This window comes from Clytia hemisphaerica, unplaced genomic scaffold, assembly GCF_902728285.1.
Source record: "Clytia hemisphaerica strain Z4C2 unplaced genomic scaffold, Clytia hemisphaerica genome assembly, whole genome shotgun sequence".
Lineage (NCBI taxonomy): Eukaryota > Metazoa > Cnidaria > Hydrozoa > Leptothecata > Clytiidae > Clytia > Clytia hemisphaerica.
In genome coordinates this window covers 63,399-197,162 of record NW_027103306.1, presented here as the reverse complement: position 1 = coordinate 197,162, position 133,764 = coordinate 63,399, and the positions used below count along the sequence as shown (strand labels likewise).

At 36.0% G+C, this 133,764-nt stretch overlaps 5 protein-coding genes and 1 long non-coding RNA gene across 10 annotated transcripts; 3 read left to right on the top strand and 3 right to left on the bottom strand.

The window, feature by feature from the left end:
- Positions 1-7,953: 7,953 nt before the first annotated feature.
- On the bottom strand, positions 7,954-8,342 carry LOC136812198 (uncharacterized). Its single transcript, XR_010847326.1, has 2 exons — positions 8,298-8,342; positions 7,954-7,983 (listed from the first exon to the last, which is right to left on the bottom strand). It is a non-coding gene; the product is annotated as an uncharacterized lncRNA (long non-coding RNA).
- Positions 8,343-9,075: 733 nt separating this feature from the next.
- Positions 9,076-14,196, bottom strand: LOC136812069 (uncharacterized). Its single transcript, XM_067068606.1, has one exon. It carries the CDS (start codon positions 14,194-14,196, stop codon positions 9,076-9,078), a length of 5,121 nt encoding a protein of 1,706 aa, XP_066924707.1.
- An 11,876-nt stretch (positions 14,197-26,072) lies between these two features.
- LOC136812053 (uncharacterized) lies at positions 26,073-27,512 on the top strand. Its single transcript, XM_067068605.1, has 2 exons — positions 26,073-26,170; positions 26,639-27,512. Exons 1-2 carry the CDS (start codon positions 26,073-26,075, stop codon positions 27,510-27,512), a joined length of 972 nt encoding a protein of 323 aa, XP_066924706.1.
- A 296-nt stretch (positions 27,513-27,808) lies between these two features.
- On the bottom strand, positions 27,809-32,780 carry LOC136812189 (uncharacterized). The gene is made up of 11 exons (XM_067068674.1): positions 32,478-32,780; positions 31,794-32,041; positions 31,247-31,538; positions 30,924-31,041; positions 30,610-30,812; positions 30,362-30,478; positions 30,091-30,246; positions 29,736-29,937; positions 29,315-29,405; positions 28,926-29,093; positions 27,809-28,735 (listed from the first exon to the last, which is right to left on the bottom strand). Exons 1-11 carry the CDS (start codon positions 32,763-32,765, stop codon positions 28,036-28,038), a joined length of 2,583 nt encoding a protein of 860 aa, XP_066924775.1. The 5' UTR covers positions 32,766-32,780; the 3' UTR covers positions 27,809-28,035.
- A 19,935-nt stretch (positions 32,781-52,715) lies between these two features.
- On the top strand, positions 52,716-109,932 carry LOC136812158 (serine-rich adhesin for platelets-like). 5 transcript variants are annotated; one of them, XM_067068635.1, is made up of 12 exons: positions 52,716-52,896; positions 54,562-54,649; positions 58,835-58,922; positions 59,202-59,360; positions 83,107-83,277; positions 84,078-84,221; positions 84,682-86,918; positions 88,823-88,964; positions 104,354-105,265; positions 106,674-106,853; positions 107,403-107,716; positions 108,447-109,932. In XM_067068635.1, the coding sequence occupies exons 1-12, from the start codon at positions 52,778-52,780 to the stop codon at positions 109,428-109,430; spliced, it is 5,538 nt and encodes a 1,845-aa protein (XP_066924736.1). In that variant the 5' UTR covers positions 52,716-52,777; the 3' UTR covers positions 109,431-109,932. The 5 variants fall into 5 exon arrangements, with proteins under 5 accessions (XP_066924736.1, XP_066924767.1, XP_066924742.1 ...); XM_067068666.1 differs by having other exon boundaries at positions 52,722-52,896; positions 104,354-104,653; XM_067068641.1 differs by lacking the exon at positions 83,107-83,277 and having other exon boundaries at positions 52,722-52,896.
- A 7,968-nt stretch (positions 109,933-117,900) lies between these two features.
- Positions 117,901-128,452, top strand: LOC136812149 (coiled-coil domain-containing protein 152-like). The gene is made up of 9 exons (XM_067068621.1): positions 117,901-117,971; positions 118,486-118,591; positions 118,998-119,066; positions 119,838-119,902; positions 123,607-123,709; positions 125,196-125,323; positions 125,817-125,912; positions 126,791-126,943; positions 127,559-128,452. The coding sequence occupies exons 1-9, from the start codon at positions 117,915-117,917 to the stop codon at positions 127,793-127,795; spliced, it is 1,014 nt and encodes a 337-aa protein (XP_066924722.1). The 5' UTR covers positions 117,901-117,914; the 3' UTR covers positions 127,796-128,452.
- The last annotated feature ends 5,312 nt before the right edge of the window (positions 128,453-133,764 follow it).

Here is a 133,764-nt window from a genome sequence, read left to right as displayed (position 1 = left end):
GGGCTCTGACCATAGTCCAAAAATTTATTTTGGTATTTGAACATAAAAGTTATATTTCAGGTTCCGTAACACTTTTAACAAAGAATTGCCTTTATAAATTGCCTTTTTTAATCGAATCCCTTAAGAGTAATTAAGAATTTAATTGCAAAAATGACGTTATGAACTTTAAAAAGATGTTAATAATATGTTGCATCACCCTCTTTTACAAAAAGTGCTTAGTTTTAATGGGTAATTAACTTTTTTGTTTCAAAATTTCTTTACACTGTCCGCAAAGAATTGAACTATTTTAAATTTTGCGGAAAATTTTTCTAAAAAGATGTGTCAAAAGTTATGACTGTTTTTTTGAGCAAAATCCAGATGAAAAATTGATGAAAAACCACTATTTTGAAGATTTCGAGACAAAGAAGCATTTACAAAAATTTTCCGCAAAAATTTTTATTGTTCGGTAAAAGATACACCATCTACTGCGAAAAAATTTTCAAAATGTTTTTTCTTCGCCGAAACTAAGCTCTTCAAAGTTGAAATACTCTTCCTCGCAAAATTCTTCATTTTCTTCTTCATCAAATTCTTTCAATGCAATTTTCGAATTTTCAGATTCAGGAATAGTTTGTCTAACAGAAAATGTATAACATGCTATAGTTTTGTTGGTTACATCAGTCAGAAAACACATTTTAAACACGGCAATTATGAAAAATTCACTATGGTCAGAGCCCTTAATTTGTTGTTCTACGGGCGCGACCGACCCAGCATTTGCTGCAAACGAAAAAATAATAATATTGAATTTCTTGTGCCACAAATTTCTAATACTAGTCATTTAAAAAATTTACACTTAAAAAAAGTTGAAAAAAATCTAGAATCTTGAATTATATGCACGAAAGATTTTATTACAAACTCCATCAAAGATGAATGATGAATTTTCGATCAAGATTATTTGAAAATATTACTTAAAACCTGATTACCTTCCTTGATTAATGAAATCTTATTTTTATTTTACCGACCGACTCATATTTTGCTAACGATCCGCCCGTAGAACAACAAATTTGATTGGTTTCGCCTTACCAGGATCCTTTTAAGTCTAGTCTATACTTTTGGTATGCGACCTCTATTCTATAAGAAACTTACAGAGACTTACATCAAATCTGGATTCTTCTAAAAAGGCCAATGGGTTCGTTCTATCAATCGGAAATAGCATATTGACTGATATTGGAAAAAGTTTTAAAAAGTAAATAAAACCAAAGCAAAATCATGACTGTGGATCCCATCTAAAATGTTATGTATCTTAAACTTAAACCTGGTAAAAGATGAAATTCAACCAAAAGATTCGCTCCATAGTCCTTAGGAGAATCTCCAAGTGGCTACTTGTTTTTCGAAGTCAAGATATTTAGATTTCTTTTGGAATTTCAACGTGAGGTACGTGTTGAGTACGAAAATCTGACATTTTAAATCAGACTCATTTTAAGTAATATCTTCTTAAATTTATATGTTGGTTTTAGTAAGGACCACAGAAGGAATCTTTTAGCTACCTTTCACTTGTATCTGGTTATCCCTTTCACAACTTAATATAAAATTTCAGTACATAGATAAATATTTGAAACAATTTTCATAATAAAAGTATGATTACAAAATTATAATTACTTATATCGCTTTTCACTTTCAACCGTCTCTACACTCATATCTGGGTGAAATGACGGAAAAGCAACAAGCTTGGACGATACCTGCGTAATATCACTCAAAACTTTCTCCAATCTTTGCTTACTTTTTAACTCACATTTCTCACATCTTTCTTTTTAAAACAGGAACAAGAGCCGCAAAGATGCGGATAAATATTTCCTTTACAAATGATAAAATAATTGATGTACCTTAAGGGAACTTATTTTGGCGGGAACTAATTTTGGCGGGCAGCAAAAATCATAAAAAATTTTAATTTTGGCGAGAACTCATTTTGGCCAATGGTAAACTTTTTGGACCTACCTTAAGGTAGTCCTTTAAATTAACCCTTGTCCGTTCGTCCGTTCGTCCGTTCGTTCGTCTGTTGCCAGCTTTTCTCGGGATCGGCTCATTAGTTTTTTCTAATTTTTTGCACAATGATGCAAAATGGCAATACCCAAAATGTGACGGAGCCCGATTTTCGAAAAAAAATATTCTCCGGTCGCCAGGTCCGGAAATGTCCCGGAAAAAGCGGTTTTTTGGGATTTTCTCGAGATTTTATCATTAGTTTTTTCTGATTTTTTGTACATAGAGGCGCGTTAGTACTACCGAAAAGATGTTGAAAACCGTTTTTCGAAAAAAAAATTTTTCCGGCCTGTAGAACTGGAAATGTTCCGGAAATCGCCGTTTTTCGTATTTCCGTGACACTTTTTCAACTTATTTGACCGTTTTTTTACAGAAAAAGGTTCTCTGTGGTGATACCCAAAACTTTGCATCATTTAATTTTCAATAAAATAATTTGTTCAATCCGGAACTCCTTAAAAATCGCCGGAACAGCCGAAAACCGGCGTAAAACAGATATCCTTAATTTTTTCGAGTTATACTTGACAGATTTTCATGATTTTTTGCACAATGCCCAAAATGTGACGGAGCCCGATTTTCGAAAAAAAAATTTTCCGGCCGAAAATACCGGAAATATGCCGGAAAAACTGTTTTTTTGGCATTTTCTCGAGATTTTATCATTAGTTTTTTCTGATTTTTTGCTCAAAGATGCGTATTAACAATGCCCAAAACATGGCCGAGTCCAATTTTCGAGAAAAAATTTTTTTCGGTCGAAAATGCCGGAAATATGCCGGAAATCGCCGTTTTTCTGGATTTTCATTGGATTTTTTTTCTTATAATTGGTTGTTTTTTCATTCAAAAACATTATTAATAGCAATGCCAACCATCAAGCATGTTTCAATTTTCAAAAAAATTGATTTTTGAAGCCGGAACTACTCAAATATCGCCGGAACAACCTATTTTCGCCGGAAAGACAGTATTTCTTGAATTTCTCGAGCTGTACTTTATATTTTTTTATGAAATTTTGCACACTGATGCAAGATGACAATACCTAAAATGTGACGGAGCCCGATTTTCGAAAAAACATTTTTTTCCGGCTGAAAATGCCGGAAATATGCCGGTAAAACCAGTTTTTTGACATTATCTCGAATTTGATTTTTGAAATTGAAATGATTTTTTGCAGAAAGATGCGTATTCGCAATGCTCAAAACATGACCGAGTTTACTTTTGCGAAAAATTCTTTCCCGGCTGAAAATGCCGGAAATATGCCGGTAATCGCCGTTTTTGCAGATTTTCATTTGGCTTTTTTCTTACTTCTTTGTTTTTTTCACACAAAAACATTATTGATAACAAATCCCACCATTAAGCATGATTCAATTGTCAATAAAACTGATTTTTGCAACCGGAACTTTCTATTTCTATTTTCCCTACTCCCCTTCCCTCTTCCCCCATCAACAATCAATGATAAGATTTAATGTGTTATGCATTTTTGCAAAGCGCTATATCGTCTGACTGATTGTTTTCATTTTTCTCCTTATTGCCTTATTATTCAGCTTTCATCATCAGGTAGGTCCATTCAGCATGTTGCTTGTTTAATTTTAGCAGGAACTAATTTTGGTGAATGGCAGCGTAAATCTGTTCTATTTTGCCTTATTTTGAGCAACTTTGATGAATTTCGGGGTTTATTTTGGCAAGATAACAAAGAAATTAATTTTGGCGGGAACTTATTTTGGCGAGTGAGCAAAATATTTAATTTTGGCGAATTTTGCCTAAATTCGCCAAATCCGCCAAAATTAGTTCCCGCCAAAATAAGTTCCCTTAAGGTACTCAAAAGATTTCAAAGTGCTTTAAATCTCAGATAACATCAAGCAACAGAAGCCCTTAAGAATTTCAAAAATCTATTTATGTAATTGCCAGTATTTACAGGATTATTCATAAGATGACTGTAGGTTCAAACCTACAGATCACGGAATATCCCCGTGAGAACCCGACTGATAACAACAATGCAGTAACCAAATCGGCTGGAACTTTAATTTTCGTTAGGTGGACTTTAGTTGGATTTTAGTACATATTATACTAGCCGTCACCCGGCGTCGCACCCGCCAAGTAAAGTGTTGTTGAACACATCAAAAGCCCTTGGGGGGATAGTGTATAATCTAAAGTCTGTTCACGATAAGTGTGCACTCTTTTTTCATTTACCTATAACTTTTGAAGGAATTCTTCAATCTTTATAGATTTGGTATCGTTGGAGAGATATTTGTGAGTGGAACAATTTGTAATAAAAAAGTCTTTAAAAAAATTCTAAAAACGAAGATGAAAATGAAGAAGAAAAAAATGAAGATCTTGTAGAAAGGTGCTATAACTATCATTTTCACTGAAGTGAATCCTTGATTATCGAACATTATCACTGTGAAAAAATATCTCAAAAATAATCATTCAGTCAAAAGATATCAAGCAAAGTTATAAGCTGATTGACGTCTAAAAACGCTGTTTTCTGCTGTTTTTTGGGGTCAACCACTTATTAACTTTGTATCATAACTTTATATTGAATAAATATTTTAGTGAAATTTCTTCACAGTGATGATCTCCTAAGATCAAAGAATCTCTCCAGTGAAAATGAAAGTTATAGCACTTTTCTACAAGATCTTCATTTTTTTCTTCTTCATTTTCATCTTCGTTTTTAGAATTTTTTTAAAGATTTTTTTATTCCAAATTGTTCCACTCACTAACATCTTTCCAATGATACCAAATTTATGAAAATTAAAGAATTCCTTCAAAAGTTATAGGTAAATGAAAAAAGAGTGCACACTTATCGTGAATAGACTTTTTTAATAATTATATCATTATTATTTTAAGCACTGATTTCCCGAAATATTATATAAGGGCAAATATCTAAAATGAAAGAATGACAAAAGGAGAATATTTTACAGTAAAAAAACCAAAGGAAATTTTATATATTTTCAAAAATGAGATGACATATTTTGCATTATACTTTCATATATGAAATATTGGAAAAAAGGTAAAAAATTTAAGGTAACTTTTGGAGTTAAATCTTTTGAAATACATGCCAAAAAGTAAAAATCTTTCAAAACAGGGAAACAATTTCATAATTTCCGTATATACTGGGAAACATTTTCATAATCTGAAAGAATGTCGATAGGAAAAAATTCCCCTAACAGAAGCCATTTTATGATTTCCAAAAGCATGCTGCAAAAGCAAACAATGTCACATACCATACTTTACATACAATCATAATTTCCAAAAAAATGTCAGGAAAGAAAAAAAGTTGTCATGCCAGGAAATCACTTCAGTTTTTTCCTTTTTTAAATGCACGTGGAAGAAAATATCAAGTTCACGACAAAAGTTTTCCACGTTCTGAATGCACGTGTAAGAAAATCTCCAAATTTATCACAAAAGCTTCCACGTTTTAAATGCACATAAAATAAAATCTCCGAATTCCCGTTTAAAATGAACGCGGAAAAAGATCTCGAAATAAATTCACAGCTAAAGTTTTCCACGTTTTAAATGCACGCGAGGAAAAAAATCTCCAAGTTCAAGAAAAATTTTAATTGTACATGTGAGGTGATTTCCAATAGACGATATCGGCTTAACCGAATTCTCCCCGAATGATTACCCATGATGCATTGCGCAAAAAAATTCACGGACAATATTGACTTTCCGCGCAATGCATCATTGGTAATCATTCGGGGAGAATTCGGAGAGCCGATATCGTCTATTGATTACATCCATCCATATTCAATACAAATTAAATTTACAAATTACATTTTCAGAAGTTAACATTTTTCATATTGGCCGTGGTGTTCCGGTTTTTCAGCTTAAAAAAAGTTCAGATGAGATGGAGCTTTTATAAGATACTTTAATAATTGGTTATTTGAAGTAATAAAAATGACGCGTTCTTTAGAAAGAGTAACAAAATTGTTTTATTAGTGGTTAACGACCAACCTAATCAAATAAGAGCTTGTAAGAACTCCATCTCGTCCCAAAAAGTTTGAAATTAACTACAACAGAATTATTTTCCCCACAAAGAGTTTTCACTAACTGTCACTAACCAGTTAGTTCATTGTTGTAGATAAAAAGACCAAGGGAAATTCAATCATTAACCAGTCAATTTTGCTCCATGTTTAAATTTTAGCTAATCAGTTCATTGTTGCATTGTCGCATTGATTTGGTGCAAACTTTTTTGATGTTGCAAGTATGTAATTTTTCAGGTATAACATGGTCAGATTACCGTAGAACCAAGGTTCGTTTTGATTAATTTGCAGATCCGGTGTCGACTTTAAAGGAGGCGTGTCGATATTGTACGATTCTACGGTATTCACAGTCACTTGCCTTCTTACAATTTATGTAAATATACAAGCAAAATTGAAGTTAGTTTGTTGTGAAAGTTGGCAAAATGTCCTGTTTTTCCATCCACAAGACAAGAGATCTCTCATTCCAAACCAGCAGAATGTAAACAAAACATCAAATCCAGGAAGGAATAATAGGCAACCTTCATCATCGATCATTCCTTGGGATAATCGTAAAAAAAGCATGATCCAATTCAACTCATTAAAGCATAAAACCAAAGAAAAATAGCGAAAGAGCAAAAGTTGTTGTCTATTTTTTGCTGCCATCTTTTTTCTGCGATTCTGCGTGGTCCTCTCTATCTTTTGTTTTGATAGGCACTTCTATAATTGTTAATAAAAGTGAGAGACCTATAAATACGTCCTATAAATACGTCGTATTTTAGTTCCTTTCTTTTCCGTAGATGGCATCGCCACCTTTTCCCTCTGTCTGGAGTATCTTTTCAACCATTCTGTATCTCCTGACAACTTTCCTTAAGCTTTCTTGCTTGCCTGATTTGATTTCATCCACTGTTACTTTTCTGCGTCAATCTCCCACACTCTCCTAGATGCTCTGTACTTTCTTCCTCCTTACTACAAAATCTACAGGTCCCTTTGTCGCCATAATTTGCTTTTGCCTTGACCATATTCAAGCGTACTCTCAGGAGTAGATTGGCATCTGCTTGAGTGTTGACTTTGAGATAGGTCTTCTCCTCAGAGTCTGTCAGGAATCTCAATTTCTTTTTCGTTTTTATTTCTCTTCTCACTTCTTCTTGAATCTCCTTTCTTGTTGCCTCCTTTACTTGTCTTTTCCAATTAGATTTGGGTAATCCTCTCAGATCTTTAGTTTTTCAGCTATCCTCCATGGTGCACTGTACCAGCTTTCTTCATCATACTTTCTTGTCATTTGGCTTTCAACAATATTCTTTGCTAGGCGTTCTTTGCCGTTCACTATGTTGTGAAGTACCATTAGTCTCTTGTAATTTATAGTGGCTTTTATCGGCCAGATACCTGTCTCTGCTAGAACTCCCCAGCTGGGTGTTGTAACTGGGTGTCCAAGAAACTTTTTGATGTTGGAGGGGTGTATGGACTCAAGACTCTCCCAGTCTGTCTTTGTGAGTGCTGGCCATAGCTCTACGTCTCCGAAGATTGAGTTTGTTCCTGTTTCCGTATACAGGAACAACTTTGTTGCCAATTCCATCGAGATTGCTTTTTGGCCGTGGCAGTTTATGACTCCTGCTATCTTTCCTGCTCTCTGTTCTATTTCCTGGAGTTGTTTCGAGAAGTTGCCTTTTTGATTGAGCCAGGTTCCCAGATATTTGTATTCTTGACATTCCCTCACCATCCCTTCTCTCAGTTCAAAAGACAGCTCTCCTCATTCTTTTTCTTCCTTATGTGGAGTATTTTCGTCTTTGAGGTCGAGAAGGTAAATTTTTTTGTCTCCTCCATCTCCTTGAGTGCTTTCAAGGTGTTCTCTGCTGCCAGTTTAGAACCTGCACCAGCAATGTCATCTACGTAAGCTAGCGCATTTACTTGTAGCCCTGGTGCCATTGATGTTACTATACCGGGCCCAACTTTGTGTTGGGGCAGAAACAATGAAGGGTGACAATAGAAGGCTGTGTTCGTAACACTTGATGTGAATGTGTTCAAACTAAAAGAGAAAAATTTGACTAAGTCTTACAAAATGTCTCTAAGTCTGAAAAGTATAAGTTTGAAAAATATAAGTCTGAAAATCTAAGTCTAATTTGAAATTTATATGTCAGTACAAAGATTGATTTGAATATTTGAATTGAAAAATGAAATCTAAGAGTATATGTATAATTTGTATGTCTATGTTGAAAAAATGTAAGTAGAAAATAAAAATCCAAGATGGCCGACCTAAATCCTACAAGTGCATGACTAAGCAAAAAGAAAGCACCCAGGCAAAAATGGCAAACAAAAGCAAACACTGAAAAGCAAACTTACCAGCTAGCCTGGGTGTGAATGTTGTGAAATGTGAAATGTTATTTGAGTTTGAATTTGAATTTGATGTTCACCCTTCAAGTGTCTCTTGTGAAATGAATAGCAGGTCTGAGAGTGACTCTGCAATTTATGCACTTTGATGTGTAAAATACAGACCAAAAATTTATAATTTAATTATGCAAAAATAAAGCAAAGTTGACTAAATAAATATTGATTTGATGAATAAATTAACATAAATTAACATAAAAATGGCCAAAAGGCACAAAAACTCCAAATGCAAAAAACAAGACAAAACACAGACCAGACTGAAAAAATGCCAAAAGGCAGGAAACTGAAAAGACCAAAAGAACATGAAACTGAAAACAAACAAAACTGCAGCTGATGCTGTAACACTCCCCCCACAAAAATATTGAATTGAAAAATATATTTGTATTTGAAAAAACAATTTATTTGAATTTTCCCATTGATCATAATTATATTCAAGTTGAACACTTGAAAAGTTCTTTAGATAGATCTAGTTCATCAACACAGTGAATTAATACCAGTGATCTCACAGATCTTGTAGTCAGACGTTTTACATTTTCAGATGAATTTTGGTATTCAACGACAACTTTTCGTATTTTGTCATCACGATCCACTTTCACTTCTTTGATAATCCCATATTGATACGTGGATGAAATGACGGAATCCTGTTTTGTGAACAGAACGATATCACCAGCCTTGACGTGCTTGTTTGAGTTGAACCATTTTGGTTGTTCAATAAGATTTGGAACGTGTGACACTAGCCATGAGTCAAACCAAGCGTTGTAGATCTTTTGGTTCGATCGGATAATCTTGTCATAATCATTTTCAACAGATAAGGTACCACTTGGGCACGATTGTTGTTTCGCCCAAGGATTAAGCGGTTGGGTGTTAGCAAGTCTCCCATTTCGAAGTTTCCTTTCACGTTTCGAACAGCTATTGGTGCATCATTGATGGAGTTTGTGAGGATGGCTGCCATTGTCTCCCACTGTATGATTGAAAGTCTTTTGTTGTGCATTGATTTTTCTAAGGATGATCTGACCTCACGAATTTTCCTCTCAACACGGCCATGATGATTATGACCACCAACTGGGCATGTTTCAAAGTTGATTCTTTGATCTCGATGAAGTTGGAATGCGATGTCAACAATGTCGAGTTTCATTGTCTCACAGCCCTTGATGAGCTGACCTCCTTCGTCTGCCAGAAGTTTGTTAGGATATCCAACCTGACAGGAGAAACGTGTGAAGGCTTGCAAAAACGACGTAGTAGAGTAATCCTCCATTACTTTGATGTTAACAGCAGTTGTTGTGGCGCAACAGAATACAACCAGCCATATCTTTACGGTAGTGCGTTTGTGATGTTGCGAGTAGCTTGAAAATGGTCCTGCAAGATCCACTTGTGATATGTAAAATGCAGGTGCGATGATGAGGTTGTCTTGTGAAAGTGGTCCCATTTCCACAGCGATTGTCTTTTTGTTGATATAGCGACAGCGTGGACATGAAGAACGTATGAAGTTGACGAGTGATCTTCCTTCTAAGATGTATGCGGTCTTGAGGACTTCTCGCCAAGTTGTTTCAACACCAGAATGTTTGACGGTGCTATTCCAGTGGATGTCGTTGATTATGCTGACAGCCAATGGTGAGTGTTTATCGATGATTGGCACACAAAATGACGTTGATGTAAGATCTTTCATGGTTGATGTCATTCTACCAGCAACTGTAATTGAGTCTTCTGGCAGTAAACGACCAATGTGATGAAGAATACCATCCTTTTCAATTGATATCTTGCCAACCTTTTGTTTGACGAAATGTTTGACCTCTTGAGTAGCCTTCTGAAAGAAATATCTCTCAGCTTGAGATATCTCCTCATTTGTAAGGATTATGTGTGGTTTAATTGAAGAATTGATCTTTGTTTTCCCTTTAGTGCGACAAAGTTTGATGGAACGTAACATTATTGCAAAGACACGCACAACTTTGGTGAAAGAATGGCGATTTGGGTCAACCACATAATTGGAGAACTTGTATCTTTGTTGCGTTTTGTTGAGAAACTCATCAGTGATTAGTTGATTGTGATAGACAGAATGAGTTGAAGGAATCTTGGCTTCACGATTAGCTTTTTCCAATTCCACCTGACTGAGCCTTATTTCTTTGGCGGTTAGTGCTGGGAATTCTGATACTTCTTGCGTCATCCACTGGAATCCATTGATCCACTGGGAGGATTGGTCAACATCGGTCATGGTTGTACACCTTCTTGTTCCGATGTCAGCGATCATGTTGTTTGATTGGACGTATTTCCATGATGTAATGTCTGTTAGTCGGTGAATCTCGTTTACACGGTTGCGGACCCACTGCTTGAGTTGTAGTGAGGTGTTGTTGATCCAGTAGAGGGTGATTTGCGAATCTGTGAACTTGGAAGCTCCAGTATGTGTTGAATGGAATGACTTTCTTACAACTTCACTTGTGTGGGTATTGATGATTGATGCATACAGTTCCCCTCTTGGTTGAGTATATTCATCCGGTACAAGTAGTGAGCGGGCGAAGATCAATTGACAGGAGTAGTCGCCTTGTTTTCGTTTGAATCGAGCATAGATAGATGAGCATGCTAGATCCTGGCTTGCATCACCAAAATCGAGAGTTGTGATGTCTAGATTAACTGCATCTGGTGGCACAATAGCACGGTTGAATTTGATGGATTTGAGTTCTTGAATCATTTCGAAATGTGATGACCAAAGATGTCTGAGATCGTTGGGTAGAATATCATCCCAATCCATTTTGCGTTTGACGAGAGTGTGGAGGTCCATTTTCAATGTTGCAGTAATCGGCGTTAGAAGTCCAGAGATGTCAAACACTTCAGATGCTTTTGAGACACATTGTCGACGCGTGAGATTGAGTGGTATTTCTTTGATTTCATTGGGTTTCTTGCCTCGATATTTTCTTGCGAAGTTCAATTCTTGGATATCTAGGCTGATTTGATCTTCCAATGGATACCATTTGAGACCAGCCACTGATACAGTCTCACCATCAGCTGTTAGTTTGTCATTTGGTTGTTGATTTGAGAAGGTGAATCCTTTTAGTGAAAATCCACCATGATTGACCACCAGTTCTAAGTTGTCGGCTAAGTGGTTGGCTTCTGACTGTGATTGATGACCGGTTATGCAGTCATCCACGTATACATCATCGGTTATGATCTTGTGAACTTCCGGGTACTGGTCTTTGAAAATTTTTGCAGTTTCACGAAGCGCATGCTCCGCCTGGTTCCCACTTGATTTCACGCCATAGATAAGGGTCTTTATGACTTTCTCTTCGGGCGGTTTGTCTGGGTTGAGATTTTCTTCCCACAGATAACGTTGGAGACACCAGTGAGTTTGATCGAGTTGTATGGTGTTATACATTTTAGCAACATCTGTGTGGATACCAACCTTGTGTCCCCTCCACCGCAGGAAAATTTCTAAGAGCTTATTCATGTTATTCCTTCCTTTTGCAATGATGTCGTTGAGTGAGAAGCCACTTCCGGTCTTCATTGAAGCGTCGAACACAATACGGCACGGAGTTGACACTGAGTTCTCCTTCCATACTGCGCGCCATGGAATAAAGTTGTTGATATTGGTGTTTCGAAGTGTACGTTGTACATCTGGGCTGAGGTTTTTTAAATAATCCACGTAGCCAAGAGTTTGAAGTTTTTGCTCTGAGTTGAGGACATCTTCCTTGTCTTTGGAGTACTTTGATAGCCGTCTCAGTTGTTGGTTGTAGATCTGGAGTGCAATCTTTCTATTTGGAGAAAGATATAATGATGGGTCATGTAGAAGTGGTAAAAATGCAGTCGAATTTTGCTTGCAAACATCAACATTGATTGATTCATTGATAACATGTTGTTCAACTTCTTCTTGTACACTCATGACCTCGTCAGTTGTTGAAAGTTCCTTACAGGATTTACAGCCACGACAGTTGATACATCTGTATTGGAATTCGCTTCCAACGTCTTGTGATTGGTTGAAAAATTCAGACTTCTCTTCAATGGCTGAGTTTGATGTAATGAAGATGTCGGTATTCTTGTTGGTGTATCCGAGCAGGTGAAGGTCAGGATTGACATGATATCCCAACTTAAACAGCTCGTGTTGATCATTGATGAATTTATTGGTGTTGAAATGGTGATCTTTGATGTTGTTGAAGACAGGGTGTGGACCACCAATAACGCCGGTTGATCCGTCTGGACTTTTGAAGCATGATCTGTAAATTGTCAGTCCTGATGGCATCTTGAATACCTCCTCCGGGAAGTATCTTGAATATTTGATGCCAATCATAAAATCTGTATGACCACCAACTTGTTTTGGGACCAGAGGAAGATTGCATGGATCACCACCAGATTTGGCATAATCTTTACGAATGTCGTTGATGACTTCACCGTCCAATTTGTATGTCGGAAACTTCTGAGTGATTTGGTCCAAGCATGGTCCAACGAGAGTTGCATCTGTTCCATCAATGAGTGGAAGATCAATTTTGTAGGTGCCGTGCTTGCTTTGACTTGATATGCCACCAACGCCGCCCATTGTGATAGGACCAGCGTATTGTTGATTTGCTCGGTTGCCAAGTTTTTTGATTGCGTGATGACGTACAATGAAGTCGTAGCACCCAGAGTCATAAAATATGGTGAATTGTTTTCCATTGACAGAGATTGGTTGTAGCATGAAGATTGCTTCGGGATCCTCATCGTTTGAGTCGTTAGCAGAATGGAAGGTCAGCTTTATTTCTTTGGAGTAGGCTGGCACAGGTTGTCGGATGATGCATCTGGTTCTGTAATGTTCTAGGATGTCCAGGTTTTGTTGGTTCGTCTTATGTTCTTCACAAACGAGGATATGCTTCCTTGGCTTGAAAGGTTGATGGTAAGGATGCTGGCATATGAACGTCTGTTGACATTGACCCTCTTTGTGTTTGCCTTGGTCACGTCGTGCCCCGGGGAAGAGACACTGGTAGCAGAGATTCTTCTGTTGCAAGGTTTTGAATCGCTCAGCTGGAGTCATTTCGACGAAAACTTTGCAGGAGAAATATTGTACTAGCTTTGTTCCACTAGGACCATTGGTTTGTGTATGATCTGTTGCTCCACAGATGTAGCATGAAGATTGGTCAGGAAACGTGTTGTAAGTTGATCGACCTCCTTTACCACCTCCGCCTTTGGGTTTTTCGGTGTCAGGTTGTTTGTTTGATTTTTGGATGGCAGCTTTCTGTTGGTGAACTTTCATCTCTTTCTCCAGAAAATCAATCAGTTGTTTCCACTTGTACTTGCCGCTCTTTGGTTCTTCACAAGTAAGAGTAAGCCATCTCATCATTCGTTGATCACCAAGTTTTTCACTGACTTGGTTCAAGGCGTTACTGTAGTAAAGTTCATTTTCAATATCATGAGTGGCTGCAAGTTGCATTAAATCTCTCATAGAATTGGTTATTTTTGAAAGAAAGTCAATTGTTTTCATTGGATCTTTAGATTTGGTTTCAATACTGTACAACGATTGGAGCTTGTGTTGAAGTAAAACTTGCCGGTCGCCGAATACGTTTTTAAGTCGACCCCAGATGTCTTGGATGTTATCGATGTTTCGAACGAGTGATAATGCTTGACCATCCAGATGATTGTTCTTTAGTAATTCAGCTTGCATTGATTGTGGTACAGAGTCCTCATACAGTTTCTTGAACTCTGCGATGAAGGTGTATATATCAATTGGAGAATCATAGCCGCTAAACGATTTGAGTTTGATGTTCAGTCGCCGCTTGTTGAAAGTTTCGAGTTTGTCAAGTTCTCTCGACTTGAGTTCATTGTTAAGTTTCTTTTCATACTCCTCCTTTTTATCTTGCAGAGAGGAATATGATGATTTCAGTTCTTTGTATTTGTCCATTGGTGGACGTAAATAAGTTCTTGTAATTTATTGGAAATCTCCTTCAGTTCTTTACTTTGTGTTTCAAGAAGAGTCTTGCGTTGCTTTAAATCGACATTGCTGATAAGACTGACAGAGCATAACATCGAGGCAGTGAGAAAGTTTATAGAACGATCAATTTCGCTTACAATGAAATCTGATTTCTGTTTGTCTGCATTGGTTTGTATCTCAGTGTTTACATCACTACTGTCTTTGAAGAATTTGTTAACTCGTCCAATATATTGAATGATATCACAACACAGCATGGTAAATGGTTTGGAGTATGATTTTTCATAATCATCCTTTGATAATTGTAGTTTGATCTTTCTATTAGTGTTTTTGTATTCAGTACGCAATGTTTGAAACGCAACCGATATGGACACTGANTTATCGATGTTTCGAACGAGTGAAGATGCTTGACCATCCAGATGATGTTCTTTAGTATCGCTTGCATTGATTGTGGTAACAGAGTCCGCTACAGTTTTGAACTCTGCGATGAGGTTATATATCAAGGGAGAATCATAGCCGCGAAACGTTTGAGTTTGATGTTCAGTCGCCGCTTGTTGAAAGTTTCGTGTTTGTCAAGTTCTCTCGACTTGAGTTCGTTGTTAAGTTTCTTTTCATACTCCTCCTTTTTATCTTGCAGAGAGGAATATGGTGATTTCAGTTCTTTGTATTTGTCCATCGGTGGACGTGGACGTCAATTTCGCTTACAATGAAATCTGATTTCTGTTTGTCTGCATTGGTTTGTATCTCAGTGTTTACATCACTACTGTCTTTGAAGAATTTGTTAACTCGTCCAATATATTGAATGATATCACAACACAGCATGGTAAATGGTTTGAAGTATGATTTTTCATAATCATCCTTTGATAATTGTAGTTTGATCTTTCTATTATGTTTTTGTATTCAGTACGCATGTTTCTAGCCTTGTAACGCATTCTTTTCAATCCCTCAGGGTGTATCATATCGACCGGATTGTCACATGGTATCGGTGATATCCTCATGAAGTTTCGCCATTAAAGAAAAAGTTCATTTGTACCTTATTTTTTGTCAGTTGGTGAGTGTCACTGGTTTGACATCCATTGGAGTTGGTTGAGGTGGGTCCACTCTGGTCCGATGTAGAATGATCTCGGTGAAGGTGGATCGCCATCAGTTGGAAGGTAGGTCGCCTTCAAATAGGGGCGGATCCGACATTGATGGAAGTGAATCTGTTGATGAGGTGGAAGTAATTCCTTGGGTTGATTTGAAGTTGCTTGAAGTGGAGGTGTGGGTCTCCTTTGCTTTGATATTTTACGACCAGTTTTTGAGTACGAGAGTGAAGTCGAATCTCTCCTTTGGTCGCGTTTGCATTGAGGTGTGATTGAACCCCTTGCTGTTTGAATGTTGGGGCAGAGACAATGAAGGGTGACAAGAAGACTGTGTTCGTACCACTTGATGAATGTGTTACAAACTAAAAGAAAAAATTTGACTACGTCTTACAAATGTCTCTCAGTCTGAAAAGTATAAGTTTGAAAAATATAAGTCTGAAATCTAAGTCTAATTTGAAATTTATATGTCAGTACAGATTGTTTGAATATTGAATTGAAAAATGAAATCTAAGGTATATGTAAATTTGTATGTCTATGTTAAAAAATGTAAGTAAATAAAAATCCAAGATGGCCGACCTAAATCCTACAAGTGCATGACTAAGCAAAGAAAGCACCCAGGCAAAATGGCAACAACGCAAACACTGAAAAGCCAACTTACCAGCTAGCCTGGGTGTGAATGTTGTGAAATGTGAATGATGTTTGAGTTTGAATTTGAATTTGAATTTGGATGTTCACCCTTCAAGTGTCTCTTGTGAAATGAATTGCAGGTCTGAGAGTGACTCTGCAATTTATGCACTTTGATGTGTAAAATACAGACCAAAAATTTATAATTTAATTATGCAAAAATAAAGCAAAGTTGACTAAATAAATATTGATTTGATGAATAAATTAACATAAATTAACATAAAAATGGCCAAAAGGGACAAAAAACTCCAAATGCAAAAAAACAAGACAAAACACAGACCAGACTGAAAAAATGCCAAAAGGCAGGAAACTGAAAAGACCAAAAGAACATGAAACTGAAAACAAACAAAACTGCAGCTGATGCTGTAACAGGGCCTTCCAAATTACAATTGGGACTTAATTTCGCGGATTTTCGCAGATGACACCCAAATTCGCGAGATCCGCGAAATTTAATCCCCGCAAAAGTTTATCCCATTAAAGTATATCAAAGAAATTTATTCCATCGAAAGATATAGTCCAAAGTTTATTTCACTGATTGACTTCAACAAAAACATTATAATCTGAAGTCGATAAACCCCTTCCAAATTGAAATATCCGATTACATTTAACAGATTAGCAATATCGACTTTTTTTGCCCGGACTTCAAATTTCTAAAAACGAGGAAATAACCAAAATTCTCAATATATTTCGATGGAGATTGCTTTAACCTTAGTTTCCCTACTGAACAGAAAAAGCCTCCCCGAATAGGTTTTAAGTTTTAAGATCAAAGCAACACATTTTTTTCATCAAATATTTCATGTTTGGTCCTTCACTCACTTCTTTTGAGTTTCCTATTCGAAAGTGGAGGCCTGGTAACGAAAATGAGACCATGAAAAGGTAATGAAACAAGATATGGTGCATGATAGCTCGGTGGGCACTCAAGGTAAATGACCTACCGTACGTGCCCCGCCCTTAAGGCTTTCCAAAGTGAACTGGAAAAGTCAAAATGAGCAAAAACGAGAAAAAGTGCCCTCTAAGAGCGTAAAAATTTCAAAGTCTAACCATATTTTCCTTAAAAAGGTAAAAAATATCAAAAAAATGCACCGCAAAGGTAAATTTATACCTAAATTTGTTCAAATTTAGTTTAATTTTCTCTTCACTGCAAAGGTTTGATATTTGGCCGCATATGTGGTCATTTTGAAATCGAGTGCCTCCCCCTGGAATTAAACTAATACAAAAATACAATCTGTGTTGTGCTCTTTTAGAATGGCAATCCACAAGTGATGCACCTGTTGTACTCTTCTCTTATCTATCATTACCAACCACATGGTCTTTCAAAGTGCATTTCACCTTCCAGACCCCCCAAAAGAGAGTCAGTTTTTTCAAAATCAATTACCAGGATGAAGTGCTATTTTCCTTGGAGCTTACTGGAGCTGATAAAGAAGTAGCATTTCGGAGTGGGAAAGGTAATGATTATATCAGAGTTGGCGATGCTCGTTTTGCGCCAGTTGCTGGATCTTTCTACTCAGTGGTTTGTACGTGTATCCCTAACGGTCCAAAATCAAAAATCCAATACACGTTCAAAGATGAATATGACGTAAATATTCAAGAGAGCAATGATTTCGCACTTACGCCTCCATGTAATTTGAATGACGTCACTTTCTATAATGGTAACGATGCAGATCAGACCGACCATTCCGGAAGCGGTTTCAACGGGAAAATGTGGACAAGTGGAATCCATTATTGAGGTCACGTGACATTTCACAGTGCCGTAGGAAGCATTTTGATATTGGGGGGGGGGCGAAGTTCAGTGACACCGTGAGGGCCAACCGAAGGGGGGGTTTGAAATCTGGAGCTCTAAATTGGCTAAAAACACACTCAAAAAACTAAAATAATTCGAATAAATTTAAGGTAAAATACTCCATTTTATGAAAAAATCAATTTTAAAAATTATTGGGGGCAGCACCCCCTAGCCCCCCCTGTAGCTACGGCACTGTTCATATTTAGTGATGATTATTAAACTTTTTTCTAATTATTCGCAAACAAATTTATAACTTTAGTAGACCCTCAAATATGTCTGAGCCCGATTTAGAAAATGATAACCTGAAATCAGATTGTGAATGTTTTCTGCACGCTGAAACTATAAAGGGATGTGTGAAAACATAACAATCTGACGGATATGCAATCTCGAAATCGTAAGGACCGCGTTCGTCTAAAAGGACTAGAAACGACAACAAAGTTGCGTGATTGTGTTTATGAATAGGGCGCCGTATCCGTTTTTGACTTTCTGGTGCACAACAAGATTCTTGTTGTAGAATTTTCCGCGGAAGGACTATTTTCCTCGGATCGCTCAGATGTATAATTTTCAAGTGCCTTCAGAGGTTTACCGTGTGCTTAAGAAAATTACGAACAGCTGTTATCTGGTTAGAAAATGAAGGATGTCGATTCAAAGATTCAGTGTAGAATTAATTGGCATTCCAATATTTTGAAAGAAGGACTCTCGCATTTTCTTTTACCTATAACTTTTGAAGGAATTCTTTAATCTTTATAAATTTGGTATCGTTGGAGAGATATTTGTGAGTGGAATAATTTGAAATAAAAAAGTCTTTAAAAAAATTCTAAAAAAAAAGATGAAAATAAAGAAGAAGAAAAATGAAGATCTTGTAGAAAGTATGAAATTTGTCGTTCTTTTTGTCTATTTTTAGTAATGCAGGAATTGTAAGATAGAGCCTCTCTAAAGAACGCGTCGTCTCTATCACTTTAAATGACCAATTAGTGAAGTATCCAGTAAAAACTCCAGCTCATCCCTTTTGAATAAAACCACCCTTAGGTAAGATTCTTTACCATCTTTTTTACTGGTAAAGAATGCTACCTTGGGTACCGATAAGTGCACCTGATCCTTTTTTTATAAAGAAATACTCTCCATTTTTTTAACTGTCACTAATATTAAATGCAATTAATGACTTATGAAATTGACTCTCAGGACTGCAAAATTTCTAATAATTAAGTCATAACTCACATTTGATTACAGCTTTCAGTTTTGGATCTATTTACATTTTCATCATTTTATTGCATGCCCACTTTGCTTTTTTTCAGTAGTTTTTCTGTTCTATAACGTTAAAGTCCTATTCAAGTTTATTTATGATAACTAACTTATGCACAGAAATTTATTTATTTATTTATCAATTTTGTTAACTATGTTTAGTATTTATCCACTTTGCTTTTTGTTTATATATCATACTTCAAAACCACATCATCACACATCATCATTCAGTTGCCACTTAGACTTTAAAGAGTCAACATTTAAATGCAATAGGCTTCTCATGCGGCTATTATATTTTGATTCAATACTCAGATAAAGATGTTCCAATCAATTAATTCATTCATTTTGGACTTCCAAACTTTACAGCTTCATATTCCTGGCATACTGGTAATTAGTGGCCGGATAGCTCAGAGTCGGTAGAGCATTCGCCTTACAATTTAAGAGTTATACCACCAACTCAGCGGATGAGTAGCTTAGATTGGCTAATCTGATCTAGGCGGTAAGTTACTGGGAGCTAAGTGTAGGTGTGGCGCTCCACTTCAGCATTCGATCTCCCAGGTCTTGCTCAAATAGAAAAGGGGATAGACTCCCCCACTCCCAGCACCGCCTCCAGATGAATATAATACTACTTACTTTACTTACTGGTAATTATTGATTTATTATTTATTAGTTTTAGTTAATATTTTTATTTGTACGTCTGATGATTGCCATAAGGCAGGAAACTTGAAGTAATGTAATTGCTCCGGCCTAGGAGCCTTAAATTCTCTCTCGTCCGACGACGACGACGCTCAAGACATTTTTTTTTGTTTATCTAATCCGATGATCTATTCCGATTTAATAAAAACGGATTACCTGATTCAAATAACACTGTGATTTGATTGGCCGAAAGTATTTAAGAAAAAGATGGCTGCCGAAAGTGGACTAGTTGACTGTGTAGCAAATACTGGCAAATCTCAGTGAAAAATTGATCATTTTCATCATTATTCATGATGTTTTGGACATGATTTATGAGAAGTATGATGCATACTGGCTCTCTAACAATGTGGAAAGACTTTGGAGAAATTTTGGCCATGAATCGTCAGCTGATCGAGTGCTTAAAAAATCTTGCATATGGCTAACCATATAAAAATTCTGTTGGTAACTTGACAATGAAACTTTCAAACACACATCCATTGGAATTTAAAAGAGAATACTAAAATTACTACATTACAGTGAAAATTTGAAAACGATCTGAGTAGTTTTTGTGGTGTTATGTTTATGGCTGAAAATGATCCTGTTTTGTATTCATCATTATTATTGTTGACTGGGGACCGTTCCTTTTGATTCTTCAAACCCGACACATATTTTTTACAAACATATCGCTATGAGAATTCAGTAAAGGATACTAAAACACAATTCCTTTTTAAATTAGAACAAGATTGGAGAAATTTTCGCAGTGTTATGCTGAAATGATCGTTTTTGGACTTTGTTGTAATTTCATCGCGGCTGGCGACCGTGTCCTTTTGATTCTTCAAACCCGACACATATTTTTTACAAACATATCGCTATGAGAATTCAGTAAAGGATACTAAAACACAATTCCTTTTTAAATTAGAACAAGATTGGAGAAATTTTCGCAGTGTTATGGCTGAAAATGATCGTTTTTGGACTTTGTTGTAATTTCATCGCGGCTGGCGACCGTTCCTTTTGATTCTTCAAACCCGACACATATTTTTTACAAACATATCGCTATGAGAATTCAGTAAAGGATACTAAAACACAATTCCTTTTTAAATTAGAACAAGATTGGAGAAATTTTCGCAGTGTTATGGCTGAAAATGATCGTTTTTGGACTTTGTTGTAATTTCATCGCGGCTGGCGACCGTTCCTTTTGATTTTTCAAACCCGACACAGATTTTTTACAAACATATCGCTATGAGAATTCAGTAAAGGATACTAAACACAATTCCTTTTTAAATTAGAACAAGATTGGAGAAATTTTCGCAGTGTTATGGCTGAAAATGATCGTTTTTGGACTTTGTTGTAATTTCATTCATCGCGGCTGGCGACCGTTCCTTTTGATTTTTCAAACCCGACACAGATTTTTTACAAACATATCGCTATGAGAATTCAGTAAAGGATACTAAAACACAATTCCTTTTTAAATTAGAACAAGATTGGAGAAATTTTCGCAGTGTTATGGCTGAAAATGATCGTTTTTGGACTTTGTTGTAATTTCATCGCGGCTTGCGACCGTTCCTTTTGATTTTTCAAACCCGACATAGATTTTTTACAAACATATCGCTATGAGAATTCAGTAAAGGATACGAAAACACAATTCCTTTTTAAATTTGAACAAGATTGGAGAAATTTTCGCAGTGTTATGGCTGAAATGATCGTTTTTGGACTTTGTCGTAATTTCATCGCGGCTTGCGACCGTTCCTTTTGATTTTTCAAACCCGACACAGATTTTTTACAAACATATCACTATGATAATTCAATAAAGTATACTAAAACACAATTCCTGTGTAAATTTGAACAAGATCGGAGAAATTTTCACAGTGTTATAACTGAAAATTATTTTTTGGACTTTGTCATACTTTAATCGTAGAAATTTTAGCGAGACTTATTTTAGCGTATATTTAAATAGTTAAATTTTTAAAAGCGAGATTTATTTTAGCAAAAATAGGGAGAACTCGCTAAAACGCTAAAATTAGTCTCGCTAAAATTTCTACGAATAAAGTAATTTCATTGGCTGGGGCGACCATTCCTTTTGAAAATTTTTCAAACAGGAAAAAGGTTTTTTCCAAATATACCACTATTTATAACATACACACTAATGTACCATTTTATTTGGTTTATCCTACTCTTCCAAGTATTATCCCAACAGAAAAAATAATGCTTAGCTCAAAGCCGTGGCCTCTAATTTAGGCTATTTTTCTCCCCAAAATTTTATCCGGACCAATCAAATCAACGGCGCATCATGGCTTCGCTATTGGCAAGTTTAGAAAAAAATTAATTTACAGTATAAGAACTTGGAAATATTCACTTCTAAATGTTTTTCTCCTTTAGCTCCAATCTTGAACTTTTTAGTTGAGGATGAGTGGGCGGGGGATGGGCTTGGTTATTAAGCAGAAAGTGCATGTGTAATCACTTAGAAGAGCTAAACTTCCAGCTGGTTTATTTATTCGTTAAGATTATTTCTCATACTTGCTCTGCAATAGATTTATTGCTTTGCTTTCTGATCTGTTCTGATTAGTAGTTTGTGGGCAACGTTCGAACACAACTAACTCAACAAGCTCATCTTTCACATCTTTTAATCTCTAAAGCCGGAGCTTCCAGCGCAGCTGGTTTATTTCTTTTAGCTTCGAAATTTTGAAATAAATTTATATATTATTTATTACATTTTAATTTCAAGACTTTTCTTGCATTTTGTATTCAAATATTGTTCAATTTCAAGTAGGCGTGCCATTTATTTTTTGTTTAGATTTTGATTTTTCACTTTGTATTTACTTTTTAGTAAATTTTAAACGGAAAAATATTTATATTGTTTTTGTGTGTACAGACTCTAATGTTGTCCCCGCTGAAAATAATCAGAAAAACCCTTCCTCAATGCAAAATATTGCCCACTGAATTTTCTGACTCGAAAACAGTGAATTTCAAATCCGCAGTCATAAGGGGGGGGTTTTCAGGGGTCTTAAATACCGTCATACCGACAAAATTTTGGGTCATATACCGTAATACCGTCGGTGAAGGAAGCCTAATACCGATACCGATAAAATATTTATGTTTTTTTTCAAAAATAATGAATTTTCAGTTATTAAATCTATTGTGTAGTAAAAAAATAGAAACAGTACATACAAACAAGTCTTGTACTTTATGAGGCCCCCGCAAATTTTTTTTCCGTGAACGGACGGAAGTATCTTCGACGGTCAGAAGTATCATCTTTTGACGGCCCATTTTCCCTTTCCTATCTTCCACCTTATCTGTTTTTTCTACTTTCTGAGACTTAGTTTCTCATTTTTGACTGAGTTTTCATACCTGTCAATCATTTGTCCATCAATTTCGACCTGTCTAATTTTCGCACCGAGTGGGATTCGAACCACCACCAAAGAAAGACCTTCAGATTCGGAAACCAGCGCTCTATCCGTTGAGCCATCGCCGCACAGCAAACTTACGCAATTCATAACATATTATACCGAACTGGCAAAAGACGGGGGTAATGTTATTATAATATGGGTAAAAGTACCCCTTTTTTAAACTGACTGAAATTCGAGCCGTTACTAGCAACCCTGCGGGACCCAAGGCGCCGAGTATGCACCCGGCACAGTGACAAGCCGTTACTAGCAACCCTGACCCTACCTAATTGATTGGTAATGACCCAATACCCCCTGAACCACGGAATGACGGATAGGAAAAATTAAAAATGATACTTCCGACCGTCAAAAGATGATACTTCTGATTGTCGAAGATACTTCCGTCCGTTCACGGAAAAAAAATTTGCGAGGCCCCCAGTCAACCCTAAATTTAGGTATTCACGCACAAACTTTTGCCAATTCACGTATTCACGCGCGAAAAAAACAATTTTCACGTTCACGCACCAATTTTGCTTTTACATCTTTGGTTAAACGATTGTGACCTTATTGGGCTAAATTTAACTTTTGTATGGTCTCTTTTAAACAGATTGACCTATTCTTATACCAAACATTTTCGCCAATATATAAAGTTTTTTGCTAGTTTTGTGACTTTATTCTCGATATCGTCGACTTTTTAAGGCCTCTTTTACAGCTATTTAAGCTTTCATAAAGCAATATTTTAGGTCTGCCGCGACAAAGTTACTTGCTTGTTACGGGAGGCAAAATTAAGCCTTCCCCCAATAATTTCTTCCTCGCAGACCCGTAAGATGTCTTTTATATTGAGAATCAATTAAAATCGAGGTTTGGGCCAATGATGGTCTGAGAAGTCGTAGACTTCAACACAGGCTTCATAGAGGTGGTGCTGTGGTGCAACTAGAGGACGCGAATTCTAAAGATGAACTCCCCCCCTATTGGAGGGAAGAAAATAATTGGCGAATAAGAACGCGAGCGAAGCGAGCGCGAAAATTTTTCGACAATTTTCGCTTTCCTTTGTTATTGAAAAACGGCCTTAATACGCTATTGTTAGCCAAGTATGCCTTGTTTGGTCACACAATTTTTGATTTTATTTAACACTGGCCATTTGTTGGCAAAAATATGGTAAAGCGAGCGACGTAGCTGCCGTGCCCGGTGCGGCGTTCCAAGAATTTTGCCCAAGAAAAAATTTAAAATTTAGAATGCCTATGTATTGTATTGTAGTAGCAATATAAGTGAATACGGAGAGATGACCATATCATTTAGTGCTGACGGAGCGAAAATTTTATCTAGACTCATTCGTTGGATGCAGTATTTGTATCACAAAAGCTGTCATTAAAAAATGCAGAAAAATAACAAAAATATTTGTTTAGATATCGTAAAGTTTAACTTATTTTGAATAACCTCACCATGACAATAAGTCAATAGGAAATCCAAGATTGTGCGAGCGAAGCGAGCAAGAATATTTTACTGGTTAAAATAGCGGAATAGACTCATCTTTTTTGAAAATGTTTCTTCATGAAACTCACTATAAATAGTTTTATACCGAAATACCGTTTTTTATTGATAAAAATATCGAAATACCGACAAAAAAACAAGCAATTTACCGATACCGGTAGAAAATGAAATACCGTAATCCCGTCGTTTTTTTCTCGTAATACCGATTTACCGGGGGTAAAAAGGCCCAATACCGTCATACCGTAAAAGTGAAAACCCCCCCCTCATAAGAAAACATGGGAATATTAATTTTGCTCCGCTTTTTTTACCACCACTGGCTGAAGAAATCCTACCGGGTGGTGTACATACGTAGGCTGGTAGAATTAGGTTTTTACCTCGAAAAAAATCAAATGTGTTTGAAAATTGGCATAGAGGTTCTTTTGGGTATTAGAACCACCAGAAAAACCAATCAAAAAGCTTTAGACCATTTAGACCCTTCTTGGGGTATAATTAAATGATTTGTATTTGTGAAAATGCAAGGATCACTCATAGGATGGGCTGAGAGGGATGCTTTCTCTTCCAAGTTGTTCCTGGACACTAATCATAAATATTGAAGATGCCAATTTTGTCCGCAGAATCTGATTGGCTGTTAAAATGTCTACATAATTATCGTTCAAAGTTGGCGCTCGCTTCGTTTTGTTTTGATTAGAAGAAAATGGTAGAGTAGCAGTGTCTTAAAATATTTCAACAACAACACAACAACTGGCATGTCTTGCACTATTTTATGCTTTATGACTGCTTGGATATTTCAATTTTGTTTCAAAAACTAAATCTCGTTATCGATAATAACAATAAAAAGGATTATTATTAACTGTGCTGTGTGGTTGCTGGTGGATTGGGGGGAGTTGTTGTTGTTTGTAGAAGAAACTGATGTGGCAGCAGAATATTATTATATTATAAATGATCAATCACATCAATCGATTCAATCAATCAAATTTATTTGTGCTACAAGCAAATACCTGCATATCAATCACATCAATCGATCCAATCAATCAAATTTATTTGTGCTACAAGCAAATACCTGCATATCAATCACATCAATCGATCCAATCAATCAAATTTATTTGTGCTACAAGCAAATACCTGCATATCAATCACATCAATCGATCCAATCAATCAAATTTATTTGTGCTACAAGCAAATATACCTGCATATCAATCACATCAATCGATCCAATCAATCAACAAATAAATGGCCAATGCAAATTTCATTGCAAATGCTGTCAGAAAGTCACTGTCCCAAATTGATGAAAGTTTTACCATCAGACCGAAGCAGCTTGAAGCAATTATAAACATTGTGAATGGACATGACACATTGGCTATTTTACCAACATCTTATGGAAAAAGCCTAATTTTTCGTTTGATTCCCTCTGTGTGTAAGCAATTGAGAGGGCATACTAACCAAGCAATAGTTGCAGTTATTGCTCCTCTGGAATCAATAATTAAAGACCAAATTGATTCAGCAAATAAACTCTTCATGCCACTCGGAATTAGAGCATGCCAAATTGATAGTGCCAACTTAAACGCTGTTAAGGATGAGGGTTTCAACATTCTTATTGGCACACCAGAGGCTTGGTTAGAGTCTGATGCTAAAGAGCTTTTGTCATTGTCTTATTTTCAAAAACACTTAAAATGCTTAGTGGTTGACGAGGCACATCTTGTATCCTGGGGTCACAGTGATAATTCTAATGAACAACCTTTTCGAGAAGCCTTTGGAAGAATTGGTGAGCTTCGAAGTTTTTTGTGTGAGCATGTTCCTATCCTCTGTTTAAGCGCAACTGTTGATCAAAACAACTTTGATTTAATCAGTGGCTCTTGTGGTGTATCAAAAAAAGGCTTTCGTACCGTGTTTTCCTGTAGTGATCGTCCAAATATCAAGCTGTCTATATTTCACTGTGAAGAGAAGTCAGTATATTGTTTTCAGTGGGTTATCAACTTAATTAAAAACAATGGTATAGACTGTCCCAAAATTTTGATATTTTGTCGCACCCAGATTTTATGTGGATGGCTTTATGACCAGTTTTTATTATGTTCTCTTGGTAGTTCTGAGAAGTTTCTTGGTTTGTACCATGCTAATTCTTGGCCGCACAAAAAGGATAGTTATTTGAAATCTTTAACATCTAGCGACGAAGGAGATCACCGAGTCATTATATGTAGCAGCGCCCTTGGCTGTGGAGTTGATTGTCAAGACGTTAAATTTGTTCTTCATTTTGGTCCTCCACATAACCTTGTTGATTATGTCCAACAAATTGGTCGTGCAGGTCGTTCAAATGCACCTGATTGTCATGCAGCTTTATATAACTTTCCCCAATCCACCAAAATTGCTGATGATGTCCGAAATTACATGGATCACACAGGATGTCTAAGGAAAAAACTGTTTAATCCTTTTAGTGAAAAAGATACAGAGATCTCTTCCATTCAGCCAGCACATGTTTGCTGCAGTAACTGTGCACAAGATTGTAATTGCGGAGAGGAGACCTGTAAGCAAACTTACTTTGACGTAACATCAGATGAAAATAAACCGTTGAAGGTTAGAAACATTACTGATGAAGACTGTGTTGCTATCCAGTCAAGTTTAGCCGCCCTTCATGAAAAGATCATCCAGTCCTCCAGCATGTTCGTTCCCTCTGGTATCATCTCTGGATTGACTAATGAAATTATTTTTGAAGTTGTGCGCCACCTCAAATTCATCGATTCTGCTGACTATATTACCAATAACCTACCTGTTGTTTCTGAAACTTTGGCAAAGAATATCTTTGACATTATTCTTAATCATTTTGAAAATACACCCTTGCCTGCATATGAACCAAAAACTAATCCAAATTTGAAAAAAGGGGAGCCACAATACGAGTTTGGAGATTTTGAATTTGACAGTGATTTTTCACTTGAGGAAGATTCTGGGGGATTTGAAGATTAGTTAAATTGAAAATATAATTATAGCTTTTAAAATAAATATTGGAGAATTTTGTGGGGGAAGGCTTCTGTAAAGAATTTGAAAAAGGATTGACTAAATTGCCCAGAGTTATTTAATCTTCAACAACTTGGAATCTTCTTGGATATAATTTGTTATAAAGCCATGTTTTGTTCTAATTTGAATATGTTTTTATTTTTCTTTATCATTTTAAAGTACACTTTAGCTTTATCAAAATCCTGTGTAAGAATCCAGAAAGATCCAGAAAGTAGTTTGAATCATATATAAGTAATTTGCAAATATAATTTGTATGAAAATATCTTCATATTAGTATTCTAAAAAAGGGGGGTTATTCAAATGCAACAAAATAACAAACATTTTTAACTAAAAATTCTAGTAAATATCAACATAAATATACAAAAACAAAAGTTCGAAGATAAAAATCTATAAATATTCAAAAACAAGAATTTAAAGATAACAGTTTATAAAACTTGATATAAATATGTGTTAAAATGTCTATAAATAATGTTTATTTCTCAATATCAAAATGAATGTCAGTGTTTTTTTTGTTTTGGATTTCAAGGCGCTTTTTGAATTCTCTGCTTTTTTCTTTTGTCCACTCAAGCAGCTTTGTCGTGTCTTGTTTGGTCAAGAGGGTATCATCAAAATATTCAAACGACTCGTATGACTTGTAGGTTTCGTCGTTAACAAACGGATTTTGGTTTTTCATTTCGTGGGCAAGCTTTTTGACCGTGTCACTGTAGTCGCGTTTTTGTTTTCCTGTGGAAGATTTTTTGATGTCCAAATTTTGCTCTGTTTTGATCACCAGTTCACGAATGTTATTCATTGCCTCGGAAATTCTCTTGGCATTTTTTTCATTGAGGTTACTTCTTAATGTCTTTAGTTGCTCTTTCAAGAAGTTGTTGAGATGTTCGAGATGGAGGTCCATCGGTTTGTTTTTACCTGGTAGGCCGTGGATGTTGATGAATCTATCAAAGATAAATTCGTGTGATTCGTATGGTCTATATTTCAAGTGGCACAATAGCTTCATGATGGAAAACGAGTATTTGTGATGTCGGAAGGTCTTGAAATATAGTAATGCCATACGATAACATTCGATGGTTCTCAACCCATCACCCTCTCTGTGTGCATCGTTTATGTTTCTCAAAAGAAGATTCAAGGTTAGAAGGGCTTTATGGTACGATAGACGAAAGTTGCAACCATCATATCTGTATTGAGAATAAAAAGATGATAAATAATGAGTTGAATTCAACATAAACAAGTTGGTGGTAGTGAAATTAAATCACAAATCACAAAATTGAAATAGGCTCTATCATCATATTTGAAAATGAATCAATTTATCAGAACTTTACTTTAGTGTTTTCAAATCATAAATCTAAATATTTATAATATCAATACCTGTTAAATGAATGAGTTTTCATCTCGTGCACGTGACGATCTTTTAAGTTGGCAAATAAATTTGGGCATTCTTTGCAAGGGTATACAATGAACTTCGGGATTTTTTGTTCAGATTTCTTGTATTTACCCAAAGGTGTCTGGAGTTTTTCAGGATACTTTGTTGTATATCTAATAAATAAATTGTTAAAAAAGTAAGTTTCTATTGATTAGGTCAAGTTTTTCATTTATGACAAAAAATATATTTTCAAATTATCTTTGTCAAGAAATTTAGCCGACCTTGGGAAAACAAAAAGTACTTTGAATTAAGCTCAACTGCATTTCAATTTTTAGACTGCTGTAAACCTGATCTCAAATTAAAAAAAATAAATTTATGAAGCACTTTATCTTACTTTTGGAGAATTTCTTCAATTTGACCATAGAACCATTCGAATTTTTCTTTGGAACTTTCTGAGTTTCTGATTTTTTCTGGAACAGGATCGTCTAAAAAATAATTTTTCAGTAGCTATAGTATAAAATTTTTTTTATTTTTTTGGAAAGCTTGGAAAACATTAATGTTTGGTGCAAAATGTACGAGGAATGTGTTTTTATGCAGTTTAGTTTTATCTAACAAGTAAAAAGGTTAAAAATGAAAATTTAAATTCAATTCTATGATAATGTTTATCTGATAATTGCACCAAGCACTGAAATTAACTTTGATATTTAAAGAGATTTTGTTATTCTAGTTTACTTTTAGGTTAGCATGTTTTAATTCGCATTTTAAAACTAATTTGATATAATTCTGTGAATACTTTTTAAAATTAATTATTTTACCTTCAATCTGCGTCATCGAAAAGTGTGCCATAGTAGAAGCTATAACTTGAGTGTCTAACTCCATGTCACTGTAGTCTTTGTAGGCGTTGTATTCTTTAGCAGGTCCTTTCTTTGCGTTGGATGTTTGAGCGACGTTCATCGACCAAGCAGGAGTCATGGTTTCTTTAGGTGATGACTCTTTACCAAATTGTTTGAATTTAAGCTAAAATGATTATATTGTAAATTTAGATTCAATATCTCAATATATATGTTTTTATGTTTATACTTAATCCGCATCTTTCAATTCATTTTATGAAATTGAAAAGTTGCATACTAAATTTCTAGTGCAAAGGAAAGAAACTCTCAGAGTTCTTACTATATATAGCAATCTTTTTGTATGCCATCCTTCGAAGGTTGGTTGCAGTCCCTGAAGTTTTTCATATTTTGTTGAGCCATCAAGGAAACCCCTCTGAGCATTGGATGCCCTTTCTTCTGTAAGCTGGTCTCCTCCAAATACGATAGACCGAATCACCTAGAAATATGAAAAAAGTATCAATTTTTAATATGTTCTTATTCTTACTGTATGATTAGCATATCGTAGATTTTTATCTTATATCATTGATAATCTCACAAAGTGATTTTAATACCTCAACAGTGTCATCCTCGAGTTTTGTTTTCGGAACATAACGATTTGTAAGCTCTTTTAGAATGTCGACCATTTCTCCAGTTTTGTTTTCTGCTTTGAACAATAAGCCAAGTGGTACCTTTAAGAAAATAAAATGACAGATTATTATTTTTTAGAAATATTTATTTTATGAAATAGAAATACCTTGCAATTCAGTATGCTTTAGAATTTTTGAGAAATTTTTAAAACATTTTCTTTTCGTCGACTTACGATCTCCGATTTCTTTGCCATTTCCTCTGAGTATGGATGCTTGATGTGACCACAAACGTTTTTTGAAAACATTTTAAAAGCCGGAAAGTGCGTGACCAATATCCTTGCAACCAATATCTTGTTTGTTTCATAGATTGTTTCGAAAGTGTGAGCGTCAGGAAGTAGATCACGTTGTTCAAAATTAGCTTCTTGGATTACCTCCTCTGAATGAAAGAAACAAATGAAGTTGATAATTCAATGGGAAAGTTTCATTTACTAAACTAGAAGGTCCCCCCCTCTTAGTGCCTTTTTGTAAATTTCTCCAACAAAATCACCTTTAGGTGTTGTTCTGCTTTTTACAGCCATCGAATGTAACCAATGAATTGATTTGTTGTGGTTTTTAATGTCTTGAAATCTTGCATGTTGCTCAAAATCGAGGTTGTCACTGACAATCTAAATAGTAATATTTTGTTTATATTTTTAGATGTAGTATGATTTTCATTTACCAAAGATTTTTGTTATTGTATAATAAAAAGAGAAATTTTATCTGTAATGCCATCAAAGACACAACATTCTATAAAATGTTTCATTAAAATCAATTTTCGTTAGTCCTAGATTTTATTTCTCTAAAAATAAATTTTTCGACAGATGAAAATACCGAATAATCGTCTGGGCGTCCATGTTCTTGTCTGTATGTTTTAACATCATCCGGATTCGCTGGATCTAATCCTGCCAATTTCATTTGACTGTATTCGTATTCCCACGACGCCTTCCACCGTTTCGCCTCCCTATCATAGTCGTCTCCCATTTCTCGGTTCCTTTTCAATGCCGTGTTGTACGAGTTGCTAACGCCAAGTTTGTTGGTCCATGAGAAACCCCTTTTCTTCATACCTCCAGCAACTAAAAGTTGGTCGTTACGTGAAGCAACGATACAACCTCGTTTTGAATATCTAAAAAGAGTAAAGGTCCCTCAGCTCTCTTCTTTTGCTTTCAGAAGTGATATTTAGATTAGAAGGTCCTAATATTCGAAGCTTTGAATAAATAACCGATTTGGGAGAGAAAGTCAATTAAGAAAAGTACTATATAGCGATGAACCTAATAGGAGCCTCCTAATACCCTGACAACCACAGTAATTAGGCAACTAAATTTTTTAGAAAAAATCAAAAATAACACGGGAACGTTAAATTGCCAAATTATAAAGTTACCGTGTTTTAAAAATTGACCCATAAATAGACGTTCGGCATGGTTTAGTTTGCTCTTTGTCATCGACCAGAATTCCGAGGCTTCCTTTGATGCATGCAGCTAATGTAGGACACTTTTCTTCGACTTTATCACAAAAGATCTTATCGTTGAATTGTAAAATATTTTCTTTGCTTGTGTCTGTCAAGAGTGTGTCGTTCTCCAATTTACGAGCCTCTTCAAAGCACGAAAACGTCAAGGACTTTAGATTGATCTGAATTGTACAACAATGATTAATTTTAAATTTTCAACTTTTCCCTCTCTATGATCTCTATTAATCGTTTGAACCTTCAAACTCTTTCCTCGTGACAAAAAACGCATGTTCTTTCTTTTCATATAATTTTTATAAAAATTCTCCCACCCACGTCCCAGGGGAAGGGGTTGGCTATGTGTCCGGGGGTGACAAGGAATAAAGGAAATCAACCCATTTCCAGGGATAAATTTACAATCCCAGGAGTAAATTTGAGGTGTCTGGGGGTAAATTAAGATGTCCGGGGATCAAATTAGTTTTCCAGGGGTAAAACTACTGTCCGGGATCGAAAATGCAAAATGTCTGGGAGTAAGTATCAGAAAAGGCTTACACCTTCCAGTCCCCCCCTTCACAATATTTTGAATAAAATTGATCTAAAATCAGTGAAACTATTATTTACCTGGTCATCAAAACCATGTAATTCATTATCATTGTTGGTGTTTGGTTCAGCGTTCCACTCACGTAGAGTATTTTTGGCTTTCTCCAATACTGGAATTTTTCGAAAACATGCTCTACAAATTGTTTCGGCTTTGTTGGTGCCTTGTTCTAGTTCGATTCCAGTCACATTAAAAATCCTAGTTTTTAAATTTTCATTCTCGTCTGATTTTCTTTTATAAATATTATGTCTCGCAGCTCTACTCGTTTCAGTGTCTTTGTAAGGTTCCTTACATAATCTACAAAACGACATGATTATTATTTAAAAATTTTCTTTTTTCTTTCCATCTTCTTTACTTTCCAAAAAAAATTTCTACTTTCACTTTCATTTTTGCAATTTTTTTTCGCGCGTAAATCAAAGACTATTTTCATCGATAATAATAAACTAATTTCTCGATTATATCAAACCATTTTTACTTAAAATTACAAAGTCATTAGACAAATAATTTTGCATTTGTTTTATTATTAAGATTTGGGCCAGCTATTACTTAAATAGTCTTAAAAGTCTATAAAGACGACTGCTAGTACCTACTTTGCTCTGTCATCCAGTGGAATTACTGTTAGGGGGTAACAACATAAACATTTTCCTAAGCTACTCAGAGATCTTTCAATATTTATCACCCCCTGTAATCATTGGTTGCACAGGGAATATGTTAGTAAAAGTAATATTTCTAATTTTTAAACTAAGGGGATAGACCAGGCATTTGTAAACAAGATTAGACGATTGCAAAGTGAAAGTGATGGGGGGACAAGATAAAATGGCTGTTGATTTATAGCTGGGTGCATCTTGTTTGCTTGTATTTTCTACAAAATCTTGGCCGTTTTCGTCCTCCGAAGAAGTGATCATGAATGTTAAAGTACTTTTGTAGGTAAGTTTCATAAACCTTTGGCATAATCTTTGCGAAATTATCTTTTACTGGCTTAAAAAAAGGTTAAAACACTCTCAATCACCCATTTTTTATACATTTTTTAACTTTTCTTGCCTGTCTTTAATGTTTTCAAGCCTACCATTTTTAAAGGGACACACTTGCGTAATTTATGACTTAATTATGTCTTTTATTTGCATAAATAAAAAAAGTAGACTAAATATGTGCATATTTATTTTTTTTCTGCTTGAATCTGATTGGCTCATTTTATCAACTGTCATTTGGCACCAAATTCAAAGTGGGCCAAAAATACCATACTCTCAATGATTAGCTTCTGGTTGAGATTTTTTGCTGGGTGGTGTAAGTTTTGATTAGAGAGTATGGATCTCCAGACTACTAATCATAGTGCAACTGAATTAGAAGTTTTTCACGAAAATGATTGGAAGCTGTTAAAAGAAAAAATTAAACATTACCCCCAAAAAAAGATTTACGACTGGTTAAAATCGCTAGCGAAAATCAAAACTCATCAGAGAAAGGCTTCAGACACGTTACGGCTATATCTTACAGTGAAAAGTTCAATAAAATGTAGTAGTGGCAAATCTAATATTTGAAATATGAAATATAGTGAAGTTATGTGCACTGAAAAAATACAAACTAGCGACTAACCATGAAAATCTGTAATCTGTATACATTTTGGAAGAAAGATAATAAACAAATGAAATAAAATAAAATAAAAAAACAAAAGGAATGCACAAGACGCAAAAGGAAGTGATAAGCTGAAGACCGAAGTCTGAGGTCAGGTGCGGTACCTTGCGTAAGCATCTCCTGCCACAGGCGAGTCACCCGTCAGCTTAGGAAAGGTTGAAAAGTCGGCCTAAAGCAATCTGGACCATAAATATGTAAATTTTTGCGAACTTTCTGGTCAACTAAAAAATATCATTGATGCTTTTTAAAAAGAGCCGGTGATAGGGAATCATAACATAAAGTCTGTCTATCATTTCGATTCAATTAAAGTGACATTTCCATAATCAATAGTTTAGTAATTACTGTTATACATTTGGGAATCATGTAAAAGATTTCTTTCGAAAGAAACTCACTTCAATTACACTTGGAGGTTTCTGGGGAATTCGTAAATAGTAAACTGCATACTGATACAGTCTGCTAGACATTAATAAGGTAATATTTGCTCTTCATCTTTGATTCTTTCTACAGTGATTAGATTGACACATGCGCGATAAAATTTATATTATTGGTCTTTAGAGGTTAATATATTCTTTGAAAACTTAACCTCTGATACTCAGGGTCCAAAATGTCACCAATGCTTTTTAAAAAGAGTCAGTGATAGAGAATCATAACATAAAGATCTGTCGACCATTTTCACAAAGAAACTATTTAACCTTTGCGGGCTTTGGTTATCCAACTTTATACTAATTATAACGAGTAGAGGTCGTGAATTAAAACACTCTTAATGGTATAAGCCAATTCAGATTAAAATTCGATAGTGTAATATAAAAACGTCAAAACTATATCTCCTGCTGAAGTTTTCCCGAATTCTTAATTGCTCAGTATAGAAATAATTCTGGCTCAACTGAAGTTGAGAATAACTTAACAAAATTGAAAGGTTTTTGAAATAATGCAAGCAATCTTTGACAAGGAGGTATTATATCGAGCATTGAAACGCTTTAGTTACATCGTGTACCAGTAAATATTGTAAATATGGTAATAAATAAACTAATAAATGGAAAAATAAAAACTAACTACAGAGGGATAAATACTAACAAAAATGAAAAAAAAAAAAAAAAAAAGAGCTAGGAGAGCAGTTAGAGTAAAAGACTAAAATAACGGTCGCCCAAAACGACTTGTATCACAGATAAATTTTATCGTTATGCTCAATATATCATGATTTTGGACAATGCTAAAATCGGGGTCGCCATAAAGAAGTATTCTACACAATGTTTTGGGATTAAATGGAAACAAGGTTATGTCAAGTTGAAGAAGGCTGTCGAACATCACAAGTCTGTCGTTAGAGTAATCAGAGCAATGTATCAGAAAATGTTGTGTTGTTTCTACTGAATTTTGTCGACAGTTGCAGAAGGGCAGAAGGGGTCAACTGTGTCTGCAAAATTACTAAATTATGTCTGAACTTATGCTCACGAAGATGACTGAAACCAACCCTTAATCGGTTAAGGAGAACAACGCCATCGTTGTCATTAGCTCTGAAAACTGAATTAGCACTGAGTCTGAGGAATCGGAGAATAGCTTGCTTGAAAGACTTAATAGTGGGAAGATTTCGTATATGATCTCCGAGGTTATTCCATTCATTTATGCAAAAAGGAAAGAAAGAGGCACGATAACGCTCGGTTCTACAGAAAGGTGCCTCGAGTGGCGGTTTTATCCTTCACCCTGCATTGCGCTCTTCCTCTCCTCTCTGGGGAGGAAGAATATTCGTAAAATAAGCAGGAGCAAAGCCTTTTATTATTTTATAAAAAAATACGAGTCTTCTAATTAATCGCATGTCTGCCAGGCTTTCAAAGCCTAACTCAAGGTAAATTTTTTCTCTGGATGTTCCTCTGAAGCATCCAGTAATTGCAAGACAAGCATCATATTGAACAGACTCGATTTTTTCAGAAAATGTAGAATTACCAGGATGATCATATACGATATCTCCATAATCTAGGTGTGGTCTAACCATAGTATAGCTTTCTTATACTATGGTCTAACATAGGTTTTGTATATAGTGACAAGAGAATCCCTGGGTAGAAACTTACGAAGTCTGCGAATAAGCTTAATACCTTGATTAGCTACCGTGAAAAGCACAGGTCAAAATCATATATTGACGCTGTGCCGACGAATCGAGATTCTATTCATCGCGCAATCAACGAAGACAAAATTAACCATGACGACCATCCAAGATCTTGGATGAAGTTCAAAGTTGATATTTTTATTCCCGTCGTTGAAAACACAACTAAAAAATATCATCAATGCTTTTTAAAACGAGTCAGTGATAGAGAATCATAACATATTATTTCGATTCAATTAAAAGTGACACTTCCATAATTAATAGTTATTACTGTTATACATTTGGGGATCATGTAAAAGATTTCTTTCGAAAGAAACTCACTTCGATTACACTTGGAGGTTTCTGGGGAATTCGTAAATAGTAAACTGCATTATATTCTTTGAAAACTTAACCTCTGATACTCAGGGTATTGATTAGCTTTTTTTATTTTTTCATCAAGGTGACGGTCAAAGGCCAGCTTTTGATCAAGTATGAGACCAAGATGTTTTTGATGATCCTGAACTGCGATGGCAGCATTATTGAAAGTAATTTCTGGGGGGTTGAATTAAACCTCCGGGTAAAGTACACTTCAACTGCCTGTTTAGAAAGATCAGGGTTGAAGGACATTTTCCATTGATGAGCCCACTCACTTATCTTCTGCATGTCACTGTTCATATGGTACTTTCAGTCAATCGTGTACCAGTATCGTAAATTAGGTATTATATTGATATTTTTGCGGTGGAGAAACGCTGGACCAGCGAGGGCTTTGGGCGAATCGTCTACCAGTGGAAACGGTAATTAGGGCAAACGCTGGATCAGTGGAGCTTTGGGCGAATCATGTACCAGTGGAAACGGTAATTAGGGCAAACGCTGGATCAGTGGAGCTTTGGGCGAATCATGTACCAGTGGAAACGGTAATTAGGGCAAACACTGGACCAGTGGAGCTTTGGGCGAATCGTGTACTAGTGGAAATGGTGATTAGGGTAAACGCTGGACCAGTGAGGGCTTTGGGCGAATCGTGTACTAGTGGAAATGGTAATTTGGGCTAACCCTGGACCAGTGAGGGCTTTGGGCGAATCATGTACTAGTGGAAACGGTAATTAGGGCAAACGCTGGACCAGTGAGGGCTTTGGGCGAATCATGTACTAGTGGAAACGGTAATTAGGGCAAACGCTGGACCAGTGAGGGCTTTGGGCGAATCGTGTACTAGTGGAAATGGTGATTAGGGCAAACGCTGGACCAGTGAGGGTTTTGGGCGAATCGTCTACCAGTGGAAATGGTGATTGGGGCTAACGTTGGATCAGTGAGGGCTTTGGGTGAATCGTCTACTAGTGGAAATGGTGATTAGGGCTAACGCTGGACCAGTGAGGTCTTTGGGCGAATCGTCTACCAGTGGAAATGGTGATTAGGGCTAACGTTGGATCAGTGAGGGCTTTGGGCGAATCGTCTACTAGTGGAAATGGTGATTAGGGCAAACGCTGGACCAGTGAGGTCTTTGGGCGAATCGTCTACCAGTGGAAATGGTGATTAGGGCTAACGTTGGATCAGTGAGGGCTTTGGGCGAATCGTCTACTAGTGGAAATGGTGATTAGGGCTAACGTTGGATCAGTGAGGGCTTTGGGTGAATCGTCTACTAGTGGAAATGGTGATTAGGGCAAACGCTGGACAGTGAGGTCTTTGGGCGAATCGTCTACCAGTGGAAATGGTGATTAGGGCTAACGTTGGATCAGTGAGGGCTTTGGGCGAATCGTCTACTAGTGGAAATGGTGATTAGGGCAAACGCTGGACCAGTGAGGTCTTTGGGCGAATCGTCTACCAGTGGAAATGGTGATTAGGGCTAACGTTGGATCAGTGAGGGCTTTGGGCGAATCGTCTACTAGTGGAAATGGTGATTAGGGCTAACGTTGGATCAGTAAGGGCTTTGGGCGAATCGTCTACTAGTGGAAATGGTGATTAGGGCTAACGTTGGATCAGTGAGGGCTTTGGGCGAATCGTCTACTAGTGGAAATGGTGATTAGGGCTAACGTTGGATCAGTGAGGGCTTTGGGCGAATCGTCTACTAGTGGAAATGGTGATTAGGGCTAACGTTGGATCAGTGAGGGCTTTGGGCGAATCGTCTACTAGTGGAAATGGTGATTAGGGCTAACGTTGGATCAGTGAGGGCTTTGGGCGAATCGTCTACTAGTGGAAATGGTGATTAGGGCTAACGTTGGATCAGTGAGGGCTTTGGGCGAATCGTCTACTAGTGGAAATGGTGGTTAGGGCAAACGCTGGACCAGTGAGGGCTTTGGGCGAATCGTCTACTAGTGAGAATGGTGATTAGGGCTAACGTTGGATCAGTGAGGGCTTTGGGCGAATCGTCTACTAGTGGAAATGGTGATTAGGGCTAACGTTGGATCAGTGAGGGCTTTGGGCGAATCGTCTACTAGTGGAAATGGTGATTAGGGCTAACGTTGGATCAGTGAGGGCTTTGGGCGAATCGTCTACTAGTGGAAATGGTGATTAGGGCTAACGCTGGACCAGTGAGGGCTTTGGGCGAATCGTGTACCAGTGGAAATGGTAATTAGGGCAAACACTGGACCAGTGAGGGCTGTGGGTGAATCGTCTACTAGTGGAAATGGTGATTAGGGCAAACGCTGGACCAGTGAGGGCTTTGGGCGAATCGTCTACTAGTGGAAATGGTGATTAGGGCTAACGCTGGACCAGTGATATTCCGGTCTTCAGAATTAGAAATCCCTCAAAAATTACAACTTCGATTACAACTGGACTAGTGAAACCAACCGGTCCACGATTTGACCATGGGCACCGTAAATTGCACATGATCCCGAATTTCACTACGAAAGAAGTTAAGTACAAAAGCGTTCATGTTATTAGATAGCAAAGTAACTGATAAATAGCTCTAACCTCCATTACTGTATTTCCTCTCTATTAGCGCTACCCCCTCAAATGAGCGCCCCCTCTAAAGAGCGCCCCCTCTAAAATAAGGAATTCGAAAAATAGACTGCTGCCTTCTGAAGAGCACACTCCAAACATAGATTTATAAAAGCCCGAAGGGCTAGATAGAGTGCTTTTGCTGAAAAGTGTGCCGCCAAGGTTAGGTTAGACTAGTAAACTAGTCCGTTATTATTTATAACCTTATAATAAAACTGTCAATCAAATAATGTAAACACTAATTAAATATTCAGCGCGCGTGAGAGAGAAAAGGAAAATAACCGACTAGAAGCTACTTCCAACGCCTTTTTTTCTTCACCTAAAATCGTAAGGAGAGACATACAGATTTCTGTATGTCTGACCCGTACGGGATTGCATTTATTTTTCTTTCTGTTTATTGCGTTTTTGGAAATGCTCATTTATTTATATGTTCCCATGTTCAATGTTACTATGAAATATCATTTGGTCAAAAAAGTTGGATGGATTCTCAAAAACCTAAAAAAAGTTGTAAAATTAAACAACGTTTTTTGAGGGAAGTAGCTTCTAGTCGTTGAAATTCAGAAAAGAGACGCAACTTCACCCCTTCGATTCTTTTTATTTGGAGCTTGATTTTTTGTATATGGGTCTGTTTTCAACGACTAGTTTACTAGTCTAAGGTTAGGTAGGAAATCCTACCTAAGTCACGCGACATTACAATACCAAAACATACAAAAAACCTGCCAAAACTAAAAAGCTATGGTAATGTTAGGCTGCTGGCATCCACTAACAGATTCGTGCTCCGTACTTCTATACTACCTGGGGTTTTGTAGAGGTCTGCGATTCAGACTATGGTAATGTATGTTACAGGCGCCGCGGCAGGGGGGGGGGCAGGGGCAGTCGCATTTTTTCAAAGCAAAAATGAAATTTACTATACCTAATCAAGCCAAATTCTGTTTAATAATCTTAAAATAAACCTGTTTTAGGCAATCTAGAAAAGTAGATCTAAGATTCAAAAATGTTCACCCGTCGGCCCCAACCATGGTAGTGCCTCCTTTAGTCAATACCTTCAAAAAAGACCCGCAGCCCCTGCCCTGTGTTTATTTGTTTGAAGCCTGGTATGCAGGAAATTGTAGATTAAAAAGAAATAATTATAGCTCAATAACAGCAAAGTCTTTGCACTTATTCCATCCTGGTAAATCTTATATTCGCAGGAATGGAGGCCCAAAGACAAGGTTACCCATTGGTACCAGTGGCCAAGTTCTCATTTAGTGAAAAATATTGACCTCGATATTCATTTGAGCTATGATGTACTCACGGTAAAGAGCACGGTTGTAAGACATGGTCGCTCTTAGTCTTAGAAGTTTTACAGGGTGTCCAAGAGCCTCATTTAGCTAAGAATTTTCAACAAACAAATTAGATTATGAAAAAATCAGAACTAAATTTTGCAGGCGTGGTTGTGTGACTTCGAAAAAAAGGCGTGATCGTTAGAGCAAATTCCGGGGGCAAAGTTCGCTTTGGCAATTTTCCTGTCACCGGGTGCTCAACTCAGAATGTTGCAGTCCGTGCCATGTGAGTCCATCTTCGCATGGACCGTAAAGTAAACAAAAAACGTGATTTACCTTATAATATTTCATCTAGTCGCGTTTAGCTGTAAAATACTACGACATCTTAGTATTTACCCTAGGAGTCCAAGGGGTATATTATTAGTATATACTCGTTGGTCCTTGTATGCTACGGTTAAACCCGACTGTATCAACATGAGCAGTACCGTTAGGTTTAGATCTGACAAATTGATGTTTGTAAGTGCACTTAAATGATTCCCATTGAAGAATCATATTCTGGTTTTCATGTGTTATCAATTGTAAAAGGGGTTACGCACGATACGAAAATCTCGTGTTCGCAAGCGAAAGGTTTTTTACACTACATACCGTAGAACTTCCTTATTCCCAGCGAAACTTTCCGATTGCTAGTGTAAAAGAAAAGGACCAAAACGCCACAAAAGTAGATTTAACACCGATTTTAGCCGGAGACGCCTAGAAGCAAAAAGATCCCGGAGACGGGGCAGGTATGTTTTCCCGGGAATGAGAAAGTTAGCCATTTTATGATAAAATTTTAAAAAGTTGTACCCAGCCGATTGCGTGATGCGTGATCGGGAAATAATTCGAGGCATGATTTGGGCTATTTTCGCGATATTTGCATGGTGAACAAACCTTTTTTGGTAATTTTCATGATCGTCACGGGAGCAAGGAAATTTCTATTAATGCATTTTAAACATGTACAAACTCTGGTGAACGAAAAGAAAGTTGATATTCTATTTTCAAAACAAACTGCTTTTTTGAAGTTTTTTTAACTCAAATATCTTAAAATTTCAAACTAAAATACTTTTTTTACAATAAGAAAACCAAAGGAAAATTTATATTTTCAAAATAGATGAAATATTTTGCATATACTTTCATACATAAAATATTGGAAAAAAGGTTTAATATATAAAATATTGGAGAAAAGGTAAAATATAAAAAATATTGAAAAAAAGGTAAAAAATTATAGCATCCAAAAGTTATATTTTTTGAAATGCATGTCAAAAAGTAAAAAACTTTCAAAACAGGGAAACAATTTCATAATTTCAAACATACACTTTTTTAATATAAGAACAATTTTATAAGACTTTTATAAGGCTCAAAATCGCCAAAAAATAAGAACAATTGAAGAAAAATGCTGAGCCTGAAAACTACTCAATTTCAATCAATTTAGGGGTCAAAGTAATAAAAATTGGGTATGATTTCTAAAGTACCTGACTTACATCCTATTAATAAGAAAATGATAGAAGCTCAAAGTGAAAAAAAAGAAGAACAGTCGAGGCTCAGAAAATTTTTACTGGTTCTTATATAAAAAAAGTGTAATGCAAAAGAAGAAAAATAATCTCATTTATACTGGGAAACATTTTCATAATCTGAAAGAACGCCGAAAGGAAAAAATTCCCCTAGCAGAAGGCATTTTGTAATTTTCAAAAGCATGCTGCAAATGCAAAAAATGTCACATAATTGGCAATCATAATTTCCAAAATTTCCAAAAAGAAAAAAAAGTCTTCATGCCAGAATATTGCTTGAAAAAATTTTCAATTGAGGCAAAAATAAAAAAATGTAGCGTTTCTGGAAACCAACCGGGTGAAAAATAATAATTTTCTGATCTGGCCACAGACTATGGGTTCATCTATATACAGTATAGTTCATTATAAAAAAATCAAGTTGGAGCATTTAAGCTATAAAAGTAGTTTGGTTAGATATTCCCACTTGTAGATCACGAATTGTTTGTTAGTTAGTAGTTGATACATTAGTATATTCAGGGCTTACTTCATACTGTTTGTACATAAAAGTTATTGTTAAAGTTCTATTTCAATGATCTTATATATTAGTAAAGTCATCAAAAAAATCAAATAAAAAATTTTTTCTGGGCGGCCGCATCAAAGCTTTTTTCCTTCACCCGCATTCCGGAAGCACTACATTTTTTTTTATTTTTGCCTGATAGCAAAATTTTTCTACATTTTTTAAATGCATGTGGAAGAAAATGTCAAGTTAAAGACAAACATTTTCCACATTTTAAACGCAAGGGGAAAAAATGTCCAAGTTCACAGCAAAAATTTCCACGTTTTAAAAACATGTGAAAGAAAATGTCCAAATTCACAGCAAAAATTTCCACGTTTTAAACGCACATGGAAGAAATATCCAAATTCACAACCAAAAGTTTTCCACGTTTTAAGCGCACGTGCAAGAAAATGTCCAAATTCACAACCAAAAGTTTTTCCACGTTCATTTTTAAAACATCAATCATCAATCAGTAAATTTTGCTCTGGGTTTAAATTTTTACATTAAAGCTAACCAGTTCATATCCAACCACAACCATTTCCTTGGGTGTCGCATCTACCATCTGACCATCATAAAAAAGTAGTGAGTTCAAACTTTTTTGATGTCGCAATTAAAGTATTTAATTTTTCAAATATAGCATGGTCAGATTTATCCATAAATATTCAGTCAACTGCCTTGTTAGAATTTGTGTAAATATACGGGCAAAATTGAAGTTAGTTTGTTGTGAAAGTTGATAAAATATCGACCGGATAAAATATCCTGTTTTTCAAGAAGAGATTGCATCAATCTCTCATGCCAAACCAAACGAAACATCAAATTCAGGAAGGAATAATAAGAAAACTTCATCATCAACCCATTTCTGTAACAATCACACAAAAATCATGATCCAATTCAACTCATTAAAGCATAAAAAACAAAGAAAAATAGCGAAAGAGCGGTAGCAACCAGTTGTTTATTTTTGCCACCATCTTTGTTTTGACTGTTAAAAGGCAGTATGGTCCGATCAACAATACGCTTCCGAACCGAGCGACGTTTGCCGATCGAGAAGGATACTTATATTGTCCACCGACGTTTCTGGAAGAAATGACGTATTCATCGTCGTATGAAAAACATCCTACTGTTTTTCACGCCGGAGCTCGATTTGGAAAAAATCCATTACGTAATGCTTCCAACAGACAGTCGGGTACAGGTGATAATTCTCCTTATTGGGACTTAAGACAGTTGCACACGACGACGAAAGTCTGAATGGAAACGAGGCTGAAAAAGGGTAAAAATCGATTTTATCACTCCGCATATCAGCTTTTTTTTCCCGCGCTTTTGCCAAAAGAGTCGCACTCCGCTCGCTAACGCTCGCTCCGTGCGTAATTAGATGCTGTTTTAGGGCTTCAGTGTTAAGCCTAAGGGATGTCAGCATTAGACCAACTTACGGTATGTAAGCATTATTATTTTTGAAAGAGGTAAGTCTCTCATAAAACATTGAATATGCCAGGCGCGATGACAAAAATAGTGTGTCAACCATACACTTATATGATCAAGCCGGTTGTCCTGTTATGTACCATGCACCTCTAGCATGGCAGTATCTTGAGTGCTATAACATAGCTAAGTTATCTTTAAACTCTCTTAGTTTAGTTCTCACCTAAAAACAAACTTATTTGAAAGACAGTAGATTTATCCTCAACTCGTGCTAGATGTTTTGTTTGTTTGTTTGTTGTTTTTATATATATCCAGACGGTGTCAATCGAACGAATCGAACGCCGAATCAATCGAACGCAATCGAATCGCAATCGAATATTACCCAGGATTTGCTGTTCGATTGCTTCGATTACATTCGATTGTATTCGATTACGTTCAATTGATTCAATTGTATTAGATTTTATTCGCTTTAGTATGGCACTTAAGCCCTCGGCCGCCCACGCTAAGAAGCTCTAACAGAGTGATCCAATTTAATTTAATCGCAATCAAACTCATCATACATAATCGTAATCGAACGAAATCGAAGATTAATCCAATGTAATTGACAATCAATCGAACCAATCGAACCAATCGAACATAGTCGATAATCAAGCGAACCAATCTAACCTTACTCGAACGCAATCGAATATTACCCAGGAATCGGCCGTTCGATTGAGATTCGATTACGTTCGACAATCAAATCGCAATTATTCGATCGTGTTTGATTACGTTCGATTGGTTCGATTGCGATTTTTGTTCGAAGTTGTTCGATTGACACCGTCTGGATATATTTGTGCTCTATATTCCATTTAAATTTATTTAGAAACTTGTTCAATTGAATTTGACAACTTAGGGATTTGTATGCCTGATGTGTGGCTCTGTGTGGCTTAGAGAAAGCTCGCTATTTATATATGAGCTCTTTTCACTTTCAGGTTTTTATTCATTGTATATAGTAGGTACTAAAAACGAAAAAGAAACTTGAAATGAAATGAAATGAAAAGTCTGGTGGGAGACCACTTTCGTTTTTGTTGCATAAGATTTTGATATAAACTTCTCTCACCAGACATTGCTTTTTTGTCAATGTGTTGTGTCAACTTGTCAGCATTGTATTGTTGTCAAGGGAAAGATAAAAGAGGGTACTAGCCTAGAGTTTCTAATCCTGATAAGGAGTTTAACCTTAGACTGCCATTTGTGTTGTTGTTTTTCTCTAGAGACTTTTTTCCAGCTTGCGGGATTAATTGATGTCAAAGTTAACGAATGTCAATAACAGACAGTTAGTCACACCAGCATCCCGCCAAAATGCGTACCAAAGATTAATGCTGCGAAAGTGCTATATTGTTTACTTGACACTTGACTCTCAAGCAAAAAAATGCGCCGCAAAACTTCTAAAGAGATTCATGAAAAAATAACCCGGGGCTTTTTAATGAAATTAACATTTTCAAAAACTTTGAGAAATTGTTTAAAATTTGAGCCATAGATGAAAAAAATTGAGCCAAGCCAACCTTGAAAACTAATTTGAAGATCAACTTCCCAAGAAAAAGATCTACGGAGGAGGCAGAACCCACTTAGATATCCGTGCACCACCGGATAGGCTATTTCCCAGAAATTTTGCAGGACCTCAAACAATGACCCATTTACATGCGCGGAGTTATTTTTACTTTAGCCTATAAACAAGGCCTTAAAAATCGAAGCGCTGTCTTGGGAATCGAATGACAAAATTTGGTCGGTTGATATTCTGGCTGCTGCACGTTCACAATCTGTCATTTTGTCTCATTTTAAGTTTTCACGTTTTAATTGATTGTCTTGAACTTGATTCAGGTACAGTAACTCTCATCCTTGTTGTTGCAAATACATCCTGTAGATGACTGATGTTGTTTTTTCTGAAAGCTTGATTTCCTAGTATGACTAACTGTCTCTAGTTCTCAATCAAAAGTTGGAATTTGATGCGAGTGTTATTTTTTCAAAGAATCCTTTCTGATTGGATGAAAGTGCTTTATCTTCATTTGATAGGATTTTTAAACAATCCCACAGCAATTGTTTGATCAGGCAAAATAAAACAATTAATATCGCAGTGATTCGATAACAAAATATTTGGTGCTTTCATGAGTGTTTGCGATTGAACAAAATAAAACAATGTAAGTATCTTCCAGGTGGTAAATTTTTAGTTTTTCTTCTATTTCTTTATGTTTGCCAATCCGGGGAGTCTTCATATATAGTGAAAATATGTAATATCTGTCATTTTAGAAAAAGAAAAGTATTGATATATAAATAACTCAAACTGATAAAAATGAAAAAAATTAAGAATATTTTTGTTAATACACCGTTTAGGAGTCTCGCTATTTACACCGTGTTTTACCGTAAAAACGGTAGGTAAAAATGCGCACTTTAGTACTGTGGAAGGTTAGAGGAATGTAAACATTGTCATTTTTTTTCTTTNCATCAACCATTTCTTGTAACAATCACACAAAAATCATGATCCAATCAACTCATTAAAGCATAAAAACAAAGAAAAATAGCGAAAGAGCAGGTAGCAACCAGTTGTTTTTTTTGCCGCCATCTTTGTTTTGACTGTTAAAAGCAGTATGGTCCGATCAACAAATACGCTTCCGAACCGAGCGACGTTTCCCGATCGAGAAGGATACTTATATTTCCAGACTCTGGAAGAAAGACTTATTCATCGTCGTATGAAAACATCTACTTTTTCACGCCGGAGCTCGATTGGGAAAAATCCATTCGTATGCTTCCACAGAGTCGGTGTACAGGCGAATTCTCCTTATTGGGACTTAAGACAGTTGCACACGACGACGAAAGTCTGAATGGAAACGAGGCTGAAAAAGGGTAAAAATCGATTTTATCACTCCGCATATCAGCTTTTTTTTCCCGCGCTTTTGCCAAAAGAGTCGCACTCCGCTCGCTAACGCTCGCTCCGTGCGTAATCACTCATAAAACATTGAATATGCCAGGCGCGATGACAAAAACAGTGTGTCAACCATACACTATGATAAAGCCGATTGTCCTGTTATGTACCATGCACCTCTAGCATGGCAGTATCTTGAGTGCTATAACATAGCTAAGTTATCTTTTTTAAACTCTCTTAGTTTAGTTCTCACCTAAAAAGAACTTATTTGAAAGACAGTAGATTTATCCTCAACTTGTGCTCTAGTTGTTTTGTTTGTTTGTTTGTTGCTTTTATATATATTTGTGCTCTATATTCATTTAAATTTATTTAGAAACTTGTTCAATTGAATTTGACAACTTAGGGATTTGTATGCCTGATGTGTGGCTTAGTAGAGAAAGCTCGCTATTTATATATGAGCTCTTTTCACTTTCAGGTTTTTATTCATTGTATATAGTACTAAAAACGTAAAAGAAACTTGAAATGAAATGAAATGAAAAGTCTGGTGGGAGACCACTTTCGTTTTTGTTTCATAAGATTTTGACATTACAGTTAGTAGGGTGGTCAGGCCAAAGTTTTCCCCTCAAATTTTGAAAACCAAACTAATTTTATTTGAAAGTCGTTACCTTTGTGAGAAAAATGAGGGGTCATTTGTTAAAATTGGTTAAGTAGTTCCAAAGTTATTCCATTTTCAAACCACAAAAAACCACCTTTTCAAAGAATCGCTTCCTTACACACACCACGCCAGCAAGAAATAATTTTCGGAAGCACCAAAATTGCGGCGGATGAAATCTAGTCTTCCGTGTGGCGGGGCGTGAGGAGTTTTGCTTGCGCGGTCTGAAAATCGGCCCGCTGACTGTTGAACTTTAGCCTATCGGTAATGAGCTGGAAATGATAGCTAAAAACAAATTTTACCACTGAAACCCTTAGCTTTCCAACGATATATGGTAGTCTTGATAAAAATTTCAGGAAAGTGCCGAAAAATCAAAATTTCTTCTTTTTGCTCGATTTAAAGACGGCCCGTAGATTATCGAAAAGGCTACCACGTGACAACTAAAGTACTATCTTTCCCGCGTTTTATAAAAAAAACCGTGAGTCTATAACTAATCCAGCTCAATAGCGATATCCATTTGAAAAATGGTGGTCAAGGTAGATGGTGGTGCCACGAATTCTGAGTCACCATTTTTTCACCTTGATGTCTAATAAATGGTATATCTTTTTATTGAAGGTAGGTAATGGGATGGGGTTTTTTTCTTTGTTTTCTCTGATAAATTCTGAGTATTTAAAAAAAAAGAATGAACAAGTTTGGAGTTGTTAAGGATAAGTATGATGGATGGAATGTTCTAATTTTGATTTTCGACTTTTTCCACGCAAAAAATCCCGACGAGTGCGCACCCTACAGTTAAGAACATTTGGCGAGTTCTTGTACGCAACCGCGATCTAAAAAATCATAACAACACTCATCAAAAAATGACGTTCGTGTCTTTTTGCACTTTTTTTAGCCTAGACGATGTAGCAAACATAGTAAATATAAGCACACTGTGCTTTTAATTGGCTGAATTTTTTTTTGCGTCGGAAAAACTTTTTCAAACTTTCAGCTATGATTGACCAAACTGTTACAATGAAAATTATCCAGACATTTTTTATCTTCTTATCCTTATCTCAGAAGAACTCAAAGTTTACTGAATTTAAGCACTAAATATCTTATAATTATTGATATTCACTGAAACACCGTCGTTTGTGTGCTGCGGTGGAGTGTATGACGTAACTCGCGCGGTAAATAACTCGCCTTTTCTTGGAAGATCGTATTGGGCGTTTTGGCATTACCACCCTCGAAGCTAGCGGGCGCCCCTGTCTTTCCGCAACTCTTTCCACCATTTTAGATGGCCATAACAATAGATCTAAAAGGGCGCCATAATCTTGGAAGTATTTGTTTTGGTCTCCAGCTTTGGGAAGTAGCAATGTTTTTGGTTGTTTTTGATGGAAAATAGTAAGAAACTTAAGTTTACAAGTGTCATTTAGTTTTTTCTGGCTTATAGAATGGCAGGATCCTGGATGGTTTCCCTAACTGTATTATATAAACTTCTCTCACCAGGCATTGCTTTTTTGTCAATGTGTTGTGTCAACTTGTCAGCATTGTAATGTTGTCAAGGGAAAGATAAAAGAGGGTACTAGCCTAGAGTTTCTAATCCTGATAAGGAGTTTAAGCTTAGGTTAGACTGCCATTTGTGTTGTTGTTTTTCTCTAATACTTTTTTCCAGCTTGCGGGATTGATTGATGTCAAAGTTAACGAATGTCAATAACAGATCTCACAAATTTTTATGTCTGCGTCGGACACTTTATGCATTACATTATTTGCTACTGTGAGAGGTCCTAAGTCCGACACCACTGCCTAAATCCGATGGGGTCTTTCAAAGATACAAACTAAAATAAAAACAAACCTTTCGCTGTGACGCAACGAAGATACCAAAGTGTCAACTAAACTGAGAGATTTGATACACTAAACCAATTGAACCAAATAACAATAATTGCTTCTTATAACAAAACTTATTTTTTTATTGCAATATCCACAACGTCATAAATGACAACAGTAGTAACAACATCATAAAAAGTAATGAGATGTTTTGATTTTCCAAAGCACACGAAAATATAAAAGAGGTCTGTGTACGAGCGTGCTCATTTTGAAACGTTACGTAATCAAGCCTGGTTTTTATTACTTTACACTGGCACTAAGCTTGATTGCGGGCCTTCCTTAAATAAACATCCGGACTTATGGGTGGTAAAGAGGGCGTTGATAGTGCCGCCTCATTGTTTCGATGTTTGTTATTCAAATTAAGTGCTACCGCATCGCCCTTTTTTCAACTTCGCGTCATTTTTACAATTTAGTCTGTTTGTTTCTTGATGGAAACCAGTCCAAGTTGTTTTGTATTTTTCTCGCACAAGTCACTTTTATTACAAAACTGTTATCGTTTTAAACATGAGCAACTGATCAAGAATAAAAGGTAATTATTTTTACAACTTACACTTTTTAATTACATTAATTGACATCTTGACATTACAGCTATCTTGTTAGATGTTTTGTTTCGAGAGTTCTAGCAATAGTTTATCGTTCAACTTGGAGAGGGAATGTTTGTAAACATAGAATTTTTTTTCATAACAGTTATTTGGGGGGTCGGAATTAGGCAGTGGTGTCGGATTTAGGACCTCTCACGGTATCTATGATTCCCAGTTATGTGGCCGAATTGCCATCTAATGTTTTGTCAGATAGTCCCAAGTTAGAGCAGTTGATGATTGCAGCATGTTGGAATATTCTGAAACCGAGTTTATCTTGCTCAATTAAAACACGCGATTCACACGCAAAAACCACTATCGAGTTAAGGTATTTGAGGAGACCCAGGGCAAGCTCACGCAAAATGGCGCGGAAATTAGGGACATAAGTAAGTACTGATTAGTTACTGTCTGGATAATGTTTATATCAAAATCTGCAATAAAAACTTAAGTTGCTCCGGATCAGAAAGTCTTTTTAAAATTTCAACCAATGAGATTTCCGTGTATGATGAAGGTTAATGACTGGCCCTAAATTTTCGCGCTAACAATATTTTGTGCCTTGGATGACAAGCAGTCATATACATGATATTTGTTTCAATTGTTGATTCTAAGTGTTGGATTTTTTCTTATCTTTCAGTTAGTCACACTAGCATCCCGCCAAAATGCGTATCAAAGATTAACGCTGCGAAAGTGCTATATCGTTTACTTGACTCTCAAGCAAAAAAATGCGCCGCAAAACTTCTAAAGGGATTCATGAAAAAATAACCCGGGGCTTTTTATGGAGGAGGTGGAACCCACCTAGATCCGCGCACCACCGGATAGGCTATTTCCCAAAAATTTTGCCGGACCTCAAACAATGACCCATTTACATGTGCGGAATTATTTTTACTTTAGCTATAAACAAGGCCTATAAAAATCGAAGCGCTGTCTCGGGAATTGAATGACAAAATTTGGTTGGTTGATTATTCTGGCTGCTGCACGTTTGCAATCTGTCATTTTGTCTCATTTTAAGTTTTCACGTTTTAATTGATTGTCTTGGGATCTTGATTCAGGTAACTCTCATCCTTGTTGTTGCAAATACATCCTGTAGATGACTGATGTTGTTTTTTCTGAAAGCTTGATTTCCTAGTGTGACTAACTGTCTCTAGTTCTCAATCAAAAGTGTGAATTTAATGCGAGTTTTATTTTTCAAAGAATCCTTTCTGATTGGATGAAAGTGCTTTATCTTCATTGATAGGATTTTTAAACAATTCCACAGCTATTTTTTGATCAGGCAAAATAAAACAATTGATATCGCAGTGATTCGATAACAAAATATTTGGTGCTTTCATGAGTGTTTGCGATTGAACAAAATAAAACAATGTAAGTATCTTCCAGGGGGTAAATTTTTAATTTTTCTTCTATTTCTTTATGTTTGCCAATCCGAGGAGTCTTCATATATAGAGAGAAGATATGTAATATCTGTCATTTTAGAAAAAGAAAAGTATTGATATATAAATAACTCAAACTGATAAAAATGAAAAAAATTAAGAATATTTTTTTTAATACACCGTTTAGGAGTCTCGCTATCTACACAGTGTTCTACCGTAGGTAAAAATGCGCACTTTAGTACTGTGGAAGGTTAGAGGAATGTAAACATTGTCATTTTTTTCTTTTCTTTAAAGAGAATGATTTAGATATTTGAACATGATATCAATGATGATTTTATGGATCTCCCCTGAAAATTTCACAAAAATTCATCAAGAGGAAAAGAAGTTATGATTAAAAGGAGTTCTTTAACTACCATTTCTCCTTACGAGAACCAAAATTTTCTCGTTTTTTTTTCTCGAAATTTTCTCGTTTTTTTCTCGTTTTTTTTTAAGGGAAAGAGCGGTCGCTAAAATCAAAACAATGGAAAATTGTTTGGACGCGTGCACAGTTGACACTACTAAACAGTGTATTATGTATTACAATTTTTTTGGTATTTTTAATTTTTTAATTTTTAAATCGTTCCGAAACAGAGGGAAATTTAGCAAAAAGTCAAAGGGAATTTAAATAGTGGTATGTGAAAGAAAAACCTAATCCAAATGAAAATGATAGAAGAAGAGTAATGGTGGAGAAACAATGAACTGCAAAAATTTCTGATATATACTAACTATAGGAAAACTCATGAAACCCGCTAACATACTGTAATTTTGAGTTTGGCAAATCTTAGAGATTGGTAAACAATCATTTTTTATTGGTTTCTTTTGCTGATTGCTTGCGTCATCATGAAATGGAATAAAGCATAATGTTGTTCATCCATCAGGCTTTCTGAAGATTTTCTTTTTTTCAAGCCCTCGCCTCCTTGATCCACTTTGACTCAAAGTGATTCCCTTTTAAGGTAATAATAGACGATATCGGCTTTAACGTGAAAACTCAGATTTGACCTCCGAAAATTGCCGAACATTTTTCAGCCTCAAGTTCCTTATAGACGTGTTCCTGTGTAGGATTTAAAAGTCAAATGTGACTATAGATCTAAAAGGACCACGTTTGCTCGATGTTAGTAAAAATTTATGGTTGGTAAGTTTGCCGTGGTTATATCTTTTTTTCAAAAGATTTGGAAACTGGTTTCAATCCAGATTTCGAATGAATGGCTGTTGATTTCTTTTGATCACCCAGCTACGTGTAAAAGACATAATAGTAAATATTTTGTGCCCTTATGGGTCTAGTAATCAGTGGTAAAAAATTTTCTGCCAGATTTCTGTCTCTGCATAATAATTCATCCGTATTTCAATAACACAGTATTACTTGTGAAGTCATTGCAGTGGTGCATATCATGAACAGTGAAATTCATTTAATGTCTCAGACAAAAAACCTTGCTTTGACAACCTATTTATTTTCTTTGTTTTATTAAATGTCAATGTTTCTTAGATTTTTCATCTTAGTTGAAAATGAAATGATGTTTTAAAATGGGAAAGTACAGTAGCCAGAATGTCGTTTTTAAATGAGAAGAAGATCAAACCATACGCTGTTGTTGATTTGTCAGCACACACCATCCTGTCATCTGATGAAATTGAACAGTGTCTACAAGAAGCATCCCACAAACAAAGGTTAGATGAATCGATATGGAATTTCTTTGTTCAATTAAATATTAATAGAATTTTCCAAAGCAATTCAACTTTCAACCCTTAGCAGCAAGGACAACAAGGACAATATTTCTCGACGCACAGCAGCGCGGTTAGCTTTTTAGAGGTCTGGTAATGAATTTACATGAAAAAAAAATTCTCAAAGCGCAGTATTTTTTGGACTACCAAAACAAACCAAGCAAATTCCCGCCAAAATGTTTTAGACATCTTCTCAAATCTCTGCAGTAGAGTGCAAACTATATTTAGCATTCAAATATTTTACCTATATTGACGTTACTTTATCGCTTCAATGCAAGGGTAACTTACATTTTTCACAAGAGCAGCTCCTGTTCTAAAAAATCCGGGATTTGACCCCTCTCTGTTACTAAAAATAGAAACACAGAGGTCAAAATCCGGCTTTTTTCGAGTGCTTCCATTAAAAAATATGACGTCATCTTGACTTACGCATATCAAGAATTAGAATGATGACTTTTTAGAAAAAGAAATGACAGTAATAAAGTCATAAAAATTAAAATGAATCATAAGTATTTTCGATATGAATTCTGTTAACTTACTTTGAAAAAGTAAAAAAAAAGTTAATTCGGTAAAATGCATTAGAGTAGAAATTTGTATCAATACACCTCGTCGTAATCTCTTCAAAAACAAATTCGCTAAAGTGGATCCATTGAAATGCAGAGGTAAAGAAGCAATGATCTCTAAAAAAGCAGCTTAATATGCTCTTGTCTAACTTGATATTTCTTAAAATACACGTCATGTATTACACTGGATATAAATATAATTTTTATAATATAATATTATAATATTATATAATATTATCTCGAATATTTTAGCTGATGATTGTTGGCGGCATGAAACTTAAAGTTATAATAAATCAAAGTCTCTTTCTTTTAATTTTTAATTTTTTAAGTGAAATCCAGGAAAAACAAGGAATTTTTCCAAAAAAATTTTCTCAAACGAATTATCCCATTAATTTTGGCAAGCTGCATGATCTTTTTGTACAAACATGAAATCGTTCTTTAATGATTTTTGTCGATAAACCAGGCACCGTAGTACTTCCAATGAACGCTTCAGGCGTTTGTTAAGTTTTTTAGATTTTAGGATGGGTGTTTAAAAGATGGGAACATTTATTGAATAGTCCTTTAATCACACTATAAAAGTATGAATGGGAACCTTATTTTTCGTTTTTTCGTTTTCTTTAGAGATGTAAAAATGGGTGAAAATTAGTTTGTATACTAAAGGAAAACAATTATTTACACAAACATCTACATGTTTAAAGAAAGGGGCGTTTATCGAAGTAATACGCTAGGTCCATAATTGGGCTCTTCCAGAGAAAAATTTTACCCCACTGTTGAGGATATTGATTTTTCGAAGTATCGATATCCTACTTTATTAGTAAAGATATCCACTCTTAAAAATATGCTCAACCCCCTGGATATCCTCTCTTATAAAGATGCTTACCCCCTGGATATCGTATTTTTACTTGAAAAGACACTTTACCCCCTGGATATCCGCTCCCTTGTATATCCGATATCCTCAACGGACTATTTCTGGAAAAGCCCATTGTATCCCTTGTATTTTCCTACTTTTTTGAATTTTTTTGACTTCATCTTGTTCTATTCTTGTTTGCAGATTGAAATTTGTTGGTGACTATGCATATAATGGAAATCACGCCAAAGAAAATGGAGATGCACCCAACTTCATTGCAATCCCACCTAAAGTAACTTTACTTATTATATCCGGGGGGGGGTGGGTACTAGGGCAAAAAGGGTTACAGGGATGCGCCACTGGTCAGGGTACCTTTATTAACCTCCACGAGTCCCAGGTAGGGTCGCAAAAAACACCAAAATAGAAAAATCAGTCCCTCGAAGGGTGCCTTTTTTGGAAAATTTGGGGAAAAAGTAGAACATTTGAGAAAATTTTGGAATTTCAGTCCCATTCAGGGGCATTTCTTTCGCAAATATCGGCAAAATTTTAGAAAAAACGAGTCCCATGTAAGGTCCATTTTTCGAACCTCAGCGGAACACCCCCGTCGGTCGGCAAGGTTAGGTTATAAATATCCTTTTGTTAAATAAATTTGATGCAGTGGTGTTGATTACCTTAACGGGTCGAATAGGTTGTCCAAGCAAATGATACTCTGTTTTTCAAGCCGTCTCTATCCATCATAAGCTGTCTTGAGCAAGCCAGTATTACAGGAGATTGGTGTTGATAAAAGTATGAAAAAGGAAGGAAAAGGAGGGGAAAGGCTGAGGAGAAAGGAGGGGAAAGGATGAGGGGGAAGGAGGGGAAAGGATGAGGGGAAAGGAGGGGAAAGGATGAGGGGAAAGGAGGGGAAAGGATGAGGGGGAAGGATGAGGGGAAAGGAAGGGAAAATGTTCCTGATTTCCTGGATCGAAATATCAGGAAAATCAGATTGAACAGAAATACTTTTTAACTCCTGCACTTTGGCACATTTTAATGAATGCATCGAATTGAAATTATCAGGTTTTTGGATTTCTAACGGTCATATTGTTCTGGAAAGGTTGACAGTTATTTACACAATGAACTATTTTACTTTTTGGACCTACCCCGGTGGAGGTCCTATAAATATTAACCTTTGTCCGTTCGTTCGTTCGTTCGTTCGTTCGTTATTAGCTTTCCTCATGATTGGCTCGTTAGTTTTTTCTGATTTTTTGCACAAAGATGCATAACTATAAACCCTCGAATGTGACGGAGCCTGATTTTCAAAAAAAAAATTTTTGGGCAAATTTGGGCCAAAAAACGGCTAAAAAACGGGTTTTTTGGACTTTGTGAAAAATTAGGTCGTTAATTTTTTCTGATTTTCTGCATGAAAGTAGGGTACCATCGTAGGTAAAAGATGGCTTAAGTCAGTGTTTTTTACACTTTTGGCAAAAACGTGAAAACTAATTTTCGTCAAAAACGGTTTTTTCAGTCTAAAATCACGATTCTTGAGTATTTTGGGACGAAAACTTCCAATAAGTTCCGATTTATAATTTCAAATCTGTTGAATTTTTTTCCTCGAGCATTACTTGATGAGATATTCCAAAAGATTAGATTTTGTGTTTTTCTCATTTGAAATTGTTATATACAAATTTCAAAGTTCTAAATACGATTTCCTTACACCTTCATCCCTGAATTTCGAAAAACACAAGCGAAGAGCACTTTTTTATTGCTTATTCCGTCACAAAAGTCAGTTAAAGCTAAACATAAATTTTTAAGGTTTTATCAAATGATTTTGAGTCCTATAACATCTAAACTTGGTGGAAAGTCTGCTGAGTCGTGCAAGATTACCCTAGAAAGTTTTTAGAATGATATTCCAACCCTTACAGAGTCAATAAGTATTTGAAATTCCATTTAACTTGGACTATATGGAAGCAAAATTATTTAACCATATTGATTATCGAACAAAGAAAGAATTTTTAGCATGAACTCATAATACATATCAAGATAAAGTTAACGAATTTTAACAATGAATACTAATGAAATAATCTAAAGGAGCTGAGAAAGATTAATATTCCAACAAGAAATATCAGAAAAACCTAACCATAGTAACCTCTTTGAGCTTCTTCGGACTATTCCCAGTTTGAAAAGCTTCGAAACATAATAAGTATCAAGAACTCGATTAATTGTAGAAATAAGATATTTCTTGAGTTCAGAAGGATGAAATATTCCGTTTTTAAAGGGTTACCTAGTTCTAATAATGCAAAGAAGTCGAAGTCTACCAGTCACCCAAGCAATGTAACATTTCGAATTCCAACAAAAATATATATATTTTCTGGTATTTTACAAAAGTTTCATGGAATAAATAATCTTTGCACGCTCTAAACTACAAATACTTTCGATGAAAAGTTTCTTGGTCATAATATGAAACAAGTCTGTAAAAAGGAGCACTTTTGAACGAGAAGCTCAGATTATGGATTATAACTTGACATGAACGTAAAGATGCTTCTGGGTAATTTATTTCGTATTTTTTTAACACAAGAACTAGTTAGGAATATATCAATCTTAGAAGGCTCTCTATCACCAGTAAGGCTTTATCAAGTGATTATCTAACCTTCTCTTCGAAAGGGTTTGATGAAAACATTCGAATGTAGCAAGTCATTTAGGATGAATCATTCCATCCGTGACATGCATGATTTTTTGTAAATTTGGAATATGTCATTCTAGAGAGCTCCAAATGAATTTATATCTTACCCCTACGGATAAAGCAGGCTTTTTTTACTATCAGGTGGTGTAAAATTATTCTTTACAAAAAGATACTTCTGAAATGAGACCTTTTCTACCAAACTAATAAAAAAAGAGTACCATGATAAGGGGTTATGCAAAAAGTGAAATATGGAATCCCTGCATGCTCCATTTCCAAAAAAATGTTAACTTTTCAATTCTAGGGATGCTTGAGATTGAACAAATGCTTGCTTGAACATGATTTCTCAAATACTACCCAATAAAATTTTGAATGAAGTTAATGATTTATCCAACGAAAAAGTGGAATAACTCCTCCAGAATTGCTCTAAATGGAATAATTCTTCCTTTTATGGATTGCGGACGCTTAAAGGCTTCTGCCTGCCAAATTTTAGCCCAAAAGCTTAAAAACTCAATGAGCTATTGCCGATGGAATATTTCTTCCATTTCCCAATGGAATTAATTTATGATTAACTGCTCCAAACTTTGAAAGATCGTTACTTTTAGTACAATAACGCTATATAGTTCATTTAAAAAGGAATGAAATCTTTAATCTTTTCTCTCTCCAATAGAACCACTAAATTTGATAATGAACGAAAACTTGCTCTCTAAAATTTGGTTTTAAAAAAGTGCCCAAATTTTCACGTTTTTGCCAAAAGTGTAAAAAACACTGACTTAAGCGAATTTTTGCAAAAAAATTTTATTGGCTCAAAAAACGCATGTTTATCTATAAGAATCACTATTAATAAGCATACATCAATGTTCTTAGTCAAATTACTCAATTTTTCTATGAGATAGATGTTTTTTTGCTCAGGAGGGCTTACTTTTGAAGAATATGTGTGTTTAGACATGAAATTTTGGTTGCTTGGCGTGTTTTTATAGAAAAACTGGCCAAATTCGATATTTTTTTATAAGCACATTATCAATTACTTAGGTATTAGCTTTTCTCGAGATTGGCTCTTTCATTCTTTACGATTTTTTGAACAAAGATGCATAACTATAAACCCTCGAATGTGACGGAGCCCGATTTTCAAAAAAAAATTTTGGGCAAATTTGGGCCAAAAAACGGCTAAAAAATGGTTTTTTTGGACTACATCAATGTTCTTAGTCAAATTACTCAATTTTTTTTATGAGATAGATGTTTTTTTGCTCATGAGGGCTTACTTTTAAAAAATATATGTGTTTAGAAATGCAATTTTGGTTGCTTGGCTTGTTTTTATAGAAAAGCTGGCCAAATTCGATATTTTTTATAAGCACACTATCAATTACTTAGGTATTAGCTTTTCTCGAGATGGCTCTTTTATTCTTTATGATTTTTTGCACAAAGATGCATAACTATAAACCCTCGAATGTGACGGAGCTCGATTCTTGGAAAAAAAATTTTGGGGTAAATTTCAGCTAAAAAGAGAGATGTTTTTTTGCTCTCGAAGTCTTGAATATGAAGGAATATTTCAAGAGCATGAAATTTTGGTTTCTAAACGTGTTCTTTTATAAGAAACAAACGACTAATTTTAATAGATCGTCACTATTTGTGTTCTGAATGATTGTTGAATGGTCACGCTTATGTAGATATCAATTATATATGTGTTAAATGCATAACCAGGTAGGTCCATAAAAGTATCACTTGTATATTCTTGACAGGCATTAAAGCTCAACCTTTTTATTTGAATATCTTCCTAATCTCTCACGTTCCATAATATTTTTATTTATCCATGACATAAAGAAACGAAGTAAAAGCCTATCAGCCCTTTATGATGAATTGTTGAAATCAGAGGAGGAGAAAAACATTCGAAAATCTTCAGACAACACAGGTATTCACATTATTTCTTGCATTTCTTGGCCAACCACTGCCCTTCATAAAACCTGGACCAAGCTTTATCTGCCATCTTTGATCGGAGTTTTTCACTGCCCTTTATAAAACCTGGACTGCCCTTACGATGTTCTTTAAAAACAAAACCTTTAATAACTCTCCGACGAACATATATGAAAATTTGATTGATTGATAGATTGACTATCATTTTAGGTACCATAACGGCTCAACCTAGAAAAAGAAAATTAGAATCTCATAATTTCTGTTGTTCAACAAACAGGTACGATGTGTCAAAATGCTTACTCCCAAATCACTCCAACGACCACTACACCATCAGGTTATGACGTCATCACGGGCCGGGAAAGATCGTACACTGCACCAGCGACTGTCTATGACGTGGTCAGGATCAAATCAAGTCGTCGACGGAAAACCAGTAAAGGTTTGTTTTGTTTTATGGTGCTATGACCCTTGACAGTCACCAGACGGTGTCAATCGAACAAGTTCGAATGAAAATTGCAATCGAACCAATTGAATGTGATCGAATAATTGCGATTCGATTGTTGAACGCAGCGATTTTTATACTCTGACAAAATGATCTATAAAAGGTTCCTAATTATAACATGTAATTCCTTTTTAAATCTATCGATGGCTTTATGGGCAGCTACCCCTAGAACTTTGGGGTATTGTGCTTATTATATGAAGTTTTTCTAAAGGGTATTATCTAGTATCCGCAACATACTTTATAAAAATGGTATATCTTTTCATTCAGAACATCTTGAATATTCCCACGATTACACGCAAAATTAATCATCTTATTCCCAAAGTAAACAAAAAGCTGTTTGCTTCCGATGATAAATCAGAATAGAATAAAAGGCATTGACTCTCTTTCTAACTTTATTACCTTCATGGTTTTAACAAATTGACGTTTCTCTATCATTTCAATGCAAGGGTATCTTACAACTTTTACATTAAAGGGATAATCAGATGGTCTGAGGTTTTAAGGGTACCTGTTCTTATACATGAGAAAACGTGATTCCCCAAGTAGTTTTGTCAACTGGCAAGTCGATGTCAGGATATTTCGAATTCCGAGCTCTTTCCAACGTGAAAGTTCCGCGAGAGGTCCCACTGTTTTTTTTTGAAGTTCCTGAGAAGTCCGTCTGACTTGTCAAAGGTGAGATATATTTCAGGGGGTCTTGTAGAATTTTAGAAGCGTTTGAACGGCGATAATACTAAAAATTTGCTCCTCAACGGTCCGCATAAACAAATAAACGAAACTGAAAGCAAATGTCTCTCGGAATTTTGTGAGTTTGTAAGCCAACTCGGTTTACAATAACAAACTGGAAAGTGCGATGCAAGATCCATAAAAAAACATGGCGACTGCTTTTTGAGATCTTTTAAAAACCAAGAATTTGAGTTGGAGAATAAGAAACACTATTAAAGTTTTGGGTAAGGAAAAAAGCAGTCTGTTTTTCCTGTTGATTCAGTAGTGAAATATCTCAATCTTGGCAACCATCTGATTATCCCTTTAAGCGCCCCAACGCTTGTGTTATCGATACCGTCATCGAGAAGAACTGTCCCTCTATTTTCGTTACCAGTCTCCTTAAAGCCGACTGCGGTGGTAAAGACCGGTCTCCACTTTCGCGCGACATGAGCGAAAACATTTTGACGATTTTGTAAGGTCATTGGTCGGTTGAAAAATGAAGCAATTCCATCGGTAGAAATTGACGTAACGGATGAAAAAAGTAGAACTTTCTTCAACTTTTTTTTTGTTCGCGAGAAACTTTTTTATGACGTAATCTTTTCTTCAGGTAAAAAAGGTTACGAAAAAACTGTCGCCTATTTCGCGCGAAAGTGGAGACCGGTCTTAAGTGTTCACCATGAATTACTATCGGTTACTACTAGCAACTAAAGTAAATATAACTGTAAATCAAAATGGCGGAATTATCCCCTTCATTTTTTACGATAAAGAGATTTTTTCTGGTTGATAACACTTCAAATTTTTATTCAGGATTTTTCAGTTTACCATTGAAAAAAATCTTCTAAAACAGCTTTCCTTTTTACACTAGATGAAAGAGTGAAAATGAAAATGATAAAAACACTTTCTCACTTTTGGGCGCAAAGTTAATCATTGGTTTTGAGAACCTTGCTTTTTTGTAAGAAATTTCTGATTTAATGTGTAGATTCGGAAGACGATTTTACAGTATAGAAAATAAGTGATTAATTTTGTGATTTTGTAGATTAATCAGTGCCCCGGCTGAACTCTCAGCGGAAATTTCACTTATCAAAGTCTTTGTGGATATAGAAATATCTTACTGTTTGTTTCCAAGGCAAAAAGACAATGAGTTTGGTTTTGGAGTGCAATATTTCTATTCCATTTTCATCAACGGGGTATTAGTCCACCAGGGAACATTTTTTTCACTGATTTTTTCACTGGGGTAGGGGCTTCACCGTTTTGCAATACAGGTTCAGGGTAAACTAGTAAACCACGTCGTTGTATTTCACTGCAGATTAAACTTGCAATGGGCTCTATGTCTATATATATCTCTCTGTCTATATATCTTCAAAGCTTGACTCCAGAGGAGTCATTCACAGAATTCCCTAGGGAATTTCCCTTTGTCCACTTCTTCTTTCAGTCTGCGCCACAATTAGTTTTATGGCGTGAGATGCTAGGCAATTCGATCTGCCTAGCCAGGGTGCAGTATGCAGTGCTGACGAGTCCTAATAAGGACGAAATGCATATGCTGCTCTACCACCCAAATCTCCTGAAAGAAGATAGTTGGACAGAAATTCTTTGAATTTCTTCACATATATATATGTTCACTGAATACAATGTCTTTCCAAACCACTCTCCCGTGGCAATTTCTATTTTTTATAAGAACTCTTTATTATAAGCACTATTCCCGCGTTCCCTGTGTCCAAGGAAAGACAGACACTTGCTAGTCTAGGTTCAGGGGTGTTCTAGTCTCACGTGCCTTTCTCTCTGGGTGCTCTAGAACAGTTTTGATGCATTCAAATAGTTTCTCCGGCACCCGTAATATTAAGTTCGTCCGTTGCAGGGAGATTAAGGTCATACTGAAAAATTCATTGATATCCACTCTGTGTCTTCTCTCTCAATTTGTTCTTGAAATCTTACTACCGAGTTTTTTTTCGATGAGTAGTGGTTTAAAATTCGAAAGAGATGTTCAAACATCATGGAAATCGTGTTTTTAGCACTAAATCTTTCGTTCCTATTTGAATTCTTAGAATTGGAACCGTAATGTTTGTAGGAGATGTGTTTAGGAATTTTGATTAGGCGTCTCCTTGTGAGATCCAACCCTGCCTTGTAATGTTCACTTGATGTCACTGGACATAATTTTTGTATCGAATTAGAAAGTGAAAAACTTTTGTTCCACGAATTTGGGATCTCAAATTGTCTTAAAATGTTTTTATTCTTTCGATCGCGACTCTTAATTGCCGATATCATTCAATTTACTAAATTTGATTAATGAACCAACAAAACTTGAAAGATTTTTGAGCCGTGATGCGTGATTTGGACTATTTTCAAAGGGATATGTGATCATCAAAGACTTTCACCGCTTGGGGAAAAACTTAAGAAAATTGAATTTGAAATGTAATACTTTTCGTGATGCACCCTGTATATAAAGAAGAAGAAAAGGTGCATTTTTTATTGAAATTTTAAAGCTATATCCGCCATCTTTGATCAGAGTGGTACAGGCAAAATGTGTTACCTGCAGTAAATATCCGTCAAGCGGTGGTAAATCATATTAAGTGTTCAAGGGAAGTGCATTTACACCGCTATTGAGTAGTCCTACCATTAGGGGGCCCCCAGCGGTTAGCGTGAATGCGTGAAAATTAAAAAAGATTTGCTTGAATGCGTGAATTGGAAAGCTTTGCGTGAACAAAAATTGTGTGAATTGCGAAAAAACATTACGTGAATTTGGGAAAAAATTTGCGTGATTGCGTAAATTGAAGTCCTCTGGGGGGTCTCATTAGGGAAATATTTTAGATTGAGAAACTGGCTCCCCAGTGTATTCCATAGCCTAGTTAACTAATTGCCCGTATTCACAGACACGCAGCGTTTTCGGTGCTTTAAATTTTATATTTTCCATATTTACGGATTTTAAAGTTTGCCTTGGAATACTGTTAATCAGTCACAACTTACCATCAAATTTATCCTAGTGACTGAATCAAACTAGCTTAGATTTCTAGGCTATGTCTATAATATGTCGACTAAGGAGGTCGAAATATTGTTTAAAATAAAATTTATATGAAGAATGACCATTTGAACGTACATAAATGATTCGATACATTCTCAGCTGAAGTATGACAATTCAAGAATTCTAGGCTATGTATTAATCTTGGATTAATCTTGACTTCCCGTTGCAAATTTTCGTATTTGGCTTTCATAAAAACTCAGGGACGGGGTCATTTTGCAACCCAAAGAATTTACTCAGAATTTACTAGCTTAGATTTCTAGGCTATGTATGATTTGTTCTTTTTAGACCACGTTATCCTTGGTCGAAAAAACCGACCCCCCGTTGAATCATTCCAATTTCTAAGGAAAAGAATACTCGGTTTACCTTCTTTTTGTTTTGGTTGGTAGAGATAAGTTTCTATGTCTTATCTCTGACTCCGGCTCTTGTTATTCTGCTATTCTCTCTATTATTTTGTCAAGAAGATTTCTCTCTTTTTTTCAAATCATTTTAATTCTTGTGTTCAGCTATATCCTTCTCCACTTAACTTAGGCTACGTCATATCTTCCTTCGTTTCGAGCGGAAAACTCATACTCTTCGGGATATGAGCACTGCTCTTGTTTTGAATTTTGAATATTGAAATTCTCCGGATAAATCGCATATGCGCACTGAGGTTTTAATGAAACAATAGAGAGTTTCGAAAAGTCAATCAGTTGTGTTTTAAACATTCTTTTATTTGAAATATCTATTGATAAACATCTTTTGTGAAAGTCTATTATTTTTAGTGGCCTAGTGGCCGCCTATAGCAGTGCCTATAGACCAAGAGTAAGACCTAAAAGCCTGGAGCTGTCTATTGTGTAGCACTTAACTCCCAATTTTTAAAGGTTTTGTTTTGGTTTTCTTATGTGTTTGGCAATTTCTATTATTCATAAGAAAGTTTTAGTCTAGGAGTGATCGAGAGGAGATTTACCCACGGCGATCTCGCTCCCTGGAATATTTCCCCGAAATGGGCTTTTCCAGAAACACTCCGTGCCCCCTGTTGAGGATATCAGATATCCAGGGGGTAAAGTGTCTTTTCAAGTAAAAAATACGATATCCAGGGGTAAGCATCTTTATAAGAGAGGATATCCAGGGGGTTGAGCATAATTTTAAGAGTGGATATCCAGTGGGTCTTTATTAATAAAGTAGGATATCCAGGGGGTCTTTATTAATAAAGTAGGATATCCAGGGGGTTCGATACTTCGAAAAATCAATATCCTCAACAGTGGGGGTAAAATGTTTTGATGGAAAAGCCCAATTTTTCTGCTAAAGATTTCCTAGAATCAAGAAGTGTCCTCTTTATAACCCTACCAACTACTTTTTTTAACCTGAAGGTATCATGTCGAGTTTCTAATAGAAGTGTTCTCTTTCGAACCCTACCAACTACTTTTTGGACCTACCTGGAGGTCCTATAAATTAACCTTTGTTCGTCCGTCCGTCCGTCTGTCCGTCTGTCCGTCTGTTACCAGCTTTTCTCGAGATTGGCTCATTAGTTTTTTCTGATTTTTGGCACAAAGATGCAAAATGGCAATACCCAAAATGTGACGGAGCCCGATTTTCGAAAAAAAAATTTTTCCGGCCGAAAATGTCGGAAATATGCCGGAAAAACCAGTTTTTTGACATTTTCTCGAGATTTCATCATTAGTTTTTTCTGATTTTTTGCTTAAAGATGCGTATTAACAATGCCCAAAACATGACCGGGTCCGATTTTTGCGAAAAAATTTTTTTCAGCCGAAAATGCCGGAAATATGCCGGAAATCACCGTTTTTCTGAATTTTCATTAGACTTTTTCCTTATAATTGGTTGTTTTTTCATTCAAAAACTTTATTAAAAGCAATGCCCACCATCAAGCATGTTTCAATTTTCAATAAAATTGATTTTTGAAGCCGGAACTATTAAAATATCGCCGGAACAACCTATATTCGCCGGAAAGACAGTATTTCTTGAATTTCTCGAGCTGTACTTTATATTTTTTTATGAAATTTTGCGCACTGATGCAAAATGACAATACCTAAAATGTGACAGAGCCCGATTTTCGAAAAACATTTTTTTCCAGCTGAAAATGCCGGGAATATGCCGGAAAAACCGGTTTTTGACATTTTCTCGAATTTTCATCCTTAGTTTTTTCTGATTTTTTGCAGAAAGATGCGTATGCGCAATACTCAAAACATGACAGAGTTCTATTTTTTGAGAAAATTTTTTTCCGGCCGAAAATGCCGGAAATCGACGTTTTTGTTTTCTAGAAACCTTCTTTATTAAGCTGTGCGTTTTCCTGATAGTGTATTGTTTTTATAAAGAAAAGCGTTTAATAACTTTTTTACTTTTTTTTCATAAGTCTTTTTCAATAGTATTGATAATTTCTACCAATAGATATGCTTTCATTTTATATATTTTTGTATTTTGACCAGTTATGTCTAATGTGTTTCATTGTTTCAATGTTAATTGGTTAGTTTTGGTAACCAGGTAGGTCCATAAAAGTATCACTTGTTTTAACCTGAAGGTATCATGTCGAGTTTCTAATAGAAGTGTTCTCTATCGAACCCTACCAACTACTTTTTTTAACCTGAAGGTATCATGTCGAGTTTCTAATAGAAGTGTTCTCTTTCGAACCCTACCAACTACTTTTTTTAACCTGAAGGTATTATGTCGAGTTTCTAATAGAAGTGTTCTCTTTCGAACCCTACCAACTACTTTTTTTAACCTGAAGGTGTCCTGTCGAGTTTCTAATAGAAGTGTTCTCTTTCGAACCCTACCAACTACTTTTTTTAACCTGAAGGTGTCCTGTCGAGTTTCTAATAGAAGTGTTCTCTTCGAACCCTACCAACTACTTTTTTTAACCTGAAGGTATCATGTCGAGTTTCTAATAGAAGTGTTCTCTTTCGAACCCTACCAACTACTTTTTTTAACCTGAAGGTATCATGTCGAGTTTCTAATAGAAGTGTTCTCTTTCGAACCCTACCAACTACTTTTTTTAACCTGAAGGTGTCCTGTCGAGTTTCTAATAGAAGTGTTCTCTTTCGAACCCTACCAACTACTTTTTTTAACCTGAAGGTATCATGTCGAGTTTCTAATAGAAGTGTTCTCTTTCGAACCCTACCAACTACTTTTTTTAACCTGAAGGTATCATGTCGAGTTTCTAATAGAAGTGTTCTCTTTCGAACCCTACCAACTACTTTTTTTAACCTGAAGGTATCATGTCGAGTTTCTAATAGAAGTGTTCTCTTTCGAACCCTACCAAAACTACTTTTTTTAACCTGAAGGTGTCCTGTCGAGTTTCTAATAGAAGTGTTCTCTTTCGAACCCTACCAACTACTTTTTTTAACCTGAAGGTATCATGTCGAGTTTCTAATAGAAGTGTTCTCTTTCGAACCCTACCAACTACTTTTTTTAACCTGAAGGTATCATGTCGAGTTTCTAATAGAAGTGTTCTCTTTCGAACCCTACCAACTACTTTTTTTTAACCTGAAGGTATCATGTCGAGTTTCTAATAGAAGTGTTTCTCTTTCGAACCCTACCAACTACTTTTTTTAACCTGAAGGTATCATGTCGAGTTTCTAATAGAAGTGTTCTCTTTCGAACCCTACCAACTACTTTTTTTAACCTGAAGGTGTCCTGTCGAGTTTCTATGAAACTTACAGTAGCGGATAAAAATATACAGGGCTGAAAATGGAGGGATGAAAACTTAAATTACAAATCTTGAAATTTTTTACTACTTTGACCCCTAAATTGCTTGAAAATGAGTATTTTCAGGCTCATCATTGTTCTTAAATTGTTCTTATTTTTTGGCGATTTTGAGTCTCTTATAAAATTGTTTTTATAAAAGAAAAAAGTTTAAGGCTTAAAATAATGGAGCTATCTATTATGTAGACTAAAGATATTCTTTAAAAGGAAAAAGTTTATCGAAATCTCAAATCTATTTTGTTGAAAAAATCATGAGTGAAGAAAAAATTGATAAAAAAGGAGCACTCAACACGTTTACGAAGAACTTTTTTTTCAAAATGTTTTTTATGTGAAGAAAAGGAAATGTGTTGTCTCTTGGGGTTTTCATGAAAAGAAAACTCGTACCCTTCATGGAATTCTTTTTAAAGTTGCTCAGAGTTGCTTAATCATTTTTCTGGATAGCGCGCGTGTCAATCGCACTGTTTAACAGTGTTTTTATTATGATTTTTGTTGAATTTTAATCTCTATTTGCATGTTACCTTATTTCGTTTATTAGTTTAAGGGTCTTTCTTTTGAATCAAGGAATGTTGAAATTTGGTGTGGTGTAATTTTTTTCAGCAGTATTACACAGTGCCGTAGGAAGCATTTTGATATTTGGGGGGGGGGCATAAGTTCAGTGACACCGTGAGGGCCAACCATGGTTTGGCCCGACCCGAGGGGGGGATTTTGAAATCTAGAGCTCTAAATTGGCTAAAAACACACTCAAATAACTAAGATAATTCGAATAAGAGTTGAAATTTGGTTTGGTGGTTTGGTGGTTTGGTGTAATTTCTTTTCAGCAGTATCAGTATATTTTTCAGCTATATCTGAAATCTCTGTCTTGAAGTCTGTCTCGAAATAATTTGCAGCTGGAGAAAAAAATGGCTGTAACCTTTGATAGAATTCGAATCAAGTTGCGATTTTGTGCTCGTTAAAAAGATATTCGTGAGTGGGATATTATCAAGTAAAAAAATTGAGAAAAAAAAGGAATATGAAAATGAAAAATGAAGAAGAAAAAAATCAACTTTTTGTAGAAATGTGGTATAATTACCATTTTCACAGGAGTGACTCTTCAATCTTAGATCATCATCAATGTGAAAAAACTTTTCAAAAATATTCATTCAATCAAAAGATATCAAACAAAGTTTATTGCTGGTTGATCGACAAAAGGCTGTTTTTTTGTCGTTTTTTACCAGTTTTTACTATTTTTTAGAGTCAAGAAGAGTTTCTAGAATGAAAAAGTTGAGCTTTTTATCTTTCGGTGCTGGAAGGAACGCCTTTTTTGGCATTCAAATCTTTTGATTTAATTATATTGGAATCTCCTTAACTCGAACCTTTATAAGATTTACATGGTCTCTTCAGTTAACAAAGCCTTATAAACCTTACTCCATAACTCGAAATTTCTATAATTCGAACAAATTTTTGTTCCCCGTGCGTGTTCGAGTTATGGAGAATCCACTGTATAATCTTACCATATAAGTCGTAGTTTTGACTTTTTTGTGGGAACTATCAAGTTTGATCTAGGATATATTCCTAATATCCGTAAGTCAAGATGGCGTCATATATTCTAACGGTTTATTGTTCTCAATGAATAGGGGGTAGTATAGTTTTTTTATTAGGACCCAGTTTATAAGAACAAAGTGAAATTCGGCAAAAAATATGAACGTAATAAGACCATGGCCATCCTGAGAAAAGACTTTTTTTGCTCCTACAATCAGTGCCATAACATATTGGCAATTTTGGCTATTTTACCATTTTTCGAAAATTGAAGCTCGAGCAAAATTGTCAATTTCGGGCCTTCAACTTGGTTTCATCGATTATTTCGATCTGGGAGGGATTTATTGGTTTCTAGGCTATATTTCAAGCCCTACCGGACCATTTTCTAACTTTTGGATCCTCAGATCCTAAGGTCCTAAGTTTTAAGTCTAGCGTTAAAACTCAGAGTTAAAACTCTACCCTTCCAACCTAATTTAGAGCGCCTCCAAATTGTTTGTGGTTATAACATTTCGTGGGGAATTTCCCTTTTGTGCCAAGTATTTTGGCACTGATTGTAGTTATTTGAAATAATAAGAAACTTCCGCAGTACAGTAATTATTTTACACCCCAACTTTAAATTATAGTAAATTTGTTCGACTTGAGGGCCAATTTAGTATTAGCCTAAAAGGTCATTCTGTATTTTTCAACACATTCAGGCTCAGCCTAAATTAAATCGTTTTAATATAAGAAGCGTGTGGTTAATTAAGTCCGAGATTCCTACTATGAAAACCTTAAGGAATATTAAACACGCAAGCCTTTAAATTTCCAAGTAAATTGCACACCCGACTTCTTCGATGAATTTTCATAATCGATTCCCTGTCAGGATTGACTGTTATCGTTTAAAAGACTAATCGAAAAAGAAAAACAGAATTCTCTCATCACTTTCATTTGTATATCCTACAACGATATCATTTAAAAGCAGGTGATTTTTTAATAATTAAAGACCCTGCGAAGGAAAGAGATTCTCCTAATATGCTATACTGAGAGGAAGGAAATCGTATACTCCATCGTTGTGTTTTTTCAGCTCTCCCGCACTGTCAACAAGAATACAGAAAAAAAGTCAAAAAAAAGCCCGGACAAATTTTCTCCCAAATTGAAAAAGATGGAAAAAATGAAAACTTTTATTTGGCGTACGTTATCACTGTTTGACTATTGTTGATATAAACAGAAAAGAAAATGCAAAATTTATAAACCTTGGTTGCACTGTAGCAATAAAACTATATAATAAGGTAAGGCTAAGGGGCTATCCTGATTTTAGCGGGCGGATACAAAGAGGAACAGCCCAGAGTTTACGATAAATAATATTGCCCTTTTAATTTTAAGATCGGAATCGACATATATATTTAAAAGCCGACAGTTTTCAGAGCTTCGACAGAGCGCGATCTTTTCCAGGCAAAATATTGATGTCTATTTTTGCAACATCGTTGTCATATAGAGATGCCATTTCCAGACTTAAACGAGTCCGGTGGTTCTAGACAAGTGTTTTTCGACAATATCCTTTTTGTACATCTGAAAAAGCTAATTAAAATTCAGAAACAATGCATGTTAAGCTAAAAGTCAAAAACATTTAGACTAAAATTGGCTTTATTCGCTTGTCGTCAGATACAGTGATAGTAAAGGTGGGAAATAATTATTTTGCGCCGAGTTCACAACTGGTAATATGGTGGTATGCGAAAGAAAGATTTGTGGTGGGAGTGTTTCTAAGAAATTACTCTGGGACCGCTGACTCCATACGCTGTATTCAATTTTCCTTCGATTTGGAACTTATCTCTTAGATATAGACTATCTCTTAGACTAGAATTACCCATAATTCCGTGAAAACAACAATGCCACAGGGCACACGAAAAAGTTTTGCAGTTGATCTTTTTGATACGCTTTTTAACCTTTGCTTCATAACATACTTGACCCCTTTTGACATCGTGTTTGTTCTTTAATACCCGGATTATTGTCGCTTGCAAAGGTTTATTCGTTTGAAGTTTGGAAGTTTTTGTTTTGGTTTCAAAATAAATATTCTATTCTAATCACATGCTTTGATTTTGATTTTAAACTTCTTGTTGGCAATCTGTTTGATTGTTTTGCTTTGAATTTGAGGAACTTGAAAATTTAGCGTTCAAAGTGATTTGAAGAATATATTTGACGAACAGCCGTTTGAAACCTGCTACCTTTCAATTTCTCTCGCTTATGTCCCAAATAATTCGCTACCGACTTTCCATTTGGACGGGTGTTGAAATGTATTTGAACTTTTAAGCTGTTTGAAAAATGATCGGGTTTTGTTGAAGTCTTACAATCCTCGTTCTCTCTTTTATACTTTGTATAGAGCATAGAACTGAAAAATCAATTATTTTTTCCGTTTCAGAAGTACTCCCGCGATATAGATAGGCGCTGTGGTATAACGATTGATGCACATGCGACTAAGGTTCGATTCCCACACGCAGCGGTTCACTTGGCAAGTGAACGAACCTTCGCCCGGGTCAACCCGTGTCATGTGAGGGGAATTGGGTAGTCAGTCCAAGGTGCTGACGGGATGCTAATTGAAAGCGTCTATAGCTGCGTGAATGGACCACCTCTAGGTCTTCTGTAAGTCAACCAAAAAGAAAGAGATCTACAAAAAAAACCTTTACCTTTTCAATACTGCATAATTTTAAGATAGTTTTGTTTTGTTAATTTTAAGCCTCGTTTGCCACAGAAGGCTTTGTTTTGATCACTTAATTTACGATTGTGTTTCTGGAATAACCCTGAACTCTAGCCGGGATAAAGTGATGTAATGTGATGGATGTTGAACTACTGGCTATTTTTAAAGAGCTTTTCTGAAATAAATTGAGATGAATGAAAAATCCTGAAAAAAACTAATTTTTATCGAACTATCGAACTTCAAAGGTTTAGATAAAATTCTCGTTATAGCCATTTTCTTATTTTGGAAATATTTTTATCTTATCTTCATTCATTATGGTTTTGAAGAGATTGGGGAGATTATCTGATTATCATCCTTCGGATGTGTTCTTTTTTCATACATGGCGAAGGGTAGGGTGAAATTTAAAGAAAATTAAGGCAGATGAGATGGAGCTTTTATAACATACTTTAATAATCGGTCATTTGAAGTAATAAAAATGACACGTTCTTTAGAAAAAGTAACAAAATTGTTTTATTACTGGTTAACGACCAACTAAATCAAAAAAGAGCTTATAAATACTCCATCTCGTCCCAATTAAGGGTCAAATTGGCTAAAATAGGTAAACCTGAAACAACTCAGTATTCTCCTAGAAATAAAAGAACATGAAAACAACAATTTTGGGCTCACATTGCCAAAAAAAATAGAACAGCTGAGACAATTTACAGGTTCCTAATAAAAGTGGATTTAATATTCCTTTGAAGAGGTAAAATTGTTGGAAAGAAATTTCAGAGTTCACAGGGTCCGCGCCAGGGTCCATCCCCCCACACTTTTTTGCAAAGCAAAAAAAAAATCTCTTCACCTAATTATTTTTTTCTTTTCTGTGCGAGTGCCAATAAAAACGTTAGAACCTTTCTAAAAGGGGACAGATGGACACTTAAATAAGTCAAATTATACTCTTTATTTTCAAACAGACAAACTCAACAGCATAAATATTTATTATCTTTCGGAAGATCAGAACAAAAAGGAAGCTATTTTAGCCAAATAAGGCAGGTAAAAATCGAAAATTTTCCGGTCCGTCCGCGCAAACCGTGGTTGCGCCTCCTTAGTCACTATATTTTTGTTGGCCCCCTCACTTTCAAAATCGTGGCGCGGGCCCTGGTTCAGGTCATATAAATGCAAAACGAAACTTATTTTTTGGCACTTTGAGCCTCAAATTGTTCTTATCCTGTTCTTATTTATGAGGTTTAATAGAGATATTTTAGGCGTTATACCCAAGTTTTACTACTTTGATACCTAAATTGTTTGAAATTGAGTAATTTCAGGCACAGCAATGTTCTTAAATTGTTCTTATTTTTTGGCGATTTTGAGCCTCATTGTCATAAAATTATTCTTATAAAAAAGTATAAATGGAAAACAAGACATCCTTACATTTCTTTTCCTCTTTCATAGTGTTTTTTTTGTTTTTTGGATGCTTAGAAAGAAAGTAGGGTGAGTTCTCCAATGATTATCAAGTGATAAAACTGGATAAACCTCTCCCGTTATCCACACATATTTTGTTATCAATGTCAAAAGCAAATGGAAAAGGGAATTTTTTTAGCACTTTTTGATATTATTTTGAACATTTATGGTAACGTCTGAAAGTTTGAATCTTTTCTTTATGATGGTAAAGAATTCTTTGTAAATTTCACCTTCTGAACCGCTGAACATTTGAGAAAATTTTTGAATTTCAGTCCCATTCTGGGTCACTTTTTTCGCAAATTTCGGCAACATTTTTGAAAAAATGAGTCCCACGTAGGGTCCATTTTTCGGACCTCAGTGGAACACTCCCGTTGGTCGGCAAGGGTACTCCCGCTGGGATTTCAGCTTCTGAACCGCTGACCTATTTTGCCCATCCACACACGAATTTACTACCGGGTGCGCCACAAAAAAAGTTTCTCTCTTTTAAACTAATTTTCTCGAAATCTAAAAGTTTAAAAAGAATCATTCTTATTTCATTAGAAAGAAGAAAGATAAACTTAAATTTTGATGGGTCATTTATTGAATTTGATTCATTAGATCAAAAGTTATGCTCAATTGAATAAAAAAGTTACTTTTGGAAAATGCCCTAAAACGTTAAAAATCGACCTATCAAATTAAACAGAAGCATAATTACATGATATATCAGTATTTTCGTTTCAGTCATCAAAAATGATAATTAGCTGTCTAAATGACCTTTTGTTATTTAAAGGAAGGTTGAATTTCAATGAAAGGAAAAAAATTCGTCGAAAAAGGCCAAATAATCTGGTAAAATTTTAAAAATACATCAAATATGGGTTTCGAGGTAGATTCAGCCTTACATAGACTTTATCCAGTCTAGAACCAAAAATCTGAGGAAAATTTCGGTAAAACTAAATTAAATTGATTTTGATGAAGATTTTTAACCCTTTCGACCCTTCAGTTTCAAAATTTATGTGTTTTGTTACTGAAAAATGCTCTTAATCATGTAAAGCCTATTGCGACTGCTAGTTTTATAATAAAATTAGGTCGATTTTTAACGTTTTTGGACACTTTCTGAAAGTAACTTTTTTATTCAATTGAGCATAACTTTTGATCTAATGAACCGAATTTATCAAATGACCCATCAAAATTTAAGTTTATCTTTCTTCTTTCCAGTGGAATAGAAATGATTCTTTTAAAATTTTTCGATTTCGAGAAAATCAGTTTCAAAGAGAGAAACTTTTTTGCGGCGCACCCAGTACATTACTTTCGCAAGGCTGTAGACGGGAATTCGACAATGGGTCGCGACAACGTTACTTTTCTTATAGCAAAATCGATTTTAAAGCAAATACTCTACACTGTGCACTTTTTCGTGTCTGTATTTTCCACTGATGTAGGATACGGGCGTTTTTCATTTCATCATGGATCTATTCTTAATCATCTCAAAATATTCTTACGGTATTCTTAAACTAGGATCCAAATTTAACCTGGTTTTAACATGAAGCATTAATTTACATTTTTGTAAAAGTCCTTTACTGTGTGATAATTTTAGCCGGTTTTTACAGTTGCGTTGTGGGAAAATTTTTCTGGAGGGGCCAAAGTCAATTTTTTTTAAATGGCGCAACTTTAATTTTCCCCCACCCACCAGTTTCTAAATCTTTACTAATTCATTTGCCTAGACATAATGAGGAAGGAAATACTTAGTGGAGAAGAGTAGATATATCTTTGACGAATGGAAAAGCAGGCCCACCATGGTTGGGGCCGACTAGAAAAAATTAAAAAATCGACTGTCAAGACACCCTAAATCACTAAATAAAAATAGACAAATTTGACACTTGCTAGAGTGAAAAGAGACTTAAAGAAACAATGTTTAATACAAGCGAAGCGAGCGAAAAATTTGATGTTCTATGATTTCAATATTGTTGTCAGCAAATTGGTCTTGGGGCGCAGTTAGATTTTCATTTAATAATGCTATATTGTACACAAAAAAACTTATAAATTAGCTAGATTGCAAAGAAGTTACCAATTAAACTGTATTGCGAGCGAAGCGAGCGAAAAAAATTGCAAGTATTTTAAAATTATCTCAGTAAAGTTGGTCCTGGGCGCAATTTAAGGCGCATAAAGTATGATTTTTAAGATTGGGGCGTTTAAAAAAATTTCTTTTGGCGCCCCTTGCTCTTCGGTGCCCCTTCAAAAAAGCTCCGCTGGGGGGGGGGGGGGCATGGCCCCACCCCCCCGGCCCCCCCTGCCACAACGCCACTGTTTTTACCCGGTACTACATTCGGGATGGGGGAGTTTATCGGTCATTTAAAGATAGTAACTGGTACAGATTTTTGGTATTTGGAGGGTAAAATGGGTGAAAATTTGTCAATTTTGGCAAATCAGAATGGAAATTTTTCGAAAAAATCTGATTTTATTTATCGGTACCTGGTAATAAAAAGGGGGTTGATGGTACCTAAATTTGGGCTGGTACCCTATAGGCTGTACCCCCCCCCCAAAAAAAAAAAAAAAACTCCCCACTTCTCTTGAATCAAATCAAAAGCTTTCGACAGATTCGGCGTCTCACATTTGACGTGTTTGTAAAAACATACCAGCGAACATTACATTAAGTTTGAACACTTGAATTGACTGAACATCGTATGCAACAATATTAATCAATTATTGAAAAAAAATCTCATTTCATCAATCAGAATATTCGGTATAAAACTCTACGAAGGAGAGTCATTCTAAGTGTTTATGTCTCAAGAGATACGTCCGAACTTATTTCTCCGTTGCAGAGGTTTTTAAGCACAAGTTGTGCATTTCAATATTGTTTATACATACATAAAGATGAGATTTTTTTATAAGAATAGCGAGAGAAATTTCTTGAATCAGGCTATTTTGGTTTGCAAAGTTTTATCCATAACTCAAATCTGAATGGGAACACAAATTTTCTTCGAGCTAAGAAAATCTCGAGTTATGGTTTTAAGGAGCATTTTTAACTGAAGGTTCGAGTTAAGGAGACATTTGAGTTATAGAGGTTCGAGTTAAGGAGACATTCGAGTTAAGGAGGTTCGAGTTAAAGAGACATTCGAGTTAAGGAGGTTCGAGTTAAAGAGACATGCGAGTTAAGGAGGTTCGAGTTAAAGAGTTAAAGAGACTCATCATTAGAAATTGATGGCATTCTTTTATTTGAAGTATAATTAGCTTGAATGATTCACTTTTGCACCACACCGTAAATGTACCGTCAAGTTTTCAATCGACTTTCAGGCAGCTTGACATTATTGGGTATGTTCTTATAAAAATCATCATTTGGTTTGTACGTAAACGTTCCAAATACTTGAATACTGAATTCAGAAGAGTAGTGTGTGTATTTTTGTTAAACATTCAAAGTAGATTGTACATTTTGTTAATAAGTGAGTTTTTTGTACCTCGTCGAATCGATGACATCTGGGAAAGATTAATTTTCACCTACCATGACCATTGTAGCTATAATTTGCAAAAAGTGATTTTCCGAAGAATAATGAAAGAAAGAGTGTTCATTTTTCGCAATTTTTGATGTCCGAAGCCATCAAGAAAAACAAGTTTTTATTAGACCTAATTTGTTAGTTTGTTTATACCCGTACAAAATGGTTGGTCTCGAATAAAGTTAAAGTTTCACAAATAGGTAAGTCACAAAAACTTTCTTTGCTTTTTTTGGCTATATTCTATACAGATGGCCCTCTCTAATTCGATCTGCAAGGTACTAAAATTTTTCTTCGAAATCTAGAAAGATTCGAATTACAAAGAGTAATTTTTATGCCTTCTGAGCTGGATTGGACGAATACTTGAGTTCGAATTACAGAAAGATGCAAATGATTGAGGTTCGAATGAGAGAGAGTTTACATACTGCAACTGTTGAACTGTTAATGAAACCAAACACCCTCTTCTTTATGAGAGTATAACAGTATGGAGGGTCAAGAATGTCAATAATAAGAACAAACTAAGAACACCGAATTTTCAGCAAATTAAGATTGCGGTAAAAACAGGGTATTCTGTAGTTGGGCAGTGCCGTAGCAACTGGGGGGGCAATAATTTTTTCAAAAATGGTTATTTTGCAAAATGCAAAGTTTTTCTTTTTTAATTTGTCATAATTGTCACAATTGAGTGCATTTTCAAGCAATCTAGAGCTCAAATTTTCAAAATTTTCACCCTCGGGACAAACCATCGTTGGCCCTCGCGGTGTCACTAAACTTCAGCCCCCCAATATGGAAATTTAAATTTAAATTTCCTGAGATCAAAAGCGAGATAAAATAAAAGCCAGAGACACATCATGTATCTGAAAAAGTCAAAAATTTGATTGGAAGCTTATTATAGTACCATTTCCGGGGTTTTCACAAATGCAATGAAATCAAAACAGCTGAAAACTTCCAAGCCACTACTTGGATTTACGTATAGATTTGTTTTTGATGATATATTTTTTCAGAAACTCTTTTTCTTATAAGAACTCAATTTGATGAAGGGGTAAATGTGATTGAAAGAACTGTTCTCATGATATCTGAGACAGTTCGTGAAGCTGTTTTTACACGTTTTTCTTATTTATAAGAACATCCAAAATTTTTGAAGCCTTGGAATTTTCTTAACTTTTTGAATTTTAAGCCTAAAAATGTTATTAACATGTTCTTATTTTCGCCATTTTTTGAGAATTTTTGTCCATTTTCCCCAGAAATCGGGTGTTTTAGGGTACTCAAAGGCCTAATATTTTCTTAACTTATTCTTAATATTTTGACCATAGTTATAATATGTTCTTATATAGTTTGTTCTTTAAAAAAACGTGTATCTGTAGGAAATACTCATCTGTGGTAGACAGTGAGTTCTAACAAGAAAAAAAATTGCTGTTAATGTACACGTTTTTTGTAAGAACATTTAAGAATCTTTTGAGGCCTTCAAATGTTCTCAACTTTTAGATTTTTAGGCGTATAAATGTTCTTAAAATATTCTTAATTTCACCATTTTCTGAGAACTCTTGTGCGATTCCCTAATAAATTTAGAGTTTTAGAGTTTTTAATGCCCTTAAAATAATATTAATTAATAATAATCTATCGGTCATCGAAGCCTTTTGTATTCTTATAAAATAAACGTATAGTTTACAATTTAAATTTGCGTCAGAGCTTCTACTGTGTACGTAGCTGGGCTTGCACAAAACAACGTATTTTGTTTGGTTTTGTTTTATTTATCCTTGCCACATAATTTCATGAAGAACTTTCCTGTACAAAACACTGTTAACTTGGATTGAGCAAGCGAGGCGATGTTGATCAACAGCGTGAAAAAAGTTTCCATACAAAACACTGTTACGTTTGTCAGGTTTATCGAGGCAATATTGACTCTCTATTGTAAGGGTTGTGTATTGACCCTTCAAGAATTTCAAGCTGTTTTGCCATAATTTTTTTGTTGAAAATCTAAAATCTTAAAGACAGCAATATTTACTAAACTTTGAAGGAATACACGAGTATAGAAAGATCTATGTTCGCTTTGTTTTTCATATATTGATCGCCAAAGAGATATTTTTCAACTTTCAAAATTCACCAAGTTTGACTTCGAAAGGTACGTTTGATTTCGATTTCCTGCGATTTGAATATAGTAACTCTCTCTAATTCGAACCTCTACTATTCGAATCTTTCTGTAATTCTAACTTAACCATTGGTCCCTTAAGCTGGTAAACCGCATAACATCCTCTTTGTAGTTTGAATTATCTCTAATTCGAAGAAAACTCTTGGCGCCTTGAAAATCGAATTCGAGAGAGCAACTGTATCTGGAAGTGGTCTCTTGGACAGCGAGAATTTCTTGTGTAATGTGAAACCATTCGTCATATTCACTGGCCCGTTACTAGGCTTTGTTTGCTAAGAAATTGCCAAAACAGTTTCGAGAATGCGAATGCTTAGCAAAAACGAAGCTAATTCCTTTGAAGATAAGATAATATAAAGATAAAAATTCTCGTACACTTTTTTCAAAAAATCAATGAAAAGTTAAAAAAAAAGTCTGTAAAAAGTCAAAAAAGTCCCTGAGTCAGCTGGTTGGCGGAAGAGTATTCATGGGCGATTGGCGTTTTCAAGACTATTTAGGTGAATATTTTCTTGCGCCCGACGGCGGTGGGCGTTATTTGGAAAAATTTGTTGAAGATGATGAAGAAGGGATCCTATATGTGCCTGTAACTTCTTGTATCCATTTTTCACTTCGTTACCTGGACTGGTTCTCATTTTTGTTAGATTTGTGTTCAACTTCTTAGCCCCAAAAGGAGCTAAGTGCATTTTCTACAATTTTACAACCTTTTGGCGGGGGGGGGGGGGGGTGTTGGCTCGGTACTAAAATCTCAGAAATCATTACATTCATTATTTGCAAAAATCGATACTTTTAAACAATGCTGATTTATGAATTGAGCAAACATTAAAGGACATTTGACCAAATATAAAAATAATTGAACTTTAAAAAAATGATTCAATAATTACTCAAAATAATTCTCAAATTTTACTCTGATGCCACCTTTTTGGTACTAAAAAGATTTTTGAGATTTTTTGGTATACGACCACGTCATGAAACATCATGATTTCCTAGATTTTAATACCGACTCTGTTTTACATCAACTTTAAAGTAAAGAAACGAGTTACGTAACTCGAAAACTAAAACCTGAAAAAAAATTCGAGTTAGATGGATAAACAAAATTAACTTTTTCGAGTTACGAAATTATATATGACGTCATAATTTGACTCGGGTTTTTGTAACACGGGTTTTTGTAACACGGGCCTCTAAAGAAACATATCCATAGATGATTTGAAATATTTCCATCCAGGATTTTCACCTGTTTTTTCGGTTCTGTTCGATTATTACTTTCAATTCTTTGAGACAACATATCAAAGAATAATCTCTTCATTCTTAATTCACAACCGTCTGCGATCTTTATCTCGAAATAAATGAAAAAGGGATAGTTTCCCCTTGTTGCCTTCTTTGAAGATGTCTGAAGGTTTGGCTTAACATGGTTGTTCGGGGTTTCTTTCTCTTAAAAAGCATTCTAAAACTCAATAGACCTTTTCATAAAATTACGTCACGAACATCGCTTGCCTCGTATTCAAACAATTACCATGGTGATTATGTCCCTTGAGACATTAAATGATTTTTTTATAAATAGAAAGTAGTTTTAATAAAATCCGCTGGGAGTTAATCACCATGGCAATAATTTCAAAACGAGGCAAGTTTATTCGTGACGTAATTTATGAAAAGGTCTATTGGGTTGCTTGTACGAGAATTTTGAAGAGCTTGGATTAAGTCATTGCCTTTAATAAACGATCATTACAAGCAAAGGTAAAATAAATTTTTCATGTTTAATACAGAGGTGTCTCTATCAATCGAAATCGCACGTGTGAGACAAATTTGTTCGAGTTAAGGAATTTTCGAGGTATAGAGTAAGGTTTATAAGGTATTTGAATTTAGGTCTACCTTGGTATCCCAGCTGGAACACAACGTTGTTTTAACGTTCAAATAACGTTATTTGGACGTTATGAATGTCACATGGACCTTGTTTTGACGTTGTGTGCCGTGGGGTATAGAGCACTTTATCAACATAAATGATTAATGTTGTTGACGACCAAAAACACGATTTTTTTAGACAAGTGATAGCAGTAGTTTTCCCTGGGAATTCTTTTTCTGTTCAGCTTCAAGGGAGTTGTGTCAAAGATTTTAATACAAGTGGCAAAAAGTGTAAATTAAGCTGAGGAAAAATTTACTCCACAAAGTTTTCGACTAGAGGGTTTTTAATTAATTAAAAGTGTTTATTTTGGACATGAAAAACTGATGTCGTCCTGACAAGGGACACGCGGCAAGTTTTGTTTAAGTTGTTTTAGCTTTTGAACAAACACGTGCTGCTCCTCAGTCGGGTTCTTCTTCAATGATTCAACATTTTTCACAAGAATGAATTTTTACCGGAAAGAATACTTCTTAGCTAAGCCTCTTGGGCCTGCCTTAGCCTGGAGATCAATATTTTGATTTCGTCTTTTATGTACTGATGGCGAAATATATAGCATGGTTTGGGCTGAGAGTTTGAATTTCCCAGATCCTAATGACGGTTGAAAACATAGCTAATCAAATTCTGTTATTCTTTCACTGGTCACACTTTCTTAGAGAAAACGAAAGTTCCGAAATTTTGGCAGAAATTTGCCTCACAGCTCGTACCCGTCCTGTATACATCAGCTAATAAAAATACAGTGCGAGTCTCCTGTCTACTTGGGCCTGTATGGAGGTCCTTCCGATGAATGGAATGGAACAAGAACAGGCTCTATCCAGAACAGCATTCGCACTATTCTATTCTATGGAGATCACTGCGCTTACCTGACTTTGCCAACTCGTGCTAGCGACACACAGAGCTGATGGCGTATAGTAACTATACTCGAAGGACTCAGGAGGACAGTGAAATGTGTAGTACACGTTTTTCATGAGAACAAAGAAACTATATAAACATTTTTTGCTTTCTTAGGAATTTACATCAAAATTCTGGGGTAACTTTTGATGAAAGTGCTGTTCTAAAGTTGTTTTATTTACATGACACATGCCGGTTTCTTAAAATCTTTTGGTTGTTCTAATACCATGTTCAGACGTTACTGTTCCGTTCCGAAACGAAACGAAACGAAACGAAACGGTCCCAAAATAAGTGTGAACGTCAAAATTCGGAACGTGTAAAAAGAAGACGTTACAAAGCAAAACAGATCGAAACGGTTTCGCGCCACTATTTTCATCGGAACGGAACTGCTCCGTTTTCTTGCTCCAAAACGTTCCGAAACCAATATGAACACACTCGATCCGCACAAAAATCGCACCGGAGTGAAACGGAACTGTAACGTGTGAACATGCTCTAAATTGACAGACAGCCATCACGAAATCTTCTGACGTCAGCATGCGGTGTCTTTTTTTATCATTTCTGACTTTACTTTCTACCTTTAAGGCATCAGTCATCGTTTAAGGTGGTTTTCGAAGCTGTTTGATGAATAATCCATCCTTTTATTGGTGTAATCCCTGAGTCAGCAATTATCTTCGAAATTGACTTTAAAATATTTTTGAATAAAAAATGGAAGAAAAGAAGAAAACAAATGTGTTAAGAAAAATATAAATTGAAGTCTGTTTTAAAGATTGTATTTTTTATATATCCATACTTTTAGATTAATCAATAAAAATGGTGAAAAAAATATCGAAAAATAATTTTTCTATAAAAGAAGAAAAGAAGAAGAAGAAAGAATAAGAAATAAATGAAAAAATTTAGACGAAAGGGAAAAATATTTTTGTTTCGCTAAAAAAAAAGAGGGGGAAAATAATTTTTTTCCATGACTCGACAAAAACAAATATATAAGACACAACCACTGTGACAGCGAAGCAAAGAAAAAAGATAAATATTCCTACTTTAAAATTGATAATACAAATATTATATATTTTTGGTTCATTTGAGTTTGGGCCAATTGGTATTGTATACCCAAGCAGGATGAGTAAATCCTCTACTAGCCGTGGTGAGATGTTCAGATTTTTGTTCTTGAACGAACTCATAATTTTTATTTGATCCTTCCTCATCCCACAATCCTTCATTTCTTTGGGAGGAGCAGAATTTCACGTGTTTTGGTGAGATAGAATAAGAGGCCTAGAAAGACATGGTTGTCATTTAAATTTCCAATTGGTTTCATCCGATCTGTTCATTTATCACGCCCTCAAATGTATATAGAGTCTAAGGAGGCTTTGGCGAAGTACTAAATTTCACGCTCTTAAATTTTTTTTAGTGTGAGAGAGTGACTATGAATATAGAGTCTAAAAAGGCGTTGGCGAAAATTTTGGAGTTTTGAGAGTCTTTAAAGTAATACCCTCTTTGGTTTAGTTTACTCAAAAAAAGTGAAAAGGGATTTGTTTAAAAAAACGAGATATTAGGATTATATCTTTTAAAGGAAAGTTCAGAAAATCTCTTCCTAGCAGTGGGATAAAAAATACGAAAATTATGTTATTGGCCGATATTTTAACAATGTCTCGTTTTTACACCCCCTTCTTACAGACCCGGCAGAATTTTTTCAGCCAATGGGGGTAAAAATAACGGACTGAAACTCGATTGAGATCGATATTCCCTTTTTTTATGACCGGGGATTTAATTTCTTTTGTTTTCAAGTCAAAAAATTCAGTGTGGATGGTAAAAATAACATAATATTTTGCAGTGAGGATTGGTTTATTTGATTATTTTCAGTGGGGACGAAAATTGAGGTATAATTTTCCACCGGGGACGATTTTTTGGCCAATTTGTCCAGTGGGTCTGTGAGAAGGGGATGTGTTTCTGAACAATATGGAGTGACAGTGTGCACATTTTTTGATACAATGTAGAAACCATCTCAGCATAATCAGACTGATTCCCTTGAGAATGGTTTCGACATGCTAGCAAAAAGAGTGACACTTTAACCGAATAGACTTTTGATCTGAAAGTTCCCAAATAACCTTTTTAACCAGACATTATTCCCTTGAGAACGGTTTCCACATGGTAGACCAATTCCCTTGAGAATGGTTTCCACGTGCTAGCAAAAAAGAGTGACACTTTAACCGAATAAACTTTAGATCTGAAAGTTCCCAAATAACCTTTTTCTTCCCTTCTTTTTTTCATCCAGCCTCTCGCATAGCTACTCCTTCATCGCCTGGTGTCGCTAAACGCAAAGTCCAACAAAAGTTACAACAACAGCAACGTGCAGGGGCGTCAAAACTAGTTGCACCCACTACAGGGGCGTCAAAGCTTGTCGCGCCCTCTTCTACAACTAAAATGTCAACAACGACACCACCAGGTAAGAGTTCAAATGCTAGCATATAGCATATATAATATTTTCTGTTGACTGTTGATAACGGTAGTGAATACTTCAGATGTTAAAGGTTTTGTTTTTAAATAAGAGTGGTAACGTTTGCTTACTCATCAATTTTAATTCACAAGCTTTTTCACATTGAATTGACACGGATGTGAAGCAAGATTGGTCAGAAAGAGGAAAAGAAAAACTTTTTTTGCTTTTATAAGCATAATATAACAGTAGCAAGACACTGTTCTGATATGGAATATGTGTCTGATATGAAACGGAAACACTTATATAAAAAACAAAACCTTTAAGTTTTAAGATCAGCTGCTTTTAAAAAACTACATTAATTTCATTAAAAAACATTAAAAGATCCTAGGAAATTTACCCCGGGAATTTAACCCCATGGAATTTGGCCACCCTGATATCTTCCCCCCTGGAGTTTTTACAATTTACAATTTTTAGGTAAGTTTTTCCACCGCAGTTAAAAGAGGTACGCTTTTAAAGATTACTTATCCTTGATCTATCTTTTGAATTGCTTAGCATCAAGCAGGAAAGCATCAGGTACCATGGATTTACAGTATTCCTAAACTAGAATATAATGACCGCAGTTGGAAGCGTTCTGGATGTGCTTTTTTTAAAGATTACTCACTTACCCTTGGTCTGTCTGTTAACTACATTCAGCAAAAAAGCATGTAATACCATTTTTGGGAGGTCATGTATTTACTGATATTTTGGAAAGTTGTTTGTTATTATTTCCACCTAGGATATACTGACTGTATTACCTTGTTTGTTCATAGGTCAAAAGACGCCCAGTATGTTACCAAAACAGAGTGGTCTTCGTGCACCCTCTGCAAGTGGAATGCGCCAACCAAGCGCCCGTGCGCCCTCATCAACACATGAAACGCCCAAACCAAGTGGGTTAAAGCCACCTGGAGAAGCAGGTAATATTAAGTCGCATCAAAATTTAACGATTGAACTTCTTACCAAACATTTTACGATGTCTTTGAGAGAAAATTCATCTTGTTCTTAAAGATAGACTTGAGAACTCTACAAACAAGCTTCTGCGTGCCCGGCTCGAGCTCACAAGGCCCGAACACCGGGTGTTTCCTGTCGTTTATACAAACTAGTGCAATCCCACATGATCATATAACACTTATATTACTGTATTATGCGAGTTATAAACTCCAGACTTAAGTCTAAGATCTTTGGCATTTTGTTTTCAACAGTTCAAGACATGTAACCGTGCTGAATACAGTCTTTAGGTGCGCCTCTATGCTGACAAAGAAAATTAAACAAAACAGTTTGTGCCTCAAAATTTGTTTTTGCGTGGCGCAGAAAAGAGAGTATAAGCAAACGGTAAGGAGGTACGTTAAATTCTATACTTTAAAATTATTTTTTCAGGCAATGCAACGCCTCGTAACAGCAACAACAACATCATCGCCAAACAACCTCAATCCATCCAACGTTCAACACTACCAAGAATGTCCAAGAAAAATTCAGATACCCACTCTTCTTCTCCTGATAGTAGTAGCGGAAGTGAGGGCGGTCAACGCTCAACTCCCGCCAGCGCCCTCAGTGTGCAATCACCTCGCCCTTTGGCTTCAAAACCTCCCTTGGCGGGAATACCTCAACCAAAATCTGCGGTAAAGACACGGTCTCCGAACACAACCGCGGGAAATGAGAGCAAAGAACAATTGCAACGTATGAAACGCGAGAAAAGCGCGGATTGTCTTCGCACAAAACGCGAGAAGAGTAGTGAGTGTATACGAAAGATTTCGACACCAGGAAACCTGTCTGCGGGTAATAGCCGTTTAAAGAAATCAAGTGAAAACTTATTATCGTACTCTCGTGAATCCACCGCTGAGAATCTAAAAAAAGAAGGATCGCTAAGGTCTAAAGAATCCGGGATAGTAACACCACGGGATACCAAAGAGTCCGGAATCACCCCACCGCGACCCGGTATGATTAAAATGAACTCTTCGAGTGGATTAAAAAAACCGTCTGGGTTAGTCGGACCACGGAAGATTTCAGCACCTGCTGCCCCAAATGAATCCAAAATGAAACCACCTGCTTCGGGACTATCCCGACCGTCAGGTATAGGGAAACCATCGGGACTAGCAAAACCATCCGGAATCGCCAAAGCTAACTCAACAGCATCAAGAGATAACCTATCGAATAAATCGCTAACTAAAGACGACGATAAAGTGAATACAAATTCGACAGAAAACGTTTCGAAATTAACGCCTCCTAAGGAACAAGTTTCGAAAATTTCTCCACCAAAACAATCTAAAGAACAACCTTCAAAAATAGCTTCTTCCAAGGAGCAAGCCTCACGGATCGCGTCTCCTGTTACTTCACGTAAGCTTGCATCGCCGTCCACGCCACGTCGAATGGCTTCCCCGTCAACCCCACGTAAGATTCCATTACTGAATGGGCCGACACGGCGGGCGTCAGACGGTACCTTGGGTTTGCAAACAAAGAGTCGGTTGGAGGTGAACGCCTCTCAGAAGAAAAAACTGAGTGACCTATCTACACATGAAGAAAGTATCAATGAAATAGCTGAACGAAACGAAACCCGAGAATTGAAATACCCGATAGTCGGTGGAAAACTTCCCGATCGTTTGGGTGATACTAATCGTTTTATCAATAAGTCGTTGAGATTCCAACCGAATCCGAAATTAACGAAACCGACAAAACCTACTGAGAAAGAATCGACCGAAGAACCGACTGTGTCCGATATTGAAACACCGACTAACGAGAATTTAGTCGCTCCACCGGAAGAGTTTGTCGGCGAATCTGTAGAAAGGGATGATGCAGCCGATGAATTAAGTATAGCGAATGATTTTGTCGCCAGCGAAACAAGTACACTCGGTAAAGACGGAAATATAGTCAGTAACATTCTCGGAGATGACGAACAACGAGAACCGACCGATACCGAGGAGGATACGGAAATTGAGGAAAGTGAAAATGAAGATATTCGGTTCCCCAAGAATAGCATTAGTTCATTACCTGAGAAAGATCCTTTTGCCGAGTTTGATACGAGCTTCGATACGTCACAGTTGACGGGCATCGACCAACACTTCGATACTTCAAAACTGACAGGTATCGATGACTACGAACCAACAGAAACGACATTTACTAAACTAAAACAAAGACCAATCAGCGAAAGTGATTCCGATATTGATTCCGATCATCCTAAATCGGTTTATGATGAATCCGAGATCCCAAAACCGGATTACACTAACCTCGGTTACACCGAACCGGACGATAGTATAAAACGTTCGGAACAGCTCTCCTCGGACTCAGGCTATATAGAACCTTTAGACACTCCCTCATCAAGTCGAAACAGTCTTCCTTACCGGAAACAAAGCGGCTCCAACGCGTCAAGCGTTCCGGACGATATATCCTCCAACGAATCAAACCCTTCGCCTCGGTTCGGTGAAGAAAATGATCAAGCAGGTTCTCCATCGCATTTTAAACGAGTGCAACCCAAAGTGTTGATCCCTCCTCCACGTATAAACTCCTACACGGAGGATTTGCTAGCACCTCTACCTAAAGACTATATGAGAACACCGAGCTCTGATATGGAGGAGATCCATTTAGTGCAATCTCATGCTGAAGTTGAACTCCGTCGTAAGGTAAGTAAAGGCCGGTTTCCACTTTCGCGCGACATGAGCGAAAACCGTTTGGCATTTTGTAAGGTCATTGGTCGGTTGAAGAATGAAGCAATTCCATTGGTCGAAATTGACGTAACGGATGAAAAAAGTAGAACTTCCTTCAACATTTTTTTTGTTCGTGCAAAACTTTTTTATGACGTAATCTTTTCTTCAGGCAAAAAAGGTTACAGTATGTGGCCCCCAAAACGGCGATAAAATTTGAAGTTTCTCTCAAATCTAGAGGAAAAGAGATGTTACAAAAATTTTTGCTGCATGAAAACCTTTAACATCTCTACTTTATTTCCTGGAAGTTCTTTTTCAAAATTTTCAATTTCAACAATATTTTTCAATCGCTTAAAGATAGGTAGCTTTTTTCTAATGGCCCCCAAAACGGAGGTTTGAAATTTTAGCGATTTCTCGAGATATCTTTAAGATATGAATACAAAATTTTGACCATAGTTTTGAAATATGATTTAGAGGGTTTTGGGCATAAATTTATTTGATAAAATTTTTACAGTATATCCCTGGTTGTCAAAATGCAGGTTTGGGGCCCCCAAAACGGAGGTGTAGTTAAAATCAAATTATTAAGCCCAGTGGTAATAGGGGGAAAAACTATGAGCATATTTGTGTTTTCCCTTAAATTTACGACCCGAAGGATGTAAAATTTATGATTTTTATGAAATATTTCAAGATTTTCGATATTGCAAAGTCCAAACTGAAAATTTAGAAATTTTCAAAATGACAATTTTGATTCAACAACGTCTTAATCAAGTTTTTGAAAACAAATCTCTTTTGAAAATAGTTCCATTTATGTATGGAATAAGCTGTGAAAATTTTAGAAAAAAAGGTTAACTGAAACTGAAAATATTAAGCTTTAAAGATATTTTTCTCCTATATTTTGCAAAAAAATGACAGAATTTGCCGTTTTTGCTGATTCAACGAAAAATCTTATATACCTTTTTTGTTATAAACTATTAACTCAAGGTGGTAGGAGTAGAATTCCAAGATTTTTTGCTTTTTCTCATATTTAGAATTTTCGGTTTTGTCAATGCTGATTCTAGGGCTCCAAAATACTGGTTGACCTTCAAGATGCTATATCTTTTACCCAGCCTCTAAAGTCACAGATGTATTTGCATTTTCTGAACGGCATTAGGTGTAGCAAGTTTCCTATACCCCGTTTTCATAACTTATTTTCAATATCCAAGGAGCTAGAGTGAGTTATATGCAATTTTTATCTAATTTTGGTGCTAAAATATTTCCTTTAGACGCAAATATGTTATTTTGAATCTGTCACAAACCAGCAAAAACAGGCTCATTTTTAAGTATAACCTTCTTTCAAAATAAACAAAAATCGTTTAATTCTGATAAATCTACAAGTCAGAATCTTCATTTCAATGAAAACCTCCGTTTTGGGGGCCGTCTCCGTTTTGGGGGCCATATACTGTAAGAAAAAAACTGTCGCCCATCTCGTGCGAAAGTGGAGACCGGCCTTAAATGGGCTACTTCTTAATACCTTAAATTCTTTGTGACACAATTTGTGTCTACACCAAAATTAATCGATGAAAGCTGAGAGCTGTTTACGTTGAAAACATTAGGAAGTAGACATGTGTCGTTTTTGAATTTTCGAGTTTCATGTTGTCCGTATGAGCGACCTCAGAGTTTAGTCCAGTGACATATGCTTCGAAAAGAAAGCTCAAAAAGCTTTAAAAGTAACTCTAAAAAGGTCAGCGTTTTAGAAAAGCTGTACGAACTTTTTTGCATTTCAGCTTGGAGGTATGCTTAGCATTATGCTTATTTTTATCTAATTTGAGCCTAAGTATGCTTATAAATGTTATGCTTATAAAAAAAGAGTGTATTCGAAACATTTTTTTCTTCCCTGCCAACAGGTACGCGAGCAGGCGTTCAAAGTGTGGGGTAAGAAACATGCGCAGAAAGACACAGTGACGGAGAGCGATGAAAACGAAGAACATCTCCTGGATGGAGATTACAACGATGTTTTCTACACAAAAGAAATGGAACAGAAATCCAGTAAGTGGGAAATTTCCATATCACTTTTTTTGAAGATTTAAAAGTTTTATTTTTAAATAAATGTTCCCGTTTCATATCAGACACATATTTCATTTCAGGACGGTGTCTCCCTATTGTTATATTATGCTGATATAAGCAAAAAAATGTTTTTTTCTCTCTTTCTGACCAATCTTGCTCCACATCCGTTTCAATTCAATGTGAAAAAGCTTGTGAATTAAAATTGACGAAAAAGCAATCGATACCACTCTTATTTACAAAAAAACTTTTTGATTGGTTGATTTTCAAATATCTCCAAACAAACTAGGAAAAATCTCGTTTTAATAAAATCGATGTCTGTCAAGAACTCTCAAAAAGGTTTTCTCTGAATCGCATGGTACACTTTTGTATTGAGCATAGGGTTACATATTATGCATCACTTGGACCTTGTTTGAATCTTACGATTTGTGATTATCATATATCATAGGCTGTCACTTGTCTGAAACTTGTAAGCTTTCATGGTACAACCAGGCGGCCGTTTTGTATCAGTCTCCTTTGTTTGGGTCTGTTCTAAATGAAGACATTCTTCTTTTCCAGTAGAATCACGTTTCATGCTTCGGTCATTTGGTCATTTGGTATTGACTGAACAAGTTCATTTCCGTTTCTGATTTTGCCAAAACCACATTCTGTTTAATTTGTTTATAATTGATGATTGCATCGAGATACTTGGCAAACATATTAATTGATTTTGATTCTAACTATTTTCTTGGTTAATTGACTATTAATTAATCTCTTGGAATCCGTTACAGTTGAAGCTTTTATCATTGCAGTTAGAATTACAGAGATATATGAAATTTTCCGACTATCATTCGTTTTTCAAGAAAAGACTAGTTCTCTGGGTGGTATCCCCTTTATTCATGACTTTGGAAGAGAGTCGATTAAAGTTTATCATTTGGATGGTACATATTTCGCTGCACTGAAATTTTCAACGTTTTCTTTTACAATAGCGAGTTTATGTATTCGAGATAAATCTAGGGGGACGGTATAAAGCAAAGTTGACATGTCTCCGAAATCACTGTCCACTTTGCTCGACGATGGTAAAAACTCCAAAATACCGTCGTCTGTTTAAGTGAGCAAAGGTGATATAGAGCCGTACATCAACTATCGACTTTGTTTTGTATTGATTTCACTTACCGTCGCCCTCGATATCCCCCGATACATAAACTCGGTAATGTTTCATTAAAGCACACGAACAACATTGTGACGTCATTTCTTCGTTTCCCCTTTCGTGGTTTTGCACTTTTCTTTAGCAATCGCCGGGTTCTCTCAATTATTGTGAAAGCCACCAATCATGACGCGTTCTGACTTAACTGTCATCCAATTAAAAAGCAGTTTACAATCAGTCATCAACCAATCGATAATGAGATTTTCGTCATCTCGCTTTGTTTGATTTGTGGCGCGAAACGAGCATTAGACTCGACAAAAACACGCAGTCAGGGGAAAACCATTTTTCGTCAGTATTGATGGGAAAACCCCAATAATTGATTAAAACGCGGGAAAGATTTAAAATTTCCGCCGTCAAGAAAAGGAAAAACCCTTGATTAATGATCTACTACCGAAATGACGTTTTGTCGTCGATTGTATTCAGAGGAAAACCCCCTCAATTGTGGCTGTTTTATTTTGTTTTGGCTTGTTCGACGTTGAAAAGTTCAGTGTCTTGTTCACTTGAAAAGAAACAGTTATTTTTAAAATAAATACAGAACCACAAAACACAGTCTAGTTAAGACATACAGATTTATTTGAATGAAATTTTTTTGAAGTTGAATCTCATTCCTTGACATTACTGTGTCAAAAAATTTTAAACGATTTTTGTTGTTTTGTTATGTGTTTGTTGGGTTGACCTTTTCACACGAAAAACGGATTGATGTGATCAAGGGACTTCAACGTTACAGTGATGATGGTTTCAGATCGAACTGGTTTTTGTAAGTATAATTACATTATGTATTGACAGAACAGTTTTCTAGATAGAGTCGATATTTTACGTGGATAACTCAGTAATCTAGGACTTTTAGGCAGTCTTTCGATTGTTTTCACGGGGTTCACGGCCAGCCGGCTCAGCTATCTATGAACTGAACGGAATATTGGAAGGAGCGGGGATTCGAACCGCAAAACCCTGGTTTGAGACGCTGACGCCTTTGACCACTTGACCATTTCACCATCGCTCCTCTCCAATGCACCTCATACAAAGAAGTATGGAAAATTTATTTGAGTTATCGAGAGCTCGAATCGTAGAGAGTTAGGTAAAGGATAAGTCAACGTCTGTAAGATTTTCGAAGAATACATCTATCAAACTATTCACCAAAAACTAAGTACTGGGCTCAAATTCTCTGATTCGCTTAATTCGCTCACACAAATAATACAACTTTGTTTTTCATATTCGACCTCAGTAAATTTGAGCCCAAGCTACACGCTTTTTTTTATAAGAATGGTGTAAATCCATTTCATTATCGAAAATCATTCTTAAATATTCTTACAGCATTCTTAGGTTAGAATCTTAATTCAGACTAGATTTAACATATTTAACATAGTATAAGTCTCAAGCATAAAATGGCATTTTTGTGAAAGGAGTGAGTCTTACTTAGGGGTAATTGACAATTTATAATTGAAAATGCTCTAAAAATTCCATGATGGTGATATTCTTAGTATTATTCTTAATTTTTTGGCCATTTTCATCATGGACATTCTTATAAAGTGTATTCTTATATAAAAAAGCGTGTATTCCTGTTTGTTTTATCCTGGGAATGTTTTTAGCTTTATAGCGTTTCAGGCGTCAGTTTTATTAAGCAGAAGATTAAGATATTTGTGGTCTCCCAATCAAGTTTAAAAGATATAAAACTCTATTGATTTGTTTCGAGATTAGACCCTTGGTATCACTAGTACATTCGATATATTTTTATTACAACCCGATAAATATATAAATATATCTGATTTTAAAGCGATAATATGGATGGAATGCAAGGTTTATGGGAAACTATTCAGTATTTGTTTGAGTATAACCGTCTCATAGCTTTGATATTTTCAAAGCCGGTTGAGCCAGTACTAAAGTCTTCACAAAACTTTATAAATAGTATTTCGAAATTAGAAGAAATTTCCTTTTTCCTTCCTGTATTGGAAGATTTAGTCTTATCATCATTCGCTTGTCATCGTAAATTGTGTGACTTATTCTCTCTGGGTTTCAAAGCATTGTTTGGATGTCCAATGGACGTGAAAAGGATGTAGTTCATAAGAACATCCAAAGTTTCAAAGCCTTTCGGATGTTCTCAATGATGTGTTGTTTTTAAATGTTCTTATTTTCACCATATTTTTGTACAAGAAAATTGGATGTTTTAGAGTCCGCAAAGCCTTAAAATGTTCTTATGAAAACAGCGTGCACTGTGCCAGACTTTTAAAAGGTCTTTATTGCATCTTTTACAGGCCGATTTCACTTAAATAACGGTTTGAACAACCTTTTAATTGTAATTGTACAGAAAAATAAGGCTTAATTTGTGGTCGTCTTCGAAAATCAAATTTCCTCAAAAAATCAGATGTTTTTCAAGGTTTTTATGAGAACAAACTATATAAGAACACACGGCTTCGTTTGCCAAAATACTAAGAATAAGTTCAGAGCTTTTAAAGGTTTGGCGGAATCTAAAACATTGCTAAAATAAATACTTCACAGATTGGTAAAAATAAGAACATTTTTATATGCGTCTAAAGCTCAAAACGTTAAGAACATTCAAAGGCTCCAAAAATTTTGGACGTTCTTATAAAAAAAGTTGTATCATCGTAGAGTCAAACAAACACTTAACTTGAATTATTTCAACCCTCAAACGAACTTAATTACTTCATTAGGGTTGATAAGCTTTTTCTCAATTTGATTAATTGAATTAAGATAATGACATTATGTTATTGTCAAGTTAAAAATCTTCGCTTCCTGATTTACAGCTGATTGTGAATGGTCGATTTTTTGTTAGCACTTCAAAGTATTTTTTCTCGCTTATTCAAAAGTTTTGTTTGTCGTTCGCTTAAAGTGCGCATTCGTCCCGGGGGGGGGGGATACTTAGACAGGGTACCTTTTTTGGACTTCCAAAGTCCCGCTAAGGGTCGGAAAAATCAGAAAATCTAATTTCAGTCCCACTAAGGGTCGGAAAAACAGGAAAATTTCAACTTTTTACCCCCTGAAAGATCGAAATTTGGTCAAAATTGGTCAAATTTGTCCCACTAAGGGTCGTAAAATTCCCAAAATTTTCCTTTGTTTTCTCCTTTTTAGTCCCGGTAAGGGTCCAAAGTTCGAAAGTCGGGCGGTACCCCCCCCGTCAGCTCGCAACCCTAGTACCCCCCCCCCCCCCCCCCCCCCCCCGGGGCATTCGTATCTGGAATGATTCCCTTGAAAGTGGTTTCCAGGTGGCAGTGAAAAAGGGTGCACAGTTAAAGCGATTGGACTTTAGTTCTATTTTTTGACTTTGAGATTGTAAAGCTGGTTAAACAACTCCAAAGCTGTTTCTAATTTATTGAGTGATGTTTTTTGATTGCCTTTATTATAAGTTACCAGGAGCGAGTGAACATGAAAGAGAGAACAAGATGTCAGAGCTAGAAGTCCTTTTCAGTTCGGTCCCTTTAACAAAGTCTCATAAACCTTACTCCATAACTCGAACAAATTTGTGATACTAGTGCGTGTTCGAGTGTGAGTCTCTCAACTGTACTTATAATAAAATGTATTAAAATACTTACCGTGATAACGATTTGTAAAATGTTCAAGATTTATTATGCTCTTATAACAAACTTCTCACATAGAGTGTAAGGTGGCGGAACCTGATCGCTCGTATAGACTTTACATCCTAGTTCTATAGAGAACCCACGCATTCTCTATCTATGTTGAAGTATATCCTGGACCATATAATATCCATGTCAGTTGTTCTTTCGAAAATATTGAAGCAGTCGATACCTCGCAATCACAGAGACGGCTCTCATCCAGGGGGTTGGTTGTCACTTAAGGGCTCTGACCATAGTCAAAAAATTTGTTAAGGGATTTGAAGATAAAACTTTTGTTTTAGGTTCCTTGGCACTTTTAACCAAAAATTGCTTTTACAAATTGTTTGAAAATTTATTCTCTCTTCAAAGTTGAAATACTGTTCTTCGCAAATGTCTTCATTTTCTTCTTCATCAAAATTTTTCATTGTGATTTTTTAATTTTCAGATTCAGGAATAGTTGGTCTAACAGAAAATGTATAACATGTCATAGTTTTTTGGCTACATCAGGCAGAAATCTTTATATATGAAAAATTCACTATGGTCTTGGCTACTATTGCCTCTTTTTCATATCCAGAGAGGTTTTTTTGCCTAACCGGTTGGGTCAAAGTCTCTCTTTTAACTTCTTTTCAATCTGAGGATTACATTTGTACCCAAACATTTTTTTCAATACAGTGCGGTAGGAAGCATTTAGATTTTTTTGAGGGGGGGGGTGAGTTTTAGTGAATATTTAAGTTTAAGATGGCCGGAAAATTCATTCAAAATGAGCTTTTATATTTGAAGAAATGGAATGAAAAATCAGTCCCATACTAGAAAATTTACGAATAACCAAAAATTATCCCCGGTAGCGGCACTACGCTAAACATATTTTAAAGAAGTGCGAGACAGCCCTGATTTGTTTTTATGCCATTTGGAGACTACATTAAATTGTCGAGAAAGAAAAAAATAACTGAAGATAAAGATCGCCGAAAGGTCAATTAAAGTTATCTTAATCAAACCTGTACACTAGACCAGAATCTCCTTCTAACTCAATTTTGCTTTCTTATAATTCTGATGGTGCTGAAAACTTTTGATTTTTTGAAAAAAAGTTTCCCTAAAATTTCAAATTGTTTAGTCATTTGACCAAGAATTTCTTTGGACCTTTTACTCAACTAAAACTGTTCAAAAATTCTAACTACGAAGAAACGTGACAATTTACTAATCCTAAAAATATCCTCACACATTTTAACCGCTTCCTCTACAACCAAAAGTTGATTTATGCACTTACGGACTATTTTATAGGAACATGTTGACACTCAATATATGCCAACATTCTTAAGTCATTGACAAAAATTAAAAGAACTTCACTGAAAACCATAAAATCATCAAAACCTTACCGATTGTCATGAAAGAAAGTCACAGGCCTCCGATGGCAGCTTCCCAGCTGGCACACAACGTGTTTTCGACGTTTATCTAACGTTCACAACGTCCATATAACGTTAGTCATGTGCCAGCTGGGTTCAAACGTTCCACCTTATGCTCTTTTTTTAATAAGGACCAGTAAATTTCAAGCCAGCCTCGGTATTTTATTTTTCACTATTAAAGATTTTTGAAGCCATTGGATGAGACCTTTTGAGCTTAATGCTTAAAAAGTTACTAAAATGTTCTTATTTTCAACATATTGTGAGTATTTTTGAGTTGATTTCTTGAGAAATTGGGTGTTTTAGAGTCCGTGAAGCCTTAAAATGTTCTTAGCTTACTAATAATATTTTGGACATCGAAACCTTATGTTCTTTTATAATTTAGTCTTATAAAAAACGTATATCACCCTAACCACTAGCTAACATCGCCTTCTTTTCGGCTTTGAAGATTAGCACATCGTCATTAAACTTTTTAACGCGACAGTGGAATTTTAATGGATCACGATTTAGCTTTTACTCAAAACAGTAGATAGAATTTTTGCAAATATGCGGAATTGTCACTTCATAATCTACATGTTTTATTTTGATACGTCAATCTAAATTCTCACCCAGCGACTTTGTGTTGTTCTTTACACCAAACTTTCGCCATCGTAAACCTTTCATGACATTCTTTAGGAGTTTATGGAGATTCGATTAAATTGATTGATCCTACTGAATATTTTCAACGTAAAGTTCAAGCACAGAAGCGTTTTCATTTTATTTGAATAAAATTTAAAACATATTTTAGACGTTTCGGTGTCTTCCGATCGCCATCATCAGTAAAAATTGAAATGAAATTCTCTAAGTTAAAATGTTCACAAACTGTTAAAAAAGATTGAGTTTTAAAACATATATTCAAATAAAATGAAAACGCTTCTGTGCTTGAACTTCATGGAGGGTCGAGGTATATCGTCATTGTGTATCAGATTCAACTTTCCGAACTAAGACTCTCCTGACTTTTCAGGGAATTTTTTCACTATTTTTTCCGGGATAGCTGGCATGAAATTGTAAAGGTTTTTTTTCGAAAGGTACAGAAATTCTTGTGTTTACAAACGAAACTGCCTAGCTTTACGGAGCTCATTTTTAACTACCTGGAATCCTGATGTTTTCCGCTAAAAAAGTTGCATTGGGACCTCAGTGCGGGAATGGGAATCTCATGCGAAACGACGGTTGAGCGTCAATTTAATGACGTAACCTTTACTTCCTAATTTGAAATGTCGTGCAATATCTCTTACTATGAATGATTCATATGAGAAAACGTTGGTTGCCAAAATTTTAATGGATGATTTCAGAAATTAAAATTAATGAAATATGTTTTTCTTATTACTAGCCTTTCTGCTTATTTGTCACTCGTTATCGCGGAAATCGTCGTTTTGATTGATCGATTTAGAACGAAGCGTCATTTTTGAACCATGGCTTTGAAAAGAATAATTCTGCCAGGCTTTTCAATCTGTGGCAACTCAAATTTGAATTTCTTAGTAACTAATTCTAGGAAAAATTACACTTGGCTTGAAATTATAATGAGAATTATTTAAGCTATAGTAATAAGTATAGCCACAGTATGATGCTATATCTTTAATGGGAAGTCAACCATTGAGTTTAAAGCTCAAAGGACTAGAGGGTAATTTTCAAGCGAGAAAAAGCGATGTTTTAAGATTTGCGTTGCTTTTTATTTAGGATGACGGATTAGCGCTTTTGCTTTTTTTGCGCAGCGCATTTTTCGAAATCCGGCGTTATATTTTACTCTCAACCTGACGTTTGTATGAAAACCACGCAGTTCACGCTTTTTGGATGAAAATACATGATTTCATTTATCATCTAAGACATTCTTATCCAACCCTTTGGTAGGGATATGTGGGTGTCCGCTAAGTAGATTTGTCCTTCTTAAAGAGAATAATATAGGAGGTATAAAATGAAGGTTTTACTGTTTGATTGGTTATCTGATATTCTGATAGTGAATTGCACGCTAATGAGCAGACCTGTCTCTCATCGGAGAAGCATGATGGTCATACTTTGATGTGCCGCAACTACCCTTGAGGCGGCCTGCTGAAATACTGTCATGTGAGCCTTCCAGATGTTGAAAATTCTCCTGACCTTTATCCCTCGCTCGGAAGAAAATTTCCATCAACCGCAATACAATTTGATTGGTATAACGACATTATTGCTATATACAAAATGGAGCTTCATTTTTGTGTTATTTTATGTTATACAGTATTTCTTAAGCATCTCAAAACCGTTATATTAGCGTTTCGTTATCTGTCAAAATATTTTCGCCCACTCTCTTCTATTATCGTGTTATCCATGAAAACACTTCAGCTGAAAAAAAGAAGGAGGAAAGGTTAATCTGTCAAGAGGTTTTAAATGATGACCTTTAGCTAGTAGGTTGAACGAAAGTAAGTTTAGTTTGTTCAGGGAATTAAAACTGTGTTCTTAACGTCAAAGCGAACGTGCGTTGAATCGAAGCAGCGAAAAGTGTGTTAAATTGTACTATTTTTCTTTACACATTTCTATCTACAATCCACAAGTTTTAGAAGTTCGATTTGAATTCAAACTGTCATAGATTCTTTTTTATCGTTTAGTGTTGAACATCAAAACATATTTCATTTGAAAATCGTGTGTCGTAATTTTGACGTCAATTTTGTTGTTGTTTTTGGAGTCAAGCATTGAAAATGTTTTGATTTGAATGAACTCAACTTCTATTATTAAGCATTTACCGCGACTAGAATTTAGAACAAGGACAAACTATTATTTCATCGAAGCATGCCCAATATTGTTAGCCTCCTGTCAATGATAACTTGAAAAGTTAATAAACAGGGTTCGGGCTATAATCATGCAGATCTGATTTTGTTTGATGCTTCTAGTCTAGTATTTCCTATTGAAATAAATCTGAAATGAATTCATTTAATTTTATAACTGATGGATGAGTTGTAATCATTTTGATGCTTATAAGAGATGATGATTTTGTGATGTATTTTTGTTTTTCTTGTTTCATGACTTATACAACCGTTAGAATGTTGACTGTCCTTTAGGGGTTAGAAAAAAAGTTTCAAAAGTTTCAAGAAGGTGTTTTTTGAACCGCTGAGAGATTGAAATGTGAAATGTAATCCGTTTTATTTGTATTTCATTTGGTGGTGCCTTTTTTCTTCAAATCTCCCTGCTAACGGTTCTTTTGCTAATTCGAACTCAAACAGGAAATTTCATTTGTTCGAATTACACAGAAATTCGAATCATAGAAAGTATTTTAAGAGGGTTTCTCCTTGACTGGGGACTGGAAACAAGTTCGAATAACAGAAAGATTTGAAGGAGTTGGAATGAGCGAGAGTACTTGAATTGAAAAAGCCTAATGATGAGATCGTTCTTCCGACGTGGTTCGTTTAGCGTGGTTCAAGCGAGAAGAAAAGATAGTAAACAAAGGCGACACACTCTGCCAGGTAAAGTAATAGCCATCGTAGCTTTAAGCAAGAAAACTTTAATAAAACTTACTTACTCTTTTGTTTGAGTTTCTTTGTTTGAGGTTGAGTAATCAGCTTCGGTGAGCGAGGAAAACCTTTTAGCCAGCTAGATCTTTCCGAACCAAAGACTTGAAAATAATTATTTGATGCCACCTCCATCAAATGGAAGAAAGCTATCAAGGATGAGGGAGAAAACGAAGGAAAATGGGAGTCTACCGGCCCTAGACATTAACGAGTTTAATTCTTTTGAGAACGGATGAATGACTGAAACGATTTGGAATATCCCGCATTTTTGACCTGCAAATCGAGGACTCTAGTCGAGAAAGGAGCCTTAGGATCGTCCTCGACTAAGGTCGGAAAGTTATGTATTACCCATGTATATATACACCTTTTCGACCGTAGTCGTGCGGTCAGGCGCGTGCCACTTAGCTATTTAATTATCCCTAAACTTGATCCAATCCTTTTTTGACACAATAATAGGTGTCTATATTGGGACGGTTTTAGTGGGATAAAGCGGACAAAAAAATGCCCGCGCGGCAATTGGCGGCTACGGTCGAAAAGGTGTATTGAAATGAAGCTCCTGGGTTTAATACGAAAGGACTGGGACGAGCGATATTCGTGAGATGTAACAGAAGACTTTGAGGACTCTTCACGCTTTGTTTATATAACTGATCCATCAGTAATTCTGTCTTCTCGTCACTTCACTTTGGATTCTCTCGTGTAACAAATTGCGTTTTGTTTACATTGTAGTCGCGTGTATAAGCACCATATTGTTTTACAATCACCTTCTGACGTCAGCAAAATTAAAAACCGCGAGTGTCGATTTTCCCTCATGCTCCTGTCTCCAATTTTCACTTTCAAGGAAAGTAAAAATATTAAAAGATATCTTTCATCACAACAGAAAGTAAAAAGTACACTACTCAGAGTTTTGTACTACTGCAGGTTTATTGAATGATTGATGTAATTATATCCTGTATTCTGTTGTGATGCAAGATAGCTTTTAATATTATACTTGGCTCAGGCTTCATTGAGCACTCTGCGACATCGATCACGAACAAAACTTTCAAGGGAAGAACAAAGATCTCCTTTGACCGTAAAAATATGAAAACCATATACATGTATCTAAGGAAGACTTCTTTGGCTTGGCCTCCCGAGGAGAGGGGTACTTAGGCAAAATGGGTGCCGGGTATGTGTGCGCCATAAGGGCCCCTTTTTCACGCCCTCAAAGATTGAGTCTCTGTAAGTATTCCAAAATTAGGAAAATCAGAAATCAGCTCCCTGAAAGGGTCATAAATTTATGAAATTAGTACCTAGTACCCCCCCCCCCCCCCCGGTAACATTCTTCGTCTGTAGATATTCTATTTCTACTATCAAATCAATTATAACCTCCATTGACTCATTTTGTGTCCCTTTTCTTAAAGACGGTAAGGTTAGTCTCCTACAACTTGAATGTCAAGCGCCTCGAAAATTGTTTGAGTTATTTATGGAGAGATTTGAGTTAAAAAGAGATTCTACAGTATTTTGTACGACCATTATTGTACACCTCCAACTCCCCTCTCACCAAGGTAGAAATACACTCAACCTCTTTAAATGAGACAAAGGTCCTCGAAAAAGTCCTACAACAGGAATCTCCGTAATTCGAAATTATTGATCGAATTAGAGAATGAATCAACTGCACTCATGACATGTGCTTGGAGTAGTGTGTACCGTACCTTCCAACTTATTCGATCTACGCCTGACCTTTCGGCTCTGTTTACATTGTAAGGGATTTCCTCTTTGTTTGAAAGCAAAGTGAATATTTACTTATCATACAAACGTCAATCTCATTATAAGCCTGTTACAGGAAATCTAAGAATTTTCGTTCTGGCTTTAAGCTCCATATATCATGCAACGTACTGGCTTAATACAAGCATGCTTTGTTGTTAAAAATTATATGTTTTTTGTAAGAAATTCTTTCGCTTGCTGCTTTGAAAAGCCCTTCGTATACCCTTGTATTCAATGTTGAGTTATCTCGAATTGACCCTGGGAAAACAGTTTTTTTCTTTCTGATGACCCTGGAAATAAGCCAGATAGTTAAAAGGAAGTAGAAATGGTAACTATCTTATCGTGCAATGGTTTAATATCCGATGTTAGCCTTCTTTTCTTTCTAAAACAAAATTTTCTAATATCAAATCAACATGGAGGCAACATGCAGCTTTTCCCGTTCATTATAGCATTTTCTCATACGTATTCAAGTGAGGAAAAACCGTCAGAAAAATATTTAATCCTCAACTTGTCAGCATGACTATCGGGAAGCTCGTTGTGGTAGGTTCTGAGGATACAAAAGTGTAGTACGACTTGATATTTTAGTGGTGAGGTTTTCTTTGGTTATAAACTCTCTTGTTTTCCTATAGGAGTCTTTTGTTTCGAAAATTGTCTGTCTAAGAATGACTTTTTCGCAAAAAGAATTTCTCCAAGGGTCCGTATTCTGAGTTCCAGCCCGCATATACCTGATATTTTCTAGCCCAATATAGATGTACATTTTAGAAATACTGTTCAACCCTTGTATTGTATTCAATCTACCCGAATCTACTGCTTAATCTAATCTGTAATCCTTATAGAGACTTGGGAAGGTTAAAAAACATAACATAACAAGCACCTTTTTTTTTACCTAAATACTGTCTGTTTTTAATTTGAAATCAAGTTCACTTTCCTTAAAGCTGTCTTTGTATCGTTTTCTTTCTCTCTGAGTCAATTCTGTGGGTTGCAAAATTATCCCGTCCCTCAGATTAAAGGTTTCTATGAAAGCCAAATACGAAAATTTGCAACGGGAAGTCAGAAAATTAATCAAAGATTATAGACATAGCGTAGAAATTTAAGCTAGTTTGATTCAGTCACTAGAAAAAATCTGATGGTTAGTAACTGAATAACAGTATTCCAAGCGCAGAAAAAGCTATTTGGCTGTGTGAATACGGGCTTAGTTACATAGGCTAGATAATGCAAGCCTAACTTCAGTTTACTGGAAAATTTTCAGGAAGCCCTGTTGTCGTTGCAATAGGAGCTGAAAGAGTCATTCTATTTTCCTCTAATTTTAATTTTCGACCTAATAGTATTTGTTTGTCTTGTTTATTGACTTATAAAGATTTATTGAATTTCCATATGTTTGTGATTTGTTTTGTTTTGAACACTTTTCGAATGTATGTGGTAATCTCTTCATGCTATTGGTCGTCATGTTTGTTGATTAGCCAATCAGTGATAATCTTGTAAAATTGAGCTATTTAATTGACCAATCAGAATTGATCTCATGAAATTGAGCCTGTCTATGGGTCTCTATTGCACTTTCAATAATTTGCTGGTGTATAAGACGTTTTTTTACAAGAACAATCTATAAGAGAAGAAGGCTTCCATGGCCAGAATGTTAAGAGCATTTTTAAGACTTTGTGGACTCTAAAACACCCAATTTCTTAAGAAATTGCCGCAAAATACTCATAAAGCGGTGAAAATAAACACACCAAGAATAGTTCAAAACTTTTGGATGTTCTTATAAACACTTGTAATGCACAGATTTATGCTTTGCATGTCTTCAAAACAACAAGATGCTTGATTGATAAAGTTTGAATTGCAGAACCTCTACATCCGTTCATAGGACAATACTCCACCATTGAAAGAAAGCCTGTTACATCAATTTACTTGTATCCGTCAAAAAGATAAAGATCATTTGAATTATTACGCGGTGTTTTTGTCAATTTGATATCATTATGATCTCGTTGGAGATTTTATCTTGTGAAACAATTTCCTAACCTATACTGAGGTTTTTTAAAAGAGCTTCTCTGATTGGCTGATATGGTATCTCACTACAAACAACTTTGAAGAGAGAGAGAGCAAATACGTAAAGCTGTTGCAAAGAAATCCCCTTTGAAAGAGTGTAAATCCTTTTGTATTGGATTAAATCTTAAAGATTAGAAGCTCTCAGAGAGAATCTCGCTTTGAAGAAATTCATTTTGCGGTAGCAAGTCATAGTGAAACAACCGGGTTGGCTTTTGTTCGCACTGTTTCGTGAGAAACTTTGGTATTTCGTCACATGCTTAAATTGCTAAGTGATTCGCTTTTATTTTTCAAAATCTTCTTTTGATGGTTATAAGGCTTTATCATCACTCATTCACACACATTCAAAAAAGTTACATCAAGTTTTATCGTATGGTAACATTATTTATTTCAAAGTTTCATGACGCGATTGGTCGGTCGATCTGAGTCAAGTTCGACTTTCATTAACAGAGGAATTTTTGGAGATTCGTTTTCGTATTGTTTTACATGATTGTATTTATTTGTTGACATCAAATTTTGTGATGGAAGAGATCACTAGTTTCTGTTGCTGAATTTGAGTTTATAAATCTCCCCTGAAATTACACTCGTGGAGCTCAAACCAAAACGTGTTGTTTGTTTGTTTGTTTGTTTTTGAGAGATGAGACATTGGCATTATGTTTATGTTATTAACCAAACTACCAGTAAGAACTCCTTACTACAAAATATCCTGTAATATAATTGCTATAGTTGACGCTCTCTAAAGACCATGTTCAGACGTTACGGTTCCGTATCGTTCCGAGAAACGAAACGGTTCCGAAACAAGTGTGAACATCAAAATTCGAAACGTCAAAAAAGAAGACGTTACAAGTTAAAACAGATCTAAACGGTTTCGTTCCACTTTTTTCATCGGAACGGAACTCTTCCGTTTTCTTGCTCCGAAACGTTCCGAAACCAATATGAACACACTCGATCTGTAACGTAAACCATACCAAGGAAACCATACCGGAACAATACAAAACCGTAACGTCTGAACATGATCTAATTCGACGTTTCTAATATTCGATAAGCTCTCTTGTTTGATGAGAATCCAATCCCCCTTGCTTGAAAATCGAGTTAGTAGTAGCATAAAAGGTTGTAAATTCCGTCGTTAAATCATTAAAGAATGTATATAGCTTTCAGCGAAAGGATATTTTTTTCTAGTTTGAATGGGGTTGTATTGTTTGTAAACTTGAAACGGGATAATCCATGACACAACGATATATTCATGGCCCGGGGGGGGGGTACTTACGCAAAAATGGATGATGGGTATGTGCGGACGGTAAGGGTCGGTTTTTTCACCTTTCAAAGTCTCTCTAAGGGTCGGAAAAATCAGAAAATTTTAAATTAGTCTCTCTAAGGGTCGGAAAATTCAAGATTTTTAGGAAATTTTTTGATTTCCAGAGAAAAATTGTAATAAAATCTCTCTAAGGGTATGACTTTTTTCAAAAATCGAAAAAAAAATTTCAAAAAGTCTCTCTAAGGGTCACCTTTTCAGCAAAAATCAGTCTCTCTAAGGGTCGGTTTTCGGAGGTCCCGTCCGCACATACCTCTCATTCGCCAACCCTAGTACCCCCCCCCCGGGATTCATGGTATGCACCACTGGAGAGTCTTCTGAGAACTTTTAAAAAATTTCCACCCAATACGTCACTTAAACAATAGAAAAAGTGACGTATTGGGTGGAACAAAAACAGAAAAGTTGCATAATTTCGTGAAGTCATTGCAGTGGTGCATATCATGAATTCCCTCTCTAGTCCAACCAGCCATTAAATACGCTGGAAAAGCATGGTGACATCGAGTCTCGGCGGATCCAATAATTGTAGTGGTTGTTTGGAAAGAGAACTATAGAGCAACTTCATTCAATATTCAAATATACAAATGGCACAACTTTAACGAATATATTTCTCTTTTTCAGATACTCTGGAACGTTACGCACACAGGACGTCCCTACGGCGTGAAAGCGACGACGAGTCACGACTCTCAATGGAAAAGAATCTGCGCCAGTTAGAAACCATGACGTTAGATCGTAAAGAGAAGAAAACCTCGAAAATCAAGAAATTCTTCAAGAAGCTATCCAATAAAAAGGACGCTGCCAAATACGATCAAGAATTCTCATCTCGCAACGATCGCTTACCTTCAACAGACAGTGAACACAGCACTCAACATATTTCGAACTCTACCGGATACGATTTAAAATCTCGGCGCCGTAGCGATGGTACGATATCTTTGTATAGTGTCAGCGAAACGAACTATTTAACTCAAGCCACGCCCTTGACAAAACGTCGCTTGTTTGCCATCAATCTGTCATTCATGAAGAAGGGGCGACGGCGTAACAATAACAGTATAACGACACATAACGATTCTACGTCTTCGCAACCTTCGGAGACGGTACGGGCGTTATGTAGCCCTTACGCTAATCGACGGAACCGACTTACGCCCATGACGCCCATCTCAGCAAACGGACGACGGGCGTCAGAATCGACTGTTTACAAAATACAACACAATAATGACTTAAATACGAACTTATTACTACAACGACATAACACTGCTACTGGTTTAACATCAACGCCCTTAAGACATTCAGGCAAAAAGTACAGAGCGCCCCAACCACCCTCTCATATTTCTTCCACCCAAACGACACCCCTTGATGCGGCTTTTAGAACAAAGACTATAATAAGCCCGTGTGCGTTTCCGCCGATGAGTTCGCGCGGTGATTCATCGCGGAGTAGCACTTCTTCAGGTGATGAGGAGGCGGACTATATCAATTACCCTTTTTCCAAATCGAACGTAAAAGCTCCACAAAAACCGAACAGAACTGCTAGCAAAGGTAAAGCCGACAATTAAATGTTTATACCACTGATATAAACCCTTGAGTCAGTCCCTTAATCCCAACCAACTATGATCTTTATTGGGAATTTAATAGATATCTACGTTGAGTGGGCTTACCATTTGGGTACCAGATTATTAAAGACCAGCGATTAAATAGGTTGGATACTGTTTTTTTTTATATTACTCCGACCTTACTGATTGACTATACTTGACTTACACTAACACTATAAATGACTGATTTGATTTTTATAAAGGACAACTTCCTCGAAGCAATTTCGCTACGTTGTGTTCTATGACGTCACCTTAGGTTCCTTAAAGAAAGAAATTTTGGAATGAATTTGATTTGGCGGATTAATTTAGTGCTATTTGATATGAAAGAACCTGTTTTAAATCTGAGATAGCATATATTTTGGGAATGAATACAATACCGAGTTTATGTATTTGCACATTTGAGGACGGTAAAGTGACTGAAGCGATTTGGAAAAACCGCAATTCCGCCCCGCAAAATCGAGGACGGTAAAAGTGCTGATTTACCGTCGTCCTCAGCTGGTCAGGATCTATTCAAATTAGAACCTTACCGTCTCCGTCGCTGAAAAACACAAGTACATAAACTCGCTAATAATCTTAATTTGGCGGGAACTAAATTTCCCGCCAAACTGTCTTTCCTTATGGTAGTCACTTTACAGGAAAAAAAGAATTCATTTTAAGAAAATGGGGCTAAGCAATAAAACGAAAAAAACTTTATCGTGAGGCCATCGACAGAGTCAATTTAAAGCAATTAATTTTTCATTAAACTTGTCGCTTAAGTTTGCTCTTTTCAAATCGCCGACTTATAAAAGAAGCCAAAATTTATTGCAAATTACCTTTTTATTAACTTGATTGCTTTTGTAGTAAATGTATTTTTTTGCGACGTGTAAACCAACCCTTTTCATTTTCCTTTCCAAACACGTGTCTAGCATGCTAAACAACTAATTCAGACTTTGTAAAAAAAAAAAGCAAGCAAGTAAGTTAGGAAAAACTGATATTATACGATTATACCGCAAGAATTATCTCATCATATAACAACCATATTACTGTATGACATACCTTTAGGAAAGAAAATTTGGCGGATTTGGCGGATTCAACCTAAATCCGCCAAATTAAGTTCCTGCCAAATTTAATTTTTCCCATCATCCTCCAAATTTAAATTGCTGTTTTCATCGCCTCAAATGTGGGCTATTTCAGGCATTAAAATATCTTTTTTCTTATTTAATAGAAATTCATAATATTTTAATCGTTTAATTTTTTTGCCCAAAAATTTCCTTCATTTAAATTCCCGCCATAATTTCTTCCCTTAAGGTAGATTATAAACGACTATTCAAACACCCGGTTTCTCTCTTAACCTTATATCACCTTCCTCCACGTAGGTAGTTGTCCGGATGGATATGGAAACCGTTCCAACTCATTGAGCAGCAGCAGCAAAGCATCCAATGAGGATTACCCTCCATCAACGAAACATCACGATTTGGTTTTCAAAAATAAACGACATTCTCTCACTTCAGATGATTCGATGATCATGTCCTCTGAAAGCTTGTCCTCGTCACAAGGTATGACGTCATTCTAACAACGTACAACTGACATTCATAGCGTCCATAAAATGCTTCACAGACACACGCTTTTTCACAGTCTGTGCTTTGAGTTTAAGCCTGAAAATACTCTTAAAATGCACTCTTTTTGAACACTGCACACAACATATTTATTTTCACCGTGATTCTTGAACAAAGCTTTAATTTTGACGGCCCAGTTTTCGCCCTGCCTATTCTGATAGTGATTTAAAGTGGGCAGAAAATGGGCTGTCTAAAGTCAATGCATTGCCCTCGTCATCAAATGGTATGAGCTAAGCTCGATAGACCTTTACATAAATTACATCACGAACAACACTTACCTCAATTTTAAAATATTGACTCACAGAAAAGTTTATAAGAAGTTTACTCTGTATTGAAATTAACACTTGAACACTCAAGGGATTTGATCACCTTGGTAATAGTTTCAAAACGAAACAGTCGCCAAATAATTTATGAAAAGGTCTATTACCCTTAATTCATTTCAACCAAATAAGGTGTACCTCATTCCAAATCATCTCTTCAATGTCACAGGGCACGGAAACAACGAAGTATTCGACCGCCAACATTCCGCGCGGAAATCGAATACGCGTGCTGATAGTTCGTTACGCAAAACACCCTTACGTAATTCAATCGATAGTTACAATCGATTGCTGGAAGTTCATCGACACACAATCGATAAAATCGCCTTCGAAGTTTCGAGACTTGTGTGCACTTGCCAACAACTACAAACGACGGATTGGAATAATTATGAACGCAGTGATGACGTCATTCAGCTCGGTGTTCCGGGTTATATGGTGGTTCCGGTGACTTGTGCGAAATCGGAACAAAAGAATTATACCGCTTGGGTAAGGATTAGATCTTTCCAGTCGCAATGTATTGTTTTAGCTTTTTTGTCAAATTTTCCTTTGTTATAGATAAAAGGCAAGTTGCATACTTTTTGATCACGTTACCAAATTCTCCCCTAGGGATTGGTCTAATTTCTAATCAGATGATCAAAAAGTATGCAAAACAAGTCGATTTGCGAACGCAAGCTCTAACTGTTAACAAAAGAAAGAAACAAAAGCCTTCCAGACCGGGGTTTTTTATAATGACTATGGTATCATCATCGTTTACACCTCCTCTTTTCCCTTCATAGCGACTTTTTGTAGATCGTCTACTCATCATAAGACTCCAATTTGAAACTACATTATGTTAAAAAGAGTTGCAAACACTTTGACCTTTCTAAACAGTTTTACAGTTTGTCGTTGAGAATCGAAAGCGTTGTAATGACAAGGGTTTTTATTTCTTTTGCAGATGCTTTTGTTATACTGAGAAACTTTCTTGGCAAATTTAATACTGGAACTTCCTCCTCGATTTCCGTTTTTACATCATATCTTGACATTCCCAATAATTTATTGATTTGAAACCTCTATTATAAGATTTAAATCATCTTATTTAAAACGCTGTACGGTGGAGATTTTTTAACTGGAAACTCCATAACTTTAATGTTTTTTTGTGTTTCCAAAACGTGTTTGATGACTCCGCTGTAAAATATTTAAATTATCTCATTCATGTATTTCTTTCTCCAATCCACAGTTACGCATCAATGAAGGTAACGAAATCCAATCGGCAAGCTCATCCAACCTCACAACAACCACGCTCCACAGAAACTGTTTACACATTTGTCACGTGATCGAACCAACCTCGCCTACCCCAACAAACGAACAGCCATCAAAATCAATCGAGTCAAACCGCGCTTTCATTTCGACTCAGTTACCCAAAATGCCGTTATCTAAATACGTTTCGTCGACCATCGAAAAGCATACCAGGTATCCGGAAATTTACGAGCGAGAAACGGCACTCATTTTGTTACAAGTCGTTAAAGGGGTTTTACACCTCGTTCGAAAAAGAGCTCCAATCAAAACAGTCAATGCTGAAAACATCTTCATCTTAAATACAGGTGGCTCTGACCCTACTGCTGTCATTTCGCCCACTCAACAATCACCGAAATGTCCGTCGGTAGTTGTCGGTTGTTTACCGGGAATCGGTGATCAGTCGGTATCAACGAGTTCTACCGACGTTATTACGAATTTATGTCACCAGATGGCGTTTTTACTTTACGAACTTTTGCACTCTTCATTCGAAGAAGAGCTCAAGTTAATTGTTAATTCTCCGATGTTGTTTACGACTTTACCCGATTTAACGATCAAATCGATTTACAGTCGATATTTACAATCGATCATCGATAAACTTTTAGGCACACCACAACACACTATAAATTCGTTAGATGAGTTAAGATTAACCTTGGAAGTGATTTTATTCGGACCGACCGATATATGTGATCACGAGGAAAAGGAAGCTCTGGATCTGATCAAGAAATGGCATAATCGTCGTTGCGTTGATATGGTTACCTACATTCTGAAGGAAGCTCCTCTTATTATGTTGTGCGCTTCGGAGCATCACGGACAAGAAGTTGAGAAAATTAAGAGAGTTGATCAAGAGATTTTATTGGAGTGTGAGTTCCTGTCTAGTATTATGCCGGTAGATATTTACCGAGTTTCAAAAGAGCTGAGACGATAATTTGTGATCCAGAATTGGACTTTCGATTTCAAGTATTTTGTTAATATGGGGTAGAATGCATGCAACTGATCAATCTTGATATTCCAAAAGACTTTTTTGGTGTCTTATGATTTAAAATTGTTAGCATTTAGTTTTAACATCTTTTGATTCTATCGTAGGTGTACATTTAATGGTGTCGAATCTTAAATTTTTGGGATACGAGTACTGGACTATTAGAGAACCAGAATTTCTTTAGAAAGTTCCAACAGGTCAGAAATTTCTTTGTCCTGTGGGAATTTTAACATGCATTGAAGTTAAATAGGGCGCTGTATTTTTTAAAATCTATAATCAGGCGACACAAAACAAATACTAAAGGCTTGAGATGAATTGGAGTTTTTATAAGATACTTTAATGATTGAAGTAATGAAAATAACGTGTCCATTAGAAAAATATAACAAAATTGTTTTGTTACTGGTTAACGACCAACCAAATCAAATAAGAGCTTGTAAAAACTTCATCTCGTCCCAAAGGCTTCTACCCTCCTGCAAAAGACCACTGGACCACACCGCCAGGAGGAAGGAAAGGCTCTTTATATCGTAACAAACAATACCGACTTATCAACATTCAGAATTAAAGTGAGTCGACTGCAATCAAAGTAGATTTATTTTTGTTAAATAAGTAAGCGCTCTAAACAATTTCTTATGGTTTTTATTCAATCTTTACGTTTTAGTTAAAGTGTAAATAATTTTAATCTTTTGAACATTTAACGAAAGACTTTATAAATTAGGGGTTTATCCTTAGAGGATGTGGGCACATCGTTAATACCACAAGGAATATGGTGCTTGGTTATATGGCTTATTACATTTAGCTTTGAGATATAAGGGGAGGCTGGGTGATTAATCCGTGACCGCCCTGTATTTTTATGATCGCCTCAGCTTAACAGTTTTTTTAACGTTAGATTTTTAGAACAATCGAATTTATTATACACGCCTGTGCTCACATCCTTTAAAGATAGCCCTGATATTATATAGAGATATTGAAATAAATCCAAAAACTAATATACTTTTTCGTCTACCGCCTGTTTATTGTATCCTTGTAGAAACCAGGTCGTTTTTCTTCTTCAGTATTGATATTATTTAGAACATCTTTTTATTAGAGACATCCCTTTTGAATCCGAGTTTGAATCTACCAGAAGAAATTAATTGTGCAGCCAACGGAGTGCCTTAGTTATCAAATTTGCTCAAAACAAGATGATGTTCAGCAAAATGTTTTTCATTGAAAGACTTTCGGGCTATCTAGTATTGTAGAAGGCTCGTTGAAAAGTGGTTATGTCGGAAATGATGATCAACAGTTTACAACAGTACCTTCCCTCGCCCCAGGGATAGTGACCCAAAGCATGGGAACCATCATATCAGACACAATCTTCATAGTGGCACTGGGAATGATCATAAGCCGACCCTACTGTCAGGTAAAGTATAATTTATAAAATTTAACGAATTTGCGATCAAGTCATTCATTCAGAGTTCTTTCTGTTCTGTAGTTGAACACAAACTTTGTGTTGCCATAATCGATTTCTAACTCCCAAAGGGGCTAGAATTGAAGCTCTTGGGTGGGAAATAAGTAACTTATTTCCCGCTTATTCGCCATCTAAAACGCGTGACCCGGCGTGGTTTTTACACAACGTCAGATTACAAGATTAAAATAAAAGTAAAACCCATCGCCCTAAGGTTTCGAAAAACGTGTCGCTTTAACCAAGTAAGGGCTAAATTCAATTCGTCATTACTAAATGCTGTGCAAATCTTAAGGCTTCAGCTTTTCTTGCTTTAGAAGCTTCAGAAGTAAAGGTTTTTTTAGAAGCTTTAGAATAAGGTTGGATTTAGACTAGTAAACTAGTCGGTTATTACTTATAACCTTATAATAAAACTGTCAATCAAATAATTTAAACACTAATTAAATATTCAGCGCACTTGAGAGAAAAGGAAAATAACCGACTAGAAGCTACTTCCAACGCCTTTTTTTCTTCACCTAAAATCGTAAGGAGAGACATACAGATTTCTGTATGTCTGACCCGTGCGGGATTGTATTTATTTTTCTTTCTGTTTATTGGGTTTTTAGAAATGCTCATTTATTCATATGTTTCCATGTTCAATGTTACTATGAAATATCATTTAGTCAAAAAAGTTGGATGGATTCTCAAAAAACTAAAAAAAGTTGTAAAAAAACAAAACGTTTTTTGAGAGAAGTAGCTTCTAGTCGATGAAATTCTGAAAAGAGACGCAACTTCACCCCTTCGATTCTTTTTATTTGGAGCTTGATTTTTTGTACATGGGTCTGTTTTCAACGACTAGTTTACTAGTCTAGGTTGGATTAAAACTAGGCAAACTCAAAATAAAATTTACCGTCACAAAATCAAATTCCCCCGGATTGTCATTTTCCCCGATTTTTCCCGATTTAGATTTGTTCAATTAAAAGCGCGAAATTATTTATTTTTTGACGTTGTGGTGGTATAGTCGGGCTCAACTTTTTTGACATATTCTTAAATGTGTAAGTTGCAACTTCATAATATCATGTTGTTGCAAGGGCCGAATAATAAGATTTCCATTGTAATACAATAAATTATAGTGTTTTTATGTTGTAGCCGACAGTGAATGAGAATGAGTAGTGATTTTAATTTTATTTTTTAGACATGAGTTTTATCTTTTATTGAAGTTCATGGCATTGATTTATTCAGTTTTAGCTCCTTTTTCACAAAATTTACTTTCCAGAGGGTTCTACTCCTTAATTTCTAGGGGGTAATTTTCATTCAAAATTTCCAGCTAGAGGGCAGGGGTGGGTGAAAAAAGTTTGTCGATAGAGATGGGATAGAATAGACGATAGAGCCTGCTGAGCCTGAGCCTGCTGAGCCTGAACACAAACACCTATCGGACTGCGTAACTTGGGTAAAGCTTGATGATTCATTATTTGTCAAATCATAGAATGCACCCCCTTGAGCTTAGGGGGGGGGGTTAATCCATTTTTGCTACGACCCACCCACGGCATGGCCCGAACATGTTTAGGGCCTGTTCGGACCATGCTCGGGCCACAAAAAAGTATTATTGAATCGGCCCGAACATTTTGTTCGGACCATGTTCGGGCCATGTATTTACAATTGATACAGATTTTTGAATCTAAACTTAAGCCTTGGATAACCAGTTACATCAATATGCCTTCTTACCTGTCTTTAAAAATATAAATAAAAGTAATCACGGAAAAGGACGCGAAAAAAAAAGACATAAGTGTGAGAACAGAGTAATCAAACTCGTTAGAAAAAGTACCATTAGAAGTCATAAAAAATCAACCTGAATAAATGCAATCGAAATTCCAGAGAACTTCATAATTCCCCAAACAACATTACATTACTATATCAAACTCCCATCACATAAATTTTACAATTACGTCAGAGTAGACTACGCTCGCCACCGAAGAGGTTTATTTGGAAAGGGTAATTATATTTTATTGTTCGCTTCTTTTTTAAAGATTTGCCAAGTTGGAAAAGTATGAATTTCTTTGTACATATTTTACCTACCCCAAATATTTGGGACGCTGAGTTTTAAACGAATGGTCAAGTTGAAACGAACGATAAATGTATCAAGGTCTGTTTTATTTACCCCCTGGTGACTTAACAAAAGAGACTTAACTCGATGTTACAATCCAATTATTGAAAGTTTGTCTCGGCCTTTTTATAATGAGCGAGACATACGTTCTCTGATTACGCAATTTTCATATCACCATTTTCGAGGCATTTTGATGTAACTGATAACGCCTGGCATAGTTAAATCAATGTCAAAGAGGGACTTCTTTCAGAGGAAATCTCTCAAATCAAAAAATCAAGCAACTGAAAATCACTTTGGCAGCCTTTACAGGACCTACCGAAACCAAATAGTCAATCTATCCAAATTAAGCAAGAAAAATTACTACACCTTTTTTCAAAGATATTCCAATAATATGAAAAAAGTCTGGTCCGGGATCCGTGACATTATTTCATCAAAAACTCAAACTAATTCCAATATCTCCATATCAATCGATGGTCAGATTCAATCGAAGCCTGACAAAGTTGCTAACCATTTTAACAATTTTTTCACTTCCATTGCTGATGACATCAGGGAGAAGATCCCCCCTCTTATCAACACTTCTCTTCTTTCCTCAAACACAAAAATCAAAACTCCATTTTTCTCAGACCCACATCACCTGATGAAGTCGCAAAAATAATTGGATCCTTTTCCTCCTCAAAGTCATCTGGACCAAACAGTATCCCCATAAAAATCCTCAAAATCCTTCAAGATAAGATCTCAAAACCCCTTTCGATTCTAATCAATCGATCCTATCATACAGGGGTATTTCCTGAAGTACTAAAAATCTGGAAGGTTATTCCAGTCTTCAAAAACAAAGGCTCCCCGCTCGATGTCTCAAACTATCGCCCAATTTCTCTCTTATCTAACATAGAAAAGATCTATGAAAAAATTATGTATTCGCGGGTCGTGGAATTTTTAAACCAGTTCAATCAAATTTACTCTAGACAATTTGGTTTTCGTAAAGGTCATTCAACAACACATACCCTCATGAACATCTTAGAACGTATTAGAGAACACCTTGATGATGGTGGGTTTGCTTGTGGTGTATTTGTCGATCTACAAAAGGCCTTTGACACTGTGGATCATGAAATACTAATATCTAAGCTAGACCACTATGGCATCCGAGGAAACACTAAAGCCTGGTTCAAGTCATATCTCTCGGGTAGGTCCCAATATGTTTCAATCTCGGGAAGAAAATCAAAACATCAACTAATCAAACACGGTGTAACCCAGGGCTCTGTCCTGGGTCCATTATTATTTCTTGTATACATTAATGATCTCCATTACTGTATTAAAACTTCAGAAACCTACCACTTTGCCGACGACACTCATCTACTAAATTTCTCCCAAACTGTCTGGTCTCTGTGCAGAAGAGTGAACTCTGACCTCAGAGTTCTTGTCAGCTGGCTGAATGCTAACAAAATATCGCTTAACGCTAGTAAGACCGAATTTATCATCTTTAGGTCCAATAGGCGCCGTCTTGATACAATTCCAAAAATCAAAATCTCGGGTAAGGGCTTAACCCCAAGTAAAACCATTAAATATTTAGGTGTCTATCTTGATGAACACCTCTCTTGGAAACAACATGTTGCTGTTGTTGCTGTAAAACTTTGTCGTGCAAATGGGGCTTTCTCTAAACTCCGTCACTATCTCCCTCTTCCAAACCTTATCAATGTCTACCATGCTATCTTCTCCTCTCACATTCGCTATGCTTGTCAAACTTGGGGCCTCTGTGATAACACTGTCACTCACAGAATCCAAGTCCTACAAAACACTGCCATCAGGATTATGACTTTCCAAGAACCAAGGGCTTCTGTCACTCCCACCTATAATGAACTTAAAATCTTAAAATTCTTTGATCTCGTTGAAACACTCAACATTATGTTCATATACCGCTACCTGAACAGATACCTTCCTTCTGACTGTCTTTCTACTTTTACCTTTTCTACAATTCCTCATGACATTGGGACTAGAGCCAACCATATCAGCCTCCTCTTTGTCAGGAACGTCAATACAACCACCTTTGGCCTCCACTCTCTCACACAGCTAGCTTCACGTCAATGGAATAATTTACAAGAGCATCTTGATGACAAAAATCTACAAATCATTGAACCACTAGATTTATTATCACATATTCAAAAATTTTACCTCAACAAATACACCCCTCAGGAACCCCCTCGGCAACAGTTATTTCATACCAGAGTCTTATTATTGTTTTTAACTGTATATATTTCATGAAAAAAAACAAAAATGTGAATACAAAAAGATTTATTTAGGATATATATATGATACTTTAAAACTTTATTACTGTGTTATTCTATTATGTTATATTTTATATTATTTTATTTTATTTTACTTAAAAATTTTCATTTTTTTATTAGGTTGCACCATTTGTAATTAGGCTTCTAAACTTGGTGTCCCTTCCTTCGGGTAAATATATGTTTTGAATTGAATTGAATTGAATTGAATTGAATTGCTCGGGCCATGTTCGGTTTATCATCATCCATTGTTAAATATTTTCATTAGACAAATTCAAAGTTCCAAATACCAGTTTGATTCACAAAGTTGTATAACAGTACAAAAAACAATCCAGAAAAATTCTGCTTCGAATAGGAGAAGACCACGAGAAAAGGGAACGGGATAAAGAATAAAAAGAAGACCATATTATGTAAGATTCAAATCATTCTTTTTAATAATTTTCCTAACTTAATTGGAAAATAGAAGATTAACTTTTATATTTGAACAATATATATTTGAATAAAGATGAAGATTTTTAAATTTGTTTGCTAAAATAAGGAATTTAAAATATAAATATTGGGTCCTGAAATTACACGCGCGATCGTAGCAAGTTTTCAAAAATCTGGCCCGAACATGGTCCGAAACTGCGCAGGCCCGCGCGGGTCATTTTTAAAAAGTATTAATCAAGAGGCCCGAACATGTTCGGGCCATGCCGTGGGTCGTTTTTTGCTTGATAATTGGGGGCTGCATTTTTCAAAAAATACTGGGAAAGTATAAGTAAGTATTTATTTACCATTTAATACTACAAAAAAGATACAAGTGATGATATGCACAAAAAATATATGGAAGGAGACCGCCTTATAGGAGGCCCCCCCCCCAGCAGCACCCCTAATCACGCCATCACGCAAAATAATTTTCTCCATCACGACGCATCACGAAAATTGCTAAAATTTGTCATCATGCAAAAAATAGCAAAAAATAGCCCAAATCACGCATCATGCCTCAAATTTTTGCCCTATCACGCATCACGCCAAAATCTTGATCACGCCATCACGCCAAAAAAATCTCTAATCACGCCGTCACGCAAGAAAAAAGTCCCAATCACGCCATCATGCAAACTACTGGGGGGCCTCTTATAGTCTAGCTAATCAAAAAGATGCGGCCACCTAAGTACAGATTGCGTTTATAACACTTTGCAAATTATTTAAAAATGTTTATATTTTTAAGAATTTTGTTATTCAATGAAAAATAAATTAAAAGAAAGTTTGCTAACCTTTCTTAGTAGTGGAGGGGTGTGCTCAGTATCTCCCAAGACAGTGAGTAAGGGTGAGAGATTTAACAAAACTGAAATCAGATGAGCTCAGGGTAATATTTGGGTAAGATCGCTGGATGCTGTGCCAGTGTATTACAGTATGCAAAACTTAGAGAAAGATTTGTTCCCGATGGTAATGGTGTTGTAGGAGGGAACAAAAAGTATTTTCAAACATGCTCCTCTGGTACTTTGATTGTTTTCGTCTTCAGCATCAAGCTGAATGAAGTTAAAAAGCTCCAGAAGGTCAAAGGGTAATTTTTTATTTAGGAATCTGTGGACAAAAGATATATTAAAGCATTTGACAAGGTCAAAAATCTTGAGAATTTTGAGGTCAGAAAAGAGTGGAGAAGAAGGGCATCGAGAGTTGTTAAAAGTAATAAGACTAAGGCTTTCTTTTGAAGGATAAATCTAGGCTTGGAGGTGGTATTGTCAGTAAGACCCCAGAGTTGGCAACCATATTGAAGATGGGAATGAAAAAGAGCATAATAAATGTTAAGGTTAAGGTTTTTGTTGAAACATAGTGCCTGAGATTAGATATAATACCATTTGCTCTGGCAAGTTTAGCTGATAAAGATGTGGTGTGGGCTTTCCAGTTGAGGTGCATGTCAATCAGAACGCCAAGATATTTGATATTTGAACTTTGAAAAATTTTCTTACCTCCAATTTTAAGAAAAGGAACAAAAGGAAGAATTTTTCGACAGTTTCTGAAAATTAAAAAATTCTGTTTTTCCAGCGTTAAGGGATATTTTATTGGCTTTGAGCCAAGTTTGGAGGGATCTTAGGTCACGATTGACTCTGTTGCAAAGGGAAAGAAGATCATCATTAAAATGTAAAATATGGGTATCATCGGCGAAATGAAAAGTTTCACTTGAAAAGATTGCATTGTGAAGATCATTAATATAGATTAAAAATAAGAGAGGTCCTAGAACAGAGCCTTGTGGAACACCATGAGGGATTATTTTAATAGAAGATTTATTAGATGAAATAGAGACAAACTGGGATCTGTTAGATAAATATGATCTGAACCAGTGATTAGCCTTTCCTCTAACCCCATAGTGGTCCAGTTTTGAAATTAGAATAGAATGATCAACAGTGTCAAAAGCCTTTTGCAAATCAACAAAAATACCACACACAAAGTTGTGGTAACGTAGCCATTTGTTTGCCAAAATGAATGTGTTCAAATTTCTTACTATTCATTGTGTTACAACCTTTTATGGCCCTTAAATTTAGAGCTTGAGATAATTGTGTTAAACTTACTTGTGGTGCAACTGGTAGTTTTGGTCTCATATAAAAAAGATGTAAGCTGCTAACGTGTAATTAACTTTTTTAGTAAGAATTTGAGAAATGGATGATACACAAGATATCGATTCAATGATTGATGATTTTCTCAATTTGAGTTCTGTAAGTAAGATGTTTTGAATAATTTTATAGCAATATATTTCGCAGGTCTATTGACCTCTATGAAACAGAACTTTTGATTTTACATTTTCCTCCCATTCTTTTATCAAACGCTCTTTGAAGGCTAGGATGGTGCTTCAACAATATAGTCTTCTAGATCATTCCAAGGTTTTACACTTCTGTAAAAAAGAGAGTTGCTTTGGTAGCCTCTCATACCGTCATTAGCAAAGTTCCTTTGAAGCTCGTAATCATGCTGAAGTTGTGGTCTTGTCCGAGGAGCAAGAAATAAGTGTTTAAACTTTTCAACAGGGAGTAATTGTTTACCTTTTTAAGTAATTTAAAATATTAGTAAGCTTTTAAAGTCTCAAAGTAGCCATTAAAATAAAAGTTGAAATCAACGCAAACATTCACTTGCTAAATTGGTTTTGATAAAGTCTTTTTTACACTGCAGTAAAAGCAGGAATGAATGGAAACATGCATCTTTTATGAAAAAAATTACTTGTTGTTTTCTTTACAGACTATCAATGATGTATGCAAGCAAACTGAACATGTTCATGGCTCAATAAAGATCTCTGATGGCCGCCTTTACCAATACTCAAACCAAATACAAGCCCAAAAACAAGGTTTTTCCTACTTTTAATTTTCTTGGTTCACTTTCATATACACATTTTATTTACAAGAACATCCAAAAAAATTTTATTCTTTCAGATGTTGTTTGAGTTTTTTAGGCCTATAATTATTTTTAAAACATGTTCTTATTTTGACCTGTTTGAGAGTCATTTTGTGCAATTTTCTAAGAATATGGGTGTTTTAGAGTTTCACTGAAGCCTTAAGATATTCTTAAGTTGTTCTTAAAATATTTTGGTCATTTTGGCTTTATCTTTTTTCTATATTGTTCAGAAGATTCCAAAACGTATTTTTTGTATTTTAAATGTTAGAAATATTGAATTGTATATCTTTCCCGCTTGCTTGTCTTTGGCTTATGTTTTATCTTTGGTTTAACAAAAAGCTCCATCTTTTTCACTTCAGAGATTGAATCTCTTCAAGGGATGATCACACAATATCAAAAGATGCTGTCTGGTTACAATAAAACTAAAGGTTTGTGTCACAGATATCTTACATCAAACACCAGATAGAGCCTCTGTATCTTGTCAAAGCCATTGATGTTGAAGTGAAATAATGTGCCATCTTTAAAAGTAGAATACAGTTTGATGTCGGGTGACTTATAACTAAAAATAAACAAACTAATCAAGGAGCCACTAGGTCTTGCTTCCAAAGCACTTATTTTGTTTCAACCAGGGACATCATCTGATCTGGCCTTATTGCTCTTATTAGAGTAAAGAGCTATTCTAAAGTAAAATGGCTACATTGAGCAATATTCTTGTATGCTAGCAATGGAATTGATATGAAATAAGATTTTTGAGAAAATTTTACAGAGATCCAGAAGTCAGTTTGAGTTTGCAATTTGTAATCTTGTAATTTAGCCAAACCTGAAAGATCTAATTTTAAATGTGTCACAGTATATTAGGTTTTGTCGCAAAGTGATTGAATGCTACTTAGATTGTAATAGAAAATCTAGCCTGGACATCCGTAGAGCAGAGACCGTAGATTCAATTTTTAATATCGGCGCCTGATTTACTTAGCCGAGGTCGCTTATATCCAAATTTCGGGTTACAGCTCACAAGCCCTTTGTCAGCTCAAGGATAGAATGTCGTTAATACTTAGCCAACCCTGGGTTTACCATGATCAGGGTACGTCAAATTCTAGATATTTAGAAGTTTATATTGCTGAGGTGGTTTTACATTCTCTAGAATTTTGAGTCCAGAGATACCCAGACTAAAGATAATCTTTGGAAATTATCATTTTTAGAGGAGAAAAAAGAGCTTGTTGAGAAGATTGATGATTTACAGAAAGTTCAAGTCAAATTAAAACAGGTTTAATTATTTTAAATGATGTGTCATATAGCTTTTTATTTATACTCCAAGACTTACTTGATTGTCAAATTTATAGAATTTAGAAGACTGGGATAAGAAAGTCTTTTGACAGATTTAAGAATTTTTTAGTTACCCTCAGGTTCTTAATAAAAGGGGGGTTTGAAATAATCGGGCTGCGGGGATTTCAAATTTTAATAAATGGGAGGTAACTGGGAGATCGAAAAATTTAGTTTTACCTCTAAATACCCCAGAAGAAAGTAATTGCCCCGCAGGGGCTTTTGTTGCTTCACGTAGCGGACTTACTCGCCAGAAAAATATTCATGTTCATGATTCATGTTGTTTCGTACGATTTTTTTCGTGATATTTTTTTAACTTTCGTGCATTTTACACAGAGCATTTGTGAAAGCTAGAAATCGAAAGTCCCGTCTGCACTGCCAGTCCACGGTGACCCCAGTCCACACAGCTAAGCTTTCCTTTCACAAACAACAAACAGCACACAAGATTTCTGCTTGGTTAATATCTTTTTAACGTAGTTGCTCAACTGGATTTACTTGAGGGACATTGTTTGCTACTAAATGAATAAGTATCAAACTACTGATATTGGATCAAACCTTATACGATTGTCAGAATGGACGACATCTTCAATGACAGTCAGACAGTGTGTGCTACACACAACCTGGTCCCTGCGCTGCTCTACCGAAACCCTACTGATATTATAAAGGCATAGAAAAAAGGGAAATTGACTGTTAATTCATATTGTTTACCTATATAGTGACTTCATTTTGAAGGAAATTAAATTTATAATTTTTTAAGCCTTGCGCCAAAACGTGCCAAAAACTGGGTACAAACATTGAGTTTCTTACAGAAGGTTTAGTGAGTGAGACATGCCAATGAGAATATACTATGACTAACATGAACTGATTCATTCTCGTGGACATTTGAAGCACAGTGTTACAGCAAAAAATGGTTGAGCATGGGGATCAGCGAGCAGAAAAATGTAAACAGAAGCGGAACAAAAGCCGAAAAACGATGGATTATATGGAGTACTGTATTTGATGCTATTTTGTGAATAATTCTTTACGCCAATATTGAAGCTTTAACAAACTTTAAAAATGCTGTTTATGTCAGTGTGCAAGAACGGTACTTTACTTTGTGTGTATGCACGCGGAAGATTTTTAGCCTCATATTATGAACAGACTCGAACACTCTCTCTACTAATACCACCACTGCACACTGTACCTTGTTGATGTTGAACGCAGGAGCGTACTTTGCTCAAATTAAAACTGAACAAACTTTTTGAATTTTTAGAACCAGACGTCCAATAAAATACAAACACAATGTTTTACCTACCTGTGAAGTGAAAAGTTTTTAACCATGTTGACGGTGGTTACAACGGGACACGGTATCTGAAATTCCCTTAGCCTTTATTTTCAAAACATATGGATTGAAGACAAGATGAATCTGTTTTTATGGGAGCGAAACAAACACACTTGTTGAAATACACAAAGTCTGGCACTACTTTAATCGGATCAATTTATATTTCGCAGGAATTACCTTAAGAGTATGAAATTATGTGAGGATAAATTAATGCAGGATTAATCAATGCAGGATTAATTAATTAGGCCCTAATTCGCATTATTTAAATTTGGCAATTTTTCAGTCATTCCGCATAATAATTTATTCTACCATTAATTTATACTCACGGTTGGGCATCCACCAGTCCACTATCCACAAAATTTAAGCTTTTTGCAAGGACTTATTTTCGTGTTTTCCCACGTTAAGTTATTTTCAAAAAGTGATCAAATAAGTTTTGGTATTTTTATGTATTAACAGTCATTTTGTTGAAGAATCTCCGCTTTCTTGCTTGCCAGGGAAGTGGAAGTGGGTTACAGCAATAGAAAAAATTGTGTACAGTGGCGGATTAGATGATGTTTTAATATTTTCAAGGTAACTAATTTTTGCTGAAGGCACCTTTTCAGATTTTCTTAGAATTTTATTTTAATATAGTCTTTCGTAAATAAGAACAAAGGCTGTTAAATCGGGGAAATTTTTAATCCCTGAAAATTAATACCTTTATTAAAAGTATCTGATTCAACTGCCAATTTTGAGAGCATATCTTTAGAGCAAATTCATATCTTTAGTAACCACGAAGAAATTCTTTTCTAACTAAAAACTTTTTGCAGAAACACGTATAAAGATTGTTAAAGTTTTTCAGATAATTTTCAGTTTAACCTTTATGATACAAATAAATTATATCTACAGTATCCCACCAGTCGAAAAAGTTACTTACTTTTTAAATATAAAATCAAATGACTGAAATTGTATTCAATATCATCGAATTCGCCTTTAATCTGCATTATGTATTCTTTATGGGAGGGAAGCACTTTCAGTTTCACAGTACACATTCTTATGTTTGGGTTTGCAAAAGTGTTTTTTTATCTGCTGATTGAATAGAAAATCAACTTTGATATCATTCTAGTTCATGTTGCGAAATCTTTAATGGTTTTAATTTAGGTCACTTTGAATCAGAAAGTGTAGATTTAACATGTTTTTTTTTTTGGATTGACACTTTCGTTATGTATGGATCTTACCGATCTTACTGAGAAAATTTTAACCGCATCGGCTCGTGTTTCTTAGCTTTAAACAGCTCTAGTAACATTGAGCACTTTTTATGAAGACTCGCTTCACCAATTTATAGTCTGATTATGATTCCCTTGCTCTCTTCATGGCTAAGTTCCTCTGGGCTAATATCTGCTATCGGCGGGGCATTCATAGCGACAGCTACTTGCTAGTTATAGACCAAAGCCTGGCCATTTAGAGCAAATTAAGGGACTTATTTTCACAGCCTAAAATATTTTCAAAAATTAATAAACGCAGGGGGCGCTTATAAGGTCGGGGTTGAGAAAAAATCGAAAAATTAAAATGCAGGGCGGGGGCGTTTATTGGGCACCTGAGAGTAAACTTTAGTTTAGACGAAAGTCGAATGTCTGAATAAGTGTGCATATTACCAGTTCAAGTTTTATCTGTAGAGGGTTGAACATATATAGAGAGTAGGACAGAATAAACATTGAAGTTCAGACTATTGTCCACTATATTTTATCGGATTAAGGTGCGGGGGTTCTTTTAGTACCTTCTTTTTTTATAAGAACAATAAGGCTCAAAAATTATTCTTATTAAAAAAAAAAAATTAGTCACCTTCTGGGAATCAAAATTATTTAGGCTCGAAGAAAAATTTCCATTTCTGATTTTGAATTTTCATTGAGATTAAATTCGTTCCCCTTCTTTCCATGTCTAAACTCGACACATAGATCTTAGTTGGAAACGGGCTTCATATATTTGTTTTGATTCCATGAAATTGACACGGAAAATACCAAGTGACAATATCAAAAAGTGCAATAAGGTTTAGTCGAAGCCAAAGGGTAAATTCCAATCTCCTAGGTTGGATCTGAAACCATTCATTTTTTAGCGGCCTGCGTCTTCTCCATATAAACTCTGGGTTTGAATTAACATTTACCGCCAGAATTTGAATAAATGTGAAAGTCCTAGATTCAAGTTTTCATCCGAAATGCGGTGCAATTTTTAAGGGTTCACTTTTTTTACTTGGGAAAGATTGTAGATTCAAATACCGCACAAAATATCTTCTCTTAAGGTACTGTAATCTTATTTTTTTATAAATATTCATCATCTTTTTTTTTTTTTTTCAGGAGATGAAAGTTGCACAGGAAAATCATGAAAAACTGATAGAAGAACTAAACGTAGCAAACAATCAGCGAGTCGAAGCCATCGAAAATGAACACTCTCTCATGAGTAAGTTAGAAATTTTAAAGATATTCTTTTATAGAAAGGAGACGCGCCTCTTGTACTGACAAAGCAAAATTAACTAACAATTGAATTTCTCAAAATTTTTGGGAAAGAACTTTTTCAAACATTATATACTCTTAGGTTCTATTCTAAAATAAACGGGGGGGGGGACCTAATTGCCGGGGGGTTAGAAATTGTACTTCGGAAACCCAAAAATAAGGTAAGTATAGACTAAAATCAGGCTATTTAGACCAAAATAAGGGGCCTTCTCTTTGACAGCTGAAAATATTCTTAGAGATTAATAAACAGGGGGGTCCTAATAAGGTCCGGGGGGGGGGGGTTGGAAAATTTTCGAAAAATTAACAAGCGGGGGGGGGGGCCCGTTTATTTGGAACCTAAGAGTACAGTGATGATCTTTCCATACTGTACAATCAAGATCAAAATATATTGAGAATTTCGGCTATTTTAACGTTTTTCAAGATTTAAAGTTCTGGCGAGAAAGTCGATTTTTGGCTATCTTTTTAATTTAATCGAATATTTCAATTTGGGAGGGGTTGGCAGACTTCCAGGCTATATTCTGAGTCTTATTGGACTATTTTGACTTTTGGATCCTCAGATCCTAAGGTCCTAAGTCTTAAGTCTCATGTTAAAACTCAGAGTTAAAACTCTACCCTTCTAACCTACTTTAGAGCACTTACAAATCGATTGTGGTTCAAAAACTTCCCGGTGGATTTCCCTTTTTTCTCAAATATTATGACCTTGATTGTAGGAGTTAAATATTGTCGATAAGAAAAAGGCGCAGTAGTGTAGTGGTCATCGTTCTTGACTTCCGTGCTGGAGGTCAGGGTAGGTCAGGGTTCGATTCCCACTCGGTGCTGCGATTCACTTGACAAGTGAGTGTACCTTGGCCCGGATCAACCCATACCATGTGAGGGGAATAGGGTACCATCACTCTGATACAAGAGTATGGGGAGATATGCTGGACATTGAATGTGGTGTGGTAATGGTACTCATATGGTCAGTACCTGCGAGAACGCAAGGTTCTCCCGTACTGTTCGAGTAGCATCATCGATACAGCACGGCTCTGATGTGTCGCGAGCACAGAGTACAATCTCTGGTAAGCGCTGTGATTTCCCTATCTAGGAGTAGGAAACTATCCCGGGATAGGGCCCGGTACGATGATATCGGAGGGTCAGCTTCTCTTCTCTTCTCTTCTCTTCTCGATAAGAAAAATTAATATAATAGTGATACAAAAATATAAAAGAATGTATTAGTACTAATGATGAAGCCTGTTTCGCTCTCATGAGTAACAATTCTTGCGTAGTCTTCAGAAATTGAATTGTAATTCTGGAAGAGATAAAGCTTTCTTTCGGAAGATGAGCGAGATTAATTCGTCGGGAATGTGCGGGCCGGTACGGACCGGACCTCCGAAAACCGAACCTTAAAGTTGATTAGAGTAACCCCTATATAAAAGTTCTCTTCCTCTACAAAGGTGAAGAGACAAAGAAATTACACGATATTGAGTTGAAACGTTACCGTACAGAACTGGATAGCGTGTCACAGAACTTAGAAGAAACTCGCAAACAACATCAAAGTTCGATCAACAAACTTCATGTTGAGGTACATATTGTTGAAAATCAAACTCCAAAAAATTTCAAGGCACTCATCTTCTGGAATTCTCATTCTTTTTATATATAAAAACAATGTACACTTTTCAATTGACCACTCTCTAAGTGGCTAAAAATAAATTCAGATTTATTTCGATATATAAGAAGACTAAAAACCACAGTGGAGTCTCTACAATGTAACGCCAAATTTAGTCCCCCGTGCGTGTTCGAATTAAAAAGACTTATTTTGGCCTACAAAGGGTCCAACCTCCCAGAAATTTTGGGATATATACCTTGGGGGTACCTGATATGTTTGGGGGTACCTGCATTTTTTTTAGTGGGGGGCGGGGCTGTTGTTTTTGTATGAAGTATGGGGGGGCTACTTTAGAATTCTAAACCAAAGTAATTGGGTGTACCTAAATTTTTTGGGGGTAACTGAACCCTGCAGGACCCTTTGGCTTCAAGGTGCAGAAATTCGCCTCCCAACTCTTCTTTTTAACACACAGTACGATGGGAAGTTGGAGAAACTGAAACAGAGGTATTCGCAACAAACGAGTCAAGCCACAAACTCGATGACTGCAAGAAATGATATCTTCAGAAAGGTAACTCGTCGTCATGACACCAATACACATTTTCTTCAGGTTGCTCGAGGCCTCAAATTAGTGGATTTCTTTCACTGTCTCGTAAAGTAAAAGCCTTTAGATAATCTAACCATGATAGCCTTTGACCCAATGAGCATAAATATGGTATTATATAATATCAGGGGTGGTCAGATCAAATTTTTCAGAAAGTGAGCTAGAATGCTAAACAACTCCAGGAATGGCCCGTAAACTCATAAGAAGGGTGCTTTTCTGGTCTGCAATCTGTATAATCAGAACTAGAACGTAAACAGAAGATATAACTCAGAGACCAAAAAGTGATGTAGGGGGATTCTCATGGGATATCAGGACTAGTTTTCACAAAATCAAAAATGAAAAATACAGTGCACATAGGTATCGGAAGTACGATTGAGGGGCTTAACCCTATTCATACTAGGGGGGGGGCTGCTTCTGTTCGGCGCTAGTTTTGAACCGCCCCTAAAAGCCTAGTATAAATAGGGTTAAGGCTTGTTAGGGTCAAAATTTTCCAATGATAAAGAGAACAACCAGAAGCATCGTTTTGTTTATTAAAAGCCGTTTATAATCAGGCTCAAAAATAAGAAGAATTTAAGAACAATGATTGAACCTGAAATTACTCAATTCCAATCAATTTAGGGTCAAACTTAGTAAAAATTGGGCATAAAGCCTAAAATACCTCAATTTCACCTTATAAATAAGATCAGGATGAGAAAAATCTGAGACTCAAAGTGTCAAAGATTAAGAACAGCTAAACCTCATAAGAAATCTACTGGTTCTTATAAAAAAAGAGTCTACTGTAGCTAAACAAAATATTTTTCAGCATTTTCTTATCAGAGATTTGTGACCGATCTTCTCCGTCATAGAAATTACAACACCTACAAGCACAATACGAAAAAGAGACGAGCTCTCTCAAACATCGTTGCAACGAGTTCGAACATCAAGTGTCTGAATTACGTCATCAAGTGAAATTGCAGAACAAACAAATGAACGAGCATGGTAGACATGAGCAAGAGCAAGTAAGACATTTTTTCAAACGTTTTTTTTTGTCATGGGACCAAAAATTTTGTGATGTGATGTGTGTGAAGTTTTCGATTTTTCTGATCTTATCTGACTGAGGACGACAGTGGATCGCCACTTTTGACCGTCCTCAATTTTGCGGGTCAAAAACTACGGGTTATTCCAAATCGCTTCAGTCACTGCGCCGTCCTCAAAAGTGCAAAAAAATTCTATCTGTGACACTATTTAGTAATTTCTTTTGTGTGAGCCCCCATTTTGAGTTAAAAGGTTTACAGACACCGCTGGTTCAGTGCACGCGAGACACAGATACCATGATGCATAGTGGTGACACTCAAACTACGCGGGAGAGCATATAGCTCGTCGCAGGCGCAGAACGGGATGAGTGACACCACACATCACAATGTCTGACATATCACCCACACTCTTGTATCAGAGTAGTAGTACCCAATTCCCCTCACATGGTATGGGTTGACCCCCCGGGCGAAGGTATGTTCACTTGCCAAGTGAACCGTAGTACTACAGTGGGAATCGAACTCGGGCCTCCCAGACGGGAGTTAAGAGCGATGACCACCACACCACTACGCCTACTGACCACTGAATTTTTGCTATTTCAGATCCGTCATATGGAGAAAGCACATCGCCAATCCCAAAATGAACTCCGGAAGCTTCACAGCGCGTTGAAACAAGAACAAGAACGAAATAACAATCTCGAAACAAAATTACAAGAATTTCATGACATGGGCGTTCAAAGAGAGAACGAGGCGGACTTTGATAACAACGCCCTATTGGCGGCGCCCAAAAGACGAAAAGCAATGTTTAATCCTGGTAAAAACAGACTTAATGCCGTGTAGAAGAGACGGTGAGTTTTGAGAAATTCAACACAATTTTCATTATGGTGTTATAATTGGACTGAGTGACATTTTTTGATGAATTTGGTTTTATCACCGAGTTTATTTTGAAGACGAAAAAGGGGGTTATTCAAATACCAGCTTAAGCTTTTTTGGGAATCCTAAAGATATGGGTATATTATCTGTAAATTTCCAATTTAGATATAACAACTATAACTTATTCCCAGCAGTGGGGGAATTCTTTTATGGGCTCGAATGACCTTGCATTCATTTTGTCAAACAGGGTGACGTTATTCACGAGAAAATCTTTTCATATCATAAAAGCCCTTCTTAGGGAAGAAGAAGGAGGCACTTTGTATTCTTTCACATGAAGATAATATGATCTTCTTTCTGGGGATGAGCTGGAGTTTTTACAAGATACTTCACTAATTGGTCATTTAAAGTGATAGAAATGACGCGTTCTTTAGAAAAAGTAAGAAGATTCTTTTATTACATCTTAACGACCAACCAAATCAAATAAGAGCTTGTAAAAACTCCAGCTTGTCCCTCTTTCTGAGCTGTTTTAAGAGGGGGTTTATCTAAAGAATCCTGCATATACTAAATAGACAAAAAGAACGACAAATGTCGCCATCCACAACCCCGACCGAAAGTGACTGTACTACCCCTACTGATTCCTCTTTGATTATCACATGACTTAACTACATATGGTTTAAAAAATGACAACTTACGCATGCGTGTTACAATGCAGGATTCTTTAGAAGAATAGACTGTAAACATAACACTTGAATCATCACCATAAATTGTTTTAACATGGAATTATTTGCAAACCTTGAGGATCAGTTCCAAGTGAATGACTTGTAAAACACACTATGCAGTTAATAGCGAGTTTTTGTATTCGAAATAAATTGAAGGAACAATATTCAATCATAAAATCCCTTTGCACAAGCTGCTGCACAAGGGAAGACATAGTGGCCTCTACTATAAGGCAAAGTTGACGTGTCACCAAATTCGTCGTCCACATTGCTTTGATGACGGTCAAAACACCAAAATACCGTCGTCTGTTTAGGTAAGCAAAGGTGATATAGAGGCATCGTACATCAACTATCGATTCTGTTTTGCATCGAATTTATTTACCGTCGCCCTTCCAATTCCCCTTGAAAATCAAATTAGATAGCGTCAACTGAACAAAAGTGAGAAAAGAAAAGCCATGTCAACCAAAGAGCAATGTTTCTAGCGTTTTCCATCTGGAACGGTTGGCCTCCAAGGAGGCTTTTAACTATTTAAAGTCCATTTGTTTTAAGTGTGCACTCCTTTTTGCTACGATGTGAAAACCATGTCACTGTGATTAGAATAATTCCCTAAAGGGTGGCTTCCACAAGGTATTAAAAATGCTTACTTAAAGCAAATGGACTTATGAAAGGGCCTAAGACCAATTATTCATACTACATCTTGGTAGTTAACTTTCTTTGCAACCTCTCGTAGTGCTAAAATTTCATATTCTTCTATTTTCAATCAATCTTATAATTTTTACCAAATTATATGGATAATAGTTTTTAGAACCTCTTAATATTAAAATATAGATAGATTACCCTCAAGTATACTAAAAAAGTTTTAGTTTATACTAAAAAAGTTTTAGTTTTAGCCTGTTTTAGCTTTAGCTTTTAAAGTACCTAGGTCGAGGCTTGTCTTGATCTGATCACATTCTATTTACACTAAATAATAGTTTTTTATCGTTTATATATATTACATATTTATTGTGTTATTTATTGTTTGTTGCTGTTAGTATACCTTCAAAAAGATAATAATAATGATCAAAGAAAGAGATGTTTTTTTTTTAATTTGGATAAACATCGCTGTTATGTCTATTTGTTATGTACGCGAACGGTATTATATTTAGTAGCGTACGCCGTTCTTAGTTGGTGGAGTGATTTGTCTGGTTACTTCCGTTAACGAACGAGACCTTGACCGGCTAAATAGTCGGGCGGTTTCCGAACCGTTTCAATTCGAGACTTCTTAGAGGGACTGTTGGTGTTCAACCAAAGTCAGGAAGGCAATAACAGGTCTGTGATGCCCTTAGATGTTCTGGGCCGCACGCGCGCTACACTGTTCGACGCAGCGATATGAACGTCATGTATTTCGGTCTTGTTCACAGAATAACACTGAATCAACTGGACAATATGTGTCAAGGCTCCGACAGCTTGCTACAACATGTGAGTTTCATGATACGCAGGATGAAATCGTCGACCAAGTAATCGGTGGATGCAACTCAAAGAAATTGAGAAAACGATTATTGAAAGAACATAACCTATCTTTAGACAAATTGTTAGAAATTGCTCTTGTCTTAGAAACCGCTGATCACCAATCCGTCAAATATGACACTGGCAAACCGCATCAACATAATAAACCTGTTGAGGAGGAATCCGATGATGCCGATGATGGAGACAACGTCAACAGAATTTCTGACCGTCGACCACCACGTTATCCTAAAAGTAGAATATCGAAAACACCACATACTACCAGAAAAATAACATGTTATCGTTGTGGAAGTGATCACTTAGCATCTGAATGCAGAATCGCCAAAGACAAGACATGTTTCAACTGTGGCAAAAAGGGACACTTAAAAACAGTATGTCAGTCAAAACAAAACCCTAACCAGCAAGATAACCCAACGATACGTTACATCACAGTTGAAGATTCATCCTCTGATGATGAATTCGTATTAGCAATTGACAACCCATCGCATTCCGCAAATAAACGTCATCGTATCTTTCCAATCAAAATGAATAACATTACAGTTGAAATGTTGATTGATAGTGGAAGCGATTTAAACATTATCAGTCAAGAAACTCTAACCAAAATGAACTTTGAACCCAAACGTTTTCCATACAAGGGGCAAGCTAAATCGTTTAATGCTCCAATTCCATTTAAAGAATGTTGTTATGTAAAAATCAGGGCAGGGAACTCTGAAACAAATGCCCGATTTATCATCAATCCTCACCCATCCATTACTATCCTTGGGTATGACTCGTCAATTGAATTGAACCTACTTCGTGTCGGACCTGATCCAGTTGCAACAACTACCACTACAGAAAGAGTTAATAACATTACTGCTAATTCTTCAAAGATGAATGACATTATTACCGAATATAGTGATCGATTTCAAGGCTTGGGTAAATTAAAAGGTGTTTCATTGAACATTAAGACTGACCCATCCATTCAACCAGTTGCACAGAAACCTCGACGGCTTCCAATATTAATGCGAAAGGAAGTGGACACAGAACTAGACCGTCTTCTCGAGTTAGGTGTAATTGAACCAGTATCAGATCCACCATCATGGGTCAATCCAATCGTACCCGTCCCAAAGCCGAACTCTAGCAATATACGTTTGTGTGTAGACATGAGAGCTGCTAACACTGCTATCATACGGGAACCGTATCAAATCCCAACTCTTGATGAGTTATTGCACGAATTCAACGGCTGTAAACTGTTCACCAAACTTGATCTAAACAAAGGTTATCATCAAATCGAACTAGATAAAGCGAGCAGAGAGCTTACAGCATTTGCTACTCATCGTGGAATATTTCGGTACACTCGCCTTCTTTTCGGAATGTCATCTGCAGCAGAGATCTACCAACGTGAAATTGAGTTAGCACTCACTGGTCTCCCAGGAGTTAAAAACATTTCAGATGACATTATTATTGGCGGCAGAACTGAAGAAGAGCTAATTTCAAGAACAGAGGCAGTATTCGAAAGACTGCGCACCAAAAATCTTACAGTTAACCCAAAAAAGTGTAACTTTCTAAAAACAGAACTGCTTTACATGGGACACAAATTATCCCAGTTTGGTGTATCACCAGATGAAGAAAAAGTTCGATCCATCGTTAACCTCCTACCTCCAACAAACATAAAAGAACTTCGAAGCTTCTTGGGGATGATTACGTACTGTTCCAAATTTCTCCCAAATTTTGCTACCGTCACCGAGCCACTGAGAAATCTACTAAAAAAAAAGGACGTTCCATGGGAATGGACCTCCGTTCATCAAAGTACATTCGACAGTTTGAAGGAACTTTTACTTGACAGTGAAACACTTGCTTACTTTGATGTGAATGCAGAGACAGAAATATCAACTGATGCTTCTTGTGTTGGTCTTGGTGCAGTCCTCATGCAGAAACAGAAGAATGGGACATGGAGACCAGTCAGCTATGCAAGTAGATCATTATCACCAGTGGAGAGAAGATATAGCCCACTAGAACGTGAGTGTCTTGCAGTTACTTATGCCCTCGAACGTTTTCGATTATACCTCTACGGACTTTATTTTACTATTAAAACTGATCACAAACCACTGGTACCCATTTTCTCATCCCCAATGAAATCAATCACACCCCGCATTGAAAATCTTGTTATCAAAGCCATGCCATACAATTTCAAAATGGTATATCAGCCGGGTAAATTCAATGGAGCTGATTATTTATCACGATCTAATCATGATAAACATATAACTGTTAAACGTAATGTGACAGAGGATTTTGTTAATTATGTGTATGAACATACCTTACCACAATCTGTTTCAGCTGAAACCATTGCTCACGAGCAACACAGGGACCCAGACATCAAGAGTATCATAGATTTCATCACTAACGATAAAATGTCACCAAAATGCCAGTACTTCACTATGCGTCACAGTTTCTCCATTGTCAACAACGTTGTCATGTTCAATGACAGAATCTTCATTCCAAAATCGTTAAGGCAACACATCATTCAAATCGCTCACGAGGGCCACCAGGGTATCGTTCGTACCAAACAAAGATTGCGTGTTAAGACATGGTGGCCAGGAATGGGTCCTGATGTTGAAGAATTTATCAAATCATGCCATGGATGCCAAGTAGTTGGACCGCTACCCAAACCAACTCCGCTGGCAACAACAAAAATTCCAGATGAATCGTGGTTACTGCTCGGATGTGATCTTGTTGGACCGTTCCCAACAGGTGAAAACCTTCTCGTTTGTGTAGATTATTATTCAAAATACCCAGAAGTGGAATTACTTCACAACGTTTCGTCAAAGTCCATTGCTACGAAATTAAGAAAATTGTTTTGTAGATATGGTGCACCGGATTGTATTGTTACCGACAACGGTCCTCAATTTCGGAAACACACTGAATTTCGAAAACTATTGAAGGAATTTAATGTTAAGCATCGCAAAGTCACACCCTATCATCCGATGGCCAACGGGGAAGTTGAACGATTCAACCGAAACCTTAAGAAAACGATTCAAGCATCAATCGCAGAAGGACAGAACTGGAGACAAGCACTTGATAACTTCCTCCTGTCCTACCGCACCACGCCACATGCCACAACCCACAACCGGCAAAACCCCAGCCGAGCTTATGTTTGGACGAGTAATTCGCGACAAAATCCCAAACAACAAGAAATCGAAACCGTCCGCATCCAGCAAATTGGTCTGTCAACGGGATCAAAACAAAAAGATTCTTGTCAGACATCACTATGACCTCAAGCACAAAGCAAAGCCGCACGAATTTAAAGTTGGGAATGAAGTTCTCACAACGAATGTTACTAGCAAGAGAAATAAAACCACACCTAAATGGAACACTAATCCAGGAACCGTTGTTAAAGTTAAAGGCAACAGTTTAATCATTCAGCAAGGCGCAAAGCAAATCATGCGCTCAGCCAACCAATCGAAGCAATACAAACGTCCAGTATTGCAAACTCATCTTAAATCCAAAACAACTACTAGTAACAGTTGTAGTTCCTCTGATGATGACTACTTTTCCGGTACAGTTGATGTTCAACCGACAGCAGAAAATCCCAACGAAAACGAGAATGTTGCAGTTAACGACTCAACATCATCTGATGCAACAATCCCATACAATGAAGAGGACAATGACCCAGAACCTCTTTTTATTCCAAGACCACAACGTGTAAAACAAGCTCCAAAGTGGTTATCTAATTACGAA

Bases quoted from the DNA above. Each gene is read 5' to 3' on its own strand.
- LOC136812069 (XM_067068606.1), bottom strand. From the start codon at position 14,196: ATGGACAAATACAAAGAACTGAAATCATCATATTCCTCTCTGCAAGAT.
- LOC136812053 (XM_067068605.1), top strand. From the start codon at position 26,073: ATGCCACTCGGAATTAGAGCATGCCAAATTGATAGTGCCAACTTAAAC. The intron at 26,171-26,638 runs GTTAGAGTCTGA...TTCTCTTGGTAG, and splicing joins ATTGGCACACCAGAGGCTTG to TTCTGAGAAGTTTCTTGGTT.
- LOC136812189 (XM_067068674.1), bottom strand. From the start codon at position 32,765: ATGTCGTTTTGTAGATTATGTAAGGAACCTTACAAAGACACTGAAACG. The intron at 31,539-31,793 runs GTAACTTTATAA...TACTCTTTTTAG, and splicing joins GGGTCAATTTTTAAAACACG to ATATTCAAAACGAGGTTGTA. The intron at 30,813-30,923 runs GTGATTTTGTTG...TCTTTCATTCAG, and splicing joins AAGCAGAACAACACCTAAAG to AGGAGGTAATCCAAGAAGCT.
- LOC136812158 (XM_067068635.1), top strand. From the start codon at position 52,778: ATGTCGTTTTTAAATGAGAAGAAGATCAAACCATACGCTGTTGTTGAT. The intron at 105,266-106,673 runs GTAAAGCCGACA...TCCTCCACGTAG, and splicing joins GAACAGAACTGCTAGCAAAG to GTAGTTGTCCGGATGGATAT. The intron at 106,854-107,402 runs GTATGACGTCAT...TCAATGTCACAG, and splicing joins AAGCTTGTCCTCGTCACAAG to GGCACGGAAACAACGAAGTA.
- LOC136812149 (XM_067068621.1), top strand. From the start codon at position 117,915: ATGGATGATACACAAGATATCGATTCAATGATTGATGATTTTCTCAAT. The intron at 117,972-118,485 runs GTAAGTAAGATG...TTTTCTTTACAG, and splicing joins ATTTTCTCAATTTGAGTTCT to ACTATCAATGATGTATGCAA. The intron at 125,913-126,790 runs GTAACTCGTCGT...TCTCCGTCATAG, and splicing joins GAAATGATATCTTCAGAAAG to AAATTACAACACCTACAAGC.